Source organism: Rousettus aegyptiacus, unplaced genomic scaffold (assembly GCF_014176215.1).
Source record: "Rousettus aegyptiacus isolate mRouAeg1 unplaced genomic scaffold, mRouAeg1.p scaffold_m13_p_16, whole genome shotgun sequence".
NCBI lineage: Eukaryota > Metazoa > Chordata > Mammalia > Chiroptera > Pteropodidae > Rousettus > Rousettus aegyptiacus.
Window position 1 is genome coordinate 36281226 of NW_023416291.1, and position 144179 is coordinate 36425404.

Here is a 144179-nt window from a genome sequence, read left to right on the forward strand (position 1 = left end):
TGCCAAACCCAAAGAAAGAGAGAAGGAAATAATGAAAATTAGTGCATGATATTGCACGTCAATTATAATTGAAAAATATAAAATATAAAAATAATCAGTGTGTAAAACATTAAAAAATTAATGAAAGAAATAGGGAATAGATAAAAACATACAGAAAATCAATGAAACCAAATGTGGGTTCTATAGGAAGAATAACAAAATTGACAAATCTTTAGTTAAACCGATCTAGCGAAAAAAAAATTTTCACAATCCAAAGAATCAGGAAGATATAAGGATATGACTGTTGACATTATAGAAATAAGGATTATAAAGAAATTCACTGAATGACTATATGCCAAAAAATTAGATAACTGAGACAGAAATGGATAAATTGCTTGAAAGACACAACTATTAAAATAATTTAAAAAATAAATGGAAAATCTGAATAGAACCATAACAAGAGCAGTGGTTGAATTAGTAACCAAAAAAGACATTCATAAAGTAAGAAGAATTACTTTTCAGCACCTGTTATTGTTATAGTCAGAGTGCATTATGGTCTGTAGTTACTCTTCCTAGAATGCATTACACACTTCTTTTTGCCTATAGGGACAATCTTGCAGTTCACCAACAAGAGGGCACAGATAAAAACCATGATCTGAGTTTTTGGCAGTAAGAATAAATGAGAGTTTCAGGATAAAAATTTTAAGTATAAAAGAATAAAAAATAAAATTAGCTGAAAAAACACGTGAACTTGTATGCACATGATAATATTGACTCAGTGTATAATGATTAAATGAAAAAACTGCAATGTTTATCTGAAAACTCGTAATTATAATGGGACGTTTTCTTTCATATACCCTCCCAATATGTGAAAAACACAATATTAGCATATAACAGCTTGGAAACGTTAATGAAATATTTCTATAAAACAACTAGAGAAGTGTTCCTTTGTTAGAAAAATGCACATACATTTAATTACATGCAACCAGACATAACTGAAAACACATTGCAGGATTATATTCAGCTACAAGTAATAAGAAACACCCATAGTCTTCCTGACAGAAGGCACTTATTCTTACATGCAATGACTGCGTCAAGGCAGCCAGTATACTAAGCAGGAGAGGAAAAAAGAACACCTATGTCATTCTTTTTGACGGCACCACTGCAGATGTCATGATGAATCAGGAAAACATATTCATTAGCACCACTAACAGCATAAAACTGTTTCTTATACAAATTAGACCCTCGATGGGTATAATTCAGTGAAGAGGGGAATCAGAGAATACTCTCAAGCAGGAAAGTCTGAATTAATTTCCTGGTGCACACAAGAAGGCTTACAGAAAAATCCACATTTTGATGGAACTTTAATATGGATTTTGTCAAAATATCAGTGGAAACCTACACCAATAAGAAAATGGAAATCGAACAGTTGGTGGTAGTTCTGAGAATAGTCTCAATTGGAAGGGCAGAGACTGGAAAATTGCATGAAGGACTGTCCTTAAAGTTCCTATACATCAGTCTCTTTCTCAGTATAGTGATCACAAAATCTAACTAACGTGTTCTTCATTTCTCCCTTCCAAATCTCATACAAGTGAGGCTACTGGTGAATTCTAAGATGCAACCATAAAGGAGATGAATTCTGGAAAATCTAGTTCCTGCTCTTACCAATAAGGCAGGATATCTCCCAGTCTCGTTTTATTCTATGACAGGTCTCTCTTCTTAAAGTCTATTCACCAAGTACAATTGAAAGGAAGGACAAAAAGCAAAGGTCCAAATACAAAATGAATAATGAACATCAAACTATGTTCTTTCATAAACTTTCCATATATAAAAATTTATTCCAAATGTTTTTTAGTATAAAAATTGGAAAAGGTTTTTATACCTATCACCCCCCCCCCCAAAAAAAAAGCTTTGCTAGAGAGATAGGATATATACAATCAGAGATATTCATGTACTGTCGCAAGGCTAGTAGGAAAATCCCAAACACCAAACTTTCATTTTTCATGGCCCCTAACACAGAACAAAGAAAACATTACGAAAGAAAGAAAAGACAAATACACCAAGTTAAACCTAATTGCATATTACAAATACACTTCAACTGACCCATAGATATAATAGGCTTTAAAATGGGGTGGGAGGAGAGAAAACATTCACAATTTTGTGGAAAAGTATTACCTATTAATCTTACATATTGTTGAAAGATGACTCAGAATAACCTGACCTCAGTATTCATTTCTGAAAATTAGTAGAAATACACATTCCAATGTACTTTCAGAAAGAGGCTTGATAAATACAATGTATTTACAACTTTAATAGCAACTCTTTTATGTTGTATGTTTTCTGGAACATTTACATGTGGGTTAATTGCCACCAAGCTTTCTCCTGTTACTTGCATTATATTTGTTGGCAGTTTTTACTTGTTTACATTCAAATCCAATAGTCACTTCATGCCTTCAGAAAAACCAACTGGGATGATAAAGTTTTCCCCACATCATGAACACTCGTGTAGTGTCTCCATAGTGCACATTCTCATGAGTCTTCAAATGGTTGTGTGAAAAATGAGGGCTTTACTACAATGTTATATTCATAGTTCTCTCCAACATGTTTTTTTTTTCATGTATCCAAAGGTAACTGGGACACCTAAACGCTTTACTACATTTTTTACATTCATGGGGTTTCCTTCCAGTATGATTTGTGTTGTGTGTTTGGAAACTTAAATGAGAACTGAAAGCTTTACCACATTGCTTGTTATTCACAGGATCTTTGCTGTGAGGCCTTTTGTGCGTAAGAAACTTATCTGTAAGCTTAATGCATTGTTTACATTCACTGGGGTTATTTCTTGTGTAATTTTTCATGTTTTTTAAGATAATCTGGACACTTTTAATGCTACACTACATGCTTTATATTTACAGGGTTCCCCTCCACATGAGTTCTTTCATGTCTTCGAAGATAACTACGACAAATAAATGCTTTAGCACATTGCTTACATTCGTAGGGTTTCTCTCCGGTATGAGTTCGTTTGTGTGCTTGGAAGAATTTGTGATCTGTGTAGGCTTTACCACATAGTTTACATTCATAGGGTTTCTCTCCAGTGTGAGTCCTTTCATGTATTCGAAGAGAAGTGGAACACCTGAATGCTTTTCTACATTTTTTACATTCATAGGGTTTCTCTCCAGTGTGAGTTCTTTCATGTGTTTGTAAGGAACTCTGAACTCTAAAGGCTTTTCCACACTCCTTACATTCATAAGGCTTCTCTTGAATGTGAGTTATTTCATGTTTTTGAAGATCACTGGGATACCTGAAAGCTTTATTACATTTTTTACATTTATAGGGTTTCTCTCCAGTGTGAGTCCTTTTATGTTTTCGAAAACTAAAAGAGTATCTGAATGATTTTCCACATTCCTTACATTCATAGGTTTGATCTCGAGAATGAATTCTTTCATGTGTTTGTAAAGAACTATGATGTCGGTAGGCTTTTCCACATTGTTTACATTCATAGGGTTTTTCTCCAGTGTGAATGTTTTCATGTCTTTGAAGATCACTGGGTGAAATAAATGATTTAGTGCATTTTTGACATTTGTGGGGTTTCTCTCCAGTGTGATTTCTTTCATGTCTTCGAAGATGACTGGCTGAACTGAAGGCTTTACCACACTGTTTACATTCAAAAGGTTTTTCTACACTGTGATTTCTTTCATGTATTTGGAAACAGAGATGAGACCTGAAAGCTTTACCACACTGTTTACACTCCTGTGTGAATCCTTTTATGTGACTGAAGATCCTGATAACGTGTGAAGGCTTTTCCACATTCTTTACACATGTAGGCTTTCTCTCCTTTGCGAGTCCTTTCATGTGATTTCAAACTTAGATAATATCTGCAAGCTTTTGCACCTTGTTTACACTGACAGTTTTTCTCTCCAGTGTGGATGGTTTCATGTATTTGAAGAGAATTTGAAGAACTCAAGGCTTTTCCAAATTGTTTACATATGTAGGGCTTCTCCCCAGTATGACTTCTTTCATGTGTTTGGAGGGAAATGTAAGCTCTGAAGGCTTTATCACATTCTTTACATTCATAGAGTTTCTCTCCACTGTGAGTCCTTTCATGTCTTTGAAATGAGCTGCACAAAATAAATGCTTTCTCACATTTCTTACATTTATAAGGTCCTTCTCCTGTGTGAGTGACTATGTGCACTCGAAGGCTTGAGAGAGCACTAAAGGCCTTCCCACATTCCTTACATTTATAGATCTTTCCCCCAGTATGACTTCTTTCATGTCTTTTAAGAGAACAGAGAGAACTGAAGTCTTTATTATATTTTTTACATCCATAAGGTTTCTCTCCTGTGTGAGACCTTTCATGTGTTTTTAAAGTTTTATGGTATCTAAAGGCTTTACCACATTGTTTACATTTATAGGGTTTCACTCCTGTGTGAGTCCTTTCATGTGACTGAAGACCTTGATAAGATGTGTAGGCTTTTCCACATTCTGTACATTCATAGGGCTTCTCTCCTTTGTGAGTCCTTTCATGTGTTTTAAGAGTTTCATGATATCTATAAGCTTTTTCACATCGTTTACAATTGGGTTTCTGTCCAGGGTGGGATCTTTCATGTATTTGAAGTGAAGCTGAAAAACTAAAGGCTCTCCCACATCCCTTACATTTATATGGCTGGTCACCACATATCAGATACTCACACAGCTTATGTCCGCTGTGACATTTTATATGCCTATTACGAGATGACTGGTGCATGAAGCCTTTATCACACACATGATTTTCCCATGCTTTTACTCCAAGAGGAGTTTTCTTGTTCAGATTGAGATTTAGAATAAGACTGAAGTTTTCTCCACATTGACTACTCTCTTTCATTGCATAGATTTTGTCTATCATATGACTTCTGTAAAAACCAAGATGCACATTAATGACTTATTAGTAAAATGTTTAAACTATATTTTTATGACTTATACCAAAAGTATAGGTTTTCTGCCTTGTCTACATTGTTTGAAGACACTGTTTGAAATGTTCTATAAAGAACTTTGCCTTGTTATTATTTTAACAACAATATTCATATATAGGGTTTATTTCTATTGTTTGCAAGTGAACTATTTTGCAAACATCGAACATCTGTATCATATATGAAAAAGTAATTTGGTACAAGTGTTCTGAGAATAAATTTGGAGAAGGGGTTGTTTTGGTTGCTTCTTTTCAAAACTTTGTAGCATACCGGGATGCCCACGTAAGGCAATGTTTTTAATTATGTGTGTGACTCACCTTAGTTTTCTCCCATGGTTTTTGTGCTGATCTTTGGTGTCATGATTTTCCCATTTCTTCCCTAAAATGCAGACCAACAAAAATTAATCAAAAGTATTTGAAACTTTAGAGAAATTATTAGATTCTAGGTCCATGAATGACGGTCACAATGCTCAGTTTATTGACCAATGACCTCCCTTATCACATTATACATCTTATAACAATGCTGATGGACAGAAAACACTTATCCTCTAATTAACAAGGTGAAAGTAAGCTGTCATCCTTACCCACTGAGGCCAGGCTCCTGATGGTTTCCCTCATCACATCTCTATAGAGTTTCTTCTGTGGAGGATTCAGTAAGACCCACTCCTCCAGGGTGAAGGTCACAACCACATCCTCAAAGGCCACTGAGTCCTAAATCATCCAACATGTGTATACTGTAAGATGTTGTGAGACTGAAAGCAGTGGACATCTATACTACATTTATAGGAAGGTTATATATGACTCTGTAATCTCCAAACATTTATTCAAGACTTGGTCATCGGAAACATTCTTTCCTTATTCTTTCTCATAAATTTAACAGCATCATATACACATGGAAATTATTTTCACACTTTCACAGTGATCACATTACATCTTATTTTTCTCTAATAGTAAGGAAAAGAGCATGCTGGGAAAGAATGGAAATGCTATACAAATAAAATGAATATAACTTTAAAAACATTAATTCCTTGTGAGAAAAAATCTTTCATGTTCTTCCTTATTACTCACCATTTACAGCACTCCATGAGGCAGAGGGTCACATTTGCATGATATTTCAGTGAATAAAAACATAGTGGGAAACTGGAAGATTTTTCTACTATTCTCATCACCCAAAAATGAAAGTCCAGGTGGCCATACTGTCCTAAAGTCCTCCAGGCCATTAGAAGTACAGGCAGACCTCATTTTATTTTGCTTCACTTTTTTGCACTTTGCATTTTTATCAACATTGGAACCAGACCCTCCACTAGCAAAAAAGAGTATGGCTCACTGACAGCTAAAACAATGGTAGCATTTTATAGCAATAAAGCATTAGAATTTTAAAAAAATTTTTTCAATTACAGTTGACATTCAATATATTACTTCCAAGTGTACAGCATAGTGGTTGGACATTATATAATATAAAGTAATCCACCTGATAAATCTAGTGTTCTCCTGACACCACACATAGTTATTACAATATTATTGACTATATTCCCTATCCTGTATTTTAAATCCCCACAATAAAGCATTTTTAGTTAAGTACATACATAGAAGCACAAAAAACCCAGAATTGCCAAAGCCATCCGGAGAAAAAAGAACGAGGCTAGAGGCATCACTCTGCCCAACTTCAAATTATACTACAAAGCACCAGTAATCAAAATGGCATGGTATTGGCAGCAAAAGAGACACATGGACCAGTGGAACAGAATCAAGAGTCCAGAAGTAAACCCATATTTAAATGGGCAAATCATTTTTGACAAAAAAGCCAAAAACATACAGTGGAAAAAGGAAAGCTTCTGGATTAAGGACCTAAATATGAGACCTGAAACAATAAAATACAAAGAAGAAAACATAGGAACGAAACTCAAGGACCTTGGACTTAAAAAGGATTTTATGAATTTGACCTCAAAAGCAACGGAAGTAAAAGCTAAAATAAGTGAATGGGACTACATCAAACTAAAAAACTTCTGCTCAGCAAAAGAAATTGTCAACAGGGTAAAGAGAGAACCATCCGAATGGGAAAATATATTTGCAAGCAACACCTCCAATAAGGGCCTAATATCCAAAATATACAAAGAACCCATACGACTCAATAACAACAAAAAAACACAAATGATCCAATCAAAAAATGGGCAGAGGATCTGAACAGACACTTCTCCCCAGAAGACATACAATTGGCCAACAAATATATGAAAAGATGCTCAACATCGCTAGCTATTAGGGAAATGCAAATCAAAACCACAACGAGATATCATCTCACGCCTGTTAGAATAGCTATAATCAACAGGACAAGTAATAACAAATATTGGAGAGGATGTAGAGAAAAAGTAACCCTAAAGTAACACTGCTGGTGGGACTGCAAATTCATACAGTCACTGTGGAAAACAGTATGGAGGTTCCTCGAAAAACTAAGACTTGATCTACCATATGATCCAGCAATCATTCTATTGAGTATTTACCCCAAAGACTAAAAAACCCATATCCAAAAAGATATGTGCACACTGATGTTCATAGCAGCATTATTCACAGTGGCCAGGACGTGGAAGCAACTGAAGTGTCCTAGGATAGATGATAGCTAAAGAAGCAATGAGACATATACACAATGGTATATTACTCAGCCATAAGGAGATGAAATATTGCCATTTGCAACAAAATGGATGGACCTCGAGATAATCATGCTAAGTGAATTAAGCCAGACAGAAAAAGTTGAAAATCACATGATATCACTTATATGTGGGATATAAACCTAAAAGCAACAAATGAACAGGAAAACAAACAGAGATTCATGGACATAGACTATAGACTAGTGGTTACCAGAGGACTATAGAGTAGTGGTTACTAGTGGGGTGGAGGAAGAGGGGGGAGGTAGATGGGGTAAAGGGGTTCAAATATAGGGTTTAAGGGGAGGGTGAAGTGGGTAAAGGGGATTAAATATATGGTGGCTGAAGGAAACTGGACTTTGGGTGGTAATCACAAAATAAAATATACAGATGTCAAATTATAATGTACACCTGAAAATTATATAATTATATTAACCAGTGTTACCCCAATAAACTTGAAAAAGTAAAAAATAAAATAATTAAGTACATATATTAGTTTGATATAATGATACTGCACACTTAATAGACTACAGTATAGTGTAAACATGACATTATATGCACTGGGATACCAAAAAATTCACGTTCTTCGCTTTATTGTGGTATTTGCTAGAGCTGAACCCACAATATTTCCTACGTATGCTTGTAGTCAGATGAAGTTGACTGGATGAAAATATTATTGTAAGAAAACAATGATTTTATCTCATGTAATATCTATCACTGACCCAGTTCTTTCTTTCTCTCCCTGTCTGATTTGATAGGCTAGAAAGTTATTATTTGGAAATTAGAGTTCAGATATGAGAAAGAAGGCACGACAATTTAGACCACAAAATCCCTATACTCCTGTGCCTCAAGGATGCTTCCAGCCAATGTTTAGCATAGATGGACACACACCCTGAGATAATAATATGCCAGAAGTGTGCTTTCCAGCAGAACCGTAACAGTCGATCCTGAGTCCTGCTGACACTGAGGAACAGGTTAAAAGCTGCAGACTGCGGTAGAGTTCACTGACATCCACAATGGCTTGATAATGAATTTTCTCATGATTATAAATTAAATAAACATGTCAGCAGTGCTTTCCTGCAAAATAACTTCCCCAGTCAGGAGGAAGTGTTTCCTGACCAGCCACTCCAGAGGCTGCCCTCCCTTCTGTCATTTCAAAGCTCCACTGGGGAGTAAAGGAGCATGATCACTCAACCCCTGAGAATGGGATCCCTCAACTGATGACCCCCTTTGTTATGGCTAACAAGGTATGAAAGGGATTACTACTTCCATAATTGAGTCTCTGGGAAGCGTAAGGCAGGCCTTTCAAGAAGGCATGAAATAGTTTGAGAGAGCTGGGGTGAGAATTAACTCACAAGGGTAGGAGCTTGCATGGATTCAATTTCTTGCTTCTCCTAAGGATGGAGACTACTGCTTTCTTATCACTTTGCACAGCTGTGGGGGACAAGGAGAAGAAAAAGGATGAGGCTTTAAAGCTGTCAATCATGAAAAATTGGACTCAAAGACTTCTCGTTTCTGGGCTGGCATTTAAATACCTTAAATATTATCATTAACCTCACTAGAAAACTTTAAAAAATTGTAGATTTTTGTAGATTCAACAGAGCAGTTAGGTCACAGGATAACCCAGTGTCTCCAAAATTAACAAAGAGAAAGCAAACATGGCATTTTGAAATACCCCTGATATTCTGTTCTTAACATGGTCTGTACACACACCAAAAAAATCTATTTCAGCAGAGTCTAATACAAAAACAAAAAGGCATAAAAAAGAACCCAATATCCATGAACACTGGGAAAACCTTCTTTAAATAGAAAGTTCAAATACACACCATGGGACCATTGAAGGAAGAGAAAGAAAAGACAAGAAGAAACCGGTGGAGTAACAATTCCTGAGATTTGCCTAAAATTAATGATAGACAGCATATTGTAGATCCAGGAAGCTCAGAGGACACTAAATATTATAATAAAAGTGCATACCCAAGTATCTCATATTCACACTAGATGAAGATCAAAGACAAATATACTTAAAGAATCTAGAAGGGAAAACACCCTAGTTATTAAGAAACAAAGATTAGAATTAAATCAGACTTTTTTTTTTCAGAAACAACACAAACGAGAAAAGAGTGAAATGTTTAAAGTTTAAAAGAAAAATGCTACTCTCTTAGAATTCTATGTCAAACAAAATTACCCTTCAAAAATAAAGAAGAAATAAGTACTTTTGAACCAAAGTTGAGTGCATTTGTCATTAGTATGCCTACTTGAAGAAATGTTCAAAATTCATCAGAAAGAATGTAAAGGGTGAAGGTGGGGAACTACAAAAAAATCTACATAAAATGTTTTTTTATTTCTTATATTTAATATAATAGATGAATGTTGAAAGTAATATTAGGAACACTTTATTTGGCAATTCTGAGCTTATGGACAAGTGAAATTACTGACAACAATGTGACAGGAACAGCACAGGGGGAACTGGGATTAGTGTGGTATGAGGTACTTGCACAACCAGTGAAGTGGTGTAGTATGACTTCACATAGATGACTTAGTCGTAAACGTATACTGAAAACTCAAGGGCAACAATCAAAATAGTTTAAAAATATGTGTAATTGATATCCTAAGAGGGGAGAAAAAAAGAATCAGGTAAAATGCTCAATTAAAGCTAAAGAAGGCAAAAAAAAGTAGAAGACAAAAATAAACAAAGAACAAGGACAACATAAAAACAGTAAAAGGTGTGGTAGATATTAATACAACTGAATCAATCACCACTTTCGTCATCAATGGCCTCAATGCAATTGAAAGATATAGTAACATCAGATTTCCAAAAACAATTAGATGTTGTCTTATGAGAAAGACACTTTAAACATAAAGACAGAGATAAATGAAAGGTAAAAGGATAGGGGAAAAAAATGCACCAGGCCAACACCAATGAAAAGAAAGCTGCCACAGGTTTATGAATTTCAGACAATCATGAAGGAGATTTGAACTAAACTGCACCATATAATAAATGAATTTTACTATAATCTATGTGATGCTTCTTGCAACAGCCAAATTCACATTCTTCTCAAGTTCACATGGGACATTCATCAAGGCAGAATATATTCTGGGGCATAAAACGCATTAACATATTTGAAAGAATAGAAATCATATAAAATATGGTTTCATACCACTAAGGCATTAATCTAGAAATGAATAAGAGGAAGATAGTTAACAAAAACCCCAAAATGTGAAAATTCAACAACACACTTGTAAATAATGAAATGAAAATAAAACTTATGAAAGGTTGTGGAAAAAAGCAAAAGCAATGCTTAAAGAGAAATTTATGCTATCAAATAAATATTCTAGAAAAAAGACATATTATCAATAATACAAACATCTAATTTAGGAAACAATAAAAGAGCAAATTAAACCCAAAGTAAGCAGAATACAATAATAGTAATTAGAAAAGAAATTAATGTAACTGCAAAATCAATGAAGAAAACATAAGCCAAAAAAAAAAAAAAACTAGTTGATGAGATTAATAAAACTGGTAAAGATCTAGTTAACATAACTAAGAGGGACACAGAAATTACAAGGTCATCATGGGTGACTCCAAGAGGCATGAGAAGTGGTCAGTGAAGCTTCTATGGTGAAGGGGTCTCTGAAGACACCACCAGGTGTGCCTGTTTTATGGCGATTTAAACAGTCTAGAGCCTTCGAAGGTAGGGGTGCCCATTGAAGATGGGGCAGTTTGCAAGTAACAGCATAAATATGTTCAAGTAAAATTTGTAAACAAGGAATATGCTGCATCCCAAATACAAAAGAATCTAGAAGATGCTGTGAGTGTTGAGAGGGACTATAGCTCTTTCTTCATGGTTTCAGGAAGGAAGTGAACTTCAGTTTATTAAATAATTTTTTAATGCATCCAAGGCAACAGGGCCTCATAATATGTCTAGGGCAATGGTTCAGCCACTTTTTGCCAGACTCTTTTTCTAATATATGTATGTCCATAATGTCCACAAAGGAGAATGTCATGAATGTCATGTCATGCCTGTTCTCTTGAGCAAGGTAAACGTAGCTCAGATCTTCCCTGCAGAGACTGTGTGCGGTGCTGAGCTTCCCTGAGGGGAACCAGGTAAAGGAGAGAACACCCTGGAAAGTTTCAAGAAGGAGCCCGCACCCAAAGGACTTCTCCAGGACGTCTGTGCCCAGGGGAGGTCCTGGCGTTGAGGAACAGGGATTTCATGTAACATAGTTCCAGATGATCATTCTCGGTTTTCGTCTCATATAATATCCACAGGAATATAAATCTTTAATTTATATTTAGCCATTGCATGACTCTGGGAAAATAACATAAAAATATTGGGTCTGTTGAAATGCACCCGGAGGACAAATAGTTGATAACGATGCTGTGAATCGCAGAGGGAAAGCTGGTTTAGGGTACGAGACGGGGGATCTGGAAATTTAGGGACTTGTTGCCAGTCCCAGAAAGAGGTAGGCTGGGGGGACAAGGTCGTAGATGAGACCCGGCTCCCCAAACACTTGAAAAACTCAGGAGAAAAAAGGCTGCCATTCGGGAGAAATAAAGGGACTGGGGACCCCACCAAACACAGTTACTTCCATGCACGAACCCCAGAAATGGAATCACTATTGTCCCCGAATGACCTTCCCCGTGGTCACAGCACCATCAGGGGAGACACGGGGCTACGGGCGCAGAGCTGCCCAGAGGCTCCGGAGCCTGAGTCCCCGCGCTCAGTGACGGGGTGGGACTTCCGGGGTCCCGGCTGCCGGCCCAGCCCCACGCTGCGTGCTGGAGGGGACTGAGGTCCCAGGGCGCCCCGGGGGAACTCGGGTCCGCAGACTCCCGCTTGACCGCGGGGAGTCCGGGTCACGCTCCAGCGGGTTCCAACCAGCCCCTCGTCACAGTCCCTGCACCCGGCCCCACACTCACCATCTCTAGGTTTCCGGAGTCTTCCTGAGTTCTGCCTAGGACTCTCACGCAGATCAGAGCGGGACAGAGGCGGCACCAAAGACACCAAGGATCATTAAGGATAAGCGAGGAGTGGACCCCAGCAGTACTGGAGCAGAAGGGACCAATAGGTCCTTCAGGTGCGTTGCCCCACCCTCCGCCTCTGCGGTGTCCCTAATTGGGCAGTTCCCTTTCCAGTCTGAGTGACAGCCAGCGGGAGGGTGCGTGGTTCAACATAAAGGGCTTCCGCTGTTGGGTGGGGAACCTGTCTCGACCGGGCTCAGTTGAATTTAACCAGACTGTCTCATGGCCTGGGGCCAACTCCCTAGTCCCTGCTGCATTTTAAGAATGAGTGGCAAAGCTGGCTCTAATATTAAACCGAGAGAATGGAAAGCATACCTTGATTGGGAAATAGAAGGCACAGACAGACTTCCTCTTCTCCAGGAAGTTAAAAAAATTTTTAGAAACTGTCTTTGAACAAAAGAAGTTTTCCGAAACTGCTCAATACCAACATCCCAGGTCCCCCTTTCTCCAGGTGCTCCATAGATCCTGTACAATCCGATCGCCCTTGTCTGGAAGTGACCTCCTTCCCCTCCCCCTCCTCTCCTCCAAGGTCCTTACTGGCCCAGTGGAAACAAAAGAGAAGGCCAGTGAAGACAGACTCGAAAAACCAGAAATTCTGGCAGCTCCCTTTAGAGAAAAGTCAGTCTCAAGAGCAGGGGAAATGCAGGATTCTAAACAGAAAGATGGAACACTGAGGCTATAAAGCAAGAAGCAGTGTTTATTGATGTCGGGCAGAGGCTCAGCAGATTCTTATCCAAAGGCTGAGTCCCAATTGTAACATACAGTCTTGTCATTCCTACACAGCTGAAGAGAAAATTTGGGAGATTTCATTAAAACTAATCAGCTTTCTGTTCTGCTTCTGTAAATACGCTTGCTTTCTGCAAAAGTGCTTGCTGCATGCAAGAGCTCACTTGCACTCTGATCAACCTGCAAATGTAACTATTTGTACCTTTATTCCATAAATGTAACTATTTGTGCCCCTAGCAGTACCCCCTCTTGTAGCATTTTGTACCTTGGCAGCTCCCCCCCTCCCCTCCCCTTCCTATAACAATTTGTAAAACCTTGCTCTGGCAGTAACCCTTCTGCCAATGTTACTACTTAGAACCATAGCAACTATCTCTGCTGTGTAAATGGTCTAAGTAAATGGTCAACCAATCAGCTGATGTAAAAACCCTGTATATAAGGAATGTTGCCACTGAGCACACTGCCCAGATCTTCAGAGCACTAGCTCTTCTGGGACCAGGGATAATAAATCTTAAATTTCCTTCTCTCTGAGTTACTGCTTTTTGTTGTTGTTGGATTGGTTTTGGGATTTTTCCACAAGCTACAGAGATAAAGAAGAACATTAATTGGTTGGCAAGCCATATAAGGACAGATGTGAGCTGGAGAGTCCTTGAGGTGGGGGAATGGCAGTCAGGAAAGAACTCTAGGAGCAGAAAATGGCCAGGCAGGGTCAAGTTGCCACAGCAATAGCAAGAATTTGCTTCCCTTGAACTAGAACAGATTTAAGGAATGTAACTAATTTTCCTGATCCTCTCCAAGAAGCTGTTGCCTTCACAAAGAAATTTGATATAATTGTTAGAAGTATGATCCTGGCTATTCTGACCTGTTCCAATTAATACATCTATTGGTTTTAAGAGCACAGCAGCAGAATGGCTAAGTGAGGTTTGCTGGAATATTCCTATAGAGGACTTTTTTAAAAAACAAAGAGAAACAGGCTGGGGAAAATGCAGGATATTAGCCCACTGGCTATACCAACTCATCTGTGAGATTTTTCCCTAAAATCTGGATGGGATGAAAATCCAACAATGTAAATGAATACCTGATGAAACCATCTTGAATTCTTCGAACATTTTGAGAAAACTTTCATACAACATTCAGCACTGTCTTCAGACAGTTTTAGGGATTATGGAATTATCTATTGCTCAATTTTGCATTTTTGGAAGGATTAAATGAGGTGCTTGTAACTCTGATTAAAAAAAAAAAAAGACTGGCCACCCACACATACTGATAAATTAGTAATTCTGGCCAATTAATTACCTAAAACTATCCAAAGGAAAGGAAAAGATAAATCTACTGAAATCTGCTCCAGCAATTAAGCCATCAGTTCAAACCTCCTTGAAGCCCTTTTCAACAAAGAAAGGAGTCTACTTTCACTGTATAAGCCCAGGCTATCTGATGAAGGATTGTAGAAAACTGAAATAAGATTTAGAAAAAGAAAAGGAACAGAAGCAAGCAAGGGGCTATTCTCCAACAGAAAGAATTCATCCATCTGGCGCTAGCAAAGCCAAACACTAAACACTGAGAATTGCAGTGGAGAAGTATTAGCTATTTTATTGATGAATGGCACCATACAGGAGAACAGGAAGCTAATACTCGAAGCCCTGATAGATGTAGGCCAAAATCATGGTGCCGGTGGATTAGAGGTTGAGGTCATGCTGGGAGCTGACTGGTGGGAGGTGAGCCAGAGGGTCAGTCCACCTTAGAGCTCAGGATCTGAAATATAGGTCTAGATGTTATGCTGAGCCCACCAAAGGCCTGGACGTGTGATTGTTAGTCACGTCCAGCTACTCTCTTCCACTGCCTCAGGGGTTGCTGATTATATGGGGAAAAGACTAGGTCTGAGACTGAGGGGTTTGGGGGCCGGGGGGGGGGGGAGGTGGGAGTGGTGATTTCTAGAGCTGGGATTTAAAATTAAATTTAATCAGAGTCATAAGGACCCTTGCTTTGAGGATTGCAGATGACATTTTCCCTTCTCCGTACGGATACTTTAGAAGAAATTGAAATTGCCATAAAAGCGAAAACTACCAAGGCCCTTACAGATAAGGGGGCTACTTTATCTATTCTTAACCCTATGCAAATAAGTTGTCCTCTCCCTCAGAGTGTTGTGGCGCATTTAAATCTGAGACCCACGGAGCCAATTGAGATTAATTATGAGCCTTTATTAGCTGGCCGGCAACCGACTCTGTCCACCACGCAGGGTCAGAGAATTGGCCCCGAGCTTCCAGAGGAGGCAGCTTATAAAGCCTAAAACTACATCAAACAAGCAAGCAGGTTTACAGGAATCCACTCAGATGAGCAGCCCACTTACTTCCCAGGGGACAGAGAGACAGCCGCTTGCAGAAGGTTCCATATTCCAGACTCTCCAGGCTGAGATAGAACCCCTGGAGGTGGTCAGTCCCTGGGGAAAGAGGGAAAGGACATCTGAGCCGCCCTAGAAATGAACTCTGGGAGCCTAACGCACTCCTCTCCCCAGGGAATAATGGACACCCCTTCTCTCTCTGGCTTCATCTCACAGTGAGGAAACTCTCAGCTGGATTCAGTATAAGGTTCTGACCCAAATGAACTCCTAATTTATGAACCCTAACCCAGGACACAGAACTCCTGACTTTCACAGACTTTCTCGATGTGCACAAATTACACTCTCAGTGCACCTACACTGTGGATGCAAAACTCCTGTGTCTAGAAAGAAGCCGAGGGGAACCACAAGTAAAGCCTGAGAAAGGGCATCACTGCCCCCTCTCTGATGTTTAGAGGCACTCCAGCTTTCCAGAGCTGTGGCTTCTCTCAGTGTAAAGGCTCCTCCACGGAGAGTGTGAGCAGGTGGGACAGGTGAAGGGGGAGGCTCCCCAGGGAGAACCGCTGGGCCTTCAAGAGCTTCCTTTTGCAGGTCAGGGGCCTTAGCTCAGGTCACTGACCTCAGGCCTCTGCTCCCCACTGGAGTTTCTTGGGACCATCACTGATATTTTAAATGACACAAACTCAGTGTTTGAACATTACAGCGAATTCCAGGCTGCTTTTTCTCGTGCAAAATATACACTGACAAAAATAAACCATTGAAAAACGGCTATCCATTGAATGTGAGAAAACGATGAACAATTAAAATATTGGGTTTGTTTGAGTTGTACCTCAGAGGACAAATAGTTGAGGATGATGCTGTGAATTAGGGGAAGATGGCGTTTGGGAACGCGAGGACTTATTGTCAGTCCTAGGATGAGTTGGCTGGGGGGACAGGGTCGTGCTTCTCAAACATTTGGGAAACTCGAGAGAAAACGGGTCCTCTCTGGGGAGAAAAAAAGAGACTGGGGACCCCACAGGCCACAGCTCCTCGCACAGACACACAAGAACCCCGATCCCCAGTCACCATTGTCACCTGATGACCCTACCGGTGGTCACCGCACCATAGGGGAAAACGCGAGGCCGTGGGCGCAGTTTTAAACATTAATTCACTTTATTTTATTCTCAGTTTTTAAATGAATATAGAGTGTGAGAGGCCTCCGTTTTTTACAAGATCCGTGGGCAACAGGGCCTTTTGATTCTGAAATCCACCATATATATATGTGCATATATACGCAAAGACAGCCAGAGAGGGCCTGCCCAGGCCTGCCGGGCCGCCCATTGCAGTGTCGCTACACGCCTCCTCCTTGTCGAGGAAAAGGCAGAGTGGCATCCTCTTCCTGGTGGAAAGAGATTATTTTCAGCACAGTTCAGACAGCTGAGGGCCCGAATTCTGATTCTGTCACTTATGACCTTGGTGGTCACCCCTCTGAGGCTCAATTTTCGATCTGAATTTGGTGTTCTGGGACTGCAACGACGAGCTCTGGCACCACCGTGAGAGTGTGAGAGGCCTATATATTTTACAAGATCCGTGGGCAACAGGGCCTTTTGATTCTTAAATCCACCATATATATATGCATATATATATGGTAGCGCTGGCAAAACACACTTTTTTGACATCAATTTCAAGCCGCGACTGGAGGTTTCTGAGAAACGTCTCACTTGCTGCAAGGGTTGAGGCTCTCCTGTGGCCTGGATACTCAGTCACCATTGTCACCTGATGACCCTACCGGTGGTCACCGCACCATAGGGGAAAACGCGAGGCCGTGGGCGCAGAGCTGCCCAGAGAGTCTCCAGGGTCGGGGCTGAAGTCACCAAGCGCAGTGACCTAACAAAGCGCCCGGGGACCCGGCTGCCGGCCCAGCCCGCACGCTGTGTGCAGGAGGGGACTGAGGTCTCAGCGGTGTCCCCCGCGGACTCAGGTTCCTAGACTCCAGACCTGACCGTGGAGACGCAGGTCGCCACAGCCAGTCCCAACCGATTCCCTCGTCCCTGTCCTAAGACCCCTGGAGCCCCACACTAACCATTTCTAGGTTTCCTGGGTCTCCCTGGCTTCCAAACAGAGCAGGTCACATCGGACAAAGCAACGTGGAGCTTTAACGGCGGAGAGCCGCAATGCCAGCGTGGGGGAGCGAGCCGGACGTCCGGACGTCCGCGGAGCGGCAGACTACGGCCCATCCCCCCCATCGCAACCCCCACCCCCACCCCACCTCCCACCCCCACCCCCACCTACCCCCCGCCCCAGGCCCGCAGCTCCTGATCTGACACACAGTTCTCAGGACCTCGCCCGCTCCCGCTGGAGTTACTGACGCCTAAGTGTCCGAGCCCAGACCAGCCAGAACTCGTCCTCTCCGGGGACATTTGCATTGAAATGTAGTGCTGCGAGTCCACCGTGGAACCGTGATCCTTCCTGACAAACGCAGACACTGCAAAGTCCCCTCACCATATGCGATAACTAATATGGCTTCATTTTGATCTTTGTTGACAACAGGAGTCTGACGCGGTTTTACCAAACAGCAGCACAGGCACAGATTCCAGGCTTGCGTTAGGTGGGCGTCCTGAGTCAGATTCCGAAAAAGAGCTTTGGGGCCAAAGACAAGCAATCATTTCCGAAGAAAAATGACTTCGTGGTTTTTAGAAAGCTTAACCTTAGAAAAAGTTTCTGACTTAAAAAAACTGTATGCCATGAATTTAAGCAGGTGGTTGTATTTTCTTACCAATGGTTACAACACTCGGTGGGCATGAGCCAGCCCGTACTTGTGGTCGCGCTATTAAATCCAGCGGCAAGGAAACTTCTTAGAAAATCAGATTATTATTCATCTAAATAACACTCCCACTGACTGGCGAGTCTGTGATGCTAAACATAACGTTCATTCTGACAAGGGTGGACTCCCTCGGCGACAGGCGTCCTCTCCATATAGTACGCACAGATAATGAGTTGGTCTGACCATTTCCTCCTCTCCCCTCAGGAAATACTCACCTTTAATATCATCTGAGACGAACAGCCCCACCCAACTCCACCCAAACAGCAACAATAACTCCACCATGCCCAAGGAGGACATCTGACACACGGGGACTGAGGGGCAGAGCCGAAGAACCAGAAGCCATCTCAATGGAGAGAGAAAAGGAGGGCTCAGGGTTCAGCCGGTGCTTGTCGTACAGGCAAAACACTGGCTGTAGCACCCCAGGTCATGGTACAACTGAGGAAGAAAAGCTCTGTGGATATTCAGCTTGGAGAACTGGGAGATGGAGAAGATAGTTCCATTTCATGATCTGTTTTTCATCTTCCCTTTAAGAACTATCTGGAAAACAAGAGTCTGGAAGCAGTTTTCCTGGAAATCACTGATTTCCTCAAGTCGGGAATCCCTCTGGTTTTTTGTTTCCTTTTATCTCCCAATTCCCCATCTCCACCTCAAATAAAGGACCCCTCATACGAAGAATGTGCATTCCCTGGGGAAGATGCTGAAGTCTGGTCCCTTTTCTCACACTGTTGAACTTCAGAAACCTGGTGCCGAGGAAATTACATTTCATCCCTGTCCTTCCCCATCTGGGCAGAAATGCTCATGTGCATTTTGCACTGTTGGCCATGAATTGTTCTGCTTCTCACAGGTAACAATAGGGACAGTGCGCCCCCATGCCGAGGTCATAGCATGGTATTCTCTAAGGTCCTTTAGTCGCTGTGGTTGGCATAGTGGACATGATATCGTGAGGCGTGTTTGGGAAGAGGAGGTGGTTCCTGTGATCCCCATCGTGGCAAACACAAGGAGCAGGATATACTGTGTTGGTGGACCCACCTGCACCGTGGGAAGCCATGAGAACTCAAGACTCATCCTACAAGACAGTGATCTCAGCCAGAGGGCTCCGCTGAAGGAGTGCAGTGAGTCCTTTGTAGACGTGGAGAGAGAGATTTTTCCCATGACCTCGGAATAGGGCCCTAATGGAATGAGTTACCTAGAGATCAAGAAGCTACTCTTGACACTGAGTAAAATTAGGGGAGCAGTTGATCCTTTTTGTGATCAAAAGCATGAAGTACCTTTAAATGGCAGAACAGATACATGTTTGTACTTTAAAAATATTTCTTCCTCGTGGTCTGACTGCAATATTGACATGGTGTTTGAGGTAGCAGTGGGAGGGAGAGAGAATCAACCGAATTCTTTTGTCTTGTGGGGAAGGAAGGCGTGAATTATCATAAACTAATAATCAGAGCATTTATTATAAAGATTTGAAAGTATGGGAAAATAAGCACCCATAGGAGAAATCAAAATAGTCACCACAGAACTTTATTAAAAGCATTAGTTCTCAGTCATTTTACAGGCCCGATTCAACCTTCTACTTTTCAGGGAATGATGATTCATCTGAAGTGTAGAATGTTGTAGATTCCATTGAGAGAAGTTGCGCTTTTAAGTCTTTATGATGATAATGACAATGCGAATAGAAACAGGAATGCCAACACTAATGATCCAGGCACTTTAGGAAGGCTCACTAAGTGTAAGGCGCTCAGCACCCTGGGTAGATTGGCTCATTACTTTTCATCTTCTCAGACTCCTAAACATGGAAGCAGTAGTATGGTTACATTTGGTAAAAAAGGAAACAGGCTTAGGGGAGCTAAATGACTTGTCTGACTTTATGTTGGCGGCCACTCGGGGAACTCAGATTTATTACCAGGTTGCCTGACTAAGACCAAGTTTTGCCACTGAGCGCAATTCACCTCTTACTATGAAATTAAGACAAACTGTTCATTGACAAGGATGGACTCCTTTCCATGAATGGGAAACAAGTTTATTTCTTCACAAGCCTTTTTAAAATTCACACTACAGAAGAGATTTCCCTTGCCTTTGGTTGAAATCTGAAGAGGGTTCCAGAGTATTTTTGGTCACTTTTTGTTGCTGAAATTCTGTGGTCCCTTTCAGGCACAGTGACAGCCAAGGCCAGTCTAGTACTCATAGAATATATTTGGGAGCAGAGCTTTGGTTTGTAAGATGGAAATAAGGTCTTTGAAGGAGAGTAAAAAGTGACACATGACATAACAGGGAGGCTAGGGCACGTATCTTCTCTATGAGTACAATAGCCTTTGGGGGTTCAGAATGAGTCAGCTCAAGATGTGCCTCAGTGGTTTGTGGATTATTTTGAGCTAAAGGTAATTTTAGCTTCAAGCCTCAGAGAAGCTTCTTCCTCTCCCTTTATTACCTAGAAGAACTTGAATTAGGGGCTTTGGCCATAATAAAAGATTGTCAGCGATAACCTCTTTTTGACCCACATATATGTCAGGGCACTCTTTTATTTACTAAACATCTGCTCTCCTTATCATCCTGCAATGACTCCTTGAAGCCCCTGAGGTGGATTACTCATCCTCAGCTCAGGGTGCCTTACATACCTGGGTCCCCCTTTCGGTATCTGAATCTCTCACACATGTGGGGTCTCTGACTCTCCCATTTAAGTGGAGTTCCTATACTTACGTATGAATTAAATTTGATTATTTTCCCTTGCTAATCCATCTCATGTCTATTTGATTATTAGGCAGTGAAAAGAACCTTGAGGGTAAAGTTTTTTCTTCCTCCACAGTTGGCACGTGACTTAATGACATCATAGACCTACCTGTCTAACTACATAATCCCTAATTTGCTTCTTTCCCTCTGGTGTATGGTTTTATTTTAGCTTAGGAAAGGGACTCAAAATTTTGAAAAATCCTGTCAGGCTCTAAATCTTCAGCTTCTAATTTTGCCAAATATCTGATCAAAAAGTTATTAAATCCTTTCTAATATCCTGTCAGATTTCACCTGGGAAAAATTGGATTTCTGGCAGCAGTAAGTGATTTAATGGCTCAGGAGGGCGCAAAGGTTATTACCTTCTAGAGTCTTTCTTTCAGATGGCCAAAAGAAAGAACTGACAGCCTTCATGTCCCAGTTCTCCAGTGAGGCACAATGTTTATTTCCAGAATATAATCAGGTAAAAAAGATGCAATCGAAGTTTGATTGCCATGACTTTTTCTTAAACGTAAAGCCTGTTTAAACATTCCAATTTTCATAAGCTTATCAATCCGTACATTTCCAGTCAGGGCTTCACCAATGGGTTTTGGTACCACATTTCATGAATTCCCATATCAAGTAGTCTTGGAAATTTCTCTTTTCTATCTCCTGACCATTTTACTCACTCTTGAGTAAAAAGGCTTTGGGTCTCCAACGAGAAGTCAAGCCAAGGGACCCTGGCCCTGTTATCAGTCTTTAACTTGATTTTAATTGTTGTCCCAAGTGGTTACTGGTCAGGTTTCTCATTATATTCACTTCCTCGCAGCCTTTTAGATTTCTGCACACCAGGATAAATAAAGTAGACTTGATTTGGGGCCTTTTAATGTTGGGGACCAACAGGAGGTCAATTTGACCCATTCGGCCTTTGGTAGTGCTGTACTAAAACCTTTGTCTTAACCCTGTCAAAGTTCGTTTTATTTAGCCCATTTTTTTCTTTCTAATTGGCACATTCCTCATAATAGCCTTTGTTACTTTCAAGTGTAATTTTCTTGAGGGCTAGCAGAAATTTGGTAGGACCTTAGTTATAAATGGAGTTTAGCCCACATTTCTGTCTGGCCATATTTTGGAGCCACCAATCTGATAGTTGTCAAGCTGAATTCTTAGGACATAAACTTTTTAGCTGTCTTTTAGTGAGATTTTGCTATTCTTTTTTTCATTTTTCTTCTTAAGTGCAGAACAATTATACTTCCAATGTCATGATTTTTTTTACAGTATCTGCAACTGTGTGAAGGCAATTAGGAAGGGGTTTGGGTGGACATTGATTTTTTTTTAAATTATTTATTTAAATTAGTTTCAAGTATACAGTACATTGGTTAGACATCTATACAGTTCATAAAATGACCACCCCCTAAATGCTCCCTCCCTCCCTGGCCCTTCACTTAGCCATCATATTAATGCTAACTACATTCCCTATGCCATGCTCCCCATGACCAGCTATCAACTACTAATTTGTATTTCTTTAACCCTTCACCCCATTCTCCCAACCCTCCCAAACCTCTCCCCTCTGTCACCACATTTTCCACTATATTGGTGGGTCTGTTTTTGATTAGTTTGTTCTTTTTGTTCCTTAGATTCCACATATAAGTGAAATCATATAGTATTTATCTTTCTCTGACTTAATTCAAAGGTGGATGTTGATTTTTGTTTTAATTTCTCTCCTTCCATCTTATTAAGAAACTCTTAATGAGTAGGTATTATAACAATATGAGACCTCTCTAATTAAAAAAATTTTTTTTCAATTTAGAAGTTTTTCCAATTAAAAGAATCTATAGTCTGGCCTTGACGGTAGGATTCATAGTAGCTCAAATCATACTATGGATGCAAGAGGCATCCCCATAAGTGAGTGCAAAAAGATGCAACCCTCACAAGATAAAGTTTACCCCTGGAGTTAGCCTAAGGAAGGTGGGGAGCCCCGTCTTTAAACAGCTGTTCCAAAATTGGGAATCATGTACTTTCCTGCTTGAACGGAATAAGGTTTAAGATTCCCTAAACTTGGACCCACAGCCTATTTGCCTGTCCACCAGATGCATACGGGTCCTCCAGTTGGCAGAGATAACAAACCATCTTTGGGAGGAATGGAATAGACATAGAAAATCCCCTGACAGCTTGTCTTGGCTGGACAGAGGATGGGTGCACATTGGCAAGTGCACTGGATGGTACAGGCAGAAAGAAAATATTTTCACTGATCATAAGGCCAAGGTCTCAGGACATATAACTGGATAAAAGGAGAGAAACCAGACAGAGGCTGAGAAAAACGAACCCCATGAGTTCTCATGCCTAGTAACTAAGGGTCACTATATTTAGAAACTAGTTCGACAAATGTTTTCTCCTGCCGATCAAATTTAGAAGAGAAAGAGTCTCACCACTTTCGCTTCTACCAGATCCTGCAGACAGAAATATGAGTGTGTGCTGACGTAGTAAGAAAACTTACCTTCTGCTGTCCTGTGTCAGATGCCCCAGGATCTTTTCATCTGCAGAAGCCTCATGGAGAAGCTCAGGTTTCCAGCCAGTGAGTTTATCCTGTTTACTATTTGAACTGTGGAGGAGGAAGAAACTTGCCTCTACCCTCAAGGTTCTTCTGGCTGGTATGATAATCAAATGGATATTTGACAGATTATCAAGAGAAAATAATCAAATTTAATACATACAAATGTGTGGGAACCCCACATACATGAGAGAGACTCCACATGCAGGAGAGGTTCAGAGATAGAAAGGAGGATTGAGATATATAACACAGTCCGAGCTAGGGCTGAAGTAAGGTGCCTTGGGGGCTTCAAGAGGTCATTGCAGGATGATAAGAAGAGCAGATATTTAGTAAATAGAAGATTGGCCTGCCATACAAGTGGGTCAAAGAGAGGATATCACCGACAATCTCTTATTATGGACAAGGCCCCTAATTTAAGTTCTTTTAGGTAGTTAAAGGAAGAGGAAGAAGCTTCTCTGAAGCTTGAAGCTAAAATTGCCTTTTGCTTAAAATAATCCACATACCATTAAGGCACATCTGAAGATGGCTCATTCTGAACCCCCACAAGCCTTACTGAGTGAGAATGTCATTATCAATCACTTGTCTTTTTTTACCATGTAATATGTCTTAAACAATTGAAAGAACTGCTTAGGTGTGAAAGTAAATAGAGGGTGGCAATATAGAAAGTCTTGCTTTCCACCACTGTGGGATCCTTCTTAGGAAGAAGGGGGGTATCTCTGTTGCCTGCGTTCCAGGCCCTTGCCTCTGTAACTGTCGTGCGGTTGTCTGCACTGGTCGTGGAAGTGATAAGAAGGATGCAAGGAGACCCAGGAAACCTAGAAAAGGTGAGCACGCAAGGCCGGATGGAGAGACAGGGTCGATGGGCTGATTGGGATCTGCCTCCCCGAGGTCAAGTCCAAAGTCTGCAGATCCTAGTTCACTGGGGACACCTCTCGGACTTTGGTCCCCTCAGGCACACAGAGTGAGGGCTGGACCTGGGCATCCTGTCCCGTCACTGCCCGTGGCAACGTCCAGCCTGAGCCTCTCTGGGCAGCTCTGAGCCCGCAGCCCCGCGTATCCCCACATGGTGTGGTAACCACGGGGAGGGTCATCGGGACAATCATGACTTAGTCTCTGGTTCGTGTGTGGGAGGTCCTGTGGGCTGTGGGGTCCCAAGTCCCTGCTTTTTCTTTAAAGTGTTGTGGCCCTTTCAAATCTAAGACCCACAGAGCCAATTAAGATTAATTATGAGCCTTTATTAGCCAGCTGGCGACTGACTCTCCCCACTAGAGAATCAGCTAGGAGCTTCCAGAGGAGGCAGCTTATATAGCCTAAAACTATGTCTTGGTGGGCTTTGATTACCCGAACAAGCAGATTACAGAAGCAGATGCTGGCTGTTAGCATCTAATACAAAGAAATATGGTTTCTGGTGGACAGTTTTGTTATCTGTACTCCCGCTGCAACATTGTTTTATTTTTCTTCTTGGGAGCCTTGGAGCTATTTTCTCCTAGGCAGCTGGCGCCTGGAGATAACACTCTCTGCCCTGCCCTTGGGGCTAACTTACTGAGGAATTGATACCAATAACCCGTAACAACATATTTTTCCAAAGTGGTCACGGCTGGAATAAAGAGGGGAGATGTGAACAAGGAAGATGTTATTGAAATGCACTTTTACACTTTTACAAGAGGACCTATTTTCTCCTGAGTTTTCCAAATGTTTCAAAGCAAGGTTTCTATACCCCTAGCCTAGCTCTTTCTAGGACTGGGAACAAATTACTAAATTTCTAATATCTGGCCTTGTTTGCAAAGCCAGCTCCATTCTTCGCTTCACAACATCATCAAATATTTGTTCTCCAGGGTGCATGTAAAACATGTACAATATTTTAATCGTTTATCCTTTTCCCACTAAGCCACATATGACTCTTTTTTTAAGGAATTGCTTTTTGTCTGTGAATGTTTTACGTGAGAGGTAAGCCCAGGTTAACCACCTGGAACTACGCTGTGTGAAATCCTCGTTCCCCTCCCCTAGAATCTTCCCTGGGTACAGATGTCCTATGGGAAGTCCTTTGGGTGGAGGTTCTTTATGGGAAAATTCCCCCTGGGTTCTGTCCTGTCAGCATTACTCTTCCCTGGGTTTGTCACCCAGATGTACAGTGTACCTTGTTTTATTGCACTTAGCTTTATTGCACTTTACGGATGTTGAGATTTTTACAAATTGAAAACGAGATGCTCCACCATATAAATACTGGGTTACATTGATTAGGCATTGTTTTTTTTTTTTTTTTTTTTTTGATATTCGTTTTATTGCAGCGGTTTGGAACTTAACCCACAATACATCTGGTGTATGTCTGTTTTGACTTGACTCCATTTTTCGATAGAATAAAATGCATGTAATTAATAGAGCTTGAAAGACAATATAAAATATTTACAAAGAGGCAACAAAGAGATGAATTTCAAAAAACTTTCATTACTTTTGTTAAGAATTCCTTTTTCACTTTTTTCTTTCCTGTGTCTGTGCAGTAAGTTTCTGAGGACTCTAATTTGGAGTGATTTCAAAGAAAATTTTAGGTTTAAACGTGGTATTCGAGTAAGAGTACAAAAGAAACTTGCCCTGGAAATAATAGATAACTCAGTTTTTTTTTTTTTCTGAAAGGAATAGATATTTGGGGTTTTCTGGTTGAACCAGTAAAATGACTTACAATTTTCCTCTCTTCTTCATACATAAATACTGGGTTTGAGTGATTTTGCCGGATTGTTCAAACACTGGGTTTGTGTCATTTACAATATCAACTGTTTCCCAGAGCAACTCCAGTGGGAAGCAGAGGCCTGAGGTCAGTGGCCCAGGCTAAGGTCCTCTTGACCCGCAAAGGGAAGCACTTCAAGGCCCAGTGGTTCTCCCTGGGGAGCCTCCCCCTGCGGATGTCCTACCGGCTCACATCCATGATGAAAGGAGCCTTCACACTGAGAGAAACTATGCCCTGGAAAGCTGGGGGTGCACGTGCACATGGGAGGTAGTGGAGGGGGGTGACCCCCTTTCAAAGGTTGTTAACCGTGGCTTCCTTAGGCCTAGACATTTTAAATGTTATATTTGAATGTTGCATTCATGATATGGGAGCACTCAGAGTGTATCTATATGCACTGAGAAAGTCTGTGAAGATCAAAGTTTCTGTCTTGTGGACAAAATTTTATAAATTGGGGGGTTCATTTGGGTCAGAACTGAAGCTGAATCAGACTGAGTTTCCTCACTGTGAGTGTGGAAGCCTGGGGGAAGAGGCCCTTCCATGCTCACAGGGGCAGGGGGGAGGGGAATGGAGCTCCCAGAGTTCATTCCTGGAGCTGCTCAGGTGTCCCTCCCCTCCTTCCCCAGGGACTGCCCCACTCCAGGGGTCTGTCTCACCCTGGATTATCTAGACCCAAAAGCTGTGATTATGTCCAACTTTGCGAATGTGGATTTCCTTGTGAACTGTGGGAAAGAAGCTGCATATCTGTTTTGATGCAATATTGGTGTTTCTTTCCTTGCATTCCTTTTTCAGTTACAGCCCTTTGATTCTAGTTTCCATTAGCACTTGTGGTTTTAAAATATATGTTGATAGTAAGGTACTATGTAAGGAAAGAAAATTATGCAACTAAATAGAATTTTTGTTTTATTTAGGCAATAGAACCTCAAGATGTGAGATCCTTATATTTAAGTTCTCAGGTGACTTTTCCATTTTTAGGTCAGTATTTTTATGTCCATATCTCTAGAGGACTTTGACATTTAGAAGGCTATACCATTCTTAATGCAAATGAATTCCTATTTTAATGGTTGTGAAGAAAAAATATTTGAATTTCTATTTTGCTTGATAAAAAGAAAACACTTTAAGCCTTATGCAACTCTTTCAAATTCCTGGTACCTTTAAAGGCTTAATTGCAAACTCCTGATATAATATGCTATTCATTCCTGAAAATAGCTCCAATGTTTACTATAATGGAGGGACAACCTATAATGCCTGTTATCCTTTTTGTTAGAAAGAGATTTGTTAGTTTTCATTTATTATGCTTTGCAATTTTATATTTGTTAGTGTTTTTAAAGAATCAAATTTTCAAATAATTTCTTATGTAGAAAATGTAAAGTTAAATTAATAAATCAAAAGTTAATTAAAAATTATAATTAAGAATATGAAAATATTATATATATAATAATTTCTCCTTATTTTAAATAAATAATGCATTGAAAAATTTTAAAAATTTCTAAGATAGGAAACTAACTTAAGAAGATGCCCTGCCCATGTATCTTGCTCTGCCCTTGTGCTCTGACTCCATCCACCCTTTGATAACTAGGTGTGATCACTTCCTGACCATCCTGTTAAGAGTTTCTGTAAATAAAAGCAAGCCAGTGTGAATGCCTATTTTTCTTACTATTGTTCATTGTTGTCATGAGTGATCAGGCTCCACATATTTGATGTTTGTTTACTGAAAACTGACGCCTCACCCTCCCTTTCCCACTAATGCTTATCTGTCAGGCTGATGCGGACCTGGAGGCCCCTGGCCTGGGAGCTGCTGCTTGCTGGGGAGCCCTCCAATTCCTTGTCTTTTGTGAGCAGGGTATGAAAATGGAACCCTCCTTACAGTGCTCCTGGGTCAGTGTCTTGGCTGGAACCCTACTGTGTGTTTAGCTAGAATGTGTGACTAAGGCTGGGTTTGCCCAGACATTAAGGGCAGATCTTGGGGGTATGAGGATGATTATGCCCTGTGAATGAGGAGAGCCCATCAGATGGTCACTCTTTCAGGAACAGTTATTTCGGAGAGAGAGGAAATAGGGACAACAGACAGTAAGTGGAGAAATCCCAGAGGGCCCAGCAGGACCCCTCAGTAATGTGGCTACTGCCGCTGCCTCTGCATCTGTTGCAGCAAAGATCCTGACCCTCCAGGTGACAGTGGACAGCACCATGGTTTCAGTTTCACAGCAAAGGGATCAGTTCAAACACTGCTTAAGCCCAGGGTACTTACTCTCTACAGCAACCGGTTGTCACGTCAGGGCCTCTAACCCTGTTGGCAGTGACGTGAGGCTCTGGAGGAGGGCTTTCAGTTGTCCCCAGGCTTCTGATTAAGAAACTGGCCTGGGCCCCACACTACATGCCTTCGGAGCCACAGTTATCATGACATGCTGGGCCCTCTTTGAAACAGAGGCTGTCATAAGCACTGAACATGGGACCTGCTGCTGAGGGGCCTGTGCCTTCGGCCCTGGAAACAGCTCCCTCTGCTCAGCTGGGCAGCTGACATCTGCTTGTGACAGGATGGAGCCAGCCCTTGGCCCTCCAGCTTGTGCCACCTGCAGGAGGGGTGACTTTCCTTACTCCAGTCCCTTGAAAGAAGCAACAGTGCTGGAGGAGGTCGCCCCTCTCGCAGGCTCCTGGGTTCCCTGGGCTGTTTCTAGGGGCTCAGTCAGCACCCAGCCCTGGGGAGGGAAGACTCTCAGGAGGACCACACACACTTGTACGTGGGGGGAGCGCAGCGGAGAGCTGCTACTCATCATCCCTTCGTTCGGACATTCCTGATAAAGGACTGAGCCCAAGGGTCTCACAGCTTCCTAGACATCCAGCAGTCATCTTACCGCTGGCCCACAGTTGTCCCCCTCTGCCTATGTTCACAGGTCCTTGGACTGTTCGTTGTCTGAGCTGCCCCTTTGTGGTAAAAGAACTCTGGGGATGTCTTGACTGAGACACCCCACGTGTAGATCTAGGTAACACTTGTCTGCACCCCAGGACAACCAGCTCCCCCAAACCAGACTCACCAGGAAATCACCGACCCACCTTGGACTTCCAGACTCTGCTAATGGTAACCATGGCGCTTCTCAGAACACAGAACACCCCGCTCTCACGCGGGACATCGGCGGAAGCTTCTCCTCCGTACTGGTGGCAGGCTTGTAGGGCATCGCGCTGGCTTATTGACATAAAGTCCAATCAGTTGAATATGTGGCCTATTTCATCCATCAGTCAGTTATCAGGGCTGAATTGTAATGAGTCTGTCTTTATCTTTTCCTTTTTATAGACTTCAGGTTTTTTTGAGTGGTTTTAGGGTTGCAGAAAAATTGATCAGAGAGTAGAGTTCCCACATAACCTATTCGCACATATTGTTTGCACTGTGTTTTACATCTTGTGTGGCTGTGGTAGATTAGTTACAATTGCCGAGCCGATATCGATACAGTGAAGTACATAGTTTACTTAATGTTGACTGTGTCATAGAATCTGTGGGTTTGGGCAGATGTTTAATGACATATATCTTTCATTTCTGTGTCATATAGTTTCATTTCCCAAAAATCCCTTATGCCCCTCCTATCGTTTCATCATCTCTCCAACCTCAGATCCTTCATAGCCAGAGACCTTTTTATTGGGTCATAGATTTTTCTTTCCCAGAATGTCCCATACTTGGAATATACAATGTGTAGCCTTGTGAGATTAGCTTCTTTCTGTTAGCAATGTACTTTTAAGATTCCTCAAGGTGTTTTCATGACTTGATTCCTCATTTCCTGCTATCACTGAATAGTATTTTGTTGTATGGATTTACCACCAACTGTTTATCCACTTGACTCTTGGAGGACATGTTATTTAACTCTAACTCTTGCCAAGTAGGAATAAAGAACCTATGAATATTCATGTACAGGTTTTTGTGTGGATGTAAGGTTTCAATTCAATTAGGTCAATACCAAGGAGCGTGATTGCTGGATCTTATTACATGCAGGGAGGGTATATTTAGTTTTGACAAAAAGTCCCTGTCTCCAATGTAGACGTGCCACATTCCATCCCCACCCCACCCCCACCCCCCAGCAGTGAATGAGGGTTGTCTGCAGCTTCACGTCTGCACGAGTATCTGGTGTTCTGAGTGTTTTAAATTTTCAGTGTTCGATAAGTATGTAGTGATAACTCTGTTATATTTGTAATACCCCAACCACATATGTTAAGCATGTTTTCATGTTGCTTATTTCTCATCTGTATTTTTCTTTGGTGAGTTGTCTGTTCAGATCTGTCACCTGGTTTTATTTGGGTTATTTGTCTTCTTATTGTTGAGCTTTAAGAGTTCATTGGATTTTCGAATACCAGTTGTTCATGAGATGAGTTTTTACAAAAAGTTTTCTCCTTGTCTGTGATGTGTCTTCTCATTCTGTTAACACTTTTCCAGAGCAGAATTTTTTTTATTTTTTTAAAGGGAAACTTTTTTTTTTAATTGATCTTATTTTGATGTTTTTTCTAAATATTCATCACTAAAGGCAAGGTCACCTGGATTTTCTTGCATGCTGTATTCTAGGAGTTTTTTACTTTTACATTTTACATTTAGATTTATGATCTATTTTTAGTTAATTTTTGTGAAAAGTTTAAGGTCTGCATCTGCATTTCTTGTGTGTGTGTGTTTTGAATGTGGATATCCATCATTTCCAGCACATTTGTTTGAAAGACTTTCTTTTTTTCCATTGAACTGCCTTTACTTTTTTGTCAAAGATCAGTTGATGTATTTGTGTGGGTCTATAGGAAAACAATTGACTTCAATCTGGCTGTACTTTTATTGATTCCAGGCGTTATCTGTTTTTGTGAGTTCTTTCAGATGTTTTTCATAGACAATCATGTCATATGGAACAAAGGTAATTTTATTTCCGGCTTCCAACTCTGCGTACCATTTCTTTTCTTATTACATGGCTAGGGCTGCCAATATAATGTTACATGGGAGTGGTGAGAGGACACTTCCTTGCTTTGTTCCTCATCTAACCAGAAAAGCATATAGTTTCTCACCATTAAGTATGATGTTACTTACAGTTGTTGTGATGTTTTTATTCTCAAAAAGAGATAAATCCCCTCTATCATAAATGGATGTTGGATGGTATCAAATTATTTTTCATGTTCTTTCCCCCTCTTATTTCTGATGTTAGTGTTTTCTGTCTTCTCACTTTTCTGTTATCTTGACTAGATGTTTACCAATTTTGCAAATTAATATTTTCAAGGACCAGCTTTGGGTTTCGAAAGGTAGAAGAGTAGATTTTTTCTTTTAAAACTTTAAATAGTTGCCTCCACTCTCTTCTTGCTTGCATAGTTTCTCATAAAAAGGCTGAATTAATTTGAATTTTTTCCCCTGTAACTAAAGTGCCCTTTCCCCTCTGTCTTTTTTCAACATATTCTCTGTCTTTCATTTTTCTCTAGTTTGAATAGGAGATACTTTGGTGTGCAATTTCGGTGTGTCCATGTTTAGTGTCTCCAAGCTTCTTGAATCTACAATTTGCCATCTATGATTAATTTTTGAAAAATCTTAGTGATTATTACTTCAGTTATTCTGTTTCTTTTCTGTCTTTTCCTTCAGGTATTTACATCATGTATATTTCAACCTTCTGTCATTGCTCTACAGTTTGTAGATATTGTGTTCTGTCTTGTCCTTTTTTGTCCTTGCACTAGCCTCTGGTGAACTAGACTGTTTTCAGTATAGGCCTGTTAAGAACAGAATGTTTGGGGCATATTTTAAAATGCCATTTTCATTTTTTCTTTTCCAGTTTTGGAGAGAGTGGTTTGCCTGTGACCTCAATGTTCTAATGGATCCAAGAAGTTGTTCATTTCAGGAGTTTTTGCTTTTTTTTCTGTGAGGTCAGTAATGATGGCTTCCAAATTCCTTAAATGCTAGACTAGAAACAGGACTTTTCTGCCCCAGTTGTTAATGATTGACGTATGGCAGCTTTACAGTCTCATTCCAGATATACCCAAAGGGCTAAGAGCACCTTGGTGTGCCTTCCTTGCAAGAGATTCAGTACTTATAACATCCTTCTCTTGTGTGTGAACCCTCACCCTAACCTACCCCCTAACCTCACTTTTACAAAAAGTCCAGGCATCTTTCCTTGTTCTCTTAAGCCATTTCATGACTGCTGGAAAGGCCTGCCTTGTTTTCTCCACAGACCTCAATTATGGACTTCATACACTTTTGGCTGTGTGTGGTGATGTCAGTTGAGGGATTCATATGGTCAGGGCTCAAGTTAGCATGCTGCTGTACACCTCACAGGAGCTTGGGAATTAGAGAACTTAGGGGTGAAGCACCTAGGGAGGCTGGTTGGGAAAATCTCCTAAAATTTAAAAATGGAGATTTTTATGTTCCTTTGAAGGAAAGCATTGCTGAACCCTGCAATGTATGTTATATTTATGGGCAAATTCAACCAACAAACCATTGTGGATTTTACTGAACGCAATTGCAATTGGTGACTCTCAGTGTTTTTGTGCCATAAAGAGCACTTCTAGTGTATTTGTCATTGTGCATGCCTGTGTGTGCCAATAATTGGCTCCAAGCAGCTCTGAGGCATGTGAGTATAGGAATTTTGTGGTCAAAGTTGTCATGACTTCTTCTTAGTGTCTTAACTATAAGTTCCAATCAACTCCCAAGCCCATCAAATTGGACAGAGAAAGAATTGAAGAACTGAGTCTGTGATAAATATTATGTAAGGCAAAAACCATGCTGCTTCACAAAAACATTTCGATTTAGCCAGCTGCAAAAGGCCGGGAGTACTTTAGGGATGCTAATGGTTAGCGGGACCTTATTAAAAGTTGGATTTCCACTGTATCTTGGACTCTCATGTTTGGTAATGAAATAGATGAAAAGCTTTCAATTACTTTGTTTTTATTCATTAAGATTTTATGCAGATTTGACCCCCTGTCTCAGGGAGGGCTGTAAATGGTAGGTAATAATGACGTAGATGAGTTTTTCTCACAAAGTATTGATAGTCTTAAAATGATAGTATTTGTTTCACTTGCATAGCTTTTCTGTCACTCCTCAATATGCTCTGAACCCTGCCATTAGAGAGAAATAAGATAATGTGATCACAGTAAAAGTGTGTAAATCATTTCCATTTGTTCATCATGCTGTTCAATTTGAGGAAGTGCGGACAGAGTGTTTCTGAAGATCAAGTCATAGAATAAATGTTTGGAGGTGACAGAATCATATGTGAACTTCCTGCAAATGGAGTCTAGGTGTCCAGTGTTGTCAGTTTCACTTGTCCTACTATACATGTTTGGAGTGTTTTAGGACTCAGTTGCCTTTGAGGATGTGGATGTGACTTTCACCCTGGAGGAGTGGGCTTTCCTGGATCCTTCACAGAAGAAACCCTACAGAGTTGAGAGGTGGGAACCCTTCAGGAACATGGTCTCAGTAGGTAGGATGACAAGTTACCTTCATTTTGTCAATTACAGAACAAGTGTTTTTTCTTCAGCAACATCGTTCTCAGATGTGGAATGGGGAAAAGTTAAGACGTTGGTAAAAAAAAAAAAGCTAGGCATGATCCCAGCTAACAATGAATATAGAATCTAACAATTTTTCTATAATTTCTAAATTTTATATCATCTTTCCTTGTTGGAAAATGTAATGGGAACACCATGACACTAAAGGTTCATACAAAAATCAGGAAACTAAAGTGTGTCACACTATAGAAAGCAGTGGCTCAAGTGAGAATCTGTCTTATGAGATTTTAATGAAAGGAAACAAAATAACCACCACTTCGAATCTAGATATTAGAAAATTTTCACCAAAAATACTTTCTATGTAACACAGATGTTTGGTATTTGTGAAAAAGTTCACTTGTAAACAGTATTAATAAACCCTACATGTGAATATCAGTTTTGATAATAGCGGTGGTGAAGTCCTCCTGTAGTGCACTCTGTATATTCAACCTGAAACAATTTTAAAAAGGCAGAAAAGCTACACTTTCGCTATAAATCATAAAAATGTAATATACTAAAATATAAAAATTGTAGTAATCTTTAGCAATGTGCTTCTAATTTTTCATAGAAGTCATGTGGTAGAGAGATTGCGAAGGGAAAGAGCATAGTCAATGTGGCCCGAAAAGTTTGGTGTGGGATGGGGACCCCTCACTTCTCAGGGGGATCTCTGGAACTAAGATATCCTTCCCAATTTTCAACCACCACACGTGGGCATAGGACCAGCCTGTTTTGAGTCTCAGCCCCTCCTACCAGTCTTGACATAGCTTCTTCTGTATGTCCTTAGCTATAAGACTTCAGTTTTATTTCTTCAGGTGATTCTCAGTGAAAGTTGTTTTGTAGGTTAGTTGTAATTTTGACGTGGTCATGAGAAGAGTTAAGCACTGTCTACCTACTCTGCCATCTTGACTAGAACTCCACAAAATGTCTTGATAACTTCAATAGCGATCAAATCAGATAACGCAAGCCAAAATCCTATAAAACTGCTGAGGATACCTTTTATGTTACACTCCACAGCTGTGTGTACTGCATGGTCACTGTTATTGGAATTCACTGCCATTTTGACTATAGATACAATTCTGCAGGTCACTGGCAAGAAAGCACAGAAAAATAATAATTGAAGTTTCTGGTATTAAAATTAAATAAAAAATGACTTTCATGACAAAAATCTAACTATAAAATAAAAAGTAAAATATGCCTAAGCAGCAATTACCTGAACTTGAATGTACATGATAAAATTTACTCATAATGTAAATGATTTCATGAAAAGAATCACGAAAGATAGTTTTAAAATCCATAACGATACTTTGAACATATTCTCTCAAAAAGTGAAAAATAGTATCTGTTAGCACATGACTTGACTTAGAAAGCAGTCAATATTTCTATGTAAAACCTTCAGAAGTGTTCATTGACAAAAAAAATTCCATACTTTTTACTACGTACAATGAAACATAAGTAAAAAATCAGGAAAACATACTCATTGGTATTGTTTACAGCCTAAGGTGTTTCCTATAGAAATTAAACCTTGTATGAATATAATCTAGCAAAGAAGAGAAACACAGAATATTCCCAAGCAGGAAAGTCTGTGTTAGTTTCCTGGTGGACACCAGAGGGCTTACAGAAAAATCCAAACTCTGATGGATCTTTGATGTGGATCTGGAGAAACATCAATGGAGACTTGTACCTTTGAGAAAGTGGAAACCAAACAGTTGTTGGTTTTGAGGATAACGTTGATTGGAAGTCAAAGAATCCAAAATGGGATATAAAATTCTGTCCTCTAGGGTCTTATACGTATGTCTTTCCCTGTATGGTGGTTTCAAAATCTAACATGTTCTTTGCTTCCCCCTTCCAAATCTCATGCAAGTGAGGCTACTAGTGAACTCTTAAGATGGAACATTAAAGGGGATGGATTCTTTAAAATCTAGTTCCTAACATTACCCATGGGGTGGGGGTTGGGGCGGGGATATATCCAACTCTATATTTTTAAAAATTCTTTTTTAATATTTTGAATATCAAAGGGAACATTATCTGGTGAATTATATTTGAGGCTTTTTCCCTTTCAGCCATGTTTTCCAACTCTAGATTTTTTTTGTCCTATCACAGGTCTCTCTTAAATCAATCCTATTCATCAAATACCAGTTAGAATGAAGGACAATGAGCAAATATGAAAATATTAATTCCCATGAAACTATGTTCTTTCATAACTGGCCATGCATAAAATTCATTCAAAGTGCGTATTAGTATGGAAAACATAAAAAGGCTTTTACATCTGTAAGCCCAAAAAAGGAGCTTTGTCAGTGAAAAAAAAAAAGAAAGAAAGAAAAAATAGAATATGTGTAATTATGGACTAAGGATATCCAAGAACGGTCACAAAACCAATAGGAAAATCCTAACAAATACCAAACTGTCATTTTACAATGGCCCCTTAATATTCAACAAATAAAACATTAAAAAAATTTAACCTAATTGCACATTAGAAATACACTTCAGTTTACCTAGGGATCTAACAGGTTCAAAATGGAAAAAGAAAATATTAGTTCATTTAAGGAAAAGGCACTAATAGTCTTATGTATTATTGCGTTTTTTTCTTCATAAAAGTTCTTATTAATCCTCTCATGAAAAATCTGCTCAATCACCATAGATAAAGTCAAATCTTTACTACTTCTGTTATCTCCACCTCACTGCTAAGACACTTCATTTCCTTTTGACAGCACCAACACTGGCCTTTGCAGTCCCCCTAACTTTGTTCGCTCTGTTCTTGTGTGCCTTTTGCTATTTTCTTGGGGTCTTTTTCTTCTCATACAGACCATATCTTACAAGTCTATGTTATAGGTTCATTTTTATTTGGATAATCCAAGGAATCATAAATCATGCCAAAGCTAGTTGTTTTGCCACCACCAACACGGGTTCTGAATCCAAATACAAAGGTGACACCTGGTGTGGTTGTATACATTTTGGCTAGTTTTTCCTAAATTTCTATCTTAGGTACTGCTGCCTTCCCAGAGTGAAAGATGTTGATGACCATTTGTTTCCATTGAAGTAGTTCACTGGTCATTAACTTCCTGGTCCAGATATTTACTGTTTCATTCATGATGGCAGCTGACCCTCGAGCAGTCAGAGAGGAAAAAAGAGCTCATGCATTATTGTTGAAAGATGATTCCCAGAGTTATTTCACCTCAATATTCACTTCTAAAAGTAATTAGAAATCCACATTGCAATGATATACTTTTCAAAACAAGCTTGATAGTGTATTCACAATTTTAAGAATGTTCTTGAGTTTTCTGGAATATTACACATGGATTAATTTCCATCAAGCTTTATCATGTTATGTACAGTTTTCTCTCTTTTCTCTGAGTTTTCAAATGTAAAGATGTGTACAAATTGAAATCTTTCTTGCATTGTTTATGTTAAAGAGGTTTTATCTGGTGATTCCTTTTATGCCTTTGGAAAGAACTGGGATGGCTAAAGGGTTTCCCACATTCTTCACATTCATATGGTGTGTCTCCAGTGTGCATGCTCGCTTGTGTTCGTTTGTACGTACATGAAGCGTTTCCCACATTTCTTACATTTCTCTCCAGTGTGATTTCTTCCATGTCTTGGAAACCTTGTAGAGAACAGAAATCTATTTCATTGCTTACACTCATGGCATTTCTCTCCAGTGTGAGTCCTTTCATGTTTTTGAAGATAATTGAGAAAACTGAACTCTTTCCTACATGTTTTACACTTGTAAGGTTTTTTTTCCCAATGTGATTTCTTTCATGTGTTTTTAAGGAAGTATGATCATTGCAACCTTCACCACATTGCTTACATTCATAGGGTTCCACTCCTGTGTGCATTCTCTCATGTTTTCGAACATGGAACAACTGAATGCTTTTCTGCATGTGTTACATTCATAGGATTTCACAGCAGTATGGCTTCTTTCATGTGTTTTTAAGGAACTGTGTGATCTCTCTATGCTTTACCATTGCTTACATTTGTAAGGTTTCTCATGTAAATCCTTTCATATGATTGTGAGGAAGTATAATATCTGGCTTCACTACATTGTTTATATTCACAAGGTTTCTCTTCAGTGTGATTTTTTTCATGTTTTTGGAGATAAGTGGGATGACTGAATGTTTTTCTACATGTTTTACATTCATAGGGTTTCACTCCAGTATGACTTTTTTTCATGTGTTGTTAAGTAAGTGTAGTTCCTGTAAGCTTTACCATGTTGCTTACATTTATAGAGTTTCTCTGTGTGAGTCCTTTCATGTTTTCGAAGATAGCTGAGACAACTGAATGCTTTTCTGCATGTGTTACATTCATAGGATTTCACAGCAGTGTGACATCTGTCACGTGTTTTTAAGGAACTGTGATCTCTTCTGTATGCTTTACCATTGCCTACATTTGTAAGGTTTCTCGTGTAAATCCTTTCATATGATTGTAAGGAAGTATAATATCTGGCTTCACTACATTGTTTATATTCACAAGGTTTCTCTTCAGTGTGACTTCTTTCATGTTTTTGGAGATAACTGGGACAACTGAATGTTTTTCTACATGTCTTACATTCATAGGGTTTCACTCCAGTATGACTTTTTTCGTGTGTTGTTAAGTAAGTGTAATTCCTGTAAGCTTTACCACGTTGCTTACATTTATAGGGTTTCTCTGTGTGAGTCCTTTCATGTTTTCGAAGATAGCTGAGACAACTGAATGCTTTTCTGCATGTTTTACATTCATAGGGCTTCACTCCAGTGTGACTTCTCTCATGTGTTTTTAAGGAATTGTAATCTCTGTAGGCTTTACCACACTGCTTACATTCATAGGGTTTCACTCCTGTGTGAGTCCTTTCATGTTTTCGAAGATAGCTGAGACAACTGAATGCTTTTCTGCATGTTTTACATTCATAGGGCTTCACTCCAGTGTGACTTCTCTCATGTGTTTTTAAGGAATTATAATCTCTGTAGGCTTTACCACATTGCTTACATGCATAGTATTTCATTCCTGTGTGTGTCCTTCTGTGTGTTTTTAAGGAACTGTAACATCTGTAGGTTTTTCCACACTGCTCACATTTACAGGGTTTCTCTCCAGTGTGAGTCCTTTTGTGTATGTTTAAAGAACTGCAATATCTGTAGGTTTTTCTACATTGCTTACATTCATAGGGTTTCACTCCTGTGTGAGTCCTTTCATGTTTTCGAAGATAGCTAAGACAACTGAATGCTTTTCCGCATGTTTTACATTCATAGGGTTTCACTCCAGTGTGACTTCTCTCATGTGTTTTTAAGGAATTATAATCTCTGTAGGCTTTACCACACTGCTTACATTCATAGGGTTTCACTCCTGTGTGAGTCTTTTCATGTTGTCGAAGATAGTTAAGACAACTGAATGTTTTTCTACATGTTTTACATTCATAGGGTTTCACTCCAGTGTGACTTCTCTCATGTGTTTTTAAGTAAGAGTAATCCCTGTAAGCTTTACCACATTGCTTACATACATAAGGTTTTCCTCTTATGTGAGTCCTTTTGTGTGTTTTTAAGGAATTATAACATCTGTAGGCTTTACCACATTGTTTACATTCATATAGTTTCTCCCTACTATGAGTTTTTTCATGTACTTGAACATAACTGGAACTGAAGGCTTTAGTACATATTTTACATTCAGAAGGTTCCTCTCCATTGTGATTTTTTTCATGCTTTTCAAAACACTGGCAATAACTGAAGTCTCTCTCACATACATCATCTTTATATGGCTTCTCTCCAATTTTCTGATACTCAGAGGGCTCGAGTCCATTGTGACATCTGATGTTCCCATTATGAGATGAATGCTGTATTAAGACTTTTCCACATATACTGTATTCCCATGGTTTTACTCCAAGAGTTTTCTCATTCAGATTTAGATCTGAATTTAGAGTGAAGATTTCTCTGCCTTGACTACCCTCCTTCTCTTCACTGATTCTCTCTATCATATGACTTCTGTAAAAACATGAAGCACATTATTAATAATTAATAATTTTGTATTTATCAGAATAAACATTTTCATGTATAGCAAAAAAAAAAAAAAAAAAGCAGTTTTTAAACCTTGTCTGAATGGTTTGAAATTGAATATAATGGATACTCTGCATTAGGACTTCAGCCTTTCTATTATCAAAACAGTCATATTCACATACAGGGTTTATTAAAGCTGTTTTTCATTTGAAATACTTTTTAAAAACTGAACATTTATGAAATATAGAAAAAAGTAGTTCAGCGAAAATTTTCTGAGAAGTTATTAATTGGAAGTGAGAGTCGTTTAGGTTGATATTTTTAAAAATTTTCCAGCATAACAGGTTTCTTAAGTGAGACACTGCTTTCTATTGTGTGTGACTCACCTTAGATTTTTCCCCTGCTTTTTGTACTGATCTTCGATATCACAATCTTTCCATTTCTCTCCTAAAATACAGATCCAAAAAATTGATTCCAAAGTATTAGAAATTATACAAAAATTATTAGATTCTATTCTAGATGAGCTGTGACCAGTTTATTAATCAATGTCCTCCCTTTGGATATGACATGTCTTAGAACAACTTTGATGGGCAAGAAACATCTGTCCTCCAATAAGGTGAAAATAAATTATCATCTTTACCTACTGAGGCCAGGTTTCTGTAGGTTTCCCACATCACATCTCTATACAGTTTCTTCTGTGAAGGATCCAGTAAAGTCCACTCCTCTAGGGTGAAGGTCACGGCCACATCCTCATAAGCCACTGAGTCCTAAAATAATCCAAATATGTGTACAGCAGGATGAGTGAGACTGACAGCACTGGACATCTACACTCCATTTACATGATGGTTACATATGATTCTGTTGTCTCCAAATATTTATTCTACGACTTCGTCATCAAAAACTTATTCTCTATTCACACTTACATCTTTGTAAATTTAACCCTATCATAAACACATGGAAACTATTATACACTTTTACAGTGATCACATAACATTATTTTTCTCTAACGGCAAGGTTCGGAGCATGTTGGGAAATAAGAGAAATGCTATACAAATGAAACAAACATTATTTTATGACGTTCATCTCCTTATCCACAATTTACAGCACTCGATGAAGCAGAGGATCAAATCTACACAGGGTTCCAATGAATAAAAACATAGCGAAAAACCAGAGGTTTTTGTTCTTTTCCTATTACCAAAAACAAGAGTCCAGGAGGCCTGTGGCTATCCCAGTATTAACAAAATGCAATAGATGACCATATTATCCTAAAATTACAATTAGATACACGTGGCAGAATAAAAATATTCTTAGAAAGAAGCATTGTGTAATATTCATCACAGACTCAGGTTTTTGTTTTTGTTTTTGTTTTGTTCTTTCTGATTTAATGGGCTAGACAGTTATTTGGAACTTTAAGCTCAGATATGAGAAAAAAGGCATGACAACATAGGCCACAAAATTCCTATACTCATGTATAGGGCTATTTCTACCCCATCATAGGCGTGTGTGCACCCGCACCCACCCACCCACACATACACACTGAAATAATAATATGCCACAAAAACTTTTTCTGGCAAAACTATAACAGTCTATCCTCAGCAGAGGAGTTCACTGAAGTCTACCATGGTTTGATGGTAAATTTGCCCATGATTATAAAATATGTAAAATTGTCAGTAGTGCTTTCCTCCAAAAGGACATAACATCTCCATTCCCTAATCAGGAGGAAGTGTTTCCTGACCAGCCACTCTGGAGGCTGCCCTATCTTCTTCTGTCATTTTCAAGTGCCCCCAAGGAGTAAAGTGGCATGATCACTCAACCCCTGAGCGTAGGAATCCCTCAGCTGATTACACCACACATAGACGGTAGGATATTACTTCTACAGTATTCGAGCCTCTGGGAAGAAAGCATAAGGCAGGCCTCTCAGGCTGGAAATAGAGAAAATAAAGAAAGGTACATGGAATTGGGGTTTTATGAGGCTAGGGGCTGGGTTATGGTGAGTGTTCACATACAAAGATGGGAGCTTGCATGGATTCAATCTCTGTTGCCCCGAGGGAGGGAGCCCTATGGTTTTCTTATCACCTCATACAGATGTGGGGCACAGTGGGAAGGAGAAGTGAGGCTCGAAAACCATCCAGAGTCTGAATAAAAATTGGAAGCCCACTGTCATTTCTGATTTCACACACAAAAACTTGAATTTTTCTTCTTAGATTTATGAGAGCATTTAAATCCAATGCATCGTGTTGTCTCTAAAACAGAAAAGTGAAAATAAACACAACATTTTGAAAAATGCCCCAAATATTTTGTTTGTTTTTAACATAGCCTATAGTAAAAAAAAAAATCAGCAGAATCTCATGCAAAAAGAAAAAAGAAAAAGGTCAGAAGAACACAATATCCATGTACCCTGGGACAACCTTCTTTAAACATAAGGTTTAAATGCACGTAATGGGAATATCTGAAGGATAAAAGACAGAAATAGAAGAAATCATTGATGTAACAATCACTGAGATTTTTCTAAAATTAGTGAAAGCACACTCTAGATATAGGAAGCTAAGAGAAAACTAAACATGATAACAGAAATGCACATCTAATATCTCACACTCGAACTACACAAAAATCAAAGACAAAAAGAATATATTGAAAGAAGCCAGAGAGGTAAATACCTTAGTTACAGAAAAACAAAAATTAGAACTAAATCAACTTCTTTTAAAGTCATAGAGGATTTTTAAAACAAATATTTAGAAATCTCACCAAGTCCTTTGTAACAAAGCTTTCAAGATTAGCTCATGTCTTATGAAAATGGTTCCCATCACTAAAATTTCTTATAGCCTTTCAGGAACCATAATGACTTCAGTGTTTTTAAGGCTCATAAAGTGACCTTAATATTGCCAGCTTTCTCTAAATTTCTCAGAAACACATTGAGGCATGCAGATTCATTGGGTGGCTTTAGTCAAATTTATGAGAAATCATGCAAGTGAGAAGTGTGAAATGAAATATTTAGTTTTTTTAAAAAACCATCACCCCTAGAATTCTGTATAAAGCAAATTTTTTTAAAAAAGAACATGGCCTGAGATAAAAACTGAAGATCTGTCATTAGTACACTTGCATAAAGAGAAACATTAAAAAATAAATCAGAAAGAATGTAAATGATGATGGTGGAGCATTAGAAAAGAAATAGATTAGGTAAAACACCTTTTGTATTTATCAAAATTAACAGATAACACTTTGTTTACAATATTAGCAATAATGTATATGGTAATCATAAGCCAATGAATAAGTGAAATATCAACAATGTGACAAGGGGCACAGGAGGCAACTGGGAATAGTGTTGTATGAAGTAAAAGCATGACCAGAAAAATGGTATACTCCAACGTGGCAGAGGCAATAGCTTAGTTGTAAATGTATACTAAAAACTCAAGGGAAACCATTAAAAAGTTGGAAAAATACGCATAACTGATAAGAGAGAAGAAAACAAAGAATCAGGTAAAGTGCTCGATTAAAGCCAAAGAAGGCAGAAAAAGGTAAAAAACAAAAAGAAACAAAGCACAAGGCCAACATACAGAAACAGTAAAAGGTATGGTAGATATTAACTTAACTGAATCAATTACCACTTTCATCATCACTGGTCTCCAAACAGTACTGTGATACCAGATTTTGGAAATCGCAATTGTATGTTGTGTACAAAAAATTCACCTTAAATATAAAGATACAGATAGATGAAAGGTAAACTGAAGAAAAGAAAGCTAGCACAAGTATGTAAATTTTATACAATGCAGATTTCAGAAAAAGGAAAACTTAGAGATAAAAAGGGGCATTATGTAATAAAAGGGGTCCTTTCTCAAAAAATGCATATTAATCTTCATGTGTATGTGCATAATGAGAAACAAAATACATGAGGCAAAAACTAGTAGAATAAAAGGAAAAATGGATGAATCCACTATTATAGTTGTAGACTCCAACAGCCCCTTATTACAAATTATATTCCAGTAGAAAGTAAATCATCGAGGCCACGGAATAACTCAACAACACCATGTAAAAACTGAATTTAATTGTAATCTATGGACTAACTTCATGCAACAACAAAATACACTTTCTCTAGTTCCTATGGAATAGTCACCAAAATAGACATTCTGGGACATAAAACACACCATTATAAATTTTTAAAAATTATTTAAATTAGTTTCAAGTATACAGTACATTGGTTAGACATCTATATAATTCATAAAATGATCTTCCCAATTGCTCCCTCCCTCCCCTGGCCCTCCACCTAGCCATCATATTAATACTAACTGCATTCCCTATGCCGTGTCCCCATCCCAGTGACCAACTATCAACTACTAATTCGTACTTCTTAACCCTTCACCCCTCCCTGACTCCTTTCCCTTCTGTCCATCACCAAATTGTCCACTATATTTGTGAGTCTGTTTATGATTAGTTTGTTCCTTTGGTTCCTTATATTTCGCATATAAGTGAAATCATATGGTATTTATCTTTCTTTGCCTGACCTATTTCACTCAGCAAATGTTGTTGCAAATGGTAGGATTTCATTTTTTTAATGGCCGAGTAATATTCCATTGTAGATATGAACCATAATTTCTTTATCTGATTGTCTGTTGATGGGCATTCAGGTTGCTTCCATATCTTGGCTATTGTAAATTGAATATTGAAGTGCATAGATCTTTAAGAATTATTGTTTTGGTTTTCTTTGGATAAATATCCAGAAGTGCAATTGCTGGGTCAAAAGGTATATCTATTTTTAACTTTTTGAGAAACCTCTGTACTGTTTTTCAAAGAGGCTGTGCCAATCCCACCAACAATGTATGAGGGTTCCCTTTTCTCTGCATCCTCACCAACACTTGTTATTTTTTGATTTATTGATGACAGCTATTCTGACAGGTGTGAGGTGATATCTCATTGTGGTTTTAATTTGCATTTCTCTGATGGTTAGTGACCTTGAGCATCTTTTCATATGTCTATTAGCCATCTGTATTTCCTCTTTGGAGAAATATCTGTCCGTTTTTTTTATTGGATTGTTTGCTTTTTTGTTGTTGAGTTGTATAAGTTCTTTATATATTTTGGATATTAGCCCCATATCAGATGTATCATTAGCAAATATCTTCTCCCAAACAGTTGGTTGTCTTTTTGTTTTGTTGATGGTTTCCTTTGCTGTGCAAAAACTTTTTAGTTTGATGTAGTCCCATTTGTTTCTTTTTTCTTTTGTTTCCCTTGCCTGAAGAGATGTATCTGAAAAGAAACTCCTGTTAGTAGTATCAGAGAGTTTACTGCCTATGTTTTCTTCTAGAAATTTTATGGTTTCAGGTCTTACATTTAAGTCTTTAATCCATTTTGAGTCTATTCTTGTATATGGTGTCAAAAGGTAGTCCAGCCTCCTTTTTTGCATGTATCTGTCTAATTTTCCCAACATCATTTGTTGAAGAGACTGTCTTTACCCCATTATATATTCTTACCTCCTTCGTCATATATTAAGTGAATGTATAGGTGTGGATTTATTTCTGGGCTCTCTATTCTGTTCCATTGTCGATATATCTGTTTTTATGCCAGTACTATGCTGCTTTGATTACTGTAACCTGGTAGTATAGTTTGATATCAGGTAGTGTGATACTTCCAACTCTGTTCATCTTTCTCAAGATTGCCATGGCTATTCGGGGTCTTGTATAGTTCCATATAAATTTCAGGATTATTTGTTCTAGCTCTCTGACAAATGTCATTGGTATTTTGATAGGGATTGCATTGAATTTATAGATCACTTTGGGTAATATGGCCACTTTAATGATGTTAATTCTTCTTACCCATGAACACGGTATATGCTTCCATTTATTTTTATCTTCTTCAATTTCTTTTTTCAATGACTTATAATTTTCTGAAAACAGGTCTTCTATCTTCTTGGTTAACTTGATTCTCAGGTATTTTATAGTTTTTGACACAATTATAAATGGGATTGTTTTCTTAATTTCTCTTTGTGAAAGTTCATCATTGGTATATAAAAATGCCACTGACTTCTGAATATTTATTTTGTAACCTGCTATTTTACTGAATTCATTGATCAGTTCTAACAGTTTGTTGTTTTTTTTGGGGGGGGGGAATATTTAGGGTTCTCTATATATAGTATCACGTCATCAGCAAATAACCAGAGTTTTACTTCTTCCTTTCCAATTTGGATGCGTTTTATTTCTCTTTCTTCTCCTTATTTCTGTGGCTGACTTACAATACAATGGTGAAGAAGAGTGGTGAAAGTGGGCATCCTTGTTTTGTTCCTGATCTTAAGGAAAATGCTTTTAGCCTTTCCCCAATGAGGATGATGTTAGCTGTAGGTTTGTCATATATGGCCTTTATTATGTTGAGGTATGTTTCTTCTATTCCCACTTTGCTGAGAGTTTTTATTATAAATGATGCTGGATTTCGTCAAATGCTTTTTCTGCATCTATTGATATAATCATATTGTTTTATCTTTTGATTTGTTAATGTGGTGTATCACAGTAATTGATTTGTAGATATCAAACCAATCTTGCATCCCAGGAATAAATCCAACTCGATCATGGTGTATGATATTTTTAATGTATTGCTGAATTTGGTTTGTTAATATTTTGTTGAGGATTCCATTACAAATTTGAAAGAGCAGAAATCGTACAAAAATATGCTCTCATATCTCACAGGCATTAATCTAGAAGTCAATAATGGAAAACTTCTGAATATGTGGCAATTCAATAACACACTTCCAAATAATACCTGGATTCAAAGAATTCAAGAAAACAAATGAAATAAATGTTAAACTTACCAAAGGTCACAGGATGTAGCAAAAATAATGCCCAGAGAGAAGTTTATGCTATCAAATATATGCAATAGGGAAAAGATAGATATGACTTCTGGTCTAAATGGTAGAGTAGGGAAACACTGTACTTGCCTCTTTCCATAACTACAAGAGAACTACAAGAGAAATGCTAACTAGGAATACAAAAAAGCCACATTGATACTAGTAGGAGGCGGAAATGTAAAATACACTAGTCTCACACATCCATATGTGGTGGTTAAGAACTAGGAGGAGTATCCTGGTAGCAGAGGTCCCAGGCCCATGCCAGGCTCCCTACGCCAAACTACCAGTTCTGGGAAGAGAAGTCACCAAAATAGCTGTCTGAAAAATCAGCAGAGATTTTGTCTGAGTGGGACAGAGGGCTGCCGGAGTGCCAGGAGTTCCTCTTACAGGGTCTGTGCATGGACTTACTTGCTGACTCACTCTCTCTGAGCTCCAGTACAGGGGAAGCAGCTAGAAAAGGGCCAGGGACCTACAAGAACTGAACTTTTTGGCTTCGGGAGGAGGGCTGGAAGAACTGCTCTAGCTGGACAGAAGGGCTGGCAGAAGCCATTGCTCCTTGGCTGAACCCTTCCCCACCCAGCCTGCAGGCAGAGGCAGGCTCCAAATCTGAGTCTTCATGGAACTGGCTAACACTGTTCACCCTACCATAGTGATTCTCTGAGAGCCTGCCCCACCAACTCACACACAGGCCTGAACCTCTTTCAGTGGCTGTTCCTCATAAGTGGCTGGATTCAGTCAGCACTATGGACATTCCTAAAATCTCTAAAAGATATGCCCATACCTCTTCAAAAGGAGCTCCAAGCCTTGGCATGCCCTATACCTCTTCAAAAGGAGCCCCAAGCTTGGCAGTAGGGAAAGTCACCCACAGTTTGCAGCATATCCTTTTCCAGGTGCCTCCGAGCCCAACACTGGAAGCTACGAACTCCAGATCACTTTGTAACTCCTACCGGTTATCCCCAAGCAGTAAATGATCTTGGTCTGCACTAGAACACCTCCCAAGAGGCCCCAGAACCAACATACCTGGTAGCTGGCCTCACACCACACAAGAGCACCACCCAATGAGCTTCACAAACAACACACCCAAAGGGTGAACTCGGCAAGCACGAGAGCAAATCCCACTCTGTGGGGTCTGTCCCCATTCAACATCTGCTGTAATCACAGCCAGACCTCACAGCCAGTCAGCCTGAAGATCAGTCCCATACCTTGATATGCCAATACCAATCAAGGCTTAACTACAACAGAAGTGCACAAATGACCTATACAAAGGACACTCTTGGAGCACCTAATTTATAGCAACAAACACAGGAAGGCAGCCAAGATGAGGAGACAGAGAAACATATCCCAAATGATAAACTAGGGCAAAATTCTAGAAAAATAACTAAATAAAATGGAGGCAAGCAATCTACCTGATACAGAGTTCAAAAGAATGGTTATAAGAATGGTCAATGAATTTAGATAAACTCAGTGAGAACATATACATAGAAGTAGAAACCATAAAAAATAATGAGTCTTAAATGAAGAATAAATAATTGAAATGAAGAATACAATAGATGAAATCACCAGGTTAGTTGAAGCAGAGGACTGAATCAGCAATTTGGAAGACAAGGTAGCACTCAACTGGAACAGCAAAATGAAAAAAAGGAAATAATAATTTAAAAAAAGGATAGTTGAAGAGACGTATTTCTGGGACAACATCAAGCATACCAACATTCGTGTCACAGGGGTACCAGAAAGAGAGCAAGGAATTGAAACCTCTTTGAAGAAATGACTGAAAACTTCCCTAACATAGTGAAGGAAATGGATATACAAGTCCGAGAAGCCCAGAGTACCAAACAAGATGAAGCCAAAGAAGCCCACACCAAGACACATCATAATTAAAATGACAAAGTTTAAAGACAAAAAGAGAAATTTAAAAGAAGAGAAAAAATAGTTAGTTACATACAAGGGAGACTGTCAGCTGATTTCTCAACAGAATCTTTGCAGGCCAGAAGGGACTGACATGAAATATTCAAAGTGATGAAAATCAAGGACCTACAACCAAGATTATTTTACCCAGCAAAGCTACCATTTAAAATTAAAGAACAGATTAAGAGCTTCCCGGACAAGAAAAAACTAAAGGAGTTCATGATCACCAAATCAGCATTACAGGAAATGTCAAAGGAACTTTTTAAGAGAAAGAAAAAAAAGATAAAAAATATGAATAATATAATTGCAATAACTACATATCTGTTAAGCTAAAGGAGATCATCACCACCAAACCACTATTATTAGAAATTTTAATGGGAATTCCTTAAGAAAGGAGAGGAAATATAAATATAAATAATAAAATAACAATACATATGTACCTGTCAATACCACTTTATCTGTAAATGGACTAAATGCTCCAATCAAAAGAAACAGGATGGTTGAATGGATAAGAAAACGAGACCCATATATATGCTGCCTTCAAGAGTCTCACTTCAGATTGAAAGACACACACAGACTGAAAGTAAAGGGAAAAAGATGTTTTATGCAAATGGAAAGAGAAAACAACAACAACAGAAACACCTGGGAAAGTGATATTTATCAGACAAAACAGACATTAAATACAAAATGTAAGAGATAAAGAACATGACATAATGATAATGGATCAGTACAAGAGGATATAACCTTTGTAAACTTTTATGCATCCATTACAAGAGCACCTAAATATGTAAAGCAAATACTGATATACATAAAGAGAATGACAGTATTACAGTCATAGTAGGTGACATTAACATTCTATTGACAGCAATGGCTAGATCATCTAGAAAGAAAATTAACAAGGAAACAGCAGCCTTAAATGACACATTGAGCTAGATGGATTTAATTGATATTTCACCCCAAGCAACAGAATATTCATTCTTTTCAAGTACACATGAAACATTTTCCAGGAAGACTACACGTTAGGCAACAACACAAGTCTCAATAAATTTAAGACATTAAAATCATACTTAGCATATTCTGTGATCACAATGGTATGAGTAGAAATCAATTACCCGAAGAAAACTAAAAAACAGACAAACACATGGAGGCTAAATAACATGCTACTAAACAATAAATGGGTCACCAACAAGATAAAAAAATAAAAATAAAAATACACCTTAAGACAAATGACAATGAAAACACAATGACCCAAAACCTATGGGACACAGTCAAATCAGTTCTATAAGGAAAATTCATAGCAATACAGGACTACCTCAGAAAACAAGAAAAATCTCAAATAAACAATCCAACCCTACACCTAAAGGAACTAGAAAAAACATACAAAGCCCAAAGTGAATAGAAAGAAGGAAATAATAAAGATTGCAGTGGAAAGAAATGAAAGAGTCTAAAAAAAAAAAAATACAAAAGACCAGTGAAACCAAGGGCTGGCTCTTTGAAAAAAATAAAGTTGATGAACCTTTAGCCAGACTCATAAAGAAAAAGAGAAGACCCAAATAAATACAATCAATAACAACTAACACCACAGAACTACAAAGGTTTATAAGAAAGTGCTACAAACAATTACATGCCAACAAATTAGAGATGCATGAAGAAATGGATAAACTAGGAACATAGACTTAATAATAATAACAACACAGAAAGTCTGAACAGACTTGATAACTACTAACAAAATTTTATCAGTAATCAAAAAACTAACAAACAAAAGCCCTGGACCAGATGGCTTCACAAGTGAATTTTATCTAACATTCAAAGAACAACTAATACTTATCCTACTCAAACTATTCCAAAAAATTAATGAGGAGGGTCGGCTCCTATACACATTTTAAGAGGCCAGTATTACAAACACTAGGGAAGGACATTACAAAAAAATAAAATTCAAGGCCAATATCTCTGATGAACACAGATGCAAAAATCCTCAGCAAAATATTAGCAAATTGAATTCAACAACTAAATTAAACTAAATTAGAAAGATGATACACCATAACCAAGTGGGATTTATTACTTGGTTGGTTCAATATCCACAAATTGATTAAAGTTATACACCACATAAAATGAAGAATAAAAGTCATGATCATATCAATAGATGCAAAAAAAAAAAAAAAAAAAAAAAAAGCATTTGCCAAAACCCACCATCCATTTATGATAAAAACTCTCAGCAAAGTAGGAATAAGGAAAACATATCTCAACTTAATAAAGGCCATATATGACAAAACCACAGCTAACATACTCAATGGTGAAAAGCTAAAAGCGCTTTCCTTAAGGTAAGGAATAAGACGAGAATGTACACTTTTACCACTTTTTTTTTTTTTTAGGCAAGGCAACCCCTGGTTGACCTCACAGATCGCAAGGACCTTGTCAACTTACAATCCCTTATTTTTTACTTTTTTACACCTACAGCACCTGATCTTCCTAGGTGGTCTCCCATCCAAGTACTAACCAGGCCTGACCCTACTTAGCTTCCAAGATCAGACAGGATCAGGTTTGTTCTGGGTGGCATTGGTGTATTTTTATACACCAATAAAGAACTATCGGAAAAAGAAATTAAGAAAACAATTCCATTTACAATTGCATACGAAAAATACCTAGGAATAAATTTAACCAAAGGAGGTAAAAGACCTGTACTTTGAATACTACAAGACATTGATGAAATCAAATAAATGGAAGCATATACCCTGCTACTGGATAGGAAAATTAACATCATTAAGATGTCCATACTACCCAAAGCAATGTACAGATTCATTGCAATATACCAATATCAAAATACCAATTCTACTTTTCACAGAAGTAGGACAAATAATCCTAAAATATATTTTAAATCAGAAAAGACTCTGAATAGCCAGAGTAATCCTGAGAAAGAAAAACAAGGTTAGAGATACCAAGCTACCTGATATCAAATTGTACAAGGCTATAGTAATCAAAACGACATTGTGCTGGCATAAAAGCAGACACATAGATCAACAGAATAGAGCCCCCAGAAACAAACTCACATCTATATGGTCAATTAATCTATGATAAACAAGTCAAGAATATAAAATGGGGTAAAGACAGTCTCTTCAATAAATGGTGCTGGGAAAACTGGACAGATAATGCAAGAAAATGAAACTAGACCACCATCTTACACCATATACAAGAATAAATTAAAAATGAATTAAAGACTTAAAAAATAAAAAACCATAAACTCTTAGAGGAAAACAAAGGCAGTAAACTCTGACATTGCTCTTAGTCATATACATAATTTTGGATATTTCTCCAAAAATTTGGAAACGATACAAAATAACAAATGGGACTATATCGAACTAAAAAGGTTTTGCACAGTGAAGGAAAATATCAACAAAATGAGAAGACAACCTACTGAATGGGAGAAGATATTCGTCAATGATACTTCTAATAAGGGATTAATATCCAAACTATATAAGGAACTCATACAACTTAACAACAAAGAAACCCCAAACAATCCAGTTAAAAAATGGGCAGAGGACCTGAATAAACATTTCTCCACAAAGGACATGCAGATGGCCAACAGACATAAAAAGATGCTTAACATCACTAATCATGAGGGAAATGCAACTTAAAATCAGAGTGAGATATCACCTCACACCTGTCATAATGGCTATCAATAAATCAACAAGCAACAAGTTTTGGTGAGGGTGTAAAGAAAAGGGAATCCTTGTGCACTGTTGGTGGGATTGCAAATTGGTGCGGCCAGTACAGAAAATAGTATGACAGTTCCTCAAAAAATTAAAAATAGAATTACCATATGACTGAGAAGCCCCACTTCTGGGTATTTATTTGAACAAATCCAAACACCAATTTATACAGATCCCTATGTTCATTGCAGCAGTATTTACAACAGCCAACATATGGAAGCAACCAAAGTGTCCATCAATAGATGACTAAAGATGTGGTATACATACAAGGAATAACAGCCACAAAAAAGGATGAAATCTCACCATTTGTGACAAAGTGGATGGGCTTAGAGAGTATTATCTAAGTGAAATAAGTCAGAAAAAGATAAATACCATATGATTTTACTTATATGTGGAATCTAAAAAAACAAAATAAATAACAAAATAAATGGATAAACAAAACAGAAACAGACTCATAGATACAGAGAAAAAACTGATGGTTACTAGATGGGAGGGGGTTGGGAGACTGGATGAATAAGGTGAGGGGATTAAGAAGTATAAATTGGCAGTTACAAAATAGTCAAAGGGACATAAAGTACAGCACAGGGAACCTAGTTGATAATATTGTAATAACTACATATGATACTAGGTGAGTACTAGACTTACTGGGGATCTACTACCTGCAACTGCCATTGGAAATGAGGTAGGAGCACTCCTGTGGGACTGAGCCCTTAACCAGTAGGATCTGACATCACCTCCAGGTAGTGTTATGATTAAGTTGTAAGATGTCCAGTTGGTTGTTGTGGGGGAAAACCCTCACATACTTGGTGACCAGTGTCAGAAGTGAAGTGTTCTGGGTGAAAGTAAAGAAGACATGAAGGCCAGAAGAACTGGGTTTTTCTCTACTCAGGAAAAATACTGGGTTTTACCAAAACATCAACAGCCAGTCATTAAAATACAGAGTCAGAGATCTCTGGTTTCTCATCTAGCATTTAAGGAGTTTAGAAGGTGACTTTCCCATCCTCACCAGAAAAAAAGCAAACAAACTTAAAATCAATGACTCAGATCTGTTACAGAATTAAGGTCATAGGGCAAACAACCGCCTTCAAAATTAGAAAGAGAGAGAAAAGTAGCTAGTTTGAAATATGTCCATAATATTCTCTCCTCAAAGATTCTGTTTCACCAGAGTCTGACTGATTGGGATTCTACCAGTGGCAGACTGGTATCACTGACTGAACCACTGACATAGGGAGGGAAACAGCCAACTTGAGCCCCCTGTAGCCTTTCTGCCTGACCTAAGTTGAAGCTGGAGGTGGACACTTAGAAACAGTCGTGAGGTTCACAGGCTATTTTATCTTCCTGACAGGAAAAATGTGTTGTGTTTTCCAAAACAATTTCGCTACCGCTCTGATACCAACTGGATGGCCTATAATTCAAATTCAGTTCTAACTCTAACTGATTAATTTACCAGCAGACTCTACAATTTAAGTCTCATAAGACTGCCCTCTCATGAGATGCCAGCTCCAAATGGGGAGCCCAGGCCACACACGTTTCTGTATAGCTGACTACAAATTCAAAGAGCACACCCTCATGTTTGTTAGTTCACCAACACAACTATCAGAACTAAGAAAAGCATTTTACTTATCAGTTTATTGTAAAATATAATTCAAGAACAGCTACGTGAAAAGCATGCACTAGGCAAATTCAGTGGGTGAAGGCAGGAGCTTCCACACCAGCTACAGGCACAACAGCCTCCCAGCAAACTGATATGTTCACTGACTCAGATCTCTCTGAATCCCAAGGTTTAAGGGTTTGGATGGAGTTTCCTCACATAGGCCTGGCTGACTGAATCACTAACCAATGGTGGTTAAATTAGTCTCTAGAGGCTGGGAGCTGGGCTGAAAGTTCTAAGCCTCTAATCAAAGCTTGGTCCTCCTGGAGACCAACCCCCATCCTGAAGCCACTGAGGGGCCTGCAAACAGTTGCTTCATTAGACCATAAGATGCTCCCATCACCTTATCACTCAGAAAATCCAAGGACTTTGGGAGGACTTTGCTAGGAACCCTGGACAAAGATCTAACATTTTTCTTATTATACCACAGAAAGTCACAGGCGGGAACACAGGCTTATTAAAATACTTGACACCAAATCACAGGACTTCCTTTCCACCCACAATATACCACTACATCAACAACATTCCTGTTTAACAACAGTGGAATATGCTGAAAGAACTGTAGTTTCAGAACTTAAGTCTCTATAGTACCCAAAGATGACATAGGAGAAAAAGGCGAGGATACCTGAGGATATTACCCCAAATACACATAAAACCTCACACTAAAGGCCTATTTACTTCACTTTCTTTTTCATAGTACAATGTCTAGGATTCTACAAGAAAAAATTAAACTTTAAAAACACATTTTTAGGAGGTAAGTCAAGCAAAAGAACCTGATTCAGATATAGCAGATATGTTGGAATTATCAGCCAGGAATTTAAAACAGCCATTTGCGAAAGGCTCTAATGGATTAGTGCATAACATGCAAGAACAGAGAGGTAATGTATGCAGAGATGGAAACTCTAAGAACTAAAAAGGAAGTAAGCAATAAGTAACAAAATGATAAAACGGAAATGAAGAATTCCTTTGTGAAGGGTGTTCATCATTACAGGGTAAATGTGCGAGGAAAGATCAGTGAGCTTGTGAAGATGTCAACAGAACTTTCCAAACTAAAATGCGAAGAGTTGAAAGAACAACATAAAGGCAGAACAGAAACCCAAAAACTTTGGGACAATTACAAAAGGTGTAGCACACACATAATGGAAATACACAAAGGAGAAGATTAAAAGAAATAAGTGAAGCAATGATCACTGGGATTTTCTCAAAATTAATGACAGACACAAAACCACAGATCCAGGAAGTTCAGAGATCACGAAAGAAGATAAAAGCCAAAAAAACCGCACACCTAGAAATATAATATGCAAGCTGGAAAAAAAAAACCCACAAAGACAAAGGGAACATTTGGGAAGAGGCCAGAGGGAGAATACCTTAGTTATGGAGAAAAAAGGATAAAAATTAAATCAGACTTCTTTTCAGGAACTATGCAAGTAGGAAGAGAGTTTTGTGAAAAAAAAGTATTGAAAGAAAAACCATCCAATGAGAATTCTGTGTCAAGCAAAATTATCCTTTGAAAGTGAGAGAGAAATAGTTTTCCTGAGACAAACAAAAATTGAAGGACTTTGTCACCAGTACACCTGCTTTGCAAAAGTGTTAAATTTGTCAAGAAGGTAATGATAAAGAAAGGTAGAGTGTTAGAGAAGTAATAAATGTTGGTAAAATAAAATGATTTGTTTTTGTTATTTTTAATCTGACAGAGAACACTTCATTCAAAGTCATAATAGCTACAACATATTTAGTAATTATAGCTTACAGATAAATGAATGACAACCATGTTACAATGTTTCAAGGGACAGGGAGAGAGGAACAGGAAATACTGTTATGAGGAACTTACACATCCAGTGAGGTGGTATAATATTACCTCAGAGAGAACTTGGGTTAGTTGTATGTATACACTGCAAACTCAAGCCCAACTACTAAAAAATGTATAATGATATGCTAAGGAGAAAAAATGGAATACAGTAAAATGCTCAAAGGTAGAGGAGGCAGAAGAAAGATGGAAGACAAAAAAGAAAAAAATAAAGGTAACAAATAGGAACTAGCAAAATATGGTAGATATGAATCCAGCTATAGTCATGTCTGCTAAACATTGTGAGAAATGAGATATTAGGAAATTTTGTCATGTGAAAACAATAGTGTACTCACACAAACTAGGTGGTGTAGCTTACTACACACCTAGGCTGTATGATATACCACTGTCGTATGTGGTCTGGTGTCACTATGTGGTGCATGACTGTATATCAATAATCACTTGAATCATTAATGGTCTAAATGCAACAAATAAAAGAAACTGTCACAGCAGATAATAATATAACAATTAAATGTTGTCTACGAGAAACACACTTTAGATATAAAGACACAGATTAAAAGTAAAGGCTGAAAAAAGATATACCACTCCGATTCAAAACAAAAGAAAGCTGGCACAGCTGGTTTAATTTCATACAAAACCAACTTCGGGGGAAGGAAAATTCAGAGAAAACAAAGGCATTATGCAATGGTAAAGGGGTCAGTTCTCCAAGAGGACACAGCAGTCCTTAGGGTGGATGTACATAACAAGAGAGACAAAATACATGAGGAGAAAAGAACAGTATTGCAGAGAGAAACAGATGAATCCACTATTAAGAGTTGGCGATATCACACCCACATCATTCGCAGCAGGCAGAAAACCAGGAATAGTTAAACAGTGCCATCAAATAAATGGATTTAATTGAAATCCATGCAACATTTCATCCCAAAACAGCAGCATACACATTCTCCTCAGGTTCACGTTGAGCATTCACCAAGATAGATCACATTCTGGGCCATAAAACACAGCTGAACACATTTAAAGAGATATCATGCAAGGTATTCTGGCAGACCACGGTGATATTAATCTACAATTCAGTAACAAGACAGTTGGAAAACCCCCCAAATATTTGGAGATTGAAGAACACAGTTGTAAACAACACATGAGTCAATAAAAGAGTGACATAAGCAAGATGGTGGAATAGAAGTTTTCTACCATCATCTCCACACAGTGCACTGATTTTGACAACCATCAAGGGATGAGAGAACCTTTGTGGAGTTATGGAAGTTCGATGGAAAAGGCCTGCACACCACTGGAGCAAAATGTCTGAGAATAGACACTACGGTCAGGGTAAGAAGAAGAGTTCCACTTTACCTGCATTGCCTCTCCCCAAAGGTGGCACAGCTTATCACCAAGACACCCCTCTCGGCCCAGGATTCCCCCCACACAGGGAAAGTGAGAGCGTAGTGAGTGAGCACTTGGCGCCAGTGGTGTGGGACCGTGCCCCAGAGGCTCACAATTTCTCACCTCACTAAGAATGCCGAAGGGATCAACACAGCTGAGTGGCAGGAAGGCTGGTAGCAGGGAAGAGTTACAAGGACACACAGCAACCAGGGTTCAAAACTCAACAAATGGCTGCAGACCCAACAAACTCCTGGGAACTCCACCAGGAAGCTTGCATTTCAGCCACTTGGGATATGGTGGCTGTGGACATTCCCAGTGGCCTACGGGCATGCCCAACACTTTGCACACCTCACTTGCCTGCCCTCCCACCTATGCCAGCTCCACAGGCCTGCTCCTGACACGAGTACAAGCCTCTCCAGTGTCTCCTAAGCACACATGTTCAGTGAGACTGGGAGAAGACATGCAAACCTCAGCATTTCAGAAAGCTACCCCAGGAGAAAAAATAGGAGGCTCTCAGCACCCGCCCTGGCTTTGAGGGACCCAGAGAAGGCATGCAGTCTTAAGAATTCCCCCTAAAGAGGGACCAAGGGGTGTGAAGCAACTACATTCATAGCAAAGGTCTGTGAGAGTGTCACAACCCCCACGGGGCTGACTGGTGAAACTGCTTCTCTCCCTAAGCCAGTCGGTAAAGACCACAGGAGATGACTGTTCTTCAAATGTGAACAGCAATGCAAGGTTTCAAGGAACAAAAAAATAAAGTAAAATAAAAAGGAAAATGACACCAGTAAAGGAACACAATGGTTTTCCAGCACCCTGTGCCACAGAAATGGAGATCTACAAATGGCATGACAAAAAATTAAAAATAATTGTTCTAAGGAAGCCCAGAGACCTTCATAAGAATGCAGATAGTCAGCTCAACGAAATCAAGGAAACTATATCTGAATAAAATGAGAAATTTGACAGATAGAAATCATAAAGAACCAACCAATTCTGGCCCTGAAGAATGTGGCAAATGAAATAAAAAATGTAACAGAACTTCGAGAGCTGACTTATAGATCAGATGAAAGAATCAGAGAAATTGGAAAACCGGTTGTTTGAAATGATCCAGATAGATTTTTAAAAAGAATAAAAAGGAATGAAGAAAGCTGATGTGATTTAAGGGACACTAGCAAAAGACATAATATACACATTATGGAAACCCCAGAGAAGAGAGATGGGTGGAAAGCTTATTTAAAGAGATAATGGCTGGAATGTCCCCAAATCTTGGAAGAGATGCAAATAGGACGTCTAGGCATATGAAACTCAAAGATCCCTAAACAAGTCAAACCCAAAGAAGGCTTCACCAAGAAGCAGTATATGCAAATTATCAGAAATCAAAGACAAAAAGAGAATTTTGAAAGTAGCAAGAAAAAAGCAGCACATCACATCTAAGGGGAGCCCCACTCCTGCGAATTTCTCTGCAGAAACCTGGAGGGCATGAGAGTGGCATGACAGACGCCAAGTGCTGAAAGAAGGAAACTGCCAACCAAGAACTCTACACAGCAAAGCTGTCCCTCAGAAATGAGTAAAAGAGAAACTTCTGCAGACAAACCAAAGCTGAGAGAGGCTGTCGCCACCACGCCTGCCTCACAGACATGCTACAGGGATTTCTTCAAGCTGAAGTGAAAGGATGCTAATTAGTAACATGAAAATATGTGAAAGTACAAAACTAACTGCTCAAAGAAACTAAGAGTTTGTTGTTTGAAAATATAAACCAAATTGACAAACCTTTAGCTAGATTAAGAAAAAAGAAAAGACTGAAATTAATACAGTCAGAAATAAAGGGTGCTGCGTATAGGAGCATATTTGGTGGGACCACAGTCTCCAGGTTGTGGTAATCCACTGTGAGGTGTCATTCATTTTTTCCAGGTTTAAGAACAGGCCAAATTCAGCTGTTAAAGAAAATACACTGGGGCTAACTACCTCCTATCTAAATAAGTTTTGTATAATGTTTTTCAATCTCTCATGGCCATATTTCATTTAAATTGAGCCATTTGATGTGATTAAACTGAGGGTAAGGTCTGTGGGGTTCCTTTTTGTCAAGCCAACTTGGACATGACAAAGACTTGTTTTAGTTTATAAATCATTGATTCAGAGCTTTCCTGTTCATTCTGGAGTGTTTTAGGACAATGTGTGCTATGATCAAGGGTAATTTAGGTAAGAGAATAGTTGTCTGATGGTTAGGGTGAGACATGCCCATTTGTCCCCTATTTGATATTTAGTAACACACCTAACATTATTAGGGGAACCTTATACTGAGATTAGTGTGATCTCAATATAATTGTAACTTGAGACTTAGTACTGAATGCTCCTATAAGTTTTGTGCATTATAGCACATGGCAAAATTAATTCAGAACCATTATAGAGGCCCCCAAACCAAATAATGCCCCTTGATCTTTTCTGCTGTGTAATTCTTTGAGTATATTCTGGATTTTCAATTGGATCAAATCGTGGTCCTTTGTTCTAGTATTTTTGTTTTTGTTCTCTCCCTCCTTTCCTTTCCTTTTTTTTTTTTTTTTTTTTGCGGGGGGAGGAGGATGGGTGGGGCGCTCACTGAATATACATCAATGAAAAGGGTGTCCTCTCTATTTGGTATATATTTTTTCCCTAGAGGACTTCAAATTAGTACCATCAGAGTTAGGAGCCTCCTTTATAACTGGTTGCTTCATAGCAGGGGTCCCCAAACCCCGGGCTGCAGACCAGTACTGGTCCATGGCCTGTTAGGAACTGGGCTGCACAGCAGGTGAGCCGAAGGCGAGCAAAGCTTCATCTATTTGCAGCCGCTCCCCAGTGCTGGCATCACCGACTGCCTCAGCTTCACCTCAGATAATCAGGCATTAGATTCTCATAGGAGCACCAGTCCCTGGTGCCAAAAAGGTTGGGGACCATTGCTTTATAGAGTTTAAGGACTCAGACTTAAGTTGGCTTGAACCAATCCCTTGGCTGTACCACAGGGATACCATGGGTGTTGTCCCTTTGACAGCGAGGGTCAGGATCTTTAATACAGTATAGGCAGGGGCAGCAGCAGCAAAAGCACTTAAGGGTCCTGGGGAGTCCTCCAGTGTTAGCCCTCCACGCTTAGAGAAGCTGCAGCCCTGGAAAGCCAGGGGTGCACGTGCTCATGGGGGAGATGGATGACGTCTCCTCTCTCAGGTTTTAGTTGTAGTTCTTCTGGGCTTGTTTCTACACATGTTGGAGTTTTGCATCCTCAGTGTAGGTGTGCTCAGAGTGTAACCTGTTTACAATAAGAAAGTCTGAACGTAGGGAGTCTGTATCCTGGGTTAGGGTGCCAGGAATTAGGAACTTGAGTTTCAACAGACCGTTAAACCCAATCCAGCTGAGAATTTCCTCACTGTAAGAATGGAAGCCTGAGGGACCTTTCAGGATTTGTTGATTAAACATATTTTACATTTGTTGAAAAATGGAGACTTAAGAGTCACTAAATCTTTTCGAATGACAAACACAGGGAATGTGAGTTGGAAACAAGCTAGATCTGGCCAGAATTGGGATTCCTCCCCTTAATCCTCTCAGAATCTGTTTGACAGACCCCTCTCCTATGCCCCACAGGGAGCTGGTTCCTGGATCAAGCCATTGCCCTGCCCCAGGGCAAGTATTTAAGGTGTTTTTCCCTAATCTGGGTGGGGCAAGCAGCAGTACTCTAATCCTTCCTGCTGGTTCTATATAAGTATTTAACACTTATAGAGCATGGCAGAATATCCACAAGGTCTTGCCTACACCTAAGACGGGCCTCAGGTGGATCACCTTAATAAACTCTTAATGCAGTGCTGGAGTTGTCAACCTCTTTCTTTCATCTCTCGGCCCAAGGAAATTTTCCAAACAGAAGGGCAGTGTGACAGTACAGAACACCCAGAAAAGTTTCAAAGAACTTCCACCCAAAGGACCCTTCATAGGACGTTTGTGCCCAGAGAGGGTCCTGGGGGAAAGGAACAGAGATTTCATACAAGTATTCCAGGTGGTTATTCTCGCCTTTCCTCTACCGTAAAATAACCACCAGCAAAAACCACATCTTTAAAATGAGCCATTCATTGAAGGTGGGAAAATGATAAGCAATTAAATACCACATCTGTTTGAAATACACCAAGACAAAAGCTGAGGATGCTGTGAATTGGAGACGGGGAAGGTGGCATTTCAGACGCGGGCATAAATATTAAAAGTTAGGGACGTATTACAAACTCTAAGAAGTGGAGGGATGGGGAAAGGACAGGGTTGTGAAATTGAGACCAGGCTTCTCAAACATTTCCCACTGAGAAAGGGAGGCTGGGGATCCCACAGAACCTCTCACACACAAACCCCAGAGACCAAGTCATGCCAGTCCCCGGATGACCATCCTGGTGGTCACTGCACCATCTGGAGATGCGGGGATGCAGGGGCAGAGATGCCCAGAAAGGCTCCCAGGCCGGGGCCGACGTCGCCCCGCATAGTGAGACAGAACGACCAGGGTCCCGGGTGCTTGCCCAGCTCCACGCTGCGTGCTGGAGGTGGCTGAAGTTCAAGTGGGGCCCCCGGTGGACTCAGGTCCGGAAACTTTGGACTTGACCAGGAGTGAGGGGGTTTGTTCCCACCTCGGCCGCTTCCAGTCAACCCCCGGTGCCTTCGCCCCACCCCCGCCCGCACACTCACCATTTCCCGGGTTTGGGGATCCCCTAGCATCATTCCTAAGGTAGCTGCGGCCGGCGCAGGTCACAGCAAGACGGATGCTGAAAGAGACACTTGTGCCTTAAACCACAGGTGAGACGGGGACTCCAGTGCAGCCAGGCTCGTCCTCACTATTTGTGGAGCGTCGCCCCTCCCACCTTCCCTGCTGCGCCCCCGATTGGACAGTTCGCAAGGATCCGCCTCCCTCATTCTTGAGTGACAATCCGGCAAAGGGTTAGATGGCTTAACCAAACCCCCTGCGGGTGGCTGGGACCAGTACCCAACACAGAGGTTTGCTTTAACAAAACTTCCCAGTCTTAGAGGGACAGTGGTGTCTTCCTGTCCCTCTTGCTGAACGCGGAACACAAGTGTGAGAAGGAGATTTCACAGTCAGTTTCCAGATGGAGAGACGCTCTGTCCTGAACAAAGGGGCGCCAAGGCCTGGCCAGACTGCAACCAGGGAATCTGAGGTCTTCCCCGGGTCAGGGGTTGGCCTAGACTGCGAGGACACTCATGGAACTGTGACCCTTGTTTACAAGCCCATTGAAAAACGACCTCACCATGTGTAATAGTTTGGCTCCATTTTGATCTTTGCTGACAGCGTTGAGGCTTCCACCCATCCCTTCCCCACCTTCCTTTAGCTATGGCACAGGGACTCTTCTGTGCGATGTGTTCGGTAAAACTGGCAGCTGTACATTTTACCCTAAAAGTTAATTATTTTAAGACAGTTTTTGACTGTGCCCTCAGTTATTTTGAAATGTAAATGGCTATGATATCCCTAAAGCAAGTGAACTCCAATTTTCACCAATACAACAAAAAACAAACGATTTGGAAGTGTGAGATGTACCTGAAAACTCAATATACTTAAAACACTGGTTCAAAACATCTAATTATTTATTTGAATAGCTTTATTGAAATACAATACACAAACCATACAATGAACCCGTTTAATGGATACGATTCATTGGTTTTTAGTGTATTCATATATACGTGCAATCATCACAGTTTTTGAACATTTTGGTTGTCTCAAAAGACAGCCGTACCTTTAATTGTCACTTCTCAATTTTCCAGTTTTCTCCTCCAATCCACAATCCTAGGCAACCTCTAATCTTTCTCTCTAGATTTCCCTATTCTGGATATACATGTGAATGCAATCATATACTATATTATCTTTGTAACTGACTTCAGGCGCTTAGCACAACTTTTCACGGAACCTTCATGTAGTAACATGCATGGCTACTTCATTTCACAGCCAAATAAGACTGCATTGTACTGATAAAGTACATTGTGTTTATTCATCTGTTGATGAATGTTTGGTTTGTTTCCAGCTTGTGGTGATTCTTAATAACACCACAATAAACTTTCATGTACAAGTTTTTGTTTTGACTTATAATTTCTTTTCTTCGGGTATATACCCAGGAAAGAATTGCTGGGTCCTCTGATAATTCTAGGGTTAATGTCTGATGAACTGCCAGACTGTTTTCTTAAGTAGCTGCAGCACCATTTTATATTCCCGCCAGCAGTGTATGGGGGTCCCGATTTCTCCATATCCTCCACAACACCAGTTATTATCTCACTTTTTGATCCCAGACATCCTGGTGGTTGTGACTTGATATTTCACTGGGGTTTTGACATGGATTTTCTTGATGACTAGTGATTTCTAGTGTCTTTTCATGTTTTCTTCTTGCCTATTCATACGACTTTTGACATTGAAAAAACTGTCTTTTTACATCCTTTGACATTTTAAAATTGGGTTATTTGACTTTTATTATTGAGTTGTAAGAGTTCTTTAGATTTTTTTGACATAATTCCTTACTAGATATATGATTTGCAAATTTTTCTTTCGATCTCTGGGTTGTATTTTCACAATGTTGCCTTAATATTTTTACTTTTAATTGTGGTAATATATAGATATTATAACATTTACATCCTAAGTGTACAGTTCTGTGAGAAGTACATTGGGAAACCAATCTCAGAACTGTTTTGAAACAGTTTCGAAACTTTGAAAGCTGAAAATCTATACACATTAAACAACCTCTTCCCATTCCCCTCTGCCCCCAGCCCCTGACAACTACCATTCTATTCTCTCCTTACATGAATTTCACTATTTAGGTCCTCGGACAAGTAGATTCATACAGTGGTTGTTCTTTCATGAATGGCTTATTCCACTTAGTATAATGTCCTCGAGTTTCACCCATGTTGCAGCATGTCGGTTTCTTTCTAAATCTGAATAATATTCCATTGCATGTATACACTAAAATTTTGTTGATTTGTTCATTCATTTATTCACTTATTCAACCACATGGGTTGTTTCCACCTTTTGGCTCTCATCAATAATGCTCCTATGAACACGAATGTAGAAATATCACTTTCAGTCCCTAGATTCAAGTCATTGGGATATATATCCAGAAGCAGATTTGCTGAATCACATGGTAACTTGAATTTAATTATTTTCTTCTGCTGTGGAGAATAAGATTATGTTGCCATTAAAGCAGTAAGTATAGTTACACAGACTGGTTAGTCCCACTGGTGGAGGAACATCAGAACTCTAATGTCCACAGGAGTGGGTATTATTAGCATTTATATGTATCTCTAGAATTTAGTTTGCTCATTTTTAGCCATTTTGTTTAAAAACGCATATAAGAGAGTTGGTTGCTAATTTAACTGTCTTTTAAATTTAAGGATCCTACAATCAATGAATTAAACTTTATACTACTGATTCTAAAGCACATTACATTAAAATTGTGATCATCTGGGCTCAGAGAAATCAAATCAAATGTTTAGAGTTTCCAATTTAAAACATCTTAGAATAGCCTTTTTCTTCCCTGGACAAAGTATATAAGAAATACTTACTTATACCTAATGGTATGCAGATGTTTGTTATGTGGACTTATACATAACTCTACAAAAACAAAAGAACAAAACCTAAAGTTGGTAGAAGAAAAAAAATAGCAAAAATCAGAGCAGAAATAAATGAAATAGAGACTAAAAGGACAATAGAAGAGATCAATAATTCTAAGAACTGGTTCTTTGAAAAGATAAACAAAATTGACAAACTATTAGCTAGACTCACCAAAAAAAATAAGATGACAAAATAAATCAGAAGTTAGATATAAAAACTGATATCACAGAAATACAAAGGATCATAAGAACAACTATGAACAATTATACGTAAACAATTTGGACAACCTAGTAGAAATGAATAAATTCCCTGAAACATAGATTCTACCAACGCTGAATCGTAAATAATTAGAAAATCTAAACATACAAATTACTAGTATGGAAATTGAATCAGAATTCAAAACCTCCACAAAAACAAAAGCCAGGCCCAGATGGCTTCACTGGTGAATTTGATCAAATAATCAAAGAAGAATTAATACCAGTTGTTCTCAAACTCTCCCAAAAACAGACGAGAAGGGAACTCTTCCAAACTCATGTTATGAGGCCAGAGTTACCTGACACCAAAACCAGACAAGGATGCAAAAAGCAAAGAAAATTGCAGGCTAATATCCCTGATGAACACAGATGCAAAAGCTCCTCAACAATATATTAACGAACCAAATTCAATAATACATTCAAAAACCTATAGACCATGATCAAGTGGAATTTATTTCAGGGATACAAAAATGGTTCAACATTTTCAAATCAGCCAATGTGATGCACCACATTGACAAAACGAAGAAAATCATTTGATCATCTAGATCATTTAGGAAAAGAATGTGATGAAATTCAACATCCATTTCTGATAAAAATTCTCAAAAAAGTAATAAAGGCCATATATGATAAGCCCACAGCTAACATCATAATCAATGACAAAATGATCACAAATAGCATACTCAATGTTAAAATACTGAAAGCTTTTTCCTCTTAGATGAGAAACAAGACAAGGATGACCACTCTGGTGACTTTTATTAACCACAGTATTTTAATCCTAGTCAGAGTAATTAGGCAAGAAACAAAAAAGGCATCCAAACTGAAAAGAAGTAAAACTGTCACTATTTTCAGATGCCATGGTATTATACATATAAAACTGTAAAAACGCCATCAAAAAACTGATAGAAATAATCAACTAATTCAGTAAAGTTGCAGAATACAAAATCAATATGCAAAAATCTGTTCCATTTCTATGCATTAATAATAAACTATGACAAAGAAATTACAAAAACAATCCCATTTACAATTTCACCAAAAAGAATAACATACTGAAGAACTAAATTTAACCAAACAGGGTAAAACACCTGTATACTGAAAACTACAACATTAAAAAAAATTTTAAGACACAAATAGATGGCAAGATATCCTATACCCATGGGCTGACTTAAAATTATTAAAATATACATAAAACCCAAAGCGATTTACAGATTTACTGCAATCCCTATCAAAATTTCAATGTCATTCTTAACAGAAACAGAAGAAACGATTCTAAAATTTGTATGGAACCACAAAAAACCCCAAATAGCAAAACAACAACAACAACAACAACACAAATGAACAAAAAAAAATCCTTAAGATAAAAGAACAAAGAGGGTGGCATCATGTTCCCTAATTTCAAACTATATTACAAAACTATAGTAATTTAGAAAATATGGTACTGACATGAAAACACATAAAAGACACATAGGTCAATGGAACTGAATGGAGCACCCAGAAAAAGCCCCACATACATACTTTGAATTAATTCATGACAAAGGAGCCAAGAATATATAATGCCTCTTCAAATAAATGGTGCTGAGAAAACTGGACAGACACATGCAAAAAAAAATGAAACTGAACCACAATCTTACACCATCCACAAAAATTACCTCAAATGCATTAAAGAATTGAACATGGGACCTGAAACCATAAAACTTCTAGAAGAACGCATAGGCCATAAGCTCCTTCACGTAAGTCTTGGTGGTGACTTTCTGTAACTGTCACTAAAAGCAAAGGCAACAAAAACAAAAATAAAGAAGTGACACTACATCAAATAAAAAAGCTTCTCAAAAAATAAAATAAAATAAAAATCTTCTGCACAAGAAAAACCATGAACAAAATAAAAATGCAACCTACTTAATGAAGGAAATACTTGTGAATCATATATATGAATAAAAGTTAATATCCAAGATCTAAAAAAAATACACACACATACAAAACCCCTCATACAACTTAATAGCCAAAAACAAACAATCTGAATAAAAAATAAACAGAATATCTGAATAAACATTTTCCCAAAGACATACAAATGACAAACAGGTACATGGAAAGATGCTCAATCTCTTTTATCATAAGAGAAATGCCAATCGAAACCACAATGAGATACCACCTCATACTTGTGATAATGGCTATTATCAAAAAGGTAAGAAACAAGTGTTGGCAAGGTTGTAGAGAAAAGGGAACAGTTGTGCACTATTGATGAGAATGTAAAATGGTGCAGCCACTATGAAAAGCACTATGGAGTTTCCTCAAAAAATTAAATCTGGAACTACCTTATCATCAAGCAGTTTCACTTTTTGGTATATTCAAAGAAAACAAAAATAATTAACTAGAAAAGATATATGCAGACCCATGTTGATTACAGTAATATTTATAATAGCCAAGATATGGAAACAACCTAAGTGTCCATAGATGGTTGAATAAAGAAAGAAAATAATTACAGTGTGTGTGTGTGTGTGTGTGTGTGTGTGTGTGTGAAATCTAAAACAAACAATGAAAAATACAAAGCTTACAGATATGCAGAAATGAGAGAAGGGAATATTTTTTAAACAGACTGAAAGTTCAGATCTATCTGGAGGTAAAGCAGTAGATCTTAGGTTAAGTTCTGAATCACTGGGTGAGGGGAAAGCCTCCTACTAAAGGGGGGAGTTCTGCCGGCAAGAGCTGTTATAAAATTACTCATTGACTCTGACAGAAACACTGGCAGGTAAGACAATACAACATGTAACCCAGTTGTTAAAAAATGGCTCGGGTACAGCTGAAACTTATTGGATTTCGTTAACCAATGTCACCATAAATTAATTAATTAATTTTAAAAAAAGGAAAAAAATGGCTTTGGGTCAGCAAAGACATATGATGATCAACATTTATATTATGTGTCACTGTAGTAAATTCTTGAAGGAAAACATTTGTCCCTTTAAAATTATTTGGGAAAAAATAATATACCGTTTTCTATACAGGCTGTGACATTTTACATTTCCACCAATAGTATATCTATTTGTCTTCTACAAGCTATCGAATAATCCCTTAGGGTACCATGACTACAGTTAGTCCTAGCATTGATTACTTGTGCAAAGGTTTGTTGTGAATTGGAGTGTTAGAATAGATGGCGAAATTAATTAACCTATGTCGTAGAGGCTCCAAAGCCGGGAGGCTGCCTTTCATCTTTTTTCCTTGTGTAAACTCTTTCAATACACTGGATTTCTAATTGGTGAAATTGTAGACCCCTAATTTCACCATATTTTTTCTTATATTTCCTCCCTCCTGTCCTTCCCTGTTTTTCTGTTTTGTTTTTGTTTTGTTTTGTTTTATTTTTCCCCTATTGGTCACTGGATATACTTTGGGGAAGGGGTTGCCTCTCTAACCTCATACATGTATCTGAGAGCCTCCAATCAGTGCCATTAGGGTTAGGAGCCTCCCCACGACAACTAGTTGCTTCATAGAGTTTAAGGACCTAAGAGGAAGTCAGGTTTCAATTTGCTGTGCCACAGTAAGGCCATGGGTGCTGTCCCCTTGACCCCGAGGGTCAGGATCTGTGCTGTAGTAGTGGCAGGGGCAGCAGCAGCAGAGGCACATGAGAGTCTTGGGGAGCCCTCTGGTGTTAGGGTGTGGACTCAGCCCGCCACCTGTTGGCTGCCTTTCCCCATCTTCTTTCTCACTTTCTCTTAAACAACTGCTCTTTCAGGAGTGACCTGCAGATGGGCCCACCTCTTGCACAGGGTGTAGTCTCCTTTCTTCATTTCCATCCTCAGCCTTTGTCATAACTTAACACTCTGACCCACCCACAAATCCCACCATAGACATCTACCCAGGACCACCTGCAGGACGGCCCCGCCCTACATGCCTGTACTCAAAGGCCTAGGAATTCTCAAAACTGCGCACACTCTGGTCAGCTGCACAAGGAACTGGGGTTTGGCAGGGTCAGCGCTGCCACACAAGGCAGCACAGCTCACAGCCCTAGCTCCTCAGCACCCAGCAACCCACAGTACGGCTACCAACAGGCAGCAGAGCAGGTGAGCAGCTCAGAGAGAGACAAGATGGACTCACAGAGTGGTCACATGCGGACATACTCAAGGAGCCAACTGTTATGGTCACCTGCAGGGGTGTGGCTCCTAGGTTGAGAATGATGTAGTGTGCTCCCTTGACCCAACAGACGCACATCTAGTATTGTATTGGCAGGAAATTACTGCTTAAAAATTATTGCTTCCAGGAAATCACTGCTTGGCCATCGCCATGGGAACGTAGGTTATTAACTATGAGAACATAACATTCTAATAATGAGCTTTCTTCTTCTGTACTCCCGCTTGCACACCCGACCTATAGGTTGACAGGTAGTGAATAGAAGAAAGATAGACCTTTGTGTTCAGACAGAATGAAGAATGGGGTTTTGGGCTTAAAAACCCGTACCTCTACATTTCAGGGCTGCTTAATTTGAGGTCTGCGTACCCCTGGCAGACCCAGCTGGCTGAATAAAGAGTGTGTTTCCTATAACTCATTGAGTTCTGGTGGTCTGTGTGTCTATCAGGGGCTGGTGGCTACAACAGTATAAGAAAAGGTTATGTATGATTCACATAATTGAGATATCTGGAGCATCGGGCTGACCTCTCAAGTAGCTCTAAAATGGTTTTAGAGAATTAAAAAAATAAAAGAACTGGGTTTTACTTATGATTACAAGGTGTTAGAGAAAAAATATTCAGTGCCACTTGTCAAAGATGGTAAGGAAGATTTTATTCAAAACCACTGCGACAGGACTTCACAGAGGGGAGAAATGAGATTGGGCCCCACTCTCAGCACAGCAAGGGCAAGTGGGGATCACAGCCAGAGTGCACAGTAGGTGTCAGTGGATGGAAAATTACTGAGAGAAAAACACGGTTAGGGGTTCCTGCTAAACCGACTGACAGGATTCCAATTGCAGACAGGCCAGGGGCTCAGATGTCACCTGATGGTGCAGGAAAAGGAACTGACCAGATATGGAGGGGATCAGATAAAAGGGGGTTCTGGTTCATGTGACTCTAGGGTTCCTGCTAAAACTGGATTTCACAAGGACGCGCAACAATAGGCCTGGGAGAAGTTTCGGGAGCCTGAGTAAAGTTGTTCACACGAAGAATCCTTGAATTAGTCTAACATCAGTCTACAGTTGAAGAAACTTAGGAATAAAAAGGCTGGATAACTTGCCGAAGATCAAACAGAATAATGGCAAGAGTTCAGAGCAAGAGTTCTGTTCACAGACAGGGCATGCCTGTGCGGTTGGAACTTGAAGCCAGTGCAGAGTAGGGCGCCTCGAATTTCCCCTCAGCCTGCCCAGGGTGGAGGCAGAGAAGGGGAAGGGGGCTTAAGCCGCAGCAAATACCAAACAATGCAGAGTCTGACTGTTCATTGCAAAGACAAACATGGGCAAGAAAAGCAGGCATTTGCAATCACTGGTTTTTATATAAAGAAATGCTAAGGAAGTTCAATAAATGATCAAAACTGTGTACTTGGGGTAGCTGGACTAACAGTGCTGGAGGGGCCAGGATATGTGGGCAGTGAGTCTTCTTAATCAGACTTTTCTATCTTCTACATTTATTGAAAATAAACACAAAAATTTATATATACCACGTTTTACTATCTGCTAGTCTTTCTTTAATTTTAACTTTTGTACATAGGAAACCACTCTAAGATTTAATTCCTTTAAACGCCAACAGCTACAAAAATATAAATTATATAAAATGAAAATTTCAAATCTCTTGTTAACTAAGGGACAAACTGCATCCCAGGTTGTCCTTCCCCTATATCTCAGAGTGGGGAGCATTGTCAGAAATAAATCGCATTTTATGACACAATGGGCATTTGAGTTTAGCCCTTTAAATATAGTAGGATTTTAAAGATCTACACAAGCTTTGTTCAGTTTTCCTCACATCAGTTAAAATAGGAATTGAATTATTTTAGATTTTTAAATTTCAGTGTTCTCTAGGGACACCCACACACATACTGGTGTAAAAATGAAAAATAGACTCAAGAGCTTAAACACATTTCTCTCACATCCCGAGGTTATCTTGATTAAAAGGAAGAAAAATTGTATTTAGCACAACAGTTTCTTTGCCTTAATGCCATCACATTTCTCAACCAACTTACATTTTTAAGCCCAAGAAGCTAAATGTGTTATTTCTCACACAGGGAATTAAATGACATGCTCAGGGAACTAGAAGCAAAGGGCAGCACTGTTTCGCTGGTAAAGGATCCACGGGAAACACAAGTACTGGAACCAGCTCAGATAAGCAGCATGCTTCTCAGGGGACAGAGAGAAAGCCACTTTCCATAGGTTCCACATTCCAAACTCTCCAGGCCACGACAGAACCCCTGCAGTGGGTCAGTCCCTGGGAAAGCAGGGCAGGGGCACCTGAGCAGCCCCAGGACTGACCTCTGGGCCCTTCACATCTCCCTCCCTTCTCCTATAAGCATGGAAGTGTCCCTTCCCCCAGACTTGTCTCACAGTGAGGAGAGTCTCAGCGGGATGCAGCTTAGGGTTCTGACCCAAATGAACTCCCAATTCACAAACCCTAACCCAGGACACATACTTCAGACTTTCACAGACTTTCTCCATGTGCACAAATTACACTCTGAGAGCACCTATGCTGTGGATGTAAAACTCTTACCTGTGTCTACAAACAAGCGCAGGGGAACCACAAAGAAAATCTCTGAAGCTGTATCAACACCCCTCCCGCAGGTACAGGTGTGCCCCCAGCTTTCCAGGGCTGTGGCTTCTCTCAGTGTAAAGCCTCCTCCATGGCGGATGTAAACAGGAAGGACACCTGCAGGGGGAGGCTTCCCAGGGAGAACCACTGAGCCTTCAACTGCTTCCCTTTGCAGGTCAAGGGGGCTTTAGCTTGGGTCACTGATCACAGGGCTCTGACCAGTCACATTGTTTTGAACCACGTGGATATTTTAAATGATTCAAACCTGGTGTCAAGGAACCCAGCAAATTCATACAACACCAACATTTATGTGTAAAAGAATTAAGAAAACTGTGTCATCTTTCTAGTTCAATAAGAAAAACCACATTTTATTACTTTCAGAAAATAATATTATTATATCCATGGCAGGAAAACAATTTTAAAATAATTAAGCATACTTGAACACTTCTGATGTTCAAGTCTAAGCCTTGGGATTCTATTTGAAATCACCCTTCCCACCCCCAAAGTTAAAATGAAGATGAGACCTGAGAATATTACTATTCCTGCTCGGGGGAGGAAAATAAGAAACAAGAAATTTTAGCACATGCAATGTAATACTGGACTATTTAATTTTTTTCTGGTATTTATCTTATGCCTCTTTGGAAATATTTATACTGTCTTTTAAGATCTATTGATCAAATATATTTTACACTTATTGAAAAATGGAGACCAAAAAACAAGTAAATAAATCTTTTCAAGGTGACAAACACAGGGAGAAGCAGCACGGACACCCAGAAAAGTTTCAAAGAGGAGCCTCCACGCAAAGGACTTCCCACAGGACGTCTGTGCCCGGGGAAGGTCCTGGAGGAGAGGAACGGGGATTTCATGAAAGTATTTCAGGTGGTTATTCTCGGCTTTCCTCCACCGTAAAATAACTACACGCAAAATAGAAATCTTTAAAATGAGCCATCCATTGAATGTGGGAAAATGATAACAGACTAAATCTGTTAGAAATACACGCCGGAAGAGAAACGGCTGATGATTCTGTGACTCGGAAACCGAAAAGTGGCATTTGAGAACGCAGGCAGAAATACGAAAATTGATGGATTTCTTGCCAGTCCCAGGAAAAGCTAGCTGCGGGACAGGTCGTGGATTTGAGAGCCCGATTTTCACATTTCGAACTCAGGAGTAAACGCGTCCCACTTTAGACAAAGGAAGGACTGGAGACCCCACAAACCATAGTTCCTCCCACGCACAAACTTCACAGAACGAGTCACAATTGTCGTCCGATGACCCAACCCCTTGGTCACTGCACCATCTGGGGAGACGCGGGGCTGTGGGCGCAGGGCTGCCCAGTGAGTCTCAGGTAACGCGACCGAAGTCGCCGCGCGCAGTGACGGGGCAGGACACCCGGGGTCTTAACTGCCGGCCCAATCCCCATGCTGTGTGGCGGAGGGGACTAAGGTCCCAGTGAAGCCCCTGGGGGAATCAGGTCCGCAGCCTCCTACTTGGCCGCGGGGAGGCCGGCCCGCCACAGCCGGTTCCAACCGGTTCCAACCATCCCTTGTCCTCTTGGGACACCCTGCACCGCACACTCACCATTTCCCAGTTTATAGGGTCCCCTGGCCAAATCCCTGGGACTCCCGTGGCGTTGCAAGTCACAACGGCATTGATGCTGCCGCAGAGACACCTAGGGATATTATGCGCAGCTGAGAAACAAACTCGAACGCAGCAAGAACTGTCCACGCGGTTTGCAGAGCGTCCCCGCCCTTCCGCGCCTCTGATTGGACAGTTCACAATGACCCGCCTCTGTTCTTCCTGAGCGACTACCAGGGTAGGAAGGCAGATGACAGCAGAACAAGCTTCCGTTGGTGGGTAGGCCTTGCACCCTCAACGGATATTTGCTTTTAAACAAAATTTGTTCATAGTCCTAGAGGGACAATGGTGTCTTTCTGTCCCTCTTGCTGAACGCGGGAGACAGGTGTGAGAGGGGGATTTCAATCAATTCCCAAATGGAGCGATGCCTTTGTCCTGAGCAAGAGGGGCACGCAGGCCAGGCCAGACTGGGACCAGGGGATCTGAGGTCTTCCCCAGGTCAGGGGCTGGCCCAGACTGCGAGGACACTCATGGAACTGTGACCCCTGTTTACAAGCCCATTGAAAAACGACCTCACCATGTGAAATACTTTGGCTCCATTTTGATCTTTACTGACAGCGTTGAGTCTTCCGCCCACCCCTTCCCCACCTTCCTTTAGCTAAAATCACCTCTGAGAACGTGGTTCTGCAGGGAAATTGGAACCGCACAGCGCCAACTCGACGCAAGGACTCTTCTCCGACCGTGAGCTGTGCGATGTGTTTGGTAAAACTGGCAGCTGTACATTTTACCCTAAAAGTTAATTATTTTAAGACAGTTTTTGACTGTGCCCTCAGTTATTTTGAAATGTAAATGGCTATGATATCCCTAAAGCAAGTGAACTCCAATTTTCACCAATACAACAAAAAACAAACGATTTGGAAGTGTGAGATGTACCTGAAAACTCAATATACTTAAAACACTGGTTCAAAACATCTAATTATTTATTTGAATAACTTTATTGAGATACAATACACAAACCATACAATGAACCCGTTTAATGGATACGATTCATTGGTTTTTAGTGTATTCATATATACGTGCAATCGTCACAGTTTTTGAACTTTTTGGTTGTCTCAAAAGACAGCTGTACCTTTAATTGTCACTTCTCAATTTTCCAGTTTTCTCCTCCAATCCACAATCCTAGGCAACCTCTAATCTTTCTCTCTAGATTTCCCTATTCTGGATATACATGTGAATGCAATCATATACTATATTATCTTTGTAACTGACTTCAGGCGCTTAGCACAACTTTTCAAGGAACATCTATGTAGTAGCATGTATGGATACTTCATTTGATTTCATAGCCAAGTAAGACTACATTGTATGGATAAAGTACATTGTGTTTATTAATCTGTTGATGGACATTTGGTTTGTTTCCAGCTCGTGGTGATTCTGAATAACGCAATTAGCCTTCATGTACAAGATTTTATTTTGACATATATTTTTCTTTCTTTGAACATACCCAGGAGAGAATTTCTGGTTTCTCTGATAATTCTAGGTGTAATGTGTGAAAAACTGCCAGCAATGGGTGGGGTGGGGGGTCCCGATATCTCTGTATCCTTCACAACACCAGTTATTATTTCAATTTTTGATCCCAGCCATCTTGATGGTTGTGACTTGGTATCTCACTGGAGTTTTGACATGGATTGCCTTGATGACTAGTGATTTCTAGCATCTTTTCATGTGTTCTTCTTGCCCATTTGAACATCTTCCTTGGAAAAAAATGTTTTTTTTTTTACATCCTTTGACATTTTAAAATTGGGTTATTTGATTTTTTTTATTATTGAGTTGTAAGAGTTCTTTAGATTTTTTTTTATAGAAATCCCTTATCAGATTTGATTTGCAAAATTTTATTTATTCCCTGATTTGTGTTTTCTCTTGCTTTTAACATTTTTACTGTTGTGGTAATATACACATACTATTCCATTTACACCTTAAGTGTACATACAGTTCAATAATGAAAAGTACAATGGCATTGGGAAACCTATCTCAGAACTGTTTTTATCTTTGAAAGCTGTATATCTATACACATTAAACAACCTCTCCCATTCCCCTCTGCCCCCAGGCCCTGACAACTACCAGCCTACCTTTCGTATCAATGAATTTCACTATTTTAGGACCTCATACAAGTGAATTCATACAGTAGTTGTCCTTTCATGAATGGCTTATTTCACTTAGCATAATGTCCTCAAGTTTCACCCATGTTGCAGCATGTCAGTTTCCTTTCTTTCTAAATCTGAGTAATATTCCACTGTATGTATACACTAAATTTTGTTGATTCATTCATTTACTTATGATCTCACGGGTTGCTTCCACCCTTTGGCTCTCATCAATAATGCTCCTATGAACACAAATGTAGAACTATCCCTTTCAGTCCCTGGATTCAAGTTTTGGGAGTATATATCAAGAAGCTGATTTGCTGGATCACATGGTAACCCTGAATTTTTTTCTTCTGCTGTGAAGAATATTATGTTGCCTTGAAAGCAGTAAGTATAGTCACATGGACTTGTTAGTCCCACTGGTGGAACATCAGAACTCCATATCTACGGAAGTGGACTCAACATACACCTCATCATTTAGTTATTGTCCTTAAAGACACAATCAAGCCAATTTCTGATTAAAACATTTAAGTGATCTCTCATAGCTGAGGCCCTAATCAATGCATATTCTAGTATTACATACCTCCAGAATTTAGTTTGCTCATTTTTAGCCATCTCATTTAAATATGCACATAAGAGAGATGGTTGGTAATTTAGCTAACTGTCCTTTGAATTTAAGAATTTTATAATCAATGAATTAAACTTAATAATACAGATACTAAAGCATATTACATTAAAATTATGATCATCTGGGCTCAGAGAAATCAAATAAAATATTTAGAGTTGCCACTTTATAACATCTTACAAGTTTTTTTCTTACTTTGGAGAAGATATATATGAAATATTTAGTACAATTACACCTAATGATACACAGATATTTGAAATGTAGGCTTTTACATAACTCTATACCTTAAGGAATTAGAAAAAGAAACAAAACCTAAAGTTAGCAGAAAAAAAGAAATAGCAAAGATCAGAGCAGAAATGAAATAGGGACTAAAAAGACAATAGAACAGATCAATAAATTAAGCTGGTTCTTTGAAAAGATAAGCAAAATTGACAAATCTTTAGCTGGACTCAAAAAAAAAAAAGAGGAGTCAAATAAATAAAATCAGAAGTGAAAGAAGAGATGTAATAACTGATACTACAGAAATATAAATGTTCATAAGAGATTACCGGAACAATTATATGTCTATTGTACAAATGGACAATGTAGTAAAATGGATAAATTCCTAGATTCATATAACCTACTATGACTGAATCATGAAAAAATAAAAAGTCTGAACAGTGTATTTACTAGTAAAGTCACTAAATCAGTAATCAAAAACCTCCCCAAAAGCAAAAGTCCAGGTCCAAATGGTGAATTCTACCAAAAATAGCAGGAAAAATTTATACTTATCCTTCTCAAACTCTTCCACACTCAAGTTATGAGGCCATCATTTTGCTAATAACAAAACCAGACAAGAATGCCACCAGAAAAAAATTATAGGCTAATACTCTTGATGAACATAGATGCAAAAATTCTCAATAAAACATTAGCAAATCAAATTAAATAGTACATTAAAAGAATCATAAACCATGATCAAGTGGGATATTTTAGGGGTAAAAGGATGATTCAAATTTGCAAATAAGTCCATGCACTATACCATATTAATGTAATGAAGGATAAAAAGCATGATGATGTCAATAGATGCAGAAAAAGCATTTGACAAAATTCAACACCATTTATGATAAAAATTCTCAACTAAGTGGGTATAGAGGGAACACACCTCAACAAAATAAAGGCTATAGATGACAAACCCATAGCTAACTTCATACTCAATGGTGAAAAGACGAAAAATTTCCAGGATCAAAAAGAAGACATGGATACCCACTCTCATCACTTTTATATAACATAGTATTAAAAGTCCTAGCCATAGCAATCAAACAAAAAATAGAAATAAAAGCCATCCAAATAGGAGAGGATTAGTAAAACTATCACTATTTGCCAATGACATCATACTATATATAAAAAACCCTAAAACCTCCAACACAAAACTGTTAAAACTTATAAGCAACTTCAATAAACTTGCAGGATACGGAATCGAAATGCAAAAATCTGTTGTGTTTCTATACACTAATAGCAAACTATCAGAAAGAAAAATTAAAAAAACAATTACATTTGGAGTTCCAATAAAAACATAAAATACTTAGGAACATATCTAACCAAAGAGATGAACTGTATCCTGAAAACTACAAGGCATTGATAAAAAAAAATTAAGAAGATGCAAAGAAATGGGCAGGTATTCAGGGCTCATGAACTAGAAGAATCGATATTGTTAAAATCTTCATACCGCCCAAAAGCAATCTACAGATTCAGTGCAATCTCTATCAATATTCCAATGAAATTATTCACATAAATAGAACAAATAATCCCAATATTTTTATGGAACCACACAAAACATCAAAGCAACTTTGACAAAAAAAGAGTGAAGGGGAATGCATCACACTCCCTGATTTCAAACTACATTACAAAGTTATAGTAATTAAAAAGGATATGGTATTGGATTAGAACAGACACACAGATCAATGAGACAAAATAGAGAGCCCAGAAACAAACCCATACATGCATGGCTAATTAATTTATGACTAAAGAGCCTAGATTATACAATGGGCAAAAGACAGCCTATTCTAATAAATGATGTTAGGAAAACTGGACAGACACATGCAAAAGAATGAAACCGGATCACTATCTTACACCATCCACAAAAATAAGCTCAAAAAGGATTAAAGACTTGAATGTAAGACCTGAAACCATTTAACTCCTAGAAGAAATCATAGGCCATAAGGTCCCTGACATAGGTCATGGTGATGACTTTCTGAACCTGACATCAAAAGCAAAGGCGACAACAGCAAAAATAAATGAGTGGGATCTCCTCAAACTAAAAGCTTCTTCATAGAAAAGAAAACCATCAACGAAATAAAAATGTAACCTACAGAATGAGAGGAAATATTTGCAAAGATATATCTGAATTATAGTTAATATCTAAAATATATAAAGAATTTGTACAACTTAATAGCAAATAAAAATTCTGATTTAAAAATGGGCAGAAGATATGAATAGAGACAGTAAAGTCTAAGAGGGTGGGAATTAAGGAAAGTCTTTACAGAAAAAGTGAATAATAGCAAAGGTAATGTCTGTATTAGCAAAGACATGTCTTTTAGGAGTATGGGAATTTATATCATTATAATGCTTTTGAGGGCAAAGATCCATCTAAAAGTGGCTTAAATAATGTAAAAATTGTCAACTTTTATAAAAAGACTGGAGGTGGAATCAGTCCAGAATTAATTCAGTAGCTTGAGGACATCACAAAGAACAGTTTCTGTTCTCTTTCTGCTCTGGTGTTCTGAGTTAGCTTTTGTCCCTGAGTTCTCCTAAAAGATTTAGAGTATCACACCTCCCAAAGCATCAATTAACAGTAGGAATAGAGGGCAGTTCCTGTCTTGTCTCCTTGCGAGATTGTCTCTCTGGCTCAAATGGTCACAGACTTATGTTAAAATGATCTCTGGCCAGAAGAGAGGCTAGGAGAGAGAAACACATGTTGGTCTTAGACTGATGGATTCATCCCTGGAAACTGTGAAGAGGCCTGGCACCCCAGGCCTAACCCCAAGTATTCCTATAATATACAAAGGAAGCAACAAATTCAGTTGCTGTTTGATTTAAAATGGAAAAGGGGATGAGGATGACTGTTGGAGTCAAACAGAAATTTCAGACAATGTGTAAATAAATGGAACCATTAGCAAGTCTGCACATTGAGGAAACCAACGAATTCATTATAACTGGCTCATAGAGAGTGGGAATTAAGGGAAGTCTTCACAGAGGAAGTAAATAATAGCAAAGGTAATATCTGTGTTAGCAAAGACATGCCTCTTAGGAACTATGGGAATTTGTATCATTATAATGCTTTTGATGGCAAAGACCCATCTAAAGAAGTTTCCAAGAAAGCAGGCAGAGAGTAGGCTTGAGTTAGGAAACAAAGAGCTGAAAATGGTCCGAAGATGGCAATGGGAAGAAATCATGCTGACACCCATGACTGAGGACATCCCCAGGCAGATCCCATTTGGGATGCACATTTATGTTTCAGAACCACAGATCTGTCCAAGAAATCTAACTGAAACTCAAAAACAGATTCTAGGAGCATTCTTGCTTCACTCTAGAGGGAGTTTTTTCAATTGAGACAAGGCTGCAAGAAAGGCCTGTTGTGGCCATGTCCCTCCCCAGTTGTTTAATTCTTCCTAACAGGGATCCCACAGTGGTGGAAAGAACTGAACATACAAAAATCAAGGTTCAGGAGAATTTAACATTCTCCTAGCATAGAAAAGCCAATGTGTCATTCATTTCTATTTAGTATATTATTTTATATAAAATAACATTCTAAATAAAAATATATTTTAATATTTTTACATAAAGAATATACTTTATATTATTTTATATATTATACTAAATATGCTAAATGTGTTATATTTATATTTAGTATATACAATATATACTAATTAATTCAGTATACATATTATACTAAATATACATGTAAAACGTTTTACATTACCTGTGTTTATACAAATGTATACTATCATCAAAAGATAAAAAACAAAGGTAAACTTGTACACATTTGAATGAAACCCCTCTTATGTATAAGCTAACACTAAAAAAAATAAAAATTCAATTTCTTCATTCTTTATAAAAACGCATAGCTATTATTTTTGTTTCTCATAAGTTCGTAACATGCTGGAAGTCTAAGTATATGAATAAAAACTTATGAAGAGAAAAATGGATACAGGGTCTATGGATCATGGACACAAAAGACTTCCAGCCACTCAAGATGTCGAAAATTTCTCGTATTTCTTTTATACTAAATTAGGATATTACTGAAAATAATGCACTCTCTACAGCTCACCTCAATTATTCCTTGGAAGACTGACTCTAAGCATCCAGAGCTCTTCATGATGTTCCCACTGGGAAATCACAGTAGCCTTGCACAGATACTACCCTACTCAGATAATAAACTCAAGATGGGCCAGAATGGTGTAGATGGATGTAGGTGTTTTCCCAAATGCGGGGAACTCCAGGGTGTAATGGTGTGTACATTGTGTCACTCAGTGTGTACACGTGCAAAATGTAAATGCCAAATAATATATCATTTAAACAATTCAAAGGTAAGGGAAAATCCTCTCAAATGATATTAAACACAAAGACAATATAGATATCTGTGACCCAAATCATGAGACAGTTTCAAGTCCCAGATAATAATGTCCAATGTCATAAATAATTTCACTTTATTATGTAAATAAAATGTTTAACAATTCCAAAAATGAAGATAAAATAATGTCTAGATCTCTACATTTATGGGGAATCTTTCCTGTTGATCTCAGAAGTGCAGAATTTTCTACATTGCTGTCTTCTATTTACTTCTGCACCCAAGCGGTTCCTGACACAGCATATAAGATGCTAGAAATTCAAGTGATCAATAGTGACATCATCACTCACTGAGGATCCTACCATCATAGCAGATATATACACACCCCAGCCTCACTATCAACTCACATTATACTTTACATTCCATCAGCTTTTATTTCCATCCTATAAACCAAAGCTTTACCATTTGTTAACCATCTCTCTTTGTCCACAAAATATAAACTCCAGGACAGTAAGAACACATTTGTCTCATGTTTCATATCCAAATCCTACAACTTCGTTCATCCCCTTTGTGACCACATCAAAGTTGAGACGGAAACACGGAGCAAACAGCAAGCAAAGTCACATGGGGGTCTAGAGGAACAGAAGTCCTACAACTAGGGAGAGAAATGAGAAATCACCTTGCAACAGCTGGAGGTAGGAGAGAGCGAAGACAGAGGCTGCCCTCTCTGAGCAGCTGAGTGGGACAGAGGCCATAGCAGTGGCCACCAACAGCTGCAGATGCCTCTTAGAGGAGCTATGTCTGCAAGTGGACTTTCTCAGAGCTGGACTTGCTTACTCTAAGCACCAGTGCCACGTCAGCTGCTCAGCGGACACCAGGAACTTACAAGAGGACACTGAGTTGTTGGAGAGAGGGCCAGAAATAAAGCTTTTTCCCAGACAGAAGTGCCAGAGGTATCAATTCTTCCTCTATCGACCCCTTCTCCCTCCCAGCGTGCGGACCAAGCACTGCCATAGCTGAGATGTCATCAAACTGGATAACAGAGGTTGCTCTGCCCAGAGGAGTCCATGAAACCCTGCTTCCCCCAACTCATGGCCCCACCCAAGCCACATCAAGGTGTATCCTCAGTGAGCAGCACCAAGACTCACACTGGTGGCTGCTAACCTCGGTTTTTGCTGTGGTTTCTTGGGGGCAAGTATAAGCACAGCATCTGTGGATTGCTTGCTGAATCTTAACAAGTGGCCCTGGAGGGGCATGGGCTGGGGCTAAACTTGGCCTGCAGCTGAACCCTTCTCAGGACTGTGCCACTGGACACTACTACACAAAGACACCTTAATAAGACTGGGAGACTTAGGAGCTTTGGTTAGTACATAGAAAGAGACACAGAAAGTCAGCCAAAATGAGAAGACAAAGAAGCAGAAACCATATGAAAGAACAGAACAGAGATCAAGCAATCTAACAAATGCAGAGTTCAAAACACTAGTTATAAAGATGCTCAATGAAATTAAGAGAAGTGTAGATGAACTCAGTGAGAACATTAACGAAGATAAAAAAGACATAAAAATTGAAATGGATTTTATAAAAGGGAACCAATCATAAATGAAGAACACATTATTTGAAATCGAGAGCATATTAGAGGGAATCAACAGAGTGGAGGAAAATGAGAATTGAAACACCGATATAGAGGATGGAGAAGCCAAAGACACCCAACCAGAATGGCAAAAGTAACCAAGAATATAATAATTTAAGGAGCCTATGGAACAAAATTAAGGGTAACAACATCCATGTCATAGGGGTACCTGAAGAGGAATAAAAGAAGCTGAATATATATTTGAAGAAATAATAATAGAAAACTTCCCTAACCTGGTGAAGGGAATAAACACACAACTCCAGGAAGCTCAGAGAGTCCCCTCAAAAAAGGAACCCAAAGAGGCCCACACCAAGACACATCATAATTAAAATGTCAAAGGCTAAATACAAGAAGAGAATCTTAAAAGCAGCAAAAGCACTTAGTTACCTACAAGGGAGCACCCATAAGACCGGCGGATGATTTCTCAAAAGAAACTGTGCAGGACAGAAGGGCTTGACACAAAATATTCAAAGTGTTGAAAACCCAGGATCTACAACTAAGAATACTTTATTCAGTAAAACTATCATTTAGAGTTGGAGGACAGATAAAGAACTTCTCAGACAAAAATAAGCTGAAGAAATTCTTCGACACCAAGCCAATAGTACAGGAAATGTAATAAAGAATGGTAATAACTACATTCCTATCAACAAGTACTCAAATGAAAAAGAATTAAGTGCTCCAACCAAAACATAGAGCAGCTGAATGGATAAGAAAACAAGACCCCCACATATGCTGCCTACAAGAGACTCACTTCAGATTAAAAGACACACACATACTAAAAGGAAATGGAAAAAGATATTGCCTTGATGGACCTAGAGGGTATTGTGCTGAGTGAATTAAGTCAGATAGGGAAATACAGATATCACATGATTTCACATACATGTGGAATCTAAGGAATAAAATAAATGACAACAACGAAAATGGAAACAAACTCATACAGAAAATATTATGAGGGCTATTAGATGGGAGGGAGTTGGGGAAGATGATGAAAAAGGCAAAGGGATTAAGAAGTACAAATGGATAGTCACAAAATCATCATAGAAATATAAAGTGTAGCATAAGAAAAATAGTCAATAATGTAAAAAATCTATAAGGGTATTTGGTTTAGTGGGGTGATCACTTTGTGAGTTATATAGATCTCTAATCACTATGCTGTACAATTGAAACTAATATATTATTTATGCCAACTAATTGAAAAAAACTCATTGAATTGTACAATGTAAACCTGAGCAACTGTCTACACTTCAATAAGACTGGGAGGAAAAAAGAGTATAGACTCTGAGAAAGAAAGCCTTGATTGCGGTCTCTCCCTTGCTAGGTTTATGTTCTCTCGCAATTTACCTAAACATATAGGTTTTAGTAGAAACCTAAAAGAAACATTAAATATATTATGTAGTATACGAAGTGAATTTTTATTTTTAACTGAGGTTCTTAATGGTAAATGGCGTCTAATATACTAGGAAATACATCAGTGTTTAGACAAAAAAGACAAAAGCTGTTGCAGAGGACAGGGAGCTGGCCTTGGACTCAATGGAAAGCCAAGTCTTATTCTGTTGAAGTGACAAATGTTACACACTTCCTTCATCAAAGGTAATCAGTGACCATAATGCACCAAGATAGTCAGTCATAAGGGTATTTTGTACCCATATCTCTAAAAAGTGGTAAAAGATATAGTTCCAAATTATAACAATGACCAATATTCCCCTTTTCCTACTAATATCGTTGACTGGAGCTTCTCACAAATTATCTTCAGCTCCACTACACTGGTTTTGCCTTCCAGAAAACGACAATTATGATTACCAATGATAGAATGAAGTTTACTTTTCTCACAGCACAGGAAAAAGTCCTGCTTCCTTAAATCACCTAACGCAAGTCAAAATCCTGTAAAAAGTCCTTTTGAACAACCTAATACTATCATACTTCATACATCTTTATTTGTGGTCATTCTTTTTAGAATTCATTACCCCTCTCTTTTTGACTATATGTGGGACACTGGCAAGAGGGCACTGAAAAAAAACATGATTTACGTTTTTAGTATTAAGAATAAAAAAATTAGTTTCAAGGAAAAAATTGAAACTAGAAAAAAAATTGACTGAAAAAAACCTGAACTTGTATGCAAATAATATTGTTTCATAATGTATAATGATTAAATAAAAAACTTGCAAACATCTGGAAATCCATAATTATAATGAGATGTGTTAATAATATATTATTTCAACATTTGTTAATATTCTACAGCTTTAAAAAGCTAATATCTATGAAACAACTACAGAAATATTAATTTAACCAAAGAATGCACATATTTTTAATCACATACATCCAATGAAGTGAAAGCATATTGTGGAATTACATTCGGCTGCAAATAACAAGAAACACAGCCTTCCTGCAGAAGGAAAGTGCTTATTCTCACATGGAAAGACCTGGTTAACGCAGCCACTGCAGTGCAGCAGAGAAACAAATTTCCATGTCCTCCTTTTTGATGTCACAATTGTAGATGTCATGTGAATCTGGAAAACATACTCGCCAGCACTATTAATAGCATAAGTTGTTTCCAATGCAAATTAGACTTTATACAAATATTCAGAGAAGAGGGGAATCAGAGAATACGCACATGAAAGTCTGAATTAGTTTCCTGATGGACAGAAGAGGGCCAACAGAAAATCTACATTCTGATGGATCTGTCTTTTTCTGTGTTTTATCTTTTCAATTTTTAATTAATTATTCTAATGGAACTTTAATGTGGATCTTGTGGCGACATCAGTGGAAACCTACACCTCTAAGAAAATGAAAATCAAACAGCTGCTGGTAGTTTTAAAGATACATTTAATTGAAGGGTTAAGAATACCCCTCCCCCACAAAAAAAATCAGCCAGAAGATGGTGTCCTCAAAGCCCCTATTATCTCTTTCACCATCTGTATGGTGGTGGCTCCAATATCTGACTATCTTCTTCACTTCTGCCTTCCACATCTCATGCAAGTGAGGCTATTGGTGATTTCTAATATGAACCAGAGAAAAAATGAATTCTGGGAATTCAGTTCCTAACGTTACCATAAGGGAATACCTCCAACTCTAGATATTTTATCCTTTCATGGGTCTCTGTTCTTAAATCAGTCTATTTGCCACATGCCAGTCAAGAGAAAAAGCAAAAAGCAAAGGGCCAAATATGAAAATAACTCACATGAAACTTTATTTTCATAAACTCGACAAATATAGAAATTTACTCCAACCATCTAAGAATGGAAAATGAAAAACAGCTTTTATATACATCGCCCCAAAAATGGAGCTTATTCAATAAGAAAGAAAGTATGTAATGGACTGGGAATATCCAGGAAGTGTCATGAGGCCTGTAAAAGAAATCCCAACTTATATCAAATTATCATATTTCAATGGCCACTTAACACAAAGATATAAACATTACTTTAAAAATAAACCAAACTACATATTAGAATTGCATAATAACTTTGAATTAACCCATGGATTTAACAAGCTTCAACATGTAAAGAAACATTATTAACTGATTTAATGAAAAATCATTACCTATTATGTGTCATCGTTAAAAGACAACTTGCAGAATTATCTCACATTTCTGAAAGTAATTACAGTTGACTCTTGAAAAACATAAGTTTGAGTAGAAGTCCAATTGTACTCAGATTAAAATCCATGTATAAAATTAGGAATCTGTGCATGTAGAGGACCAGCTTAAGTTATGGGTGGATTTTTTACTGTGTGAGCGGTTGATGCCCCAGCTCCCATGATGTTCATGAGTCTACTGCAGTAGAAATTCTGGGTACAATGATGCACTAAATAGTAAGTAAAGAAAGATTGGTAAACATAATTTAGGATTTTAATATCAACTCTTTAATGTTGAAAAATTTCTGAAAAATTATACATGGATTGCCATCAAGCCTCCTAATGTTATTTAAATTTTTCTTCTTTTGGTGGGAATTTTACAGGTAAAGATGTGGGACAATTAAAGTATTTCCCATTTACATTCAAGAGGTATAACCAAGTGAATAATTTTATGCCTTTAAAAGAGAGATAACTGAAGACGTTCCCATATTATTTATATTTATAGTTTCTCTGCTATGTGCACTCATCTTGTAATTTCAAAGGATTTTGTTAGAAATGAAGATTGTGCTACACACCAGACATTCACAGGGTTTTTTTTTTTTTTTCCAGTATGAGTTCTTTCAGGTTATTTATTATAAGGAACTGTGTTCTGCCTAGGCTTGCCCATATTGTTTTCATCTGTGGTTTCTCTCTAGTGTAAGTTCTTTTATGTCTTTGATGCAAATTAAGGCAAGCGAATGCTATCCCACATTTCTTACACTGATAAGGTAAAATTCAAGTATGAATTTTCATATGTCTTTGAAGGTATTTGTGAGAAATAAAGGCTTTACCGCAATGCTTACATTCATGGGGTTTCTCTCCTGTGTGAGTCCTTGCATGCATTTGTAAAGAACTGTAAGATCTGAAAGCTTTTCCACACTCCTTACATTCATAAGGTTTCTCTTCACTGTGAGTTCTTTCATGTTTTCGAAGATAATTGGGAGCAGTAAATACTTTACCACATTTTTTACATTCATAAAGTTTCTCTTCTGTGTGAGAGTGTTCATGTATTTGTAAGGAAGTGAAATATTTGAAGGCTTTCCCGCAGTCCTTACATTCATATGGTTTCACTCCTGTGTGAGTCCTTTCATGTGTCTGTAAGGAACTGTAATATCTGAATGCTTTTCCACATTCCTTACATTCATAGGGTTTCTCACCTGTGTGAGTCCTTTCATGAGGTTGTAAGGAACTGTGAAATCTGAAGGATTTTCCACATTTCTTACATTCATACGGTTTCTTTTCACTGTGAGTTCTTTCATGCATTTGAAGATAACTGGGGTACCTGAATGCTTTACTACATTTTTTACATTCATAGGGTTTCTCTTCAGTATGGTTTTTTTCATGTCTTTGAAAACTTTCATAACATCTAAAGGCTTTTTCACAATGTTTACATTGATAGGGCTTCTCTCCAGTGTGGGTTCTTTCACATATTTGAAGTGAAGTTGAAGAATTAAAGGTTTTCCCACACACTTTGCATTTATAAGGAGCATCCATAGGATGTCGTATCATGTGTCTTTGAAGGGTTTTGAGCCACATAAAGGATTTTCCACATTCTTCACATTTATAGGATTTCTCAATATTGTGATTTCGTTCATGTTTTTTAAAACACTGCAAATAACTGAAGGCTCTCCCACATACATTACATTTATATGGCTTCTTTCCTATTTTCTGATACTCAGAGGGCTTGCATCCAGTGTCACATCTGGTGTGCCTATCACGAGATGAATCATGTATAAAGACTTTCCCACACACACTGTGTTCCTGTGGTTTTACTCCAGGAAGAGTTTTCTTCTTCAAATTGAGATTTGGAATAGGGCTAAAGTTTTCTCCACATTGACTACCTTTTTTCCCTTCATAGATTCTCTTTATCTTATGAATTCTATAAGAAACAAGAAGCATATTAGGATTTTTTATTAGTGATTTTATTAGAAAAATATTTTAACTACATTTTTCATGATTTTTAGCAAAAAAATGTAGATTTTTCTGGCTAATCTAATTTGTTTAAAATTCAACACACTGAACACTCTGGAAGAAAACTTCAGTCTTCCTATTATCAAGGCAGTGATTTTATATACAGGGTTTACTGAAGCTGTTTCCACATGAACTAGTCTGCAAACACCAAATCTCTATGTTGAATATAAGAAAGTAATTTAGTGAAAAATGTCTGAGAAATAATAGATTCAAAGTGAAGTAAGAATTGTTTTGGTTGCTTTTTAAAAAAATGTTGTAGTATACCAGGTTTCTCACGTGACATACTTCTTTCTATTGTGTGACTCACCTTTGTTTTCTCCCCTGGTTTTTGTACTGATCTTCAATGTAATGATTTTCCCATTTTTTCCCTAAAATACAGACCCAGAAAAATAATTCCAAAGTATTAGAAACTGTAGTGAAATAATTAGATTCTAGTTCTATGATGAGCTGTGACCATGCCCAATTTACTAATGGCCTCCCCTCCCACATTATACATCAGAACACTGCTGAAGAAGCATTTGTTCTTTAATAGAGCAAGTGAAGGTAACTTGTCATCCTTACCCACTGATGCCAGGTTCCTGATGGTTTCCTGCATCACATCTCTGTAGAGTTTCTTCTGTGAAGGATCCAGTAAAGCCCACTCCTCCAGAGTGAAGGTCACAGCCACATCCTCAAAGGTCACAGATTCCTAAAACATCCCAAATATATGATTCGTGGGACCGACAGCACTGGACACCTATATTCCTTTTATTGAAGGTTACATATGGTTCTGTCATCTCCAAACATTTATTCCATGACTTACTTATGTGAAACTATCCGTATTTATTTATAAATGTAACATCATTATGAACACATGGAAATTATCAACACATTTTTACGGTGATCACATTTCATCTCATTTTTCTCTAAGAGAAAGGTTCAGAAAATGTTGGAAAACGATAGAGGTGCTACATAAATGAAACAAATATTATTTTAAAATCATCAATTCTTTTTAAGAAAAAGACTTTCATCTTCCTCCTTCTTATCCATTTATAGGACTCCAGGAAAGAGAGGGTCAGATCTACTTAAGGTTTCAATAAGTAAAAATACAGCAAAGAACTGGAAACTCTTTCTTCTATTCACAAACATCAAAAACTATTCACAAACATCAAAAACAAAGAGTCTAGGAGGCCTGTAATAATCTTACTTTTTTTTTTTTAAACACCTTCAGCACTTAGTATTCCTAGGTGGTCTCCCATGCAAGTACTAACCAGGCCCGACCTTGCTTAGCTTCCGAGATCAGACAAGATTGGCATGTTCAAGGCAGCATGTATGTAGACATTAATCTCACTTTTTACAAAGCCTAGCTTGCCATACTGTCTCAAAATTCTCCAAACCTTTAGAAGTGCAGACATACCTCGTTTTATTGAGCTCAGCTTTACTGCACTTGGCGGATATTGTATTTTCCTCAGTATTGAGATGAGGCCCTCCACCAGCAACAAGATTACAACTCATTGAAGGCTCAAATAATGGTTAGCATTTTTAGGAAGAAAATATTTTTAATTAAGGTATGTACACTGATCTTCTAGAAATAATGCTATTGCACACTTAACGGACTACAGCATAGTGTAAACATAACTTTATATGTATTGGAAAACCAAAATATTCATGTGATTTGCTTTATTGAGATTTCACTTTATTATCGTGGTCTGAAATCAAACCAACAAGATCACTGAGATATGCCTGTAGTCAGATGCAGCTGGCTGAATGTAAACATTCTTGTGGAAAAGCACTGGTTTTATCTTGTCTAATATTTATCAGACTCGATTCTTCCTTTCTTTCTCTGTACAATTTTATAGCCTAGAAAGTTATTCAGAACTTACAGCTCAGACATGAGAATGCCTATGCTCATGTGTCTTAGAGCCACTTTCAGCCAGTTTGGGGCACACACCGGCACACACACGAGATAATAATGTGCCAGATGTGCGCTTTCCAGCAGAATGATAACAGTTGATCCCGAGCCCTGCTGACACTGGTTAAAAGCTTCAGATTGAGGTCTCTCTCAGTGCCTTTTCTCTGTGTCTCTCACTGTCCTTGTCTCTATTGTCTCTGTTCCTCTGAGTCCCTCTGAGTGCCTTTACTCTGTCTCTATGTCTCTTGCACTGTCTCTCTCACTCTCTGCCTCTGAGAGGAGATCACACGCTGTCTGTAGAGTATTATCCCTTTTCTAATAAACTTTCCTTTTGACTCTAAAAAAAAAAAAAAAAAAAAAAGCTGCAGATTGCAAGAGAGTTCACTGACATTCACAATGGTTTGATGGTGAATTCCCCCATGATTATAAAATACCTATAGGTGTCAGCAGTGCTTTCCTGCAGAAGACCACTTCCATTTCCCAAAAAAGAGGAAGCATTTCCTGACCAGCCACTCTACAGGTTGCCCTCCTTTCTGTCATTTTAAAGCTCCACTGGGGAGTAAAAGAGCGTGATCGCTCAAACCCAGAGCATGGGATCCCTCTACTGATGACCCAAGACATGGCCAACAGGGTATGAAAGGGATGATTGCTTCTATAATTGAGTCTCTGGGGAGAGTAAGGCAGGCCTCTTATGTAGGTATGAAACAGCTTAAGAGGTCAAGGAAAGGTGCTTGGACTTTCTTTAGGTCAGGAGGTAGGCTGGGGTGAGAGTTCACACAGAAGGGCAGGAGCTTGCATGCACTCTTCTTCCTATATCAGAAATGAAAATAGAGCACCAAGACTTTCTATCACCTTGTACAGATGTGGGGCTCGAGAAGAAGAGGGAGGGATGAGGCTTAAAAACTGTCAGCTGTCAATCATGAAAAAGTAGAGTCAGAGACTTCTGGTTTCTGGTCTGGCATTTAAGAAACTTAGAAGCTGCCGTTCTTGACCTCACCAGAAAAAAGCAAAAAAACCTGAAATGAAGTTCTCAGATCTATCAGAGCATTTAGGTCACAAGATGATGCAATGTCTCCAAAATTGGCAAAGAGAAAATAAATTCAGCATTTAGAAAAATGCTCCAAATAGTCTGTTCTTTACATGGCCTATACTCAAAAATATTTAAATGAATAAATAAATAAAATCTAGTTCAGCGGAGTTTCATCCAAAGACAAAAAGTATAAAACAAACATCCAGAAATCTTACCAAAACCTTCTTTAAACAGAAGGTTTAAATACATGTCATGGGAATATCTGAAGGAAAAAAAATGAGTGAAGTACAATAACTAAGATTTTCCTAAAATTAATGTTAGAAAGCAAATTCTCAATCCAGGAAGCTCACACTACACTGACTATGACAACAAAGTATCTTATTCAAACTAGACACATAACAAAGACAAAGAAAATATACTGAAAGAAGCCAGAGGATAAAACACCTTAGTAATAGAAACAAAAATTTAAATTAAATCAAACTTCCTTTCTGAAATCATTCAAGCAAAAGGAGGGTGAAGTTAAATGTTTAAAGTTTTGAAAGGAGAAAAAACATTCTCCTACTAGAATTTCATGTCAAGCAAAATAATCCCTCAAAAATAAAGGAAATTAGGGAACTTCAGTGACAAAAATAGAGGGAATTTGTTATGAATATATCTTCATTGGAAAATAATATTCATTGGAGGAATGTAAAAGATGAAAGTGGTAAATTAGAAAATAAAAAGGTGAATATCTTCTGTATTTCTTATAATTAATATAACAGATGAAAGTTTGTTTAATATGGGTTTAAATTTAAAATAATAAAGTGTTTCATTTGCTGAGTGGGCATAGCATCCTTCATGTGTATGTACATAACAACAGAGAAGCAAAATACATGAGGCAAAAATTGACAGAATTCAAGTAGTTACAGATGAATTCACTATTATAGTGTTAGATTTCAATACCCCTTATCAAGAGTTATAAATTCTAACCTGGAAGAAATCACAAGAACAACGATGATCTCAACAGAGCCATAAAACAACAGGATTTAATTGTCTTCTATGAAATACTTCATGAAACAAGAACAGGATTCACAGTCTTCTCAAGTTCATGCGGAACTTTCACCAAGAAAGAACATATTCTGGGACATAAAGTGCACCTTAACAAATTTGAAAGAAAAGAAATCACATAAAATATGCCCTCACACACATAGGCATTAACCTAGAAATCTAACAGGATAGTTGGAAAAATCCCAAATAAGTGAACATTCAACAACACATTTTTAAATAACACATGGAATCAAAGAATAACTCTCAAGAGAAATTTAAAAAAATATATTTTAAATTACATGAAACAAAAATACAACTAATAAAAAGTGTGGGAGGCAGCAAAGGTAACGCCCAAAAGGAAATTCACACCATCGAACAAACACACTGGGAAAAAGAAAGATCTATGATCAAATATAAGCATCTGCCTTAGGAAAAGACAATAAAAAGACAAACCCAAGGTGAGCAAAACAAAAAAATAAAAATTAGAAAAGAAATCAATGTCACTGTGTGTAATTAATGAAAAAAATTAAAACGATAAAATCTTTGACAAGATTAATAAAATTGATAAACATCTAGTCAAAATAACTAACAAACGAGTGAGAGAGAAATTACCACATAAGGCCATTGAGTAATTGCAGGCAGTAGAAGAGGTGGGTCTCTAAAGCCTCATAGTGAAGGGGTCTCTGAGGACACTACCAGGTGTGCCTGTTGTTTGGCAATTTAAACAGTCCAGAGCCTTCTGTGGTAGGGGTGTCCATGGCAAGGTAGGGGAGTTTGCAAGCTATGTCATTGTTGTGTCACACCTGTGCTCCCGGAGCACAATAAATGCCGTTCAGATCCTGCCTGTGTAAGACTGTGTGCAGTGGCAGTGGTGCTGAGGTTCCCTGAGGGGAACCAGGAGGGTATCTCATGTCCCTTCAGAGGTGAAGGTCAATGACAGCTCAAAGGCTGTTGATGAAACAGAGCAGACTTAGCTAAATTTGTGATAGCAGAATGTGTACCAGTTGCTGAGTGGATGGAATTGGTAATTTCCATAATACTGACAACTGGGCACAGGGGCTTATTTGATGTGACCACAGCCTCAACGCTGCGGTCGTCCACTGTGAGGTGCTATTTATGCTTTCTGGGTTTAAGAACGGGACAAATTCAGCTGTTTACAGGAGAACCTGGGGATAATCACATGTTCATAAAAGGTTTCGTACACCAGTTTTCAATCCTTGAGGGTCCTATTTAATTCACACTGGGTTATATCATCTAATTTTACTAAGGAGTAAAAATCATGAGACCCATTCTGCACAGCCCATCTGTAAGTGTCCCAGATTTTTAATTTAGTTTAATTTTAATTTATAATCATTGTGTAGATTTTCTGCTCAGCAAGGTATATTTTAGGAGGATAAGTATTGTGACCATAAGGCAAGGATAGACCTAGAAAGTGTTTTGCTAAGTGAAATAAGTCAAAGACAAATATGGTATAAGTTCACTTATGTGTAGAATCTAACATAATAAAGCCAATCAACAAACAAAACAAAACTGAAACAGACTCACAGATACAGAGAATGAACTGATGGTTGCCAGAGAAAAGGAGGAAGCAAAGGAATGAGTATAAAGGTGGAGAGGAATAAAAGGTACAGACTTAGAATTATATAATAAATAAGTCATAGAGATGTAATGTACAGCATAAGGAAAATAGTCAATAATATAGTAATAACTGAATGGTGACAGATGGTTACTCACTTATTTTGGTGATCACTTTGGAAAGTATATAAAAGTCAAATCACTGTTACATACCTGAAATTCATATACTATCATATGGCTACTATACTTTAAAATAAATTTTAAACATTTTTTAAAAACAGAAAATAAAAAGCCTGCTCTTTAAGTCTTCGATCGATCATTTCATGGACTCACTCCATTCACAGGCAATAATCATCCTATAATCAAACTACCCACACTAATATCAAGAACTCAGCCCCAGTCAAAGCTTCACTCTAAACATAGAGAGGTTCTACCCAAGACATTGACCCTAAACCACTGTAAGAACCCCACTCCCATACTCTTGCTTCCAAAGGAAAATGAATGATCAATGAAAACTGCCAACTTATAGTTTTTGGTATGCACGGTGGGTCCAGGACACAGCACAGGGCAGCACAGCCCACAGGAGGGATCCCTGTCCAGCAGCAGCTCAGTGGGGCGTCGCCGGGGTGGAAGGGGTACAAGGGCCGGGGCCCGCTTCCAGGACCTCATTGGCCTGACAGATAAGAAGCACTAGGGGGAAATCGAGGGTGAGGCTTCAGTTTTCAGTAAACAAACAGCAAAAATGTGAAGCCTGACCACTCACAACAACAGTAATATGAGTAAGAAAACTCTGCATTTATATGGCTTGTTTTATATAAAGAAACACTAAGATGATGATCAAGAAGTGATCAAATCTAGTTATTTAAGGGTGAATGGAGTCAGAGCACAGGAGTGGGGCCGCATATAAGAGCAGGGCGTCTTCTTAAGTTAGTTTCCTTTCTTAGAAATTTAATTAACCTTCCAATACACTATTTATTTAAAACAAGGAGAAGAACTGAGACGTAAATAAGTCGATAAATGTTTTCAAGTGACAAACCCAGGGAGGGACCGTGCCAACAGCAGAAATCACCCGGGAAAGCGTCCCAAAAGAACCATATGTTTAATGGTCTGCAGTTTTATACCCATTAATGTTTAAAGGATTAAATCTTCGAGTGATTTTCTGTGTAGAAAAGTTAAATTAATCAATAGGAATATTTAGTGGATATGTTTTCTCCAAGTCACAATTGTCCCCGATGACCCTCTTCGTGGTCACTACACCATCTGGGGAGACGCAGGCCGACCAGCGCAGAGCTGCCCAGAGAGGCTCCCTGTCGCACAGGCCCAGCGGCCACCACACTGTGAGCCAGAGGGGACCGAGGTTCTAGCCGCCCCCGCCTCCAGCCCCACAGTCTCAAGTCCACAGACTCCGGACTTGATCTCGAGGGGACCAGGTCCTGCCACAGCCTTTCCCAGACGTTTCCGACCAACCCCTTGTCCCTGCCGCTGCACTGGCCCGCACGCTCACCATTTCTAGGTTCCCTCAGTATCCCTGAGTCCTTCCTGCATCTACCACAACCACTGCTATCACAAACGTGGCTGAAGTTGGGACACGCACTCCAGCTAAGCAAGAGCGTCGTCCCACCCTCCTGCCCCAGCAGCGCCCCTGATTGGACAGAAATCCATGCACACGCTCTTGTCTGTTTATACCAAGCCGAAGCACGCAGACTCAGCTGAAAACCTTCCGCCTCTGGGAGGCGCCAGTCTCTTCCCCGCACATGTAACTTTAAGCCAAACTTTTTCCTGGTCTGGAGCTTACTCTAATGTAATCTCCAGCTTCTTTGTGAACATGTGGGCACAGATGAGCACAGGGAAGTCCTGACTGAAGTTCCAAGTGGAGCAGGAAGTGTAGAGCGTGAGGGTGGCCCAAGCCAGGTCACAATGGAAGGTCTTACATCCTCTACAGATCAAGGGCTTGGTGAAAGGCTGTCAGGCCACTCATGAAACTACGATCCTTGGTTAGAAACACAGTTACGTAATGTGACTTCACTATCTGTAATAATGAGTCTGACTCCGTTTCAAACTTTGATGCTTCCCAGCCTTGAGCCTTCCACCCATTACTGCTCCACTCCCTCTCATTTGGTCTTTAAGAGAAAAGAGTCCAGAGCACTTGGCTGTAGTGGGAAGGTGGAACCGGACAGCCCCAGCCTGGGCTCAGGGACTCTTCTCAGTCTAACCCCAGGGGGTGAGATGTGCTCATTACATTCTCAGGTATCCATTTTACACTGGAAGGAAATTTAATTTAGATTATTTTTGCCGCTGCCTCTAAAAAAGTTTAAAATGTCGACGACTATAATATCCCTAAGGCAATTGATTTCCATTTTCACTGATAGAATAAAAAACATCAAATCGTTATATAAACTAGGGATGCATCTGAAAATTCCTTTCCCTCCCAGGTTTATTGAAGTATAACTGACAAATAAAACTATCTATATTTGAAGTTTACAATGTGATGATTTGATATACATATACTATATTATATACTTGAAATTTTCTAAGACAGTGGATTAAGCATTCTCACTGCATACACCAAGAAAGTTATGCTAAGTGATGGTACTGTTAATTAAACTCTCGTATTCTTAAAAGTCTGAACTGCGAAATCCTTAATGCATTTATTTATTTACATCATCAGCTCTGGGATATAATGCACATACTATATATACAGTGCACCCCATTTAAGTATACAACTCGATGGTTTTCAGTATATTCCTGGGTGTGTAATCATCCCCAGTCAATTTTTGAACATTTTCATCACCTCCAAAACAAACTCCTCTACACTTCTGCTATCACTCCCAGCATTCCCATATTTCTCTTGTAATCCCCAGCTTTAGGAATCCCTAATCTCCTTTCCATCTCTATAGATTACCTTATTTGAGCTCACAAGTGAATAGAATTATATAATATGTGGTCTTTCTGATTGACTTCATTCACTCATTCAGCATAATTTTTTCAAGGATATCCATGTTGTAGCATGTACTAATATCCATTCCTTGTTAGAGCCGAATAATATTTCTTTATATGGATAAAACATGTTTTGTTAATCTATTCATCCATACTTTAATTTACTAGAAGACAAATTGATGGGTCATATGGTAATTCTACGTTTAATTTTTGAGGAACTGCCAGTTTTCCAAGTGGCTGCACCTTTTGTGGAACAAAATACTTAAAGTATTGAAAGAGAAAATGGCCTAACTAGATTTCTAATTTGCAAGAAATGTTAAGGAAATTATTCAAGGAAAATGATGAAGATAGAATGTTTAGGAAGGAATCAATAAAAGGAAAATAAAATCACGTAAAAATTATTAATCTGACAGATAACACTTTCTTCAAAATAATGCTAGCAACAATATATTCAGTAAATCTAGTGTAGTGGATAAGGGAATGACAGCAAAATTATAAGGCTCAGGGGACCGAGAAATTGGGATGAATCTGAAGTGAGGACTTCACCAACTAGGTGACTCACAGAGGACTTGAGTGAACTGTGACTATGTACTTCATATTCAAGGACAACCAATAAAAAACTAATAAATTAAGTACAACCGATATGCTAAGACAGAAGTAAAAGTGGAATCAGCTAAAATGCTCAAAGCCAGACAAGCCAGAGAAAAAATGGTAGACAACAAATGGGAAACAGAACAGACAACCCCCCAAATTATGGTGGATATTATTCCACCTATATCAATAATCACTTTAAAAGTCAATGTTCTAAGTACGACAACTGAAAGACAGATACTATCATAGTGGATAAAAACACCACTACCCAATTACATGTAGTCTGTAATAAAGCTATGTTAACAATAAAGACAGATTAAGATTAGGGATGAAAGACATACCATGTTAAAATTGAAAGATAGCTGGCATATCTATATTAATTTCAGACAAAACGCAGGGATAAAGGCTTTACAGAATGATAAAGGGATCAATGATTATCCAAAGAGATAAGACATAGCACATTTTAGTGTTTACATGTATAACAATAAAGTGGCAAAACACACCAGGGAAAAATGGATAGAACTGCAAGGAGAAACAGATGAATCCACTATTATACTAGAGATTTAAATGTCTCCATATTAATAATTACAAGTACCAGCAGGAAGACAACAAGAAAAGCCACAGTTGAATTGAACAGTGCCATCAAACAATTGGATTTAGTTGAGAATCATTAACTATTTCATCAAATATTAATGACTGGCATTGAGAGAGAAACACCTTGACAGAAGGTCACAGCCTTAACAGGACTGTAGAACACTTTTTATACACCCACAACATATTACAACATCAAGAAGACTCATGACTCCACCAGGAGGCTTGCATTTCAGACGCTTGGGATGTGAAGCCTGCAGATGTTTCCAGTTGGCTCACAGGCATGCCTAATGCTCTGTAAACCTCACTCCCATGCCCTCCCACCCATGCGGGTTCCGTGGGCCTTCACCAGATGGTGAGTGAAAACCTCCAATGTCTTGTTAGCACACATTCAGCTGGTTCAACTCAGTAGACTGGGAGAAGACACATAAACCTGAGCATTTCAGGAGGCTACCTTTGGAAGAATGGGAGGTTCTCAGGACCTGGCTTGGCTTTGAGGGATCCAGAGAAGGGGTGCAGTCTAAGAATTCCCCCTAAAGAGGAGGGAAAGAGAGGCAGGAAGTGGGCGCATTCACAGAAAAAAATCTGGGAAAGCCTCAGAATTTCTATCTGAACTGACCGGTAGAAGTGTTTCTCTCTCAATGCCAGTCATTAAAGACTGGAGGAGGTGACTGTTTCAAATGCCCAGATATGAAAAACCAAGGAGAAACATTAGTGTGGGTACATAATGATTTCCAGAAGTGACCCTATAGAAATGGAATCTAAAAATTACCTGACAAAAAATTACAAAAAATTGTTCTAAGGAAGCTCAGGAGTGTCATAGAACAGAGTCAACTCGACGAAATCAGAAAACAATACATGAACAAAACAAGAAGTTTAACAGATAGAAATCATAAAGAACCAAACAGGAATTCTGAAGCTGCAAGGTACAATGAATGAAATGAAAAATGCAATCATGAACTTCAAGAGCTTGACCTGACGAATCAGAAGAATCTGTGAACTCAAAGACAGATTGTTTGCAATTTTCCAGTTACTTTATTGGATTTATAAGACACTGTCAAAAGATATAATATACACATTGTGAAATCTCAGAAGGAGAAAGTAGAAAGGGATAAAGAGTTAATTTTAAGAAATACTGGCTAGAAAGTTCCCAAATCTTGGGAGAGATAGGGACATCCATGTACATGAAGCTCAAAGACCCCTAAACAGTTTGAACCCAAAAAAGACTTCACTAAGATGTGTTATAATCAAATTATCAAAAATCAAAGACAAAGAGAGAATTTTGAAAGTAGTAATTGGAAAATGACACATCACATACAAGGGAACCCCCATTTCTCAGCAGTAACCTACAAGACATGAGAGAGCGGCATGATATGTGACCTGAAGAAAGAAAGAAGCTGCCAATCAAGAATGTTTAACCAACAAATCTATCCTTCAGAAATGAAGAGAAAGACTTCTGTGAACAAACCAATGTCGGAGGAGTCCATCACTACTACATCTGTCTTACAAGAGATATACTACTGTTCCTCAAGTTGAAATGAAAGGACCCTAATTAGTAACCTGAGAATGTATAAAAATATAAAACTGATCAAAGAAACTGAGTTGTTTTTTTTTAAAAAAAGATAAGAGTTGTTTTTTAAAAGATAAACTAAATTAACAAACATTTATCTAGTTTAAGAAAAGATTCAAAATTACTAAAAACGAGGAGTAATTATAACATACTACAGAAATACAAAAGATCACAAGAGACTACTATAGACAATTACATGCTAACAAACTCAATAACCTAGAAGAATTGAACAAATTCTTATAAACATACACCTTAGCAAGACTGAATTATGAAAATAGACTATCTGAACAGCCTCATAATAAGTAAGGAGATTGAATCCGTTATCAAAAATCACACAATAGTGAAAAGCCCAGGACGAGAGGGCTTCACTGGTGAATTCTATTTAATATTTAAAGAATTAATAACAATCCTTCTCAAATTCTTGCAAACAATTGGAGAGGAGGAACAGCTTCCAAACTCATTTTATGAGGCTAGCATTACCATGACTAACAAGGCTAGACAAGGACACTACAAGAAAAAATTACAGGTCACTATCCCTGATGATCCCACAACAAAATACTAGGGAACTGACTTAACGGCACATTAAAATGCTTATACAACGTGATCAAGTTAAGATTTTTCCCTGAGACGCAAGATGGTTCAACATATGCAAATCAATACATTACACTAAATTCACAAAATGAAGGACAAAAATCTTATATTTATCTCAATAAATGCAGAAAGAGTATCTGACAAAATTCGACATGTTTTCATGATATAACTCTCAACAAATTTGGCATAAAAGACTGTATGGCATAGTAAAAGCCATATACGACAAGCCCACAGCTAACATCATACTGAATGGTGGTAAGTGACCCCTTCCAGAACACAGCACCTGTCAAGGGACTGAGGGCAAGGTACATGCTCTCACAGGTTGGCTGTGCCACTGGCTTAGGTTTGCCCCCATTATGTCTCAGGGAGGTCTTGGTAGCTGTGATGAGCTCGTGAATGCTATTTCTAGGACCTAGGACAAAATGGGCAGGAGTAGAGGGTGACATGCTGAGGGCCCAGGAGAGCCTCTGTTTTCAGCAGAGGCCAATATGGGTGGTAATTACAGTTCTCATAACATAGAATGTGGGGCTGAAGAGGGCAATTTTTTTGCATCAGAAGTCTATAAACAACTTAAGGCCTTCACGGGTAACTCCAGGAGGCAGGAGAGGAGGTCACTAAACCCTCTGTCATGAAGGAGGCTCGAGGACACTAACAAGAGTGCCTGTTGCATGGCAATGTGAACACGGCTAGAGCCTTCTATGGTAGAGATGCTGATTCAAGGTGAGCCAGTTTGCAAGAGCACAAATGGGCTCAAGTAGGATTTGTCAGCAAGAAATAGGATGCCTCCAGAACACCAAAATCACCTAGGTATGTATGTGCTGAGAGGGACAATCACTATTTCTTCACAGCGTCAGGGAGGGAGCAGCCTTTCTTTACCAAACAATTTTCAGGAATTGAACCAAGATGTCAGGGCCTCACATTATGTATGAGTCAATGGCCCATATGCTTTTGAAGCTCCTTTTGTTCAATGTTTGTATGATCTGAACGAATGTCACACGAATGTCCTTGGAGGAGAATGCCATTAGTATCATGACATACTTGTGCTCCTGGAGAAAGGTGGCTGCAGTTCAGATTCTGCCTGCAGACTGTGTGCGATGGCAGTGGTGCTGGGGTTCCCTAAGGGGAACCAGGTAAAGGTACATCATGTTCCTTCACAGATGAAGGCCAGCTGCAGCTGAGAAGCTGTTGAAATAGGCGCCAAGTAGAATAAACAGTCAAATCTGTGATGGCAGGATATTTACCAGTTGCTGAGTGGATAAGGTCAGTAATTTCCATAATGCTGGGGACTGGGAACAGAGGCTTATTTGGTGTGACCACAGCCTCCAGGTTGTGCTCATCCACTGTGGGGTGTCATCCATTCTTTCCAGGCTGAAGATCAGGACAATTTGGAATATTAGAGAAGCACTGGAGATAATCACTTCTTCCTATAAAGTTTCTGATAATAGTTTTCAACCCTTCCAGGTCCTGTTTACTTCATTCCAGGCCATACTAAGTAATTTAACTAGGGGTTAAGTTCTCTGGGTCCCTTTTCGTGAAGCAAATTTGGAAGTGCAAAAGAGTTAATATTAGTTTAGTTTATGAATTATTGGTTTAGACCTTCCCTGCTCACTATGTGATACTTTAGAATAATGGGTGCTATGACTGAAAGGAATTTAAGTAAAATTATAATTCTCATAGTTAAGTGAAACTTACATACCTACCCTGGTCTTTATAAGTATTTTTGGCTCAAGAGCCTCCAATCAGTGCCATCAGGATTAGGAGCCTCCCCACGACAACTAGTTGCTTCATAGAGTTTAAGGACCTAAGAGGAAGTCAGGTTTCAATTTGCTGTGCCACAGTGAGGCCATGGGTGCTGTCCCCTTGACCCCGAGGGTTAGGATCTGTGTTGCAGTAGTTGGCAGGGGCAGCAGCAGCAGCAGATGTGCGTAAGGAACCTGGGGAATCCTGTGGTGTTAGGGTGTGGACTCAGCCCGCCACCTGCTGGCTGCCTTTCCCCATCTTCTTTCTCACTTTCTCTTAAACAACTGCTCTTTCAGGGGTGACCCACAGATGTACCCACCTCTTGCACAGGGTCTCCCTTCTACCCCCACCTAACATACACATACCTAGTATAAGAAAAGGTTATGACTCATGTGATTGAGACATCTGGGGTCATAGAGCTGGCCTCTCAAGAAGCTCTGAAGTGGCTTGAGAGTAAACAAAAAAAAGAATAGCCTGCGATTTTATTATTCAAAAAAAAAGAATAGCCTGTGATTTTATTATTCAATGACATTTTTGAAAGATGGAAAGGCAGATTTTATTCAGAACCACTCCGAGAGATACAGAAACCACTGTGGTGGAACTTCAAGGAAGGGAGAAATGGGATGGGGCCCCACTCCCAGCACAGCAAAGGCAAGTGGGGATCACAACCAGAGAGCAGGGTGGGCATCATGGATAGAAAAACGCTGAGGGAAAATCAGGGTTAGGGTTTCCTGCTAAACCAAACGATAGGATTCCTACTGCAGACAGGGTAAGATGCTTAGATGTCACCTGATGGTGCAGGAGATGGAACTGACCAGATATGGAAAGGATAAGACAGAAGGGGGTTCTGGTTCATGTGACTCCAGGGCACCTGTTGAAACTGGATTTCACAAAGCCTGGGAGAAGGTTCGGGAGCCTGAGTAAAGTCGTTAACGCAGAGAATCCTTGTCAGGGGCAGGTCAGGGCCAGATTTCTGCTCAAAGACAGGGCAGTGTGTGCAGTTGGAATATGAAGACAGTGCAGAGGAAGGCATCCCAACTTTCTCCTAAGCCTGTCCAGGGTGCACGCAGGGAAGGGGGAGGGTGCTTAAGCTGCAGCAAATAACAAAATGATGGAGTCCGACAGCTTATAACAAGGACAAATATAAGTAAAAAATACCAGGCATTCCAAGGACTTGTTGTTATTTTAAAAAAACACTAAGAGAAGGCTCAAAAAATGATAAAAACTGTCTTTGGGGATGGCTGGACTAACAAAGCTCAGGGGCCAGGATATGTGGGCAGTGAGTCTTCTTACTTGTCTATCTTGGACTTGTCTATCTTCCAGATTTATTTAAAATAAACAGAAATTTATATGTACCATGTTTTTCTATCCTCTAATCTTTCCTTAATTTCAACTTTGTACATATGAAACCATTCTAAGATGTAATTCCTTTAAACACTAACAGTTACAAAAATATAAATGATACAGAATGAAAAATTTCAAATCTCTTGCTAACTAAAAGGACAAGTTGCATCCCACTTTGTCCTTCCCCTGTATGTCACATGATGGGTATTTTCAAAACAAGTAGCATATTAGGATGCAACAGGTAAGACCACAAGACCTCTGTAATACCACACTGCTGCTCGTTGGAGACAAGGAATGACTAAACTGGCTTCTAGGAGTCCTGAGTATACAGGCCCCAGGCTTGGTGAGTCCACAACACAGCACGGGGCAGCACAGCTGTCAGGAGCCCCCCCCCCCCCCCCCCCCCCCCCCCCCCCCCGCAAGCAGCAGCTCAGTGAGGGGCCTCCAGGTCCTCATCAGCCTGACAGATAAGAAGCACCAGGGGGAAAGGGAGGGACAGGGGTCAAGTTGTCACCAGTCAAACATCAAATAGTGGACCCTGATCATCACTACAACAGAAAACATGGGTAAGAAAAATATGCATTTGCATGGCTTGCTTTCATACAAAGAAGCACTAACAGGATGATCAAGAAGTGACCAAACCTAATTATTTAAGTGTGGCTAAAATAAGAACACAGCCTGCTTCCCTACAGTTCAGAAGTGACAGAAGAAATGGTGCTTCAGCTTCTCTGACTTAATTAGTAACCAAGAGAAAACAATGAACTTTCCTAAAATTTCTTACTAAAGCACAAACCCTGGGGGATGGTCACATATACGACCTACACAGTTTTAACACTAAAGATCAAAGATAGAAAACAGTCCTAGTTCTTTCTATATCATGATGAAACTTTACCTACAAGCACTTCATTATTTCCAGGCCCTATTCCAGACTCCCTGATGCCAGGGGATATCCCAACCCAACCTCTTCTTCCTATGCGTTCCTTCCATTTGAAGTAAAACTGGTAATCATTGAACCCTATGTACCCTAACTGAAACTTCTAAGGCACCAGGTGTACTTTCACTTACTCCTCTGCCTATATAAGTGTCTCCACTTTTCCAAAGTTGGAGCAGTGTTTCAAGGCTTCTTGAAGCTCCACTCTTGGACTACGGTCATTGAATAGGCTCCCCAAAAAGATCTTCCTAATATTTTCAAAGATTCAGATTTTTTTAGTTGACAGAAGGAAAATCCATATTCAGAAAGTTGAATATAACCACAAAGTTGGGGTCTAGTCACCTCCAGTTGAGACAGAACCCCTGAGTGGGTCAGTACCTGGGGAAGGAAGGTGGGACACCCTAGCAGCCCTAGGAGTGAACTCTCCCCTCTCCTCCCTCAGGCTTCCATTCTCACAAGTGAGGAACCTCTCAGCCTAATTCAGGTTAAGTTCTGACCCAAATGAACTCCCCAATTCATAAACCCTTTGTCCATGAGACGAAACTCCTAACTTTCACAGGCTTTCTCAATGTTCACAAATTACACTCTGAGTGCACCTATACTGTGGATGCAAAACTCAAACAAAACGTCAAAACTGTCTAGGCTGAAGGAAACCACCTCACCCCCATGTGCACATGCACCCCGAGCTTTCCAGGGCTGTAGCTTCTCTCACGGCTCCTCCACGTTTAGTGTGTGCAGGTAGGTCACCTGAAGGGGGGGGGGCTCCCCAGGGAGAACCACTGGGCCCTCAAGAACTTCCCTTTGCAGGTCAGGGAGCTTTAGCTTGGGTCACTGACCACAGACCTCTGCTCCCCACTGGAGTTTCCCTGAACCACTACTGACTGTAAATGACACAAACCCAGTGTTTGAACAGCCCAGCAAAATCACTTAAAAGCATCATATATGTGGAAAGGAAGAAAACTGTAAGGTACTTTTACTAAAAAAAAAAAACCCCACAAATACCTATTCCTTTCAGGAAAAAGAAATGGCAATTACTAGTACCGATCCAGGGGGGCAGGCGCAGAGCTATGCTTTGGACGCAGTGACGGATAGGACACCTGGGGTCCCGGCTGCCAGCCCAGCCCCAATGCTGCGAGCCAGGGAAACTAAGTCTGAGCAGCGCCCCCTGCGGACTGGACCACGGGGAAGCCGGTCCCGGTAGAGCTGGTTCTGACTGGTTCCAACTAGCCCCTCGTCACAGTCTCCGTATCCAGCACCACACTCACCATTTCTAGGTTTCCTGGGTCTCCCTGAGTCATGCCTATGAGTCTTACTACCAATACAGATCACAACGCGACAGACGCTGCTGCAGCCCCATCAGGTACGTGAAGAGCAGGCAACAAGCGGAGATCAGCGACTCTGCAGCTTGGTACACCCGCTTCATACTGCGCGCCAGCCGCCCTACCCTCCTTCCCCGGCGGCGCCCTGATTGGACAGTTTTTCAAGGCCACGCCCCCAAGTGCCTGACTGACAGCAAGAGGGAAGATGTGTAGCCGAGATGAAAGAGCCTGGGCTTGTGGGCGGGAACTTGACCCTACCTGGCACATTTGACTTTAAACGGGAGTTTATGCTGGCTTGAGTCTCCCTGTGCTGTTTTTCTCAACTTTGTCGAGGCCGGGGCTTTGGATGCACAGGGAATTCCTGATTCAGTTTCCAGATGCAGCAAGCAGTGACAAAACGGTGCCCCAGGCCAGGACCGATTGGAATAGGAAAAGAATGAAGATAAGGAAAATACAAGTTGGAGTCACTTTGGCCAAGCTGCTAAATGATTAACATCAAGAAGATAGAGGAATAAGAGAACCAGTCTTTTTCTTGTATTAACTAGCCTAGGAACCTAAACTTTTGAATTTTCCAGATCTGTGTCAATACCTCCCAACATTCATTTATTGGCAAATAACCAACCCTCAGACTATTCCCTAAAGGATTCTGGACTTCATCAGACCTCCTGGTGCCCATCCTCCAGCCCACCTGGCATCTATCACCCAGACCGCTTGACAGCTGACTGATAATCATCTTGGGCCAATCCTAGCGCTGAAAATGCAGGACCAATTTTTCTCCAGGTTGTGACATTAAGAACTCTTAACTTTTATTTCTTCTTCAGAATGCTTCTGGGATTTTGCCTAGTTGTGTTTCCAGTTTGCAAACTAAGATCCCTGAATAAATCTTTATCATTTCTTTCTAGCCAAAGCCTCCTTACTCACATACACTTGGTCAGCAGAACAAGAGGGTCCTATGTCCCCTGGGAGTCAAGGCCTTGGCATAAGGCTGCAAGCGCACTCATGAAACTGTGACACATAGTGTGACCTCACCATCTGTAGTGATGAGCCTGGCTCCATTTCAAATTTTGATGCTTCCCAGCCTTGAGCCTTGCACCAAACCCTGCCCCACCTCCACTCATTTGGTTCTTAAGATAAAGAAGCCCAGAGCACTTGGCTCTGGTGGGAAGTTGGAACCTGGCAACCCCAGCCTGGGCTCAGGGATTCTTCTCAGTCTAACCCCAGGGGGTGAGATGTATTCATTACATTCTCAGGTGTCCATTTTACACTGGAAGGGAATTTAAACCAGTTTTTGCATCAGTCCCTAGAGAATTTTTAAATATAAACCACTATCATATTCCTAAGATAATTATTTCTAATTTTTAATAATATAATAAAAAATTAAATGGTTATGTAAATGAGAAGTACCTGGAAACTTTCAACCCCTAGCTTTATTGCCATATAATTGACTAATAAAACTGTCTATATTTAAAGATTACAGTATATTGTATATACATATACTGTATCATATATTTGAAATTTTCTAAGACCCTGGATTAACAAACATTCTCACCATACACACAAAGTAACTATGTAAAGTGAGGGATGTGTTAATTAACCTGGAAACTAATATGCCTGAGAGATTGGATTGCAAAACTCTTTTCCCTTGCAAAACTTTTGATGCATTTATTTTTTATATGATCGGCTTTATTGAGGTATAATTGAAGTACTAAACACTGCGCTTCACTGAAGTGTAAAATTCAATGGTTTTTAGTTTCTTCACGCATATATGTAATCATCACCATATTAAATTTTTGAACATTTTTGCCACTTCAAAAAAAAGGAAGAAAAAGAAAACTTGTCCCTTTACCATAACTCCCAATCTTCCCATCTTCTTTCTCCGATTCTCAGCCCTAGGCAACCCTTAAGTTGTCTCTACAGATTTCTTTACTCAGAACTTTCATGTAACAGGAATATGATTTCATGTGGTCTTTGTGATTCACTTCATCGATGTAGCATAAGTTTTTCAAAGACATCCATGTTGTAACCCCTCTCAATATTTCGTTTTCATGGATGAGTAATATTCCATTGTATGCATAAACCACATTTTGTTTATTCATCTATTCATGGACATTTGTCTTGTTTCCATCTTTTGGCTACTATGAATAATGTTGCTATAAACTTCAAGTACAAGTTATTGTTTGAACATGTATTTTCATTTTTCTTGGGCATATAAGAATAATTGATGGATCATATAGTAATTCTGGGATTAATTTCTGAGGAACTCTTAGGCTGTTTTCCAGCATGGTTCCACCATTTCATATTTGCACCACTGCGTATGAGGGTTAAAGTTTCTCCATGTGTCCTCGACAACATTTGTTCTTATCTCACTTTTTGATTCTAGCTATCCTGGAGGTTGTGGTATCTCATTGATCTTTTTATTTGCATTTCCTTGATGACAAATGATGTGCGGCATCTTTTTGTGTGCTCCTGGTCATTTGTTTATCTTCCTAGGAAAAATGTGTAGTCAATCCTTCGCCATTTTTAAGTTGACTTACTTGATTTTTTATAATTAAGTTATAAGAGGCTTTTAGATAGTTTCTATACAAGTTTTGCATTAGATATATGAATTGAAAAAATTTTCTCTATGCTGTGGGTTCTGTTTTCACCCTGTTGTTTTAAAATTTTTACTTTCAATAGGGTAATATGCACATGCCATAACATTTACATTTTTGACTTTTTAAATTAAATTTATTTGGGTGACATAGGTTAATAACATTATATGTTATATATCTATCTATATATTAACTGTGTGTTCACCACCCAAAGTCTAATCTTTTTCTGTCATCATATGTTTGAGCCCTTTGACTCTCTTCATTCTCCCCCCACTCCTCTTCCCCTCAGGTAAGCTTCATACTGTTGTCTATAAGTTTGTTCTTTTTGTTCATTAGTTGCTTTCTATTTTGTATCCCACATGTGGATTAACAAGCATTCTCACCACACATACAAAGTAACTATGTAAAGTGAGAGAAATCACATGGTTCTTGTCCTTTTTTCATCTGACTTATTTTGCGTAACATGATAGTTGAAAGATCCATCCATGTTGTCACATATACTAGTATTTCATCCTTTCTTATGACCAACTCGTATTCCACACATCTCAACATTTTTAAAGTGTATGCTTCAATAGTGTAAAGTACATTGATATTGTGAAACCAATCTCTGGACCTTTTTTCCTCTTCTAAACTGGAACTCTCTCCATTAAAAAACTCCAACCATTAAAATGATAATCTCATGAAAAAACCCTGCACAGAAACATATAGTAGAATGTTTGACTAAATATCAAGCAAGACACTATCATTGAACCCAGTTAGCACAGACAATTTGCACATCTTAATCCCTTTCCCTTTTTCACCCATCTCCCAAACCCCCTTCCATCTGGCAATCATCAAAATGTTCTCTGTATCCATGAGTTTGTTTCTGTTTTGTTTATTTTGTTTCTTAGATTTCACATATAATTGAAATCACATGGCATTTGTCTTTCTCTGTCTGACCCATTTCACTTAGCATAATACCCTTTAGGTCCATCTATATTGTTGCAGATGGCAAGATTTCATTCTTTTTATGACTAATATTCAACTTCATATATATACCACCTCTTCTTTATCCATTTGTCTATCAATGAACACCAAGATTGCTTCCATACCTTGATTACTGTAAATAATGCTGCAGTAAACATGGATGAACATGTCTCTTCAAAGGAGTGTTTTGGATTTTTTCAAATAAATACCCAGAAATGAGGTTACTGGATCTTTCTTTGGATCCTGTTATAACCTTTGTTTTAAAGTCTATTTTGTCTGATAGAGGCATTGCTACCTCAGACTTTTATTTGTTTCCATTTTTCATAAAATATCTTTTTCCATCTCTTTACTTTCAGTCAGTGTGCATGTTTTGATCTGAAATAGTTCTCTGTTAGGCAGCATATATATGGGTCTTATTTTCTTATCCATTCAGCCACCCTATAAGTTTTGATTGGAGCATTTAATATATTTACATTTAAAGTAATTATTGATAAATATGTAGTTATTGCCTTTTTAGAATTTATATCTTTATTTTTACTTTTCTCCTTCTTCTTAAAGAAGTCGCTTTAACATTTCGTGTAATGCTGTTTTGGTGGTAATAAACTCCTCAGCTTTTTTTTTTTTTTTTTTTGTCTGGGAAGTTCTTTATCTATCCTTCAATTCTATATAATAGCTTTGTTGGGTAGAGTAATCATGGTTTTAAGGTCCTTGCTTTTCTCCACTTTGAATATTTTGTGCTAATCCCTTCTGACCTGCAAAACTTCTGCTGAGAAATCAGCTGATAGTCTTAAGGGAGCTCCCTTCTAGGTAACTGCTTTTTTTCTTGCGGTTTTAAGAATTCTCTTTGTCTTTAACCTTTGGCAATTTAATTATGTGTTTTGGTATGAACCTCTTTGGGTTCCTCTTGTTGGGGTATCTCTGCACTTCCTGGATTTGTATGTCTATTTCCTTCACGAGGAGAGGAAAGTCTTCCACCATTATTTCTTCAGATAGGTTTTCAATCCTTTAGTCTTTCTCTTTTCCTTCTGGTACCCCTATGATGCGAATGTTGGTATGCTTAATGTTGTCCCAGAGATCCCTAAACTATCCTTTTTTGGATACTTTTTTCTTTTTGCTGTTCTGACTGGGTGTTTTCTGCTACCTTGTCTTCCAAATCCATGATTTGATCCTCTGCTTCATCTAATATCCTATTGATTTTTATCTAATGTATTCATTTCAGTTATTGTATTCCTCATTTCTGACTGGGTCTTCCTTATGTTTCCTATCTCTTTGTTGAAGTCCTCACTGAGATCATCTATTTTTCCTCTCAGGATCCTATAACGAGTGTTTTGAACTCTGCATCTGGTATATTTGTTGTCTACATTTTGTTTAGTTCTTCTTTTAGAGTTTTGTTCTATACTTTCATTTGGGACATGTTTCTTTGTCTCATTTTGGCTGTTTCTTGGGTTCGTTTCTACGTATTAGGTAGATTGTGTATAACTCCCGGTCTTGGTAGAGTGGCTTTAATATAGTAGATGTCCTGTGGGACCCAGCAATGCAGTCTCCCTGATCACCTGAGCCAGGTGCTCCAGGTGTGTCCCTTGTGCCAATAGCAATCAAGGCTCACCTACAACAGTAGGGCACACAAGAAATTGATCTTCAGGCAGATTGGTCATGAGAACTGGCCTTGACAATAGTGGAGGAGCTGTTGAACAGTGGCTGACGCTATAGAGTAGGATTTGCTTTGGCAGGATTCTAGTGCCTGCCGAATCGGCCCTTTAGGTGTGTCATTTGTAGAGATGGTTTTGTAGTTTTCTGGTGTAGTCTGAAGCTGGCCACTGGGTGTATTGGTTCTGGGGCCTCTTGGGATGGGCCCTGGTGCAGGTTAACTTCAGCCACTCCCTAAATCTGCACAGGGCCACTTGGTATGAGCTACAAAGTAATCTACAGATGGTTGCTACATGTGCTGGACTTGGAAGTGCCTGGAAGAAGCTAAGCTGTGAACTGAGGCTGGCCACTGCTAGTGTTGGACTCGGGGCTGCTTAGCAAAAGGAATGAGCATGCCAAGTCCAGATGCTGCTTGTTTAGGGGTTTGTAAACCTTTGATCGATTTTAGGAAAGTCCACAGCATGAACCAAAACAGGATGTTTGTATGGAAAAGCCACGGAAAGCAACTTGGGTGGCACGGCAAGTTGGGTGGTACAGGGGTCTCAGGGAATCACAAGTTTGGGGCATAGGGTGTTAGTCAGGTAGATGGAGACTCAGATATGGCAGCTCCCAGCAACTACATGCTGGGTTAGGGGGAAGGCACAACAAAGGAGCAATGGATTCTACCAGCATTTCTGACTGAGAGAAAGCTGCCCCTCTAGCCCTTGCCCTGAAGCCAGACAATTTAGTTCCTCCCCATATGTCTGCAGCAACTACAGAGCTGCTGCCCCAGTGCTGGAGCTAATAGTGAATGAATCCATCAGCAAGTAAGTCTGTATGTGGGCCCTTTAAGAGCAACACCTGGGACTCCAGTTACCCTCCTCTCACTAAGCCACAATTTCTGCTGGTTTTCAGAGCCAGAAGTTGTGGGGACTTCTCTTTCTGGCACTGGAACCCCGGGATAGGGAGCCTTGTGTGGGACTGGGACCCGTTATTTTTCAAGGGGGAACCTCCAAAACAGAGATGTTGCTCTTGATTTTTAATAGTCAAATGTGAGTGTGGGACCAGCCTGATCCAAGGCCCCACCCCCTCTACCAGGCTCAACATGGCTTCTTCTGTATGTCCTTAGTAATAGGACTTTTATTAAGCAAGACTTTAGGAGATTCTCAATGATGGTTGTTCTATAGTTTAATTGTAATTTTGATATGGTCGTAAGAGGAGTCGAGCATAGCCTTTACCTACTCTACCATCTTGACAGGAAGTTCCCGTCTCAAGATATTTTTTATATTCCCTTTCAATTTCCTCTTTAACTCAGTGGTTGTCCAAGAGTGTTTTCATTTCTACATACTTGTGAATTTTCACAATAAGATTTGCAGTAAATAAACCTTTACTGCAAAGTTGTATGGTATCTTGAATAGAGTACTGTGTACTCTAGCCATAGATATCAGGGCTTTAATAGCCTCTAGTGTCCTTTCATTTTTCTCTCCACGTGTGTTTGGGGCAACACCTAGAAACACGGTGTTTGTGTTGCCCACCTAGATACATGGTAGAAAGGTAACTGGTTGTAAAAATGTTCCCTTATATTTAATACTGTAATGTTTCGGTGGGAAAGAATCCCTGGATTATGAACTTCAGAACTGATTCTAAGCATTTATTCCTCCTCTTTTGTCAGAAAGAAAACCTGAAGTGTCTTGGAGTTATCTGACTGCCCTTTAAACAACTGGAAAAAGTTTTGGCAAATTAGTTTTCTTTGAGGGATGGACTAAATTACAATCAAATGCTTTGAGTATATACCAAAACACACCCCCCTCCCCATTTCCTGCACGGAACATGAGACAATTTATTCTAGTCTTCACAGCAAGAACCTGCTTGAGCTCCTGTGAAAAATTCATGAATTTTGAGGGGTTCTCTAAGACTGGACCCCCTAAAGTTTTAACTTTCAAACTAGTCCACATGGTGTCTCCAACTAATTTGTCATTGACAGTTTGTGTTCTAGAGGTTGCTGCTCCTCTCGTTTCCCCTCTAGGTTGGCAGTATGTCGGGAGCCATTATGAGACACTGAAGAAGTCATGTAGCTGATAGCCATGAAGCAGCTGCTGAGACTGCTTAACAATGGTTCAAGGAAGCAAGATGTTAACTTAAACATTACTGACCCTGGTGGGGAGACTTGCATCATAAAGAAACCCTTTTAAGGTAATGAAATGTTTTACAGCCTAGAAAAGAAGGGTGTTCAAGAACTTATGCAAATGCAAATGTCAGCTTTTCCGATGGTATGTACTTTGTGCTTTGCTATTGTATCCAAAAACTTATATAAAGGCTATGCTAAATAAGCTCGAGGCTGCAGCAGTGACTGTATGCCCTCCCAGAGCGCTTTCCTGTCTTCTCTTTTTTCCTTAGGCTTCACGCCACTCTTTCAAGTGCTGTTCGACTTTAGCCGGCTGGCTCCAGCAGCAGTATTTCCCTAGTCACTTATCTTTCATTTCGTGGGCATTGCTTTGTCATGTGATCTCGAATTTCTCAAAGATCTACAAAGAGGTGTTGTTTTTCAGGTTCCTCATTTTTTTTTTTTTTTTCTTGTTTGGAAGATGAGAATGATCACTTACAGCTCCTTACATATCAGAAAAAAAAAAAAACCCACCCATCACTCTGTTACTCTATATTTTTCCTTGTGACACTGTACCATTTTCATTGGTTGACTCTGCTGCTAGTGACCAATACATGTTTTCAAAGATTCTTTTTGTGTGTGACCAATGTATCTAAAAATATTATCATATTGGGATCTCTGCATTTGGAGCTTATCCTCATCTTATAAAAATTCCTTACTCTGAACATGTGTCTGATGAATTACTTTCTGTTTTATCATAGATCTTTTTTGACAATGGAATCTGATGTCAAGGCTGATGTCACTACTTGTATCAAGTTAAAGGGGAGACTCCATGGTGTATGGGGCATACACTTTGTCAGTGTGTACAGCAGTAATATGAAAATGCCAAATACTATGACATTTTAAATATTTAAAGATAAGTGAAAATCCTCTCAAATGTCTTGAAACACTAAGACACCACGAATATTTATGGTCAAATTCAGTAGAAAGTCTCAAGTCCCAGATAACAATGTCCAAATTAATGACTACATGTTATATGCACAAAATTTGTAATGATGGTAAAAGTGAAGATGGGCCATGTCTATATCTTTACCTTTATGGAGAATCTTTACTGTTGATCAAAAAAAGGAGGAATTCTGTATTGCTGCCCTCTATTTTCATACCCAAGCAGTTCCTGAAAAAGTGTTTAAGATGTGTTACATGGTCGAAATACACGTAATCAACAATGAAATTCTCACTTTCTGAGGTTCGTATCCTTATAGAAAAGAACTATACACGCCCCAGCCTCCCTATTGTGTCACAACACTTTTTAATTTCCTTCAAAGCCTTTATTTCCATCATGTAAACTGAATCTATATCATTTGTTATGCATCTCTTTTCCTACAAAAATATAAGCATCAGGACTGCTATTGTATCCAAATCCTACAGTACCTTGATTATTTGTGCTAAGTTGGATACAACGACTCTAAAGTGCATGGCAATGAGGGATGTTGAAACATGAGCATCAAGAGTATAGTCTCTTAGCAAAAAATGGGTGATGGTCTTTTCTCCCTTGCTAGGTTCGTGTTTTCTCACAAGTTACCTAAATTATAGTCCTTAGTTGAGTCACAAAAAATAGTATTAAAAATATTATGTAATATATCAAAAAGTGAATTTATATGTTTTAACTGACACACTTATGGTAAATGGTGTAATGGTGTACTATAACATAGGAAATACATGAGTGTTAGATGAGTACTAAAGACATAAGGACGGGGAGCTAGCCTACAATTTTTGTAATGTCATCTCTTTTTCTGTTGAAAAGAAATGTCACACACTTCCTTCATCAAAAGTTCCTGGTAACCAAGATGGACAAAGACAAAAATAATTATATTTTGTAACCATGTTTCAAAAATGGTAAGTGACAATTCCAAATTATAAAAATGATCGATATTGCCTTCTTCTTGCTGATATGACTGACTGGGGCTTCTTACAAATTAAATTTAGCTTCATTATGATGTTTTTGCCTTCTAGAAAACAAGGTTTATGATTACCAATAATATAAGTTTATCTCCTCATAGCGTTCAATATAGAAAAATGTCCTAGTGCTGTGGATAGCCATCAAATCATTTAACACAAGTCAAATATCAAAGTCCTGAGCAACCTTTTAAGTTTCACCCCACAGTCATGTGTACTTTGTGGTCACTCTTATTACAGCATTCATAATACACTCCTCTTTGAATACAGGCATACTCCTGCAGGTCACTTGCAAGAGGGTCCTAAAGAAAACCATGATTTAAAGTTTTTGCCATTACAAGTGAATAAAAATTAGTGTCATGACATAAACTGTATAAGCCTCAGAAAAAATTACCTGAACTTGAATGCAATGATAAAATTGATTCATAATGTCTAATGATTAAATGAAGAGAACTGCAAAGTTTATTTTAAAATCCATAATTACAATGGGACATTTTAACATATCCTCTCAGGAAATGAAAAACATAACATTTGTTAGCACATGGCTTAGACAAGGTAATAAAATATTTCTACGAAACACCTACAATAGTGTTCATTTGGCCAAAAAAAAAAAAAAAAAAAAAAAAAAAAGCACATACCTTTAATCACATACAATCAAACACAACTGAAAGCATATTGAGGGATTACATTCAGCTACAAGCAACAGGAAACATCCACGGTCTTCCTGACAGGAGGAAGGTGCTTTTTTTCACATGGAAGGACTGAGTCAAGGCAGCCATTGCACATGCAATAGAGAAAAAGATTCCCAAGTTCTTCTTGTTGATGGCCCCATTGTAGATGTCACGGTCAATCATGAAAACATGCTCATTGCACTATTAATAGCATAAGATGTTTTGTATACAAGTGAGACCTTATATGGATATAATCTAGAGAAGAAGGAATCAGACATAGCATGAAAGTCTGAACCAGTTTCCTGGTGGACACAAGAGGGCTGACTGAAGACTCCAGACTCCAATGCACCTTTGATGTGAGTCTTGTGAAGACATCATCAGAAAGTTATACCTCTCAGAAAATGGATATTAGACAGTTGGTAGAGGTTGCGAGAATAGTCTTAATTGGAAAGTCAAAGAATCCAAAAAATGGAATGGAAGGTGGTGTCCTTGAAGGTCCAATGTATCTGTCTGTCCAAATGGTGGCTACAAAATCTGACTGTCTTGTTTTTGCCTTTCAAATTAATGCAAGTGAGGTTACTAAGGAATTCTAACACGGAATCATAAAAGGGATGGTTTCTGGAAAATCAAGTTCCTAACATTACCTACAAGGGAAATATTTCCCACTGTAGATTTTGTTGCTCTAATACAGGTCCCTCTTCTTAAATCAAAGTCAATTCACCAAATACTAGTCAGACAGAAGGATAAAGAGCAAAGGCACAAAGATAAAAATAATATTTACATGAAACTATATTATTTCATAAAATTGCCATACATAAAATGTATTCCCAATATTTATCAGTATATAAAATGAAAAAAGGCTTTTATAACCATCATCCCCCAAAAGGAGCTTTAGCAGAGGGAAAGGTAGACAATATATAATAATCTAAGGACATGAATTGCCACAAGGCTATTAGGAAAATCCAGCTACTAAACTGTTCTTTTTTAACGGCCCCTTAACACAGAACAAAGCATTATAAAAAAAAAATTTAACATAACTGCATATAAGAAATACATTTCAATCACCCATGAATCAATCTAACAGGTTTCAAAATAGAGACGTATTATTAACATTTTAAGAAAAAAGCATATTAATCTTATGTACTATTGTTGAAAGACGACTTACACCTGAATATCTTACACCTGAATATTCACTTCTGAACATAATTAGTAGCAATCCAAGGTCCAATAATGCACTTTTAAAAAGAGGTTTAGGAAACACAATGTACTTACAACCTAAGAACTGTTTCATGTTGAAACTTTTCTGGCACATTATACATGTATTAACTTCTATCAAGTTTTCTTATGTTATACTTCTGTTCTCCTCTGGAAGTTTCAGTGTAAAGATACGGGCCAATACAAGTCTTTCCCATGCTGTATAAATTCAAGAGGTTTTATCCAGAATGTACTTTCATGTGTTTGAAAGGAACTGGGATAACTGAAATCTTGTCCACATTCTGCACTTTTATATGGTTTCTCTTTAGTGTGCATTGTCAGGTGTCTTCGAAAGTTTGTATGATAACTAAAGGCTTTTCCACATTCCTTACATTCATAAGGTTTCTCTCCAGTGTGAGTTCTTTCATGTATTTGAAGATAACTGAGATATCTAAATGCTTTACTACATATTTTACACACATAGGGTTTCTCTCCAGTGTGAGTTCTTTCATGTGTTCGAAGATAACTGGGACATCTAAATGTTTTATGACATATTTTACATTCGTACGGTTTCTCTGTTATGTGAGTTTTTTCATGTATTTGAAGATAACTAGGATATCTGAATGCTTTACTACATATTTTACATTCATAGGGTTTCTCTCCTGTGTGATTTCTTTCATGTATCTGAAGATAACTGGGACATCTAAATGCTTTATGACATATTTTACATTCATAGGGTTTCTCTGTGATGTGAGTTCTTTCATGTCTTCGAAGATCACTGAGACACCTGAATGCTTTACCACATAGTTTACATTCATAGGGTTTCTCTCCAGTGTGACTTCTTTCATGTGTTTGAAGACTTTGGTAACATCTGAAGGCTTTTCCACATTCCTTACATTCATAGGGTTTCTCTCCAGTATGAGTTCTTTTATGTTTTCGAAGATAACTGAGACAACTAAATGTTTTATTACATATTTTACATTCATAGGGTTTCTCTTCACTGTGAGTTCTTTCATGTATTTGAAGATAACTGGGATATCTGAATGTTTTACTACATAGTTTACATTCATAGGGTTTCTCTGTTACGTGGGTTCTTTCATGTTTTCGAAGATAACTGAGACAACTAAATGCTTTACTACATTTTTCACATTCATAGGGTTTCTCTCCAGTGTGATGTCTTTCATGTGTTTGAAAACTTTGATAATATCTGAAGGCTTTACTACATTCCTCACATTCATTGGGTTTCTCTCCACCGTGGGCTATTTCACCCATTCGAAGAGAACTAGAAATACTGAAGGCTTTACCACATTGTTTACATTCATAGAGTTTCTTTCCAGTGTGAGTTCTTTCATGTAATTGAAGTGAACTTGAACAACTGAAGATTTTCCCACATTCCTTACATTTATCGGTTTTCTCTCCGTTGTGAGTTCTTTCATGTTGTTCGAAGCCCTGGAGATAACTAAAGGCTTTCTCACATACATTACATTTATATGGCTTCTCTACACATTCCAGATACTCATAGGGCTTGTGTCCAGTGTGACATCTGATGAGTCCATCAAGGGATGAATGACACACCAAGACTTTTCCACATGAACTGTGCTCACATGGATTTATTCCAGTAGTTTTCTTCTTCAGATTGAAATCTGTAATAAGGCTGAAGTGTTCTCCACATTGACTAACCTCTTTACTTTCACAGAGTCTTTCTACCGTTTGAGTTCTTTAAAAAACAAGAAGCACATTTTAAACAATTTCTTTATTAATTTTATAGTCATCATATTTATTATGATTTATAAGAAAACTGTAGCTATTCTGTCTTGTCTAAATTGTCTGAAATATATACTAAGGCTCTCCAAGAAGACTTTGCCCTTGCTATTATCAAACTGTGATATTTTAATATAATAAGGTTTATTAATGCTGTTTCCAAGTGAACAATTTTGCAAACACTGAACATGTATATTTAAGAAGGTATTTTTCATAAAAATTTTCTGAGAGATATTAGTTTATTAGTTATATCTGCTTTTTATTTTTTTAACTTCATAACAAACTAAAATCCTCACAAGACATTGCTTTGTATTGTGCAACTCACCTTAGTATTCTCCCCTGGTTTTTGTACTGATCTTCAATGTCAGGACCTTTCCATTCTTTTCCTAAAATATAGACCCAGAAAAGTGATTCCAAAGCATTAAAATTATAGAAAAATTATCAGCTTCTGGATCCATGATGAGCTGTGACCATGCCAGGTTATTTATCAGCATCCTCCCTTTCCACATTCCACATCTTAGAACGCTGATGCGCAGAAAACACTTTTTCTCTAATTGATGAAGGGGAGGTAAGTTGTCATCCTTACCCACTGAGGCCAGGTTCCTGATGGTTTCCCGCATCACATCTCTATAGAGTTTCTTCTGTGAAGGATCCAGTAATGCCCACTCCTCCGGTGTGAAGGTCACAGCCACATCCTCAAAGGCCACTGAGTCCTAAAACATCCAACATACGTGTACAGTGGGATGTGTGAGACTGACAGCACTGGACATCTAGGCTCCATTTATAGTCAGGTTACATATGATTCTTTCACCTCCAAACATCTCATCTATGACTTGATTATCAAAAACTCACTCTCTGTCCACACTTGCTCATAAATTTAATAAGTAACCATAATTAACACATGGAAATTACTTACACATTTTTACTGTGATCACTTTACATCTTATTTATCTCCAATGTCAGGATCCTGAGCATGTAGGGAAATAAGAAAATTGCTATAGAGATGAAACATATATTATTATTTTAAGACCATCAATTCCTTGTGAAAAACAATTTTTTCATCTTCTTCCTCATTACCCACCTTTTATAGCACTTGAAGAGACAGAGGGTAAAATCTGCATGAAGTTTTAAGGAACAAAACATAGTGAAAAACTGGAAGCTTTTCCTTCTCTTCCCATCATCAAATGTAAGAGTCCAAAAGGCCTTTGGAAATTAAATTTCAACAAAGCCAGCTGCCCATGTCATCCTAAAGTCCTCCAGGCCTTTACCAGTAATCAGGTGCAGGTGGCTGGATGTAAATATGCTTGAAGAAAAGGAATGCTTTGAACTTGTGGGATATTTATCACAGACTGAGTTCTTCCTTCTCTCTCTGTCCAATCCAAAGAAATCGAAAAGTTATTTGGAACTTAGAGCTCGGACACAAAGAAGAAGGCATGGCAAGTTAGATCACAAAGTACCTGTACTCATGTGCTCAGGGCTGCTTCTGGCCAAATTTTAGAACATATGCTGAGATAATGGGCCAGAAAAGCTCTTTCTAGTCAAACCATAACAGGGTACCATGGGCCTCGCTGCCTTTGAGGAAGAGATTACGAGCTGCAGATTTCAATGGAGTTCATTGACGTCCACATGGGTTGTGATGAATTTGCCCATGATTATAGAATACATAAAGGATTCAACAGTGCCTTCCTTCAAAAGAATAGAAAATTTCCATTCTCCAGTTTCAGAGGAAGTGTTTACCAAGTCACTCTGGAGACTACTTTGCCAGCTTCTGGTGTAGCACTTTAAAAACTTAGGAGCTGTCAATCTCATTCTCATACATGCAAAATAGAAATTAAACACACACACACACACACACACACACACACACACACACACGACCTGCAGAAAACTCAACCAAACAAAAATAAAAGTAAAAGAAACTTGAAATGAACAAATCTTCTTAGATCCACTAGAGCCTTGATGTCACAAGCAATACTGACATCTCCAAAACTGGAAAAAAGAAAAAAACATAGATGGTATTGTGAATATGCCCCAACTATTCTGTTATTCACAAAGCTCGCATTAAAAAATATATATATTTATATATAAATAAATATAAACATATATATAAATAAATATATATATATATTTCACCCAAATCTAATGGAAAGATGATAAAGAATGACAACAACAACAAAAAAAACCGAACACAATATCTATGAACTCTAGGGCAACTTTTAACATGAGATTTGAAATATATATAATGGGAATACCTGGAGAAAAATAGAAAGAAACAAGAAAGGTAAGTGAAGGAAGAGTCACTAAAATTTCCTAAAACTCATAATAGATGACACACTGTTAGTCCAGAAAGCTCTAAAACAGAAAACATAAAAAACACCAAATATGTATACCTAAGTACCATATTCAAATTAGAAATCAAAAACTAAGAGAATGTATTGAAAGAAGCCAGAGGGGGAAACAGACTATAGATATAGAGAAATGAAGATCTGAATTAAATCAAACTCTTTTCAGGAAAACACGCATGTGCGCGCGCGCATACACGCACACACGCGTGCGCGCGCACACACACACACACATGAACAGAGTGCAGTGAAATATTGAAAGTTCTGAAATTAAAACAACACTCTCATAAAATTGTGTCAAGCAAAATTATCCTTCAAAAATAAAGGAGAAATAAGGACTTTCTGAGACACAAATAGAGTAAATCTGTCACTTAATAGACCTACTCTGAAATGTTCAAAAGAATGTAAATGATAGAGGTAGAGTATCAGAAAAGGAATTAATAAAGGTAAAACATCTTTTGTATTTCTTATATAACACATGATACTTTGAAATAATATTAGCAATAATTTAATATTAATATAAATGTTTATGGGCAGTTGAAATAAATGCCAGCAATGTGACAAGGGAAAGTGGAGGGGGGGTTGGGAATAGTGTGGTATATGGTACTTGTACAACCAGTGAAGTGGTGGAGTGTTACTTGCTATAGGATGTGGGTTAGTTGTAAATGTATACTCAAAACAGAAACTACTACTATCAGAAAGGAAAAAAGGAGGAAAGGAAAATAAAGGATTTGATAGGGCAACAGGTAAAAAAGTTGTTTTTTTAAACGTGTGACTGATATGCAATTAGAGAAATAAAAAATTAGGTAAAATGCTCGATTAAAGCCAAAGAAAGCAGACAAAAAGATTGAAGACAAAAAGAAATAAAGAACAAAGGCAAAAAATGGAAAACAGTAAAAAATATTAATCTAACAGTATCAAAAACCACTTTAATCATTAATAGTATCAATATAATTGAAAAGAACAGTAATATCAGAGTTTCAAAAATCACACTTACTTATATGTTGTCCACAAGAAACCCACTTTAAATATGTAGATAGATGAAAGGTAAAGGGACGAAGGAAAATAAACCATGCCAACAGCAACCAAAGGACAGCTGGCATGGGTACATGATTTATAAACAACGATTTCAAACCAAGGAAAACTCCAGCGATAAAGAAGGACACTACATGATGACAAACGGGTCCATCTCCAGGAAGGCACAGCAGTCTTTTAGGTGTATGTGCACAGCAAAACAGAGGCAAAATATATAAGGTGAGGGCTGACAAAATGCAAGGAGAAACAGACTCAACTGCTGTGGCTGGAGACTTCAATACCCCCTTATCATGAATTATAAATTCCAGGAGCAGAAAATTAGGAAGAACAGAGTGGAACACAGCAGTGCTCTGAAACAGCCGGACTTAATGGTAACCAACAGAATACTTCATGCAACAGCAGAAGAATACGCATTCTTCTCAAATTGACATAGAACATTCACCAAGACAGAACTCATCCTGGAACACAAAGCACACCTTACAATTTTGAAAGAACAGGAATCACAAAATGTGCTTTTAGACCACACAGTAACTCACCCAGAAATCAGCAATAGGAGAGAGTTAGAAAACCCCTAAATACATGCAGATTCAAAAATATACAGGATCTAAGGGGTCTCAAGAGAAATGAAAAATTATTTTGAACCAAATTAAATGAAAACGCAACTTAGCAAATTTTGTAGGATGCAGCAAAAGCAATGCCTAGAGGGAAATTTATGGCACTGAACAAATACACTAAAAAAAAATAATAATAATGTAAGCGATTACCCTAAAAAAGTTAAAAAAGAATAAATTAAACTGAAAATAAACAGAATAAAAGAAATAATAAAAATTATGAAAAAGTCAGTATTATTGTAGAAAATCAATGGAGAAAAAAATTTTTAAGTTGCTTCTTTGACAAGATAAATAAAACTGGTAAACATCTAAACAAGATAACTCAGAAAAGAGGCAGAAATTACTACTATCAGGAAGGAAATAGGGAGGAAATGAAAACAAAAAAGGATTTGATAAAACTGAACATCTGCTTAGGATAACAAACTACTAATAGAGGGAAACTTCCACTTCTTGCAAAGGAACATCTTCATAAAACCTGTATTAAATCTACCACATTTGTTCCTCACTACATGAGTGTCTACATTAAACACCAGTAAGAACTCACAACAACAGAGGTAACTCCTGGAATTAATAAGAGACTAAAGCAAAGATTAAGGAAACACAAGTCAACTGCTTTTCTATAGACCCACACAAATACACTCAACCGATCTTTGACAGAGGAAGTAAGGCAATTCAATGGAAAAAGGAAGACTTTTAACTAATAGTGCTGGAAATAACACACAAACATACACAAAACAAATACAGACACAGGCCTTACACATTTCACAAAAATTAACCCAAAACACATCACAGATCTAAAATGAAAAACGCAAAAATAATAAACTTCTACACAATAACACAAGAAAATCTAGGTGCAAAGAAAATGAGGTATCACTATGCACTTATTAAATACTCAGAACACCAAATACTGGTGGAGATGTGAACGTGCAGGCAACCCTCATTCACTGCTAGTGGGAACGGAACTGAGCACACCTACACTGGAGACAGGGACTTTCTTTCAAAACAAAATATAGTCTTACTACACATAGTGAGATCCAGCAATCACATTCCTTGGTATTGACCTAAATGGACTGAAACCTTATGTCCACACAAAAACTTGTACATGAGTATTTGCAGGCACTTTATTCATAATTACCAAGAGTTAGAGTTAAGTAAGATGTCTTTTGAGAGGCAAACAGACAATCAATGGTAAATCCATGCAATGAAATACTGTTCAGTAATAAAAAAAAAAAAAAAAACAAAAAAGAGGGATTAAGCCATAAAAACACATGGAGGAACCTTAAAAGTACATTGCTAAAAGAAAGGAGCCAATCTCACAAGGCTACACACTGTATGATTCCACTATATGGGGCATTCTGGAAAAGACAAAACCACGAGCCCATAAAAAGATCTCTGGGTTTAAAGGATTTAGGGGTTGGAGGGAGGAATGAATGTCTAAGGGGAGCACAGAAGATTTCTGGGCAGTAAAACTATAATATGGTATATAAAAACGATGGATATATATTATTACAAATCTGCCCAAAACCCAAAGATCCTATAACACAAAGTCAACACTAATATAAACAGTGCACTTCACTGCATCAATATTGGTTCAGCAATTGTAAATAATGTACCACAGTCATACAAGATTTAAAAAATAGTGCAAACTGTGTGGATACACTGTGCTCTCTGAAAAAATTTTTCTGTAAACTTAAAATGGCTTTTAAAAAACTGAAGTCTATCAATAATCAAAAAAGATGAAGGCAGACTCATTACAATTCACCCTTGATGACTGACTGAGGGATGAAACAGGCCACGTATCATTCAACTCATCAGATCTTATGTCAATACGCCAACGCCGTGCCCTATGAGCCTGCGACCAGTACAGAGAAGCTTCCAAGGATGCCCTGCGGGAAAGCAGGGTGCTCTGTGTTCTGAGAAGCGCCGTGGTTACCACCAGCAGAGTTTGGAAGTCCAAGGTGGGTCAGTGATTTCCTGGTGAGTCTGGTTTGGGGGAGCTGGTTGTCCTGGGGTGCAGACAAGTGTTACCTAGATCTACACGTGGGGTGTCTCAGTCAAGACATCCCCAGAGTTCTTTTACCACAAAGGGGCAGCTCAGACAACGGTCTAAGGGCCTGTGAACATAGGCAGAGGGGGACAACTGTGGGCCAGTGGTAAGATGACTGCCGGATGTCTAGGGAGCTGTGTGACCCTTGGGCTCAGTCCTTTATCAGGAATGTTCCAACGAAGGGATGAAGAGCCACAGCTCTCCACTGTGCTCCCCCATGTATGAGTGTGTGTGGTCCTCCTGAGAGTCTTCCCTCCCGAGGGCTAGGCGCTGACTGAGTCCCTAGAAACAGCCCAGGGAACCCAGGAGCCTGCGAGAGGGGCGACCTCCTCCAGCACTGTTACTTCTTTCAAGGGACTGGAGTAAGGAAGGTCACCCCTCCTGCAGGTGGCGCAAGCTGGAGGGCCAAGGGCTGGCTCTGTCTTGTCACAAGCAGGTGTCAGCCACCCTGCTGAGCAGAGGGAGCTGTTTCCAGGGCCGAAGGCACAGGCCCCTCAGCAGCGGGTCCCATGTTCAGTGCTTATGACAGCCTCTGTTTCAAAGAGGGCCCAGCATGTCATGATAACTGTGGCTCCGACGGCATGTAGTGTGGGGCCCAGGCCAGTTTCTTAATCAGAAGCCTAGGGACAACTGAAAGCCCTCCTCCAGAGCCTCATGTCACTGCCAACAGGGTTCGAGGCCCTGACGTGACAACCGGTTGCTGTAGAGAGTAAGTACCCTGGGCTTAAGCAGTGTTTGAACTGATCCCTTTGCTGTGAAACTGAAACCATGGTGCTGTCCACTGTCACCTGGAGGGTCAGGATCTTTGCTGCAACAGATGTAGAGGCAGTGGCAACAGCGTTACCAAGGGATCCTGCTGGGCCCTCTGGGATTTCTCCACCTACTGTCTGTCATCCCTATCTCCTTTCTCTATCTGAAATAACTGCTCCTGAAGGAGTGATCATCTGATGGGCTCCCCTCACTCACAGGGCATAATCATCCTCGTATCCCCAAGATCTGTCCCTAATGTCTGAGCAAACCCAGCGTCAGTCCCACATTCCAGCTAAACACACAATAGGGTTCCAGCCAAGGCACTCACTGTAAGGAGGGTTCCATTCTCATACCCCACTCACAAAGGACAAGGAATTACTTAAACTGCCAACCCGGAGTACTGGATATATAGACCCCAGGCTTGGTGGGTCCACAACACAGCACGGAGTGGCACAGCCCACAGGAGGGCTCTCCAGCAAGCGGCAGCTCAGTGCAGGGGCCTCCAGGTCTGCATCGGCCTGACAGATAAGAAGCACTAGGGGAAAGGGAGGGGTGGGAGTTATGTTGTCAGGAGTCAAACATCAAGTAGGTGAACCCGGACTACTCACTGTAAGAACAAATACGAGTTAGAAAAATGTTCATCATACTGGTCAGTTTTTAAACAAAGAAATTAACAAGATGATCAGGAAGTGATCAAAACTGGTTATCAGTGTGGCTGGAGTGAGAACATGAGAGTAGAGCAGGATATGCTGGCAGAGTCTTCTGTAGTTGGCTACCTATCTCAGAAATGTTCTTAACGTTTCCATGCATGTTAATTTAAAGTAAAAAGTGATATTTATATATACCACATTTCCTATGATTTATCATTATTTTAAATTAACTTTTGCTTTTTAAAATTAACTTTTCTACATACAAACCACTCCATAATTTAATCCTTTAAACACTAAATGATATAAAAATGCAGACCATAAAAAATTTGTAAATCCCTTTCTAACTAAAAGTACAAAAAGCATTGACAATTTTCTCTCTGCTATATTTCACAATAAGGCTATCTTAGGAGATGAGTAAGATATTATAATGCATTATATTGGCAATTAAGCTCTGAAATGGACTGAGAATTTCAAATATTTACATAAGCTTTGAGGAGTGTCCTCATATTATTGGAAACAAATATTCAACTGTTTTTTTCCTCGTTTACATTAAAATTAGAGTTACTTTATCTTGGGAACAATAGTATAGCCTTAAAGTTCTCTAGGGACAGGCACATACAAAACAGGCCTAAAAACGGAAAATGTACTTGAGAACTTAAAAACACCCATCTCATATCTTAAGGTTCTCTTGCCTGAATGGAAGAAAAATTCTGTTTGGGTCCACAGTTTTCTGTCCTTACTCACATTGCATCTCTCAATCAACTTCCAATTTAAAACCCCCAGTTTTAATGAAAACTGGAATCAAAGGACTGCAACATTTAATGAATAAAGGAATCCAACAAAAAGAAAAAAATATTGGAATCAAGGCAGATAAGCAACCTGCTTCCTACACAAAAACATTCAGAAAGTTGAACATAATCACAAACTTGGGGGTCTAGACACCCCAGGCTGAGACAGAATCCCAAGAGTGGGTCGGTCCAGGGGGAGGAGGGTGGAATGCTTGAGCCACCCCAGAAATGAAATCTGGGAGCCCAATACCTACCCCCTAGTCCCCCACCCGCCTCCTGTAAGCATGGAAGCGCTCCCTCCCCCAGGCTTCCATTCTCACAGTTTGGAAACTCAGACTGATTCAGCTTAAGTTCTGACCCCAGTGAACTCCCCAATTCATAAGCCCTTTGTCCACGAGACAGAACCCCTAATCTTCACAGACTTTCTTCCCATGCACAAACTACACTCTGAGTGCACCTAATCTGTTCATGCAAAACTCAAAACATCTAAAAATGTCTAGGCCTAAAAATATCACAACCTCAGAAGGGGCATCATCCCCCTGCCCCGCCACATGTACACCTGCACCCCCAGCTTTCCAAGGCTGTAGCTTCTCTCAGTGTAAAGGCTCCTTGCATGGTAGGTGTGGGCAGGTAGGATACCTGCAGGGGAAGGCTCCCCAGAAGAACCAAGTGGGCCTTCAAATACTTCTCTTTTGTAAAATAAATAAATAAATAAATGAAAGAAAGAAAGAAAGAATGAAGAAAGAAAGAAAGAAAGAATGAAAGATGAATGAATGAATAAATAAATAAATAAAGATGATGATTAAAAATAGAGCTACATTAAAATGGAGCCAGAGCTGTCACCCCAGAACTGCCTTGTGCACTTATGCCTCAAATTTTGGAATGTTAAGATTGGGCAAAATAACCTTTGGACTGGGCCTAACCAACATTGTGTCCCAAAGAACAGTTTGCAAGGATAACAAGAAAGCAGATATTCTCACTACAGAACTGATGACTAACTGAAAATTAAAAACATTGTTTAGAATTAGCTGTGTTATGTCACTATGTTATGTCATCTGCACTAATAAAAATGCCTTTCTTCTATTGATGTAATGGTTCCCCTTTCCTTTCTCATAAATACCTGTTGCTTTTATCTCCTAATTGCAACATTAATTGGGCTTCTGCCTGAATCGACCCTTCCCAAGTAGCTATTCTATTGATCTCAAATAAATTCCTGTTACCTCTCACTTTGAAAGGGCTTTTTTGTTGTTTTGTTTTCTAGGTTAGTACTTCACAGGCTCAAAGGAGCCTTCGCTTGAGTCACTGACCACAGGCCTCTGCTCCCCACTAGAGTTGCTTGGGACCATCAGTGATATGTTAAATGACACAAATCCAGTATTTGAACAATCCACCAAAATCACTTTAATCCAATATTTATTTATGAGGAAAGGAAAAAAATGGTAAAGGTTTTTTACTAGTTCAACCAGAAAACCTAAAATATATTTTTTCAAAAGATAATTACACTTCCAGGAAAAAAAAAGTGATTTGTAAATAATTAATAATACTTGAACAATTCTACTCTGCAAATCTAAGCCCTAGAATTGTATTTTTAAAAACACCCCAAATAAAACAAACCTCAGAAACGTACTACACATGCTCAGGAAGAAATAATGAAAGAATAATTCTATTAAAATGAATAGTAATATTGGAATACTTTATTTTCTGAATTCACCTCTTTTGTGCCTGTCTGTGTGGAACTATTTTATACAGTGTTTCAAGCTCTTCTGATTAAATACATTTTATCCCTATTGAAAAAATAAGACGTAATCAATAAATGTTTTCAACTGACAAACCCCGTGAGGGTCAGTGCTGACAACATGGAGGAAAGTTTCCCAAGAGGAGCCTCCACCCAAAGGACTTCCCAAAGGACGTCTGTGCCCAGGAGAGGTCCTGGGTGGGAAGGAACCGGGATTTCATAAGACGTATTCAAGGAGGTTGGTTATTGTTGGCTTTCCTCTCACGCAACATATCCGTAAGCAAATACAAATCTTTAAAAAAAGAGCATTGCAAGCCTCTGGGTAAAAGATATTGAGACTGTCTGAAATAAACACGGAGAAAAAAAACAGTTTATAATGATGCTGTGATTCGGAGGGTGGACGGTGGCTTAGGGAATGCCTATAGGTGACTGGAAATTTAGGGACTTATTGCCAGCCCTAGGGGAACATAGGTTGGTGGGAGACAGGGCGGTGGATTTCAGACTCTGCTCCCTAAACCTCTGGAAAACTCAGGAGAAAACGGGTCGCCCCCTAGGAAGAAAGAAGGGACTGGGGATCCCACAGACCGCAGTTTCTCCCATGCATGAACCAGGGTGCCCAAGTCACGACTGTCCCTCGATGACCCATTGCGTAGTCACTGCACCATCTGCGGAGACGCGGGGCTGCGTGCAGAGCTGTCCAGGGAGGCTCTAGTGCCAGGGCCGAAGTGGCCGCGCGCAGAAACGCGACAGGACTGCGGTCCCGGCTGCCGACCCACTCCCCCACGCTGCGTGCCGGAGGGGACTGAGGTTCAAGCGGCGCCCGCGGGCGGAGACGAAATCCCGTGGCGGACCCCAGACTTGACCGCAGGGAGGCCCGAGATCCGCCATGGCCAGTTCCAACCAGCCCCTCGTCCCTGTCTCCCCATGCCACAGCAGGATACTCACCATTTCTAGGTTTCTTGCGTCTCCCTGAGTCCTTCCTACGACTCCAAGACCAGTGCAGATCACAGCGTGACAGACTGCGACAGATCTACCAGGAACCATCAATCGCAGGCAACACCAGACCTGGAAGCCGCAGGACGCAGTTCAGACGCCCACGCCTGTGCGGCACATATCCCCACCCACCTGCCCCAACGGCACCTTTGATTGGACAGTTCCCAAGGCCGCGCCCCCTCATGCCTGAGTGACAGCTGGCGGCAGAACGCAGTCTCTGCTGAAAGGGCTTCCGCTGGTCTGCAGTACCAGACCCAGCCTGCAGTATTATCATAAACAGATTTTTTTTTTTTTTTTTTCTAGTCCTGGGGCTACCTGTGTTGTTTTCTTCCAGCTCTTTGTGAAGGCCAGGGCACAGGTTGCACAGGAAATTTCTGATTTAGTTTCCAGATGGAGCAAGTAAGTGACTCAGGCCAGGCCTGACTGGAACAAGAGGGCCTCATGTCTTCTAGGGACAAGGGCTTGGCCGAAAAGCTCTAAGTCCACTCATGGACCTCTGACCCTTGTTTAGAAACACAGGCACTGTTATGTGACTGCACCATCTTTATAGATTCTGGTTCCACATTGGTCTTTGATCCTTGCAAGCTTTGAGTCTTCCACTCATCCCTTCCTTGTCTTAAAGTCATTTGGTCCTTAAGAAAAAGAAGCCCAGAGCACTCGGCTCTGGTGAGAAGGTGGAACCCGCAGCAGCCCGGCCTGGGCTCAGGGACTCATCTCAGTCTAACCATAGGGCGTGAGATGTGTTCCTTACCTTCTCAGGTGTTCATTTTACATTGGCAAGAAATTTAATTTTGATAAATTTTTGCATTACTCTCTAGAAAACTTTGAAATCCAAATGATTGTAATATCCCTAAGATTTCTATTTTTAATAATATAAGAAAAACAATAAATATTATGTAAATACGGGATGCACCTGGAAACTGTCCCCCCTCCACAGATTTACTGAGGGATAATTGACTAATAAAATTGTCTATATTTAAAGATTACAATATGATAATTCGATATGCGTACATTGAATCAAAAAGGATACTTGAAATTTGCTAAAACTGAATTAAGTGTTCTCAGTGCAGGCGCAAAACAGTAACTATATGAGGTGATGGCTGTGTTAATTAACCTGGAAACTAATATGCCTGAGAGATTGGACTGTAAAACTTTTGCATTGCAAAACTCTTAATGCATTTATGTATTTATATGAACAACTTTTACTGAGATATAACCCACATACTACACACTGTACCTCGTTGAAGTGTTCAATCAAGGTGTACAATTCAATATACTTGCATTTACATGCAGTCATCACCACAATGTATTTTTGAACATTTTCGCCACCTCCAAAAAAAAATTTTTTTAACCCTCTACCCTTTTTCTGTAACTCCCAATCATCCCATCTTCATTGTCCAGTCCCTAGCCCTGGGCAACCCCTTATTTACTTTCTGTCTCTATAGATTTCCCTATTTGGGGATTTCATAGGACAGGAATTCTATTATCTATGGTCTTTGAGATTGACTTAATTGACATAACATCATTTTTTTGAAAGTCATCCATGTTGTATCTTGTACCAATACTTCATTTATTTTTATGGCCAAATAATATTCCATCGGACAGATAAAACGTGTATTATTTATCTATTCATCCATTAATGTATGTTTGTTTGTTTGTTTTGTTTTTACCCACTCTTTGGTTACTATTGATGAAGGATAGGGAAAATTCCCCCAAATGGCTCTGTGCTGAGAATGAAAGGATTCTCAACTGAGCACAGGAAAAAATTTAAGTGCACACTAGGGAAGTTTATTAGAGAATGTGTAACACTCCGTAGACAGAGCGTGGTCTCCTCTCAGAGGCAGAGAGTGAGAGAGACTGAGAGAGGCTCAGAGGGACAGAAACAATAAGAGGGACTGAGAAAAGACAGTGAGAGGGACCCCAAGTGTTCGGGGAATTCAGTTTACATATCATTCTTGGTTTCTATGAATTACAGTTTAAAGACTTCGTTTACCTATTTTTATTTGGTGGTATGGACATACAGTGTGAACGGATAAGAGTGCAGCAAGAAAGGGTAAGACTATGTAACATGAAAGGACTGATGGCAGTTCCCAGCCTTTTATCCATAGGTTCCCCATGGTTTTAGCCATGGGGAATGAATGATTGGATTTATTTTGTATAAGGTGCGATTTCAAGACTGTTTCCCTGTTTTCCCTTCACTGTGTGGGGAAATGGTTTGTTAGCAATCCCAGCATAACTCTTCTATTGTTCTTCAGGTTTTCTTATGGTCTGACTGCAGGGCTGATCAGTGTATTGCAGGCTAGATTATAGCTTGAAGAAATGATCTATCAGTGCATCCACCCTCCTCCCCACCAGCTACTTATCATACAGTGTAAAAAGAGAATTAAAAGAAAGCTTTTTGTTGGTTCCTACCATACAAAAGATGCTATATTCTATTTTAGCAGAGTCAATATGTGGACAATATCTAAATTGTTATTACAGAAATGAGGCAGTAATGAGATTCTGGCTAAAGAAGACACTAAATGAGAATAATATATATTTAAAGAACCCAAAACAAACAAAAAGGTTATTATGAAAAAGCTCTAGGTGCATTGTAAGCATATAGTTTTTCTCAATGTGTATTTTTACTCAATGGAAATGTCAAAAAAACCAGGGTCAACTAAATTACATTATTGTATATGCTGCATTGAATAGAATGTTTGCATTATAATTATCACAGAGAAGCATAGTTTGCATCATATTATGGCAGTTTAACCCAGTGAAAATCTTACGGAATCCTTTTATTTTGGAATCTACTGTATGTAATTGAAACATGATTGTATAACGGTAAAATGTTTTCTTGCATAAAATTGAAGACATCTGCTTACTTTTTTAAAATGTAGGAAAGTTACTTAGAGCTGTTAGTTTTTAAATGCACCAGACCCTAGACAATTTAAGGCATCTCAATCTTCAGCAAGAACATAATAATAATAATAATAATAATAATTTATTATTATTATAATAAATCATTATTATTATTATTATTATTATTATTATTGTCATGCTGTTAAATCCATCATTAAGGATAAAACTGGTGCAAATTGGTCAAAAGGAAAAACAAACATTGATGTCCAAGCTGGCATATTTGCAACTAATATGTAACTGGTGGTCAACAGAGGGTTTAAAAGATTTTCCCTTTCTTCTTGTTCTTTTCCAAGGTTCTTGAAGAGTTCTGTTATTCTAAAATACATGTTGGGCTTCCCAGTTTGCTTACTCAACTTCAGACTGATGATGTTTTTTCTCTAATTCTTTCTGCTGTGCTTCCAAATTCTTTTTTCATTTGCTCATGGCACTGTTGGAGCTCAGCCTCAGAGTTCATTAATTTTTGAACCTTTTTTTGGTCCTTCATCTCAAACACCTGTTCTGTCTCCATTTCCACCTTTTTCGTCTTAGCTACACATGTTTTTCTTCTGCCATTTGTGCCCAAGGGCTCTTAGTAAGCTGCCCTTTATTCTTGTTATTATCAGCTCCATTAAGAGTCACAGCTGCCAGTTTTCTGTTCCGATAGTTCTCATTGTGTCCATTCTTAGTAAAATTCTCAAGTCCTGCACGCGTGTCTTTGTCAACATATTTCTTAGAATTGTGAAATCACAATGTTCACCATTGTCAACTTCAGCAGCACCCCAAGGATACTGTCTTTCTCTGATACCTTTGCCATTAACTTTAATAATAGCATTACTACTTCTCACAGCAAGAGATAAACAGTCCTTTATCTTTTTAACAAGCTTATTTTCTTCATCATCATCTGTCTTTGGAAACTCATATATTTTAATTTTATGTTCTTGCATTTTCTTTGTTATCTGTTTTTTAAACTGTTGGCACTCTTCCAGCGTGTATCTGCTTTGACAATAAGTGGGGTGATGTTCACTTTTTCATGCAAATGCTTCATAAATCCAACATCTAATGGTTTCAGTCCATGTCCTAAAGGACCAATGAAATATAAACAACCCTGACCTTGTTATCAGACATCTGACATCTGAACTTTTTTTGGATCTCACTCAAGATTCTGCAGGTGGTCCTCAAGTTGACTACCAATGTAGTGGTTAACAGGCTGCCAGCAATTACTATTATCCACTGCATCTCTAAATCTTGAGTATCAACTATTGTGAGCAGCAACTTCTTTGATTAAAACTGTATTGTTCCACCTGTACAATCTTTTTTATTCTGTGGGAAAGACCTGAGTACTCTGGAGAATACAAACATGTGAGAAATAATGAGGTGATTAACTTCGATTTTCCCAGTCCAGATTCACCCACAATCGTAAGTGTGAACTCAAATCCTCTCGTCACTGATTTATTTTTTATGCTTGATTTGGAAGATTTTCTAATCCCACACAGCCTCCAAGTTTCTTTTGTTGAGCTTCCCAGGCCCTCTCCCTCTGGAGGGAAACTCTGCAGCTGGTGCTGTAGCCACCTACCTGCCTACCAGGGCAGCGGGAGCTGGGGGAGCCTGGCAGAAAACTACCTTGCTTGGGCTGATCTGGAAGCTATGGTGTAGGCTGGGGCTCCGGGATTTGCTTTCTTGTTAAAGCTGAATGATAATCCCTTGTATGGCTGTGCCATTTTTTAAAAAAAATCCATTCATCTGTTGATGAATGCTTGCATTATTTCTACCTTTTGAATTTATGAATAATACTAATATTAATACAGGTAGACATATATCTGTTTGAGTCCTGGTTTTCAATTCTTTCGAGTATTTACCCAGAAGTAGAATGGCTAGATCAGATGGTAACTCAGTTCTTAATATTTTGATGAACCTCTATGTTGTTGTCCATAATGGCAACACGATTTCATATGCCCAGCAATAGTCCAGAAGGGTTTCAATGGGTGTTTTCACTTTCTGGATAGTGTCCTTTAAAACACAAATGTCATTAATTTGATGAAGTCTAAATTACCTATTTTTTCCATTATTTCTCTTTGTGTTATATCTAACTATTTTTACCAAATCCGAAATCAGGAATATTTCCCCTATGTTTTATCTAAGTTTGCTGTAGTTTTGTCTTATGTTGAGATCTTTGATAATTTTTAGAAAATTATAGTATGCGATGTAACAGTACAACTTGTTTCTTTTGTATATGATTATTCAGTTGGTCCAGCACCAACTTATGAAAAAAAAGTATTCTTCCCCCAATCCCTGTACCTTTTTCGAATATCAGTTGACCAGATATCAATTGTTTCAGATCTCAACATGTTCCATATGTCTGTCTAGCCCTATATCAGTACCACACTATCTTGATTCCCTTTGGTTTGTACAATGTTTTGAATAAAAATATGTTATTCCTACTACTTTTTTGTTCTTTCTCAAGAACAGTTTAGTAATTCTGGTTCATTTGTAATTCCATATAAATTTATGAAACATCTTGCCACTGTCTATAAAGAGTTCAGCTGGGATCATGATAGGTATTGCTTTAAATGTCTAGAACATTTTGTGGAGTTGTGCCATTTCAACAATGTTAAGTCTTCTGATTCATGAAATTGAGGTGTTTCCCCATTTATGTATGCATTTATTAAGTTCTTTTGACCACGTTTTATAGTTTTCAGAATATTTGCTTTGTACTTTTTTGGTTAAATTATTTATTTAAGTATTTGTTCCTTTCGATTCTATTGCAAATGCATTTTTTAAAAAATTTCATTATAAGATTGTTCATTGCAAGTGTATAGAAATATGATTGATTTTTATATTTTGATTTTGGATTCTACAACGTTGCTGAACTCAATTCTTACTCCCAATAGTTTTTTTTTTTAGTGGTTTCCTTGGAGTTTTCTATATACAAGATAGCTCTCTGAAAATAAAGATATTTTTGCATCTTCCTAATCAATCATTTTATTTCCCAGTCCATTTTATTTCTTTTCTTTCCTAATGGTTCTGGCTAAAATCTTCAGTAAGATTTAGTGACAATAGTAGACATCCTTCATTGCTTATCTTCAGGTAAAAGCATTCAGTCTTTCACCATTAAATATAATATTAGCTGTGGATTTTCCACAGATGCTCATAATGAGGTTTTGAAATTTTCTGCTGTTCTGGCTATGCTGAGTGTCCTAATCATAAAAAGGTATTGGATTTTGTCAATTATTTTCTTTGAGTCTGTTGAGAGGATCTTGCTATTTTTGCTTTTTACTCACATATTACATTAATGGATTTTGATATGTCAACCCTGGAATAAATCCCACTTGGTTATCGTATATAATTCTTTGTATATTTTTCTGGATCATGTTTACTAGTATTTGTTGAGGGGTTTTGCATTCATATTCACAAAAGCAATAGACGTGTTAGTTTTTTCTGTGATAATTTGGTAGTTTTGGAATCAGAGTAGGACTGGCCTCAGGAAATGAGTGTGAAGGGGTTGTCTTCATTCAATTTCTTTGAAGAGTTTGTGAGGATTTTACACTAACCTTTACAAGTTTTGGAGAATTCGGTGTTGAAGCCATCTGGGCCTAGGCTAGTTTGTAGGTGGTTTTTTGTTTACTAATTTAACCACTTCACTTGTTATAGTTCTATTCAGATTCTTCATTTATTCTGAATTTCTTTTCAGTAGTTTGTGTCTTTTGAGGTCTTTGTCTACTTCATCTCAGTTACTCACTTTTTTGGCATTTAATCAGTCATTGAATTCCTTTATAATCTTTCTTATTTCTGTAGTAATATCCCTCTTTTTCTCTGATTCTTTGAATGTGAATCTTCCCTGTTTTTCTAGGTCTAAAGATTTGTCAATTTTGTTACTCTTTCCATAGAACCCATTTTTGGTTTCATTGGTTTTCTGTATGTTTTTTCTATTTTCTATTTCATTCATTTCTGCACTAATTTTTATTACTTCCTTTCTTCTTTTTTGGGTATGGAACCACATCTTTTCAAGCCTGTAAAAAGTCAGGTTATCAATTTGATAATTTTTTCTTTGTTAATATTAGCAAAAATGACTATAAATTTAAAATGTTTTGTTTTAGATGCAGACTAGAAACACTGACACTTTTAGCATGCTAAATGTCTCTCGATCTCTCTAGTGATATATTCACTTTCCTGGCTGTTTTCCCTAATACTTGTATAATCTCTATGTGTGTGTGCTGTGCTGTTTACAGATGTTACTTTCCCCCTGGTTTTATGTTGAACTTACTTGTATGTTTAATTCTAAAATGTGTTGTTTCCTGTACATAGTATATATTTAGATTATGGTTGTTGTTGTTTAATCTGAGGGACAATCTCTTCCTCTTGTTTGGATTACATAATCCATTCACATTTAGTATTACAGATATAGTTGCAAGTACGTTTGCCACTTTACTTTTTGTTTCCTACAGTTCTCATGTTATTTTTAGTTTCTCTGGTCCTTCTTTATAGCTTCTTTGGTATTAAGTAAATATTTTCTTATGTAGCATTTTAAGTTTTAAACAACTTCACTATATTTTGGAAGGACTTTTTAGGAATTGCTTTCCTGTTTAACACATACTTTTTAATTTATGAGAATGAGCTTCATATTTACTGATCTATGGTCTCACATGTGTGGTTGGACACCCATGCAGAATCAGCTTCCAATATTTCAACAGTGTCAGCCATTCATTTATTCCTCGTACGTTATGGAGAGCTTTCTACATTTAGCCAGGTGCCAGGTGCCAGTCCCACCCTCAGCAGCCTACAGAAAATTTTAAAAATTATTTATAATATAAATTACAGAGCTTGAGATATACCAGGTGTTCCAAGCATTTTTCAGACATTAACTCTTTAATGTTCTTCATAAACTTACAGGGGTGTGCTTATTATTACTGCCAACTGTTAGATGCAGAAACTGAAGCACCCTTGACATTGTTTCCAAACCTTGCAGCAGAAGCTACAAATATTTAACATCTCATAGTTTCTGTGGATCTGGAATCTGGCTACATCATAGCTGGGTGATTCTGACTGACCTAAGGTGTCTCATGGACTGGGGCTGAGGTCTCAGCTGAGATTGAACTGGAGAGGATTCGCTCCCACACTCATTCACGTGGGTGTTGTCAGGACTCAGTTTGGACAGAGAGCCTGAGTTCCTACCTGTCTGTTGGCCCGGGTACTCCCTCAGTTCTCTCCTACGGGGTCTCCACACAGCGCAGCTCAGAATGCTGATGCTTGCTCTTGCAGTTCCAGAGATATGACAGGGAGAGAAGGATTGAATCGGAAAGAGAAGAGGAGGGAACTAAAGGAAGTAAGAGGGAACTGATAGACATTTTGTAAATAAAACTTGAACATGACATCCCATCACCTCGGTTGTATTCTCTCGTTCATAAGTTGCTAACCACTGAGTAGTGACATAAAGATGTGTGTACTAGGAGGCAGGGTTACTGGGAGCCACTGTGGAGGCTGCGTACCACATAGGCCTACATGAGGCATAGGGCTTGTGTCCAAGTGGAACCAGAGACCATAGGGGGTTGTAGCCATGGCAACATCATCTGAATTTCCTTAATTTCAGCTCCCTAAATGTGCAGACCTTAAAATTTGGCCCAGAGGGGTGTGGCTTTCCCAAGACCACAGGCCTGTTGGAAGAGGTATTCCATGCTGCATCCCACCCCTTCTTGTCGTTCTTGCAACTCTGAGTTTTTGTATTAGACACATATGATGCCAGCACACAGGTGTTGTAGGTTATATCTCATAAACAACTGATGATGTCCCTAGGAAGTAGTTTCTGGCATCATCGCCTCTGTGCAGGTCAGGAGACAGGGGAGACCCTGAGGAGTACAGTGGCTTTTCCAGGACACAGAACCGGTCAGAAAAAGGAGGTCTGAATTCAGCTCTGTCTCCTCAGATCTGGGCCCCTGGTTCTGCTACCAGGGAGCTGTGGGAAGGCTGTGTTGGATACCTGTGTGCAGTTAAGGATGTGACACGGGTGAGGATGTAACACTAGCCCAAAAGGGCCTTTGGGTGGGTCTGATTGAAGGACAGGGCCCAGGTCATGGGACCTGTATGAAATGACCTCACTTCCTTGGTGACAGAAAAAAATAGAAGTTAGAACTCTGGTAACCAGGCACCCACTCTCTAGAGACAGCCCCCAAACCCTATGACTATCACTTGACTAGAGACAATTGGGAGAACAAGAAGTTCCCCAGGTGTCTCCTGACTTTCTGAGGCTGTGGCTTCTGGAAAGCCGATAATGAAAGCTATTTCACTTGCTATGGACAGTGGGTTGGCCTATCCTCTAACACCTCTAGTCCTTTGGCAGGTTTAACCATTGGGAAACACAGGGCCGCTCAGGGCAGGCTAGTCCAGGCCAGGCCACTATTACTATGATCACATATGGGAGGCCTGCCCCTGTGGGCCTGGTGGAACAAGATGTCGGGTGATGGAGGCATGGTGGGTCTGTCAAGTGTATACCCTAGATCATGGCTGGAGAATGAGAAGATGAGTGCTGGGGACCAAGCTCACCTACCCACTTGTCACCCTGGGTCCTCCAGGTGTCATTGTTCCCTCCCTGGCTGCAGATCTGTGCAGACAGCCCTCTGTGCCCGATCTGGGGAGCAGAACGTGTGGTGGGGTTTCCTCTGTGGCATTTCCCAGCCAGGCCTGATGTCTCCTGGCCAGGATCCTGGGCACTGTCTTTACAGGGTTACCCCCAGGAGATCATGGAGGAGCTAGGGGATGGGGAAGACTTCTGCATCTCCCTGGACAGGGACAGGTGCAACAGGCCACCAACAGGAAGAAGCTATATGAGGTGAGAGTGGGTACAGAGAAGTATGTACCCCAAAGACCCTGAACTGAGCTGTGTGGCCCAGACCTGGACTCACATCTGGAGACTCCTTGAGGCACTCCCAGGGCTGTACACCAGTGTCCCACTGTTACACTCCTAGAGGAGTCTGGACCTCCACTCCCCTCACTCAACACCAACTATGTGGGAGGATACAGTCAGTGTCTATTTGTGGGAATATTAGAAAAAAGTGATATGTTTGACTTCACACTGGGCCATAGCATCTTTTCACTTTGCTACTGTTTTGATGGTTTGAACTACCTGCCCAGGTATCCTGTGCGGCAGTCAGCGACCCTGTCTTGCCAGACCTTCAAGCCTTACATGTCATCACACTTAATAAGATGGTTTATACACAGAAAGAGGTGATGGGATTAAGCCATTCCACAGCTTTCTGTGCAACTTGTCATCTCATAGAACACATGACCGGGATCTCCCAGGTCAGAAGCTGGGAGCTCACTTATCCTCACGATGTCTCTAAGGGAGGTCGTTTGCCACAGCAATGCAATCTTCCAATGCCATTGGACCTTGATGTGATTCAATTGAGTTGCCATCAACACTTCTGTGTGTCCCAATAGATGGCATCAGTTTGCTCAGGCTGCCGTAACATAGTGCCACATTGGGTGGTGTAAGAAACAGATATTTATTTTCTCACAACCTTGGAGGCTATAAGTTTCTGGTCGGAGTGTAGGCGAGGTTGGTCCCTCCTGAGTTGTCCTCCTTGGCTTGTAGACAACTGTCTTCTATTTCTATGCTCACATGTGTTCCCTCTGTGCTTCTCTGTGACCTCACCTCTTCATGTAGGGACACCAGTCATATTGGATTAGGACCCACTCCAACGAACTAACTTAACTTTAATTATCTCCTTAAAGTCCATCAATCCAAATATAGGCACATTCTGAGGTAAATGGGATTAAGACATCCACATGTGAATTTGGGGGTCTCAATTCAGTCCTTATTGTTATGTACCGAGTCAGACATGAGTAACAGGGGAACAAAGGAATAGGTCCCAAGCTCTGAAACTTCTCTTGAAGACCTTCCTTAAGGACCTCCCAGAAATACCTCTCTTTGAGGGTTATAAATTACCCTGAATTCTAGAACACAAAGGCCATAAAAGCTGCTGGCTAAACCAACTACAAACGCATGCACAGAAAGTACTGACCATAACTTCAGCTTAATCATACTATCATTATAGGATCATGACTATGCCTGGAAGTTCATAAATCTAATTATAACAGACTGAATTCTGGATAAACACATGCATAGTAGGCAAAGCGTTATTTAGCAGTCAACTGTCGGTTAAGGTGACCTCACAAATGGATCACCTAGGACCTCCCATCACAGCCCAAATATAAACAGACCTTCCAATTTCTGTGTTGTTACAGCTTTCCAGGCTAGAAACCTGACCCTCCCTTTGGGGTGTACTATCTTATCTTTTCTCCTAAATTCCACAGGGCTGCAGCCTTCCCTAGCATGGCCCATCTCTTTCTAAAATGTACTTTCAATAAATCTTACTTTTTCTAAATCTCGTGGACCTGTAATTCTTTACTGCATCGGTGGGAAAAAAAACAAGGAACAACACAAAACACTACTATCCACCACTCTCTTCCTCCTCCCCCATGCCGCTGGAGTGACCCCAGATTTCACATCGCCCCAGAGGTGACATTAACACATACTAATCCTCTTCTGAAGAGACTCACCCTGGAATGGGGTTGCTGGTGAAAGGATAAGCATAAGTAATTTTTTCATATTTTCACAGCTACAGCCAGATTCCAATTCAACAAGGCTGTAGCAGTGACATTGCCACCAGCACTCTCTGCTTCCTTGCATCCAGCTTGGCCCAGGGATTTGTCATTCTTTTAAGTTTAAGCTAACCTGGTGTCAGATGCTGTCACAGTGCTCCTTGATTTGCAATTGCCCCAATGATACTTTGAGCCACCTGTCAGCTGGTTACTGGCCACACAGATCTCTTCTTCCTAAGTCACATGAGTATATTCTTTCCCTGTGACAGGCTTGCTCCCTCCCTGGGACCTACAGGCATTTGTTCCTTTGCTGAACCTAGGATCTCACAAATGAGGGTCTCAAAACTCCTTTTAATGTAAAAGGAAGAACAACCGATGTCTTTATTCAAAGTCGGGAGGGTTCTCTAGATCCTGTCTGCCCTGCACACTGCCTCCAATCTGGGGGGTGGGGGGAGGAGAGGGAGTAGAAGGGGTGGGACAGGGACCAGGTTCCCTGGATATATCCTTCCATGTCAGGGCAGATTGAGTTTCAGCATCTTAGAATGTCGTGCAGCCCTTTGGACAATGCCTGATTCTGACCTGCAGGACATCGAGCAGCCCTCGGTCACAGCAGACATGGCACCAGGGGCCGCACCAGGTGTAGGATGTTGGCCAGCCCTACACTTTTTTTGTTGGAAGCTGAGGCTGACCTACCTGAAGGTCAACATGGCTGGCTCAGATCTGCTCTGTGTCCAGCTGGAGCGTCTGGAGCCCATTGAGGCAGAGCTGGAAGGTGGGGGAACTGCAGTCTGGAAAGACCATCTTGGGTGGGGTCATGGGCCAAGTTTCCCTTAAGGCAGTGGGATCTTTCCTGACTTGGAAAGGCACAGGGAAGTCAGGTATGAGGGTGAACCTTCTCTTAATCCTGCTCCACACCAGCAAGGGCCAGTTCCGGGGCTAGAGCCAGCTTCACCTCTAGTTCTCTAGTTTGCCCACCTGTGCTAGAGTTGGAGCCAATGTTACCTCCATTGGCCCTGCAGAGCTGGATGAAGCCCTGGAGCCAACTGACAAGCTGGAGCTAGCTGAACCTTCAGCTCTGGTGTGAATTCCATCTTTGGCTGCACCAATAATGACATGCCAGCTCTAGCCACAGACCCCATTAGCATCAGCGCTGTGACCACCAAGAACCTGCTGAGAGAGAAGAAGCCTAACCTCTTGGAGTTCATTCCTAAGCTAGTAGTCAAGCAGTTGATGCGATGGATGCGGCGAACAGTCTGGCTCTCAAGGCAGGTGGGGCAGGTGGTCCCTCTGTCATCAGCTGCCCAGACCTGTATTCTCTGTTGTAGCATCTGATGATCTGAGTCCATATCCTAGTTCCTGGTTTATCCACTGCATGACCTGAGCAACTTCCAAACCCCCAAACTTTTGGTGCCCACATGTGGACAGTAGAGCTGGACACTCAGAGGACCTGCTAGGCAGAGGGCTGTGAAGATCAATGAGGTAGAACAGGGCATGGTGGGCAGGCTGGTGAGGGAAGGGAGCCACTGAGGTGCCACCGGGTCCTTAGTCACTCAGCCACCTGCCCAGGAGCCCTCCATAGCTCCAGTACTTAGTCTCCTGATGTGCACTTGTCTACATGGGACAAACAAAGCCCCTGGTTGTAGCTGCTGTGGGAGGATATGCACCTGAATGGGGAGTTGGACCAGAGGTAGATCAGAATGAGAGGAACATGGCACTGAGGCATGGCAGGTGTGAGATGCCATCTGGTGCTGAAAGGAAGTGTGACCAAGCTGGTGCAAATGCCACTCTCCCTTCCTATCCAGTATTGGGTCATGTGTCATCCTGGGCTGGGCATCCTCTGTGTACTGAAAAAATAAAACCACAACAGGGACTCCCACAAAGCTCAGGACACATCCTCAGCTTCCTGAGTGCCAGCTCTGTCCAATGACCTGCCTGGGACTGTGGGGGACTATGGATACTGAGCTGGGGTGTGGTAGGGCTAGGTGACACTCTCTGTCCTCCCCAGAGCTGTTCGAGAAGATGGTGTCCCCAGGGATGGTTTAACATATGCAAAAAGATTTATGTGATGTACCATATAAACAAAAGAAAGGAAAAAATCGTATGATCATACCAATAGATCCCTAAAAACCATTTGACAAGATACAGTATCCATTGATGATTAAAACACTTAATAAAATGTGTACAGAAGGAAAGTACCTCAACATGATAAAGACCATGTATGACAAACTCTCAGTCATCATTATACTTTATGGTAGAAAACTAAAAACCGTCCCTCTAAAATCCAGAACAAGGCAAAGCTGTCCACTATTGCCACTATTATTCAATATAATATTGAGATACCTAGCTAGAGCAATCAGGCAAGAGAAAGAAATAAAAGGTATCCAAATAAGGGACGAAGAAGTCAAATTGTCACTTTTTGCAGATGATGTGGTTCTCTATATAGGAAACCCTAAAGACTCCTCTAAAAAGCTATTAGAAACAACAAACAAAAACAATAATGTTTCAGGATACAAAATCAATATTTAAAAGTCCATAGCATTTCTATGCTCTAATAATGAATTTTCAGAAAAAGAAATGAAAAAGACAATTCCTTTTGCAATTGCAAGAAAAAGAATAAAATATCTAGGAGTAAACCGAACAAAACATGTGAAGGACCTTTACACTGAAAACTATAAGACGTTAGTTATAAAAACAAATTGAAGAAGACACAAAGAAATAAAAAGATATTCTGTGTTCCTGGACTGGAAAAATCAACATAGTTAAAATGACCTTATTATTAAAGTACTATACAGATTGAATGCAATCCCCATCAAAATCCTAATAGCTTTTTTTTAAAGAAATAGAACAAAAAATCATCAGATTTGTATGGAAGCACAAAAGACCCCGAATTACCAAAGCAATCTTGAGAAAAAACGAGGCCAGAAGTATCATTCTGCCTGACTTTAAATTATACTACAAAGCAACACTAATCAAAACAGCATGATATTGACAGAGAAATAGACACACAGACCAATGGAATGGAACTGAGAGTTTAAAAGTAAACCCCCATATATATGGGCAAATAATTTTCAACGAAGAAACCAAAAATATACAAAAATATACAATGGAGACAGGAAAGCCTTTTCAATAAATGGTGCCAGGAAAACTGGAGAGCTGCCTGCAAAAGAATGAAATTAGACTGTTGTCTATCTCCACACGCCAAAATAAACTCAAAATGGATCAAGGACCAGAATGTAAGACCTGAAAAAGTAAATTATATAGAAGAAAACATAGGTACTAAACTCATAGACCTTGGATTTAGAGAGGATTTTATGAATTTGATCTGAAAGGCAAGAGAAGTAAAAGCAAAAATAAATGAATGGAACTATATCAAACTAAAAAGCTTCTACACAGCCAAAGAAACCATCAAGAAGGCAAAGAGGCAACCATCCAAATGAGAGAAGATATTTGCAAATGATGCATCTGATAAGGGCCTAATATCCAAAATATATAATGAACTCATATAACTCAACAATAAAAAAAATACAATCCAATTAAAAACTGAGCAAAGGACCTGAACAGATACTTCTCTCCAGAAGACATACTAATGGCCAATAGACATATGAAAAGATGCTCAACTTCACTAGCTATTAGGGAAAAGCAAATCGAAATCACAGTGAGATACCATCTCACACTTTTTAGAATGGCCATCATCAACAAGACAGGTAATAAGTGTTGGAGAGGTTGTAGGGAAAAATGAACCTTCATACACTGCTGGTGGGACTGTAAATTGGTACAGCCACTGTGGAAAATAGTATTGAGGTTCCTCAGAAAACTAAGAACTGAATTACCATATGACCCAGCAATCCTTCTTCTGGGTATTTACCCCCAAAACCTGAAAACATTTATCTGTAAAGATATATGCACTGCAATGTTCATGGCAGCATTATTCACAATGGCCAGGACATGGAAGTAACTGAAGTGTCCTATGATAGATTAT

At 39.1% G+C, this 144179-nt stretch overlaps 4 protein-coding genes, 1 long non-coding RNA gene, 1 other non-coding gene and 2 pseudogenes across 10 annotated transcripts; 1 reads left to right on the plus strand and 7 right to left on the minus strand.

Moving 5' to 3' along the window:
• Positions 1 to 2396: 2396 nt before the first annotated feature.
• On the minus strand, positions 2397 to 12625 carry LOC107509514 (zinc finger protein 709). The gene is given in 5 exon segments (XM_036234312.1): positions 2397 to 3724; positions 3726 to 4865; positions 5240 to 5300; positions 5506 to 5632; positions 12482 to 12625. Coding segments are annotated over 5 exon segments (2190 nt in total). The 5' UTR covers positions 12485 to 12625; the 3' UTR covers positions 2397 to 2865.
• Positions 12579 to 13654, plus strand: LOC118612502. The gene is made up of 2 exons (XR_004955038.1): positions 12579 to 12639; positions 13035 to 13654. It is a non-coding gene; the product is annotated as an uncharacterized LOC118612502 (long non-coding RNA).
• A 22921-nt stretch (positions 13655 to 36575) lies between these two features.
• LOC118612500 lies at positions 36576 to 37010 on the minus strand (annotated as a pseudogene).
• LOC107509534 (zinc finger protein 709-like) lies at positions 36702 to 73418 on the minus strand. Of its 3 annotated transcripts, XM_036234319.1 has the most exons (4): positions 73254 to 73418; positions 40479 to 40605; positions 40225 to 40285; positions 36702 to 39829 (listed from the first exon to the last, which is right to left on the minus strand). In XM_036234319.1, exons 1-4 carry the CDS (start codon positions 73254 to 73256, stop codon positions 38017 to 38019), a joined length of 2004 nt encoding a protein of 667 aa, XP_036090212.1. In that variant the 5' UTR covers positions 73257 to 73418; the 3' UTR covers positions 36702 to 38016. The 3 variants fall into 3 exon arrangements, with proteins under 3 accessions (XP_036090212.1, XP_015997624.2, XP_036090213.1); XM_016142138.2 differs by lacking the exon at positions 73254 to 73418 and having other exon boundaries at positions 40483 to 40573; XM_036234320.1 differs by lacking the exons at positions 40225 to 40285; positions 73254 to 73418 and having other exon boundaries at positions 40479 to 40588.
• Positions 42653 to 42779, minus strand: LOC118612517. Its single transcript, XR_004955047.1, has one exon. It is a non-coding gene; the product is annotated as a small nucleolar RNA SNORA33 (small nucleolar RNA).
• Positions 73419 to 85925: 12507 nt separating the features above from the next.
• On the minus strand, positions 85926 to 104933 carry LOC107509502 (zinc finger protein 14-like). Its single transcript, XM_016142074.2, has 4 exons — positions 104852 to 104933; positions 88331 to 88457; positions 88077 to 88137; positions 85926 to 87677 (listed from the first exon to the last, which is right to left on the minus strand). The coding sequence occupies exons 1-4, from the start codon at positions 104882 to 104884 to the stop codon at positions 86534 to 86536; spliced, it is 1365 nt and encodes a 454-aa protein (XP_015997560.2). The 5' UTR covers positions 104885 to 104933; the 3' UTR covers positions 85926 to 86533.
• Positions 104934 to 114579: 9646 nt separating this feature from the next.
• On the minus strand, positions 114580 to 128825 carry LOC107509486 (zinc finger protein 709). 3 transcript variants are annotated; one of them, XM_016142050.2, is made up of 5 exons: positions 128678 to 128806; positions 118691 to 118741; positions 118361 to 118487; positions 118100 to 118160; positions 114580 to 117730 (listed from the first exon to the last, which is right to left on the minus strand). In XM_016142050.2, the coding sequence occupies exons 3-5, from the start codon at positions 118392 to 118394 to the stop codon at positions 116194 to 116196; spliced, it is 1632 nt and encodes a 543-aa protein (XP_015997536.2). In that variant the 5' UTR covers positions 118395 to 118487; positions 118691 to 118741; positions 128678 to 128806; the 3' UTR covers positions 114580 to 116193. The 3 variants fall into 3 exon arrangements, with proteins under 3 accessions (XP_015997536.2, XP_015997545.2, XP_015997517.2); XM_016142059.2 differs by lacking the exon at positions 128678 to 128806 and adding an exon at positions 118856 to 120912; XM_016142031.2 differs by lacking the exon at positions 118691 to 118741 and having other exon boundaries at positions 128678 to 128825.
• A 3010-nt stretch (positions 128826 to 131835) lies between these two features.
• LOC107509527 lies at positions 131836 to 133953 on the minus strand (annotated as a pseudogene).
• Positions 133954 to 144179: the final 10226 nt, after the last annotated feature.

What these genes read in the sequence shown, in the direction of transcription:
- LOC107509502 (XM_016142074.2), bottom strand. Translation starts at nt 104,884, where the DNA reads ATGACTCAGGGAGACCCAGGAAACCTAGAAATG. An exon ending in ACCCAGGAAACCTAGAAATG is followed by an intron (nt 88,458 to 104,851) that starts GTGAGTGTGGTG and finishes GGGATGTTTTAG; the next exon opens with GAATCTGTGACCTTTGAGGA. An exon ending in CAGGAACCTGGCATCAGTGG is followed by an intron (nt 88,138 to 88,330) that starts GTAAGGATGACA and finishes TCTGTATTTTAG; the next exon opens with GGAAAAAATGGGAAAATCAT.
- LOC107509534 (XM_036234319.1), bottom strand. An exon ending in CAGAAACCTGGCCTCAGTAG is followed by an intron (nt 40,286 to 40,478) that starts GTAAAGATGATA and finishes TCTGTATTTTAG; the next exon opens with GAGAGAAATGGAAAGATTGT. An exon ending in AAGCAGGGGAAAAATCTAAG is followed by an intron (nt 39,830 to 40,224) that starts GTGAGTCACACA and finishes ATGTTTTTACAG; the next exon opens with AAGTCATATGATAGAGAGAA.
- LOC107509486 (XM_016142031.2), bottom strand. Translation starts at nt 128,776, where the DNA reads ATGGTTCCTGGTAGATCTGTCGCAGTCTGTCACGCTGTGATCTGCACT. An exon ending in CAGGAACCTGGCCTCAGTGG is followed by an intron (nt 118,161 to 118,360) that starts GTAAGGATGACA and finishes TCTATATTTTAG; the next exon opens with GAAAAGAATGGAAAGGTCCT. An exon ending in AACCAGGGGAGAATACTAAG is followed by an intron (nt 117,731 to 118,099) that starts GTGAGTTGCACA and finishes TGTTTTTTAAAG; the next exon opens with AACTCAAACGGTAGAAAGAC.